The sequence below is a fragment of the Rutilus rutilus genome (assembly GCF_951802725.1).
Source record: "Rutilus rutilus genome assembly, chromosome: 2".
In the NCBI taxonomy this organism is placed as follows: domain Eukaryota; kingdom Metazoa; phylum Chordata; class Actinopteri; order Cypriniformes; family Leuciscidae; genus Rutilus; species Rutilus rutilus.
In genome coordinates this window covers 55473000-55617178 of record NC_140210.1, presented here as the reverse complement: position 1 = coordinate 55617178, position 144179 = coordinate 55473000, and the positions used below count along the sequence as shown (strand labels likewise).

At 39.7% G+C, this 144179-nt stretch overlaps 2 protein-coding genes across 4 annotated transcripts; both read left to right on the top strand.

Annotated features, from left to right (window-relative positions):
* Positions 1–30854: 30854 nt before the first annotated feature.
* Positions 30855–88846, top strand: LOC311279815 (B-cell receptor CD22-like; the record flags this gene model as incomplete). The annotated part of the gene is made up of 15 exons (XM_084391557.1): positions 30855–30922; positions 55851–55916; positions 56059–56181; positions 56650–56778; positions 69133–69477; positions 69578–69826; positions 69914–70168; positions 70272–70529; positions 70643–70897; positions 87007–87261; positions 87365–87622; positions 87736–87990; positions 88094–88348; positions 88462–88730; positions 88820–88846. Exons 1-15 carry the CDS (start codon positions 30859–30861, stop codon positions 88844–88846), a joined length of 3063 nt encoding a protein of 1020 aa, XP_084247683.1. The 5' UTR covers positions 30855–30858.
* Positions 88847–88863: 17 nt separating this feature from the next.
* Positions 88864–130332, top strand: LOC311286312 (hemicentin-1-like). Of its 3 annotated transcripts, XM_084402456.1 has the most exons (20): positions 88864–89074; positions 89178–89435; positions 89549–89803; positions 89907–90161; positions 90275–90529; positions 90633–90887; positions 91001–91255; positions 91359–91607; positions 110278–110309; positions 112579–112650; positions 112853–113042; positions 122741–122860; positions 122986–123170; positions 123280–123441; positions 123517–123723; positions 124685–124917; positions 125001–125067; positions 125150–125241; positions 126189–126339; positions 129360–130332. In XM_084402456.1, the coding sequence occupies exons 1-20, from the start codon at positions 88945–88947 to the stop codon at positions 129498–129500; spliced, it is 3564 nt and encodes a 1187-aa protein (XP_084258582.1). In that variant the 5' UTR covers positions 88864–88944; the 3' UTR covers positions 129501–130332. The 3 variants fall into 3 exon arrangements, with proteins under 3 accessions (XP_084258582.1, XP_084258584.1, XP_084258583.1); XM_084402458.1 differs by lacking the exon at positions 89178–89435; XM_084402457.1 differs by lacking the exon at positions 90633–90887.
* Positions 130333–144179: the final 13847 nt, after the last annotated feature.

Sequence of the window (144179 nt, the reverse complement as noted above, 5' to 3'; positions counted from 1 at the left end):
AAGAAGCAGACACAATCCAAAGAGCTCAAGATGATTTAGAACAACATGGACCAATGGAAGATGCTTGGGCCCAAATCTGTCCAGAAGCAGAACTTGAACGCCTCGAATGTCTGGAGATTAAGAAAGATGAAATAGAAACCGAAGAAGGTGATGATATCATTCCTGATCTATTACCAAATGTGGGTACTTCCAAGATAGAAAACAATCCATCAGTGATGAGAAAGCAAGATGCCATGGATTTACTGCGTTCTTTGAATGAAAAGCAGTCACAAATCTTTTACAAAGTGCGGCAATGGTGTTTAGCAAAAGTGCAAGGTGAAAACCCAGATCCATTTCATGTGTTCATATCTGGTCCAGGAGGTGTTGGAAAGTCAGTACTGATTAAAGCCATCTATTATGAAACCTCTCGCATACTTTCAAAGTTAACAGACAACCCAGATGAGACACATGTGCTATTGAGTGCTCCTACTGGTGTATCTGCCTACCAGATAAATGGGTCTACTGTACATTCAAGTCTATCCATCGGAATAAATGCATCACTGCCATATCAGCCACTTGGAGATGAAAAAATTAATTCCTTGAGAGCCAAACTTGGAAAACTGCAGATATTAATTATTGATGAAATTTCAATGGTTGATCATAAACTTCTAGCATATATTCATGGAAGATTGAGACAGATCAAACAAACAGGTGATTACTCTGCATTCGGAAAAGTCTCTGTCATAGCAGTTGGAGATTTTTATCAGCTGTCTCCTGTCAAAGGAAAACCACTTTACACCGAACCAGTGAACAGTGTGAATCTTTGGGAAACTAACTTCAGTTTTGTTGAACTTACAGAGATTATGCGCCAGAAGGACAAACAGTTTGCAGAATTATTAAATCGTTTAAGGCAACGTAAAAAAGATGAAGTAATGGTTGAAGAAGATATTGCTATGCTTAAAACATGTGAAACAGGTGATGGTGATGAGAGTGCAGATATCCACATTTATGCAACTAATAGTGAGGTTGATGAACATAACCTAAAAATGGTGCACAAAATATGCTCTGACACAGTTACTGTGAATGCCCAAGATTTTGAGAGAAATGCTAAAACTGGCCGAATGGAAAAAAAGGATGGGTTTCATCTCAGAGTTCACAACAGTTCTTTGGAAAAATCCCTTGAATTAGCAATCGATGCCCGAGTAATGCTACTGAAAAATATCAATGTATCAGATGGTCTAGTGAATGGAATTTTTGGGACAATTAAATTATTCTGTTATGAAAATGATGAAATATTTCCATCCAAAATATATATTGAATTTGATGATGAACGAGCTGGTAAAGAAGCTAGAGGTAAAAATCCATGTTTAAAACCTGGACTGGAGAAAACCACACCAATTGAGCCTGAAGAAGAGAAAGTGACAAGCAGTGGTGGTGTTAGAAGACAGTTTCCTTTGAAATTAGCATGGGCTTCCACAGTTCACAAAGTGCAAGGTCTGACAGTGAACAAAGCTGTTGTTTCATTGAAAAAGATATTTGCTCCAGGACAAGCATATGTAGCATTAAGTCGAGTGACCTCTCTTGATGGACTAATAATAGAAGATTTCAAAGAAAAAGCTATTTTTGCAAAAGACAACATTGAGGAAGCTATACAGAGAATGCCTCTGTTCATTGATCCATGTGAAACCATAGAAAATGTAACATTTCAAATGATGCTACACAATGTCCAAGGGCTCATTCCACATATTTTAGATATTCGGAAAGATAATAGATATTGTCAAGCAGATATCATTTGTGTAACAGAGACTTGGCTAAAACCAAACTATTTGGAAAACGATATTAGTCTTTCTGGATACCACTTTCATGACAAACCAAGAAGTGTTGCATATGACACAAGTGAAGATGTTTTTGCTACACTTAAAGAGGAAAATCATGGTGGTGTTGGCATATATCACCGAGAGAATGTAAAAGCTGCTTTACTTGACTTACCATGCATTAACATTGAATGTCTAATGTGCAATGTACAAGAGTTAAACACAACTGTAGCAGTCGTGTACAGACCATCATCATATAACATGCCGTTATTTAGAGAGAACTTGATTACCTTAATTCATCAAATAAACTGCTTATCAGGTGGAAAAATAATTCTAGGAGATTTTAATGAAAACATTTTCAATAAATCAACTATTCATGATGTCATGCAGCATTTTGGCTTCACACAAATTGTTGAAAATGCAACAACTGAAAATGGCTCATTAATTGACCATGTATATATTAAAGATATTGACTTTGATAAAATAAAGATTGACATAATGCCCACGTACTTCAGCTATCATGACTGTGTTGTGTTGAAGTGGCTGTTATAATTAAACGTCCAACCAGAAGGGGGGAGGGGGATACAGAGGTGGATGAATAACACTGGACGGCCTCTGTGGGAATTTATGCTGCCTTCACATGCTATCGGAATTAGAATAAATATTTATTTTTAATTGGAAATTTAACATAATATTTATAAAAAAAATTCAACAACAGAATGTTGATCAATAAGATTTATGCAAGAATAACTATGGATGCTATCAAAATACTATTTTTCTTGACAACAAAACAAATGAACATGTCAAACTCATAATCATGGCATAAGAAGTCAGAAAAAGGACTTTTCCGATAGCTCGTGGAGGCAGCATTAGTCATTGGGGTTGTTAGTGAGTGTTAAGGCCACCTACAAATACATTTCCCAAATTCCTGTTGAATATTAATAATAAACTGTTAATATTTTATTATTTAAATATAAATGTCAATATATATATATATATATATATATATATTTAAATTCAATGGCCTTAACACTCACGCAAACATTTTATTATTTTCTATTTATTCATTCATTCATTCATTCATTCATTCATTCATTTTATTTATTTGATGTATTTTATTGATCAAAATATCTGTGTAATGTCATTTTACAATGAATTTGTATGAAGGCCTGCATTATACAGTTGGCTAATTTATAGTAAAGTAATTCAAAAGGTAGTGTAAAAAAAGTTTATTAGCAGTAAAACAATAAATGGGAAGATATATAAAAAATAAAGGAAAGACAAAGATGGACTTTAAGAAATATTACACCATCTTCGCTGCTTCATTCTCATCATATCACAACACTTCAAGTATTGATAAACAGGTAAGTCTATTTTTATCTTTTAAATTGGTTATAACTTTCATTACTCTGTAATATATGTTTTTAGTATAAGGATATTGTATTAAATAAATGCTTGCTTTAAGCACAATGTTTTATAAGTACATAATTTGTGTAAGTTGTAAAGTGTAAAAAAAAAAAATTCTTAACACATCCTCATTGTCTATAGGTACATCAAAAGTCTTATGCTGCTTTCATGACCAGATCATCTTCATTATTAAGACAATATTCAACCACAGAACCAGCTGAAGATTACATTCTGCAAATCAAGGAAACAGTTTGACTGCAGATAATATCCAGGTCATCACACCACCATCAGCATTGTGGAGTACATCTGTGTGGCTCAGTTCATCATTCAGATCATCACAGTACATCACCATTGTGGAGTGTTGACTCAAGGCAAGTCATGGATTCCTGCTCTCAGTATCGAATACGGACCCTACATCTGTCTTGCTCAGTTCAGCAGTAATTCAGATTCATCACAATACAAGGTACATTTTTCTACTGTTCACTGTTTATTTTTGTGACTTTAAGCTCATTGCAGCTTTAGCTTTCTGTTCTTGTCTCTCAAAAAAGAAAATCAACATAATCTAGTCATTTTACATTGTCATGTATTGAACTTTCTGAAATGCTTATCTCCAGTTTTTGTGTTTAACAGAAGCCAATCTTGTCTGTGATTGAAGGAATTGTAGTGGTGTTTTCCTGCATAGACTGAAGCCCCGACCACACTGTCATCACTGAGGACTGAGCTGAGATTATTGTATTTTGAGACCCACTGAATTATTGTCATGGGACGAAATGGATTATGGCACGTTAAAAGATCTTCAGTTTCCACTGTTTCAGCCAACTTACAAGGTGTCTTCATCTCTGCTGGTTCAGCCCAGTCATTATAAGTTTTTGTTGCCACTGCTTCAATCATCTTCATCACCACTGGTCCTGCCCAGGTCCAACTGTGTTTTGCTACAGCTGGTCACAGCTTTAAATCTCCTTCATCACCATCTGCCTGGATCTACACTGTTCACAACTACATCTATGTCAGTCTGGCTCCTGGTTCCACCCTGCCTCTTACCTCCATCATCTCCTCTAAGTCATCCTTTGACTCCTCTCTCCATCATCTCCACATGTTTCATTTAGCCAGATCCTGGGTATCATTGGTCTTTGTCTGCTCATTGCCAACCTCTGTTGCCTCTGTTGAAAATTTTGCAGCACGAGCATAACATTTTTGGTGGTGTGTGATTTGGGGGTTAAGTCACAATAGTATTCTGTTTACTTTCATTATCATATTCAGTTTCTCTTTCCCTGTCACCACTTCTTCTAATTGTTATTAATGTAGACACACACTACTTAACAACTATACTTTTTTATTGAATGTTATTTTTGCTTTTAAAATTTAGTTTTTCTTCAATGCATTCAAAAGGAATGAATTAAAGAATGAATAGTTTATTTTTTATTGTTGACTTTTTAAATTAATTTTTATATTTTGTAATTTCATATTTAATGTGGACTTCTTTTTTTTACTATGTATTGCCTCTTTAATGTATTATTTAACAACTATACTTTTTTATTGAATGCTATTTTTGCTTTCAACATGTTTTCAATTCATTTAAAAGGGAATGAATGAATGAATGAATGAATGCTCTACTTTTATTGTTGATATTTTTGATTTAATTTTTATATATGAAATTTCACTTATTTCATCAAATTATTCTTATTTAATGTGCAATATAGTTTTGAATATATATTAACACAAATACTTTTCTACTTTCATATGTGCAAACAATTGAAATGAATGAATGAATGAATGAATATTTATTTACAACTATTGGATATTTTTCAAATATTTTCTTACGGTTTGTTTAAAAAAATATTATTTTTATGCTTTTTTCGGTTACAAATTAACTTTTTCTTTATTTTGATATGTAGTATTTTAAAGTTTATTTCTAGATTCTGTCATTTCAAATCTTAATATTTCACAATTATGTATTTTCATTTAATGTGATTATAAAAAAAAGAATACCACAGAAACATTCTTCAATATGCAAATATTTTTAATTGAATAAATTAATTTATTCATTTTCTCTTACTATTTCATATTACTTATTTTCATATGCATTGTTTTAAATAAAACATTGTATTATTCTGTCAATAAAATACAGTTTTGTTTTCTATGACTATATATTATATGTATAAATAAATACATTTAATGGCACATTTTCCATATTAACAAATAAAAATGCTTAAACAAATTTTGTTATAGATATAGATATTTGAAATAAATGGTAGATACAAAAAATGCTTATTACAGATTTTCCGTTTAAAACGCAATTTTCATTTTTTATTGTAATCATATAATTTTATTAAAAAAAATGCCTCAAATTAACAATAAACTGGTAAACCCTGAAAAAATGTGATTTGTAATGTTATTATAATGATTTTATAAAGATTAAATATGATTTCAAATTAAATTAGTTACAATATTAGTGAGCAGAATGTACTAATTAATCCTCTACTGCCATCCAATGGGAATTTCAGAGAATTTGCCATAAAAATTAGGAAAAATTATCATTCTTGAGTTTTTTAACTTTTATAGAGGCACCTATTGCCCAATCTCCATGAAATGTTTCATGCTTGTTTAGAGTCATATATGTCTATTTTACTATTGTAATTAGTGGTCGACCGATATTGTTTTTTTGATGGCTGATGCCGATGCCGATATCATAGAGAGCAGGGTGGCCGATGGCCGATATAAAGCCGATATTTGTATATCTATTTATTTTAATCAATATTTAATAAATTATAAATAAATTAGAAAACAAATCTTTAAAATAAACATGCTTATTGCAACTTATTGAATCTGCAATCCTATTACAGTATTTTTCACAAAGTAATTGTTTAGAAATATATGAATATGTGAATAAAAAGGTGTAAAACACTGTAACAGGGCACTCAGTAATCTGGTAATTTCGTGCTGGTAATTATATTTTTTCAAATAAAGACAAGGTAAGGCTAATACCTAATACATAATAGGTATGTAAATACAGCACACAGTGAAAACGATATGAATATGACACAGTTGGCAACTGGATATATCACAGATATGAATATGACACAGTTGGCAACTGGTTATATATCAGCATGTTTTAAAATGAAGGATTTAAAGTTTTTCGATCACGTCTCCTGTGAAGCTGATCTTCTGTTCGCATTCACTCACTTCGCACGGACCGACCGTCACTTGCAGACAGTAATGCACACTTCACAAGATATCACAGCTGCATTCAATTAAATCTGCAAGGTTTGTGAAATTAAATGTTTATTAGATATTAAGAGACTTGTTTAAATGATGTAGATGCGCATTTGCTGAATGTTGACAGCAAATGAGAAAGTATTTTAGCCTGTTTGTTTGCCTTTTCTGTTACAAATAATATAAAAGCAAACGCTTTACTTTACTTACTTCGCATAAGTTACCATTTACTTTCTTTGTTTACCAGTTCTGTCTAACAAGGTATTAGATATGACTGACAGAGATTGTAAATTAATGAAGGCGGAGAATGTGAGTGAGTGAGCGCTGTTTGATCTGAGGAGCTGCCGTTCTTCTGGCGCTGGTGTTCTCAGCGCCGCCCGTCAAAATAAAAGTCTGGAGCGCCGTCAAAATAAAAGTCCCGCTTCCAACACATCGGCCAATCAGAAAAACTTATCGGCTGATGCCAATATTTCAAAAATGCCAAATATCGGCCGATATATTGGCCTTGGCAATATATTGGTCGACCACTAATTGTAATTCCTAGAGTTTGTCATTTATGCTGCTTGTAATGTACGGCTGACATAAATGTGCATAATAAGGATACGCAAAAACACAGAGAAAATAGAAGCTTAAACAATAATACTAGATACACACAGTTTTGCACATGCGTACACACACAAGATATGTTTTATTGAGATGTTATTGTGAAAATAACTTTTAATGGTCATTAAGCATTTCACATTTTTCTTTGTAATCTAATAATATACAACTATAATAATAAATATATAGCTTTAAGCATTTGTTTGTTAGCCAATGCTGAAAGCTGATAAAAACATGAAAAATGTCTAATACTGCAACTCCCGCTAGTGGACAATAGTGGTATTAGTCTCCATCTTACAGTTGTAGTGAATGAATGGAAATTAGTTTTTTCAATTATATCTCGGGAACAAGAAAGTGAAAAAACCTGAAACTCAGAACTTAGATCCTGAACCCTGCATCGATAGATTTCAATCAAGAGCCCAGAGAGGACCAATAGTATCAATAGTAATACTCTTATAGATGAATTTTGACAAAATGTGGTTGTAAATTGTAAAATAATGATTTTATAAAGTCTTAATATTTATTATATAACAATATTAGGCAGTAGTATGATAAAATGACAACAAGGGGCAGTAAAATACCTCTTATTGGCTTAATTGACATGTTATTCATATAATTGTCACCTTTTTTAACTGTTATAGAGGCAAATTTTGTCCGATCTATCTGAAATGTTTCTTGCTTGTAAAGAGTCATAGGCTATGTCACATGTTCTGACTTGTTTTTAAGAAGATCTGAGCATTCATTGAGGAGATAGGCTTTTGGGACACTCGGTCAAGGCTATATTAAAGTGACACTATTATAGCTATCCAAATGCAGAAGTTCAACTTTTTCTTATAATTATTGATCAGAGACTCCAGAGAATTGTACTGCACTGGTTTTGAACATTATGTTATGAACATTATATGATAAACACCATTTACAGGCAATACAGGCAGTTTATCATAGAAAATATATGGTTTTCAAAGCTTTTTGACAGTTATAGTGCCACCTAAGGTTCGATCTTCATAAAACTTTCCAGGATCGTTTACTACATTATGTCACATATGCCCACCATTTTTTGTGAAGTTCAGAGTTTTTATTTAGGATTTATAGGCTTTTACAGTGCATTTTGCCATACCCATTTTTTAAATGACCCTATTACAGCCATCCAAATGCAAAAATGCAGCTTTTTTTTTTTTGATAATTATTAATCTAGAGAGTCCTGAGAATTGTCCTAGACTGGTCTGGTTCCAATCGAGCAAAAAACCTAGGACTAGTTAGCAAAAGTAGGTTTTTTAACATGTTCACAAATATTTAATGAACGGTTTGATTGACAGCAATGGTTCTTGAGGCAAAGTTATTCAGTATGAGCAGATCTATCAAATGATATGCATATTGTGTGGATATTTGTAACACCACATAATTACAGAGCCATAAAACTCATTAGCACCAACTAGTGGCCGATTTCTTTCAAATTCTTACAGACCTCTAGGGCCATGAGTCAAACATGCCCATCGAGTTTTGTTCCGATCGGCCTCCGTTAACCTTGTCTAATAGGTGCTCAAACTTTATTGGCCGATGGCGGCCATGTTTTTTGAGATACGCCAATGTCCTCATAGACAAACATGGCACCTTGGACCAAGACAATGCATATCAATTTTTCAAGTCAATTGGACTAACAGTCAGGTAGTTATAACCTGTTTTATGTTTTTTTCATGTTATAGCGCCACCTAGTGTTCAATCATCGCGATTTTTTTTAATGTGACCTTAGATTGAACTATTGCACATGTGTACCAAGTTTGGTGAAGATACCTCATTTACTTCTGGAGTTATGGCCATTTTAGTAAAAATAGGCCCCTCCCACAATGTACGTTTTGGCGCCCCTTAGCGTCGTGAATAGAAATTTCAACTTTTTTTCCCATAATTATTGATAATCAGACTCTAGAGAACATTTCTGCGCTGGTTTGGTTCCGATCGGGCTAAAAACCTAGGACTAGTTCACAAAAGTAGGTTCAAAATTTAAAATTGGGGAAAATCTATCATGGCGGAAATGAAATCGGAGATATACGTTTTGTTCGTCATGTCTACGACATACATTCTAGGAGTTATGAGCAGTTTCGCGCTTTTGGTTGCTATAGCGCCACCTATAGGCCATTCAGGGTCATACTTTGATAGGTTCATCCCAAATTGAGGACTACCATTTGGCCAAGTTTCAAGGTTCCAGATCTTACAGTTTGGTCTGCACGATACGTTTTAGGGGAAAATGATAATAACAAGCAGCATTTATCGGGGTTCAAGCAGTTAAGGCCTTTAAGGACTTTAAGCACAAAAGCATCAAAAGTTATAAAGTTTTATTTAGCAAGCATGTAACCACTGACATCATAGATGGAAAAGACCATGTTCTAGCATGATTTACCATGATATACCACATTATAGCATGATTTACCATAGTTTATCATGATTTACCATGGTTTACCATGATTTACCCTGTTGTAGCATAGTTTACCATGAATTTATCTTAGTTTACCTTGATTTACCATGTTCTAGGATGATTTACCATGATATACCATTCTAGCATAATTTACCATAGTTCATCATGATTAACCCTGTTCTAGCATAGTTTACCATGAATTTATCTTAGTTTACCTTGATTTACCATGTTCTAGCATGATTTACCATGATATACCACATTCTTGCATGATTTACCATTGTTTATCATGATTTACCATGGTTTACCATGATTTACCCTGTTCTAGCATAGTTTACCATGAATTTATCTTAGTTTACCTTGATTTACCATGTTCTAGCATGATTTACCATGATATACCACATTCTAGCATGATTTACCATAGTTTATCATGATTTACCATGGTTTACCATGATTTATCCTGTTCTAGCATAGTTTATCATAAATGTATCTTAGTTTACATTGATTTAGCACATTCTAGCATGATTTACCATGATATACCACATTCTAGCATGATTTACCATAGTTTATCATGATTTACCATGATTTACCCTGTTCTAGCAAGATTTACCATAACATACCACGTTCTAGAATGATTTACCAGGATTCTAGCATGATTTACCTTAATACACCACATTCTAGTATTATTTACTATGATTTACCATGTTTTTAGCATGATTTACCATGATTTACCACATTACTAGCAATTATGTAAAGTGTCAGTGCAAATGAAGTGATAAACACTGCAAAAATATGATTGTATTATAATAGTTATTGTTATATAAGTGATTTTTTAGTGTGTGTCCAAGTATGAATGCAAAAGCACATGTGAAAATACTTCATTAATAAGTTGAATGGCCAGCAGAGGGCAGTAGAAGACCACTTATTGGCTCACTTTCACTTAAAACCTCATGATTTTCACCAGTTTTCTTCACTAAAGCAAACCAGTTTTTCCATGTTAACTCAATAATACATGCTTACACACACACACACACACACACACACACACACACACACACACACACACACACACACACACACACACACAGACACACAGACACACACACACACACACACACACACACACACACACAAAGACAAATGTTGTTGTTGTTGTTTTTTCAATGCTATTGGGATATGTCATTATGAAAATATATTTGAATGGTCTATAAACATTTCACAAAGTCTTTGTAAGCTATTAATCAGATGATTCAGAATTTATTCAGAAACCTAAGACTACACACACACATTATGTTGTAGATACAGACGTTTGAAATATATGATGTGATCAAACTGTCTAATACTAATACTTTAACAGATGGATTTTGACTAAATGTAATTGTAAATGTTAAAATAGTGATTTTATAAAGTCTAAATATAAATTATAGAACAATATGACAAAATGACTATTTTAAACAGCAGGGGGCAGTAAAATACCACTTATTGTCTTATTATGCCATTATATTCATATCATTTTCACCTTTTTAACTGTTATAAAGGCACATTTTGTCGGATTTGTCTGAACATTTTTATGCACGTTCAGAGTGATATTTCATGTTCTGACTTGTTTGTAAGAAGGTCTAAGCATTCATTAAATAGATATAGGCTTTCAGGGACACTTGGTAAAGGCCACATTTTGAAGTGAACCTATTATAGCTATCCAAATGAAGTAGTTCAACTTTTTCTGACAATTATTGATCTAGTGAGTCCAGAGAATTGTATTGCACTAATTTTGAACATTATGATATGAAAATTATATGATCAGAGATGGAAAATACCATTTACAGCCAATACAGGCAATGTACCATAGGAAATATATGGTTTTAAAGCCTTTTAACTGTTTTAGCGCCACCTATGGTCCGATCTCCATAAAATTTTGGATGCTTGTTAAAGATGTTATGTCACATATGCTCACCAATTTTTGTGAAGTTCTGAGTTTTCATTTAGGATTTATAGGCTTTTTAGTGTATTTTGCCACGCCCATTTTATAAATGACCCTATTACAGCCATCCAAATGCAAAAGTTCAACTTTTTTTTGATAGTTTTTGATCTAGAGAGTCCAGAGAATTGTCCTAGACTGGTCTGGTTCCGATCGGGCGAAAAACCTAGGACTAGTTCGCAAAAGTAGGTTTTTAACATGTTTGCAAATATTTAATAAACGGTTTGATTGACAGCAATGGTTCTTGAGGCAAAGTTGTTCAGGATGAGGAGATCTATCAAATTATATGCATATTGTGTGGATATTTGTAACACCACGTGATTACAGAGCCGTAAAACTCGTTAGCGCCAACTAGTGGCCGATTTCTTTCAAAATTCTTACAGACCTCTAGGGCCTTGAGTCGAACATGCCCATTGAGTTTCGTTCCGTTCGGCCTCCGTTAACCTTGTCTAATAGGTGCTCAAACTTCATTGGCCAATGGCGGCCATGTTTTTTGAGATACGCCAATGTCCTCATACACATACATGGCACCTTGGACCAAGACACTACATACCAATTTTCAAGTCAATCGGACTAATGGTCAGGTGGTTATAGCCTGTTTTATGTTTTTTTCATGTTATAGCGCCACCATGTGGACAATCGCCGCGGTTTTTTTATTGTGACCTCAGATTGACCTCTTACACATGTGTACCAAGTTTGGTGAAGATACCTCATTTACTTCTGGAGTTATAGCCATTTTAGTAAAATAGGCCCCTCCCCTAACATACGTTTTGGCGCCCCTTAGCGTCCGTTAATCGAAATTTCAACTTTTTTTCGATAGTTTTTGATAGTCAGACTCAAGAGAACATTTCTGCACTGGTTTGGTTCCGATCGGGCGAAAAACCTAGGACTAGTTCGCAAAAGTAGGTTTTTGACAAAATTCAAAATGGCGGAAAATCTATCATGGCGGAAATGAAATCGGAGATATACGTTTTGTTCGTCAGGCGTCCAGCTTTCCAATGATATAAGACACTTGAGTCTATGTCATACGGTCTAGTATTTATGAGCAGTTTTGCGCTTTTGGTTGCTATAGCGCCACCTATGGGCCAATCGGGGTCATACTTTTATAGGTTCTCCCCAAATTGAGGACTACCATTTGGCCAAGTTTCAAGGTTCCAGCTCTTACGGTTTGGTCTGCACGATGCGTTTAAGGGGAAAATAATAATAATAATAATAATAATAATAATTAAAGCTGCAAGCAGCATTTATCGGGGTTCAAGCATTTAAGGCCTTTAAGTACATAAGCATTTAAGACATTAAGATTTATTTAGAAAGCTTTTAACCACTGAAATAATAGATGGAAAAGTCCATTTACAGCCAATACAGGCAAGCTTTTTAACAGTTATAGCGCCACCTATAGTCCGATCTCCATGATATTTTGCATGCTTGTTAATGATGTTGTGGCACATATGCTCACCAATTTTCGTGAAGTTCTGAGTTTTCGTTTAGGATTTATAGGCTTTTGAGTGCATTTTGCCACGCCCATTTTCTTTATGACCCAATATACCCGTGCGAAAAATGCAAAAGTTCAACTTTTTTTTGATAATTATTGATCTAGAGAGTCCATAGAATTGTCCTAGACTCGTTTGGTTCTGATCGGGCGAAAAACCTAGGACTAGTTCGCAAAAGTAGGTTTTTAACATAATTACAAATATTTAATGAACGGTTTAATTGACAGCAATGGTTCTTGAGGCAAAGTTGTTCAACAAGAGGAGATCTATCAAATGGTATGCATTTTGTGACAATAAGTGTAACACCACGTGATTACAGAGCCATAAAACTCGTTAGCGCCAACTAGTGGCCGATTTCTTTTAAAATTCGTACAGACCTCTAGGGCCATGAGTCGAACATGCCCACCGAGTTTCGTTCCGATCGACCTCCGTTAACCTTGTCTAATAGGTGCTCAAACTTCATTGGCCGATGGCGGCCATGTTTTTTGAGATACGCCAATGTCCTCATAGACATACATGACACCTTGGACCAAGACACTGCATACCAATTTTCAAGTCAATCAGACTAACGGTCAGGTGGTTATAGCCTGTTTTATGTTTTTTTCATGTTATAGCGCCACCTAGTGTTCAATCGTCGCGACTTTGTTACCGTGACCCCAAATTGAACTCATACAGGTATGTACCAAGTTTGGTGAAGATATCTAATTTACTTCTCGGGTTATAGCCGTTTTAGTAAAATAGGCTCTTTCCACAAAAATCAATTAGCGCCCCCTAGAAACCATGAATCGAAATTTCAATTTTTTTTCGATAATTATTGGTAACCAGACTCCAGAGAACATTTCTGCACTGGTTTGGTTCCAATCGGACAAAAAACCAGGGACTAGTTCGCAAAAGTAGGTTTTTGACAAAATTCAAAATTGCGGAAAAATTTGCATACCGGAAATGAAATCGGAGATATACATTTTGTTTGCCATGAGGTCTTGATTACATGGATATAAGACACTTGAGTCTACGACATACAGTCTAGGAGTTATGAGCAGTTTCGCGCTTTTGGTCGCTGTAGCGCCACCTATGGGCCGATTTGGCTAAGTCCGTGTATCTGAGTAGCGAGCAATACTACTACCATTTGACCAAGTATCACGTCTCTAGGCCTTACGGTTTTGGCTGCACGATGCGTTTTAGGGAAGAATAATAATAATAAAAATCCTTACAATTACAATAGGGTTTCAGCATTTCATGCTTGAACCCCTAATAATAATAATTAAAGCTGCAAGCAGCATTTATCGGGGTTCAAGCATTTAAGGCCTTTAAGCACATAAGCATTTAAGACATTAAGTTTTATTTGGAAAGCTTTTAACCACTGAAATAATAGATGGAAAAGACCATTTACAGCCAAAACAGGCAATTTACCATAGGAAATATATGGTTTTCAAAGCTTTTTAACAGTTATAGCGCCACCTATCGTCCGATCTTCATGAAATTTTACATGCTTGTTTAGAATGTTATGGCACATATGCTCACCAATTTTCGTGAAGTTCTGAGTTTTCGTTTAGGATTTATAAGCTTTTGAGTGCATTTTGCCACGCCCATTTTCTTTATGACCCAATATACCCATGCGAAAAATGCTAAAGTTCAACTTTTTTTTGATAATTATTTATCTAGAGAGTCCATAGAATTGTCCTAGACTTGTTTGGTTCCGATCGGGCGAAAAACCTAGGACTAGTTCGCAAAAGTAGGTTTTTAACATAATTACGAATATTTAATGAACGGTTTGATTGACAGCAATAGTTCTTGAGGCAAAGTTGTTCGTCATGAGCAGATCTATCAAATGATATGCATTTTGTGACAATAAGTGTAACACCACGTGATTACAGAGCCATTAAACTCGTTAGCGCCAACTAGTGGCCGATTTCTTTCAAAATTCTTACAGACCTCTAGGGGCTTGAGTCGAACATGCCCACTGAGTTTCGTTCTGATTGGCCTCCGTTAACCTTGTCTAATAGGTGCTCAAACTTCATTGGCCGATGGCGGCCATGTTTTTCGAGATACACCAATGTCCTCATAGACATACATGGCACCTTGGACCAAGACACTGCATACCAATTTTCAAGTCAATCGGACAAACGGTCAGGTGGTTATAGCCTGTTTTATGTTTTTTTAATGTTATAGCGCCACCATGTGGCTAATCACCGCGATTTCTTTACTGTGACCTTAGATTGACCTCTTACACATCTGTACCAAGTTTGGTGAAGATAACTCATTTACTTCTGGAGTTATAGCCATTTTAGTAAAACTAGCTCCGCCTCCTTCGAACGTTTTGGCGCCCCTTAGCGACCGTGAATCGAAATTTAAACTTTTTTTTAATAATTATTTATATTCAGAGACCAGAGAACATTTCTGCACTGGTTTGGTTCCGATCGGACAAAAAACCTAGGACTAGTTCGCAAAAGTAGGTTTTGGACAAAATCCAAAATGGCGGAAAATTTGCATACCGGAAAGGAAATCCTTGAGGCCTTTTTTGTTCGGCTTGAGCCAAGGATTCCAATGATATAAGACACTTGAGTCTGTGACAAAGGGTTGGTGAGATTTAAGCAAAAATATGCCATTTTTTTGGTTTTTGCACTGTAGCGCCACCTATTGGCCAATCTGGCTCATATTTTGATAACCTCTCCTCGATTTTTGTACTACCATCCGGCAAAGTTTCAAGTCTCTAGCACTTACGGTTTGGGCTGTACGATGCGTTTTAGGGGAAAATAATAATAATAATTAAAGCTGCAAGCAGCATTTATCGGGGTTCAAGCAGTTAAGGCCTTTAAGGCCTTTAAGCACAAAAGCATCAAAAGTTATTAGTTTTATTAAGCAAGCATGTAACCACTGACATAATAGATGAAAAAGACAATTTACAGCCAATACAGGCAATGTACCATAGGAAATATATGGTTTTAAAGCTTTTTAACAGTTATAGCGACACCTATGGTCCGATCTCCATAAAATTGTTTACTGTGACCTCAAATTGAACCCATACACATGTGTACTGAGTTTGGTGAAGATATCTCATTTACTTCTTGAGTTATAGCCATTTTAGTAAAATAGGCTCCTCCCACAACAATTTACCACATTCTAGTATTATTTACTATGATTCTAGCATGATTTGCCATATTCTAGCAGGATTTACCATGATATACTACATTCTAGTATGATTTACCATACATTCTAGTATGATTTACCATTGTTTACTGTGATTCTAGCATGGTTCACCATAGTTTATCATGATTTATCATAGTTTACCATGATTTACCCTGTTCTAGCAACGTTTACCATGATTTACCATGTTCTAGCATGATGTACCATGATATACCATGTTCTAGAATGATGTACCAGGATTATAGTATGATTTACCTTGATACACCACATTCTAGTATTATTTACTATGATTTACCATGTTTTTAGCGTGATTTACCATGATTTACCACATTGTTAGCAATTATGTGAAGTTAGGTTTCTGAATAAATTCTGAATAATCTGATTAATAGTTTACAAAGACTTTGTGAAGTGTTTATAGACCATTCAAATATATTTTCATAATGACATATCCCAATAGCATTGAAAAAACAACATTTGTGTGTGTGTGTGTGTGTGTGTGTGTGTGTGATCTGTCTGAAAATGTTCATGCATGTTTAGAGTGATATTTCACATGTTCTGACTTGTTTTTAAGAAGGTCTGAGCATCTTAAAAGATATAAGCTTTCGGGGACACTTGGTCAAGGCCACGTATTGAAGTGACCCTATTATAGTCATCCAAATGAAGTAGTTCAACTTTTTCTGATAATTATTGATCTAGAGAGTCCAGAGAATTGTACTGCACTAGTTTTGAACATTATGATATGAAAATTATTTGATCATAGATGAAACAGACCATTTGCAGCCAATACAGGCAATTTACCATAGGAAATATATGGTTTTAAAGCTTTTTAACAATTATAGCGCCAACTATGGTCCGATCTCCATAAAATTTGGCATGCTTGTTAAAGATGTTATGGCACATATTCCCACCAATTTTTGTGAAGTTCTGAGTTTTCATTTATGATTTATAGGCTTTTTAGTGCATTTTGCCACACCCATTTTCTTTATGACCCTATTATAGCCATGCGCAAAATGCAAAAGTTCAACTTTTTTTTGATAATTATTGATCTAGAGAGTCCATAGAATTGTCCTAGACTGGTCTGGTTCCGATCGGGCGAAAAACCTAGGACTAGTTCGCAAAAGTAGGTTTTTAACATATTCGCGAATAATTAATGAACGGTTTGATTGACAGCAATGGTTCTTGAGGCAAAGTTGTTCAGCATGAGCAGATCTATTAAATGATATGCATTTTGTGACAATAAGTGTAACACCACGTGATTACAGAGCCATAAAACTCGTTAGCGCCAACTAGTGGCCGATTTCTTTCAAAATTCTTACAGACCTCTAGGGCCATGAGTCGAACATGCCCACCGAGTTTCGTTCCGATCGGCCTCCGTTAACCTTGTCTAATAGGTGCTCAAACTTCATTGGCCGATGGCGGCCATGTTTTTTGAGATACACCAATGTCCTCATAGACATACATGGGGCCTTGGACCAAGACACTGCATGCCAATTTTCAAGTCAATCGGACTAACGGTCAGGTGGTTATAGCCTGTTTTATGTTTTTTTCATGTTATAGCGCCACCATGTGGCCAATCGCCACGATTTTTTTACTGTGACCTCAGATTGACCTCTTACATATACGTACCAAGTTTGGTGAAGATACCTCATTCATTTCTGGAGTTATAGCTGTTTTAGTACAATAGGCTCCTCCCACAACATACATTTTGGCGCCCCTTAGCGACCGTGAATCGAAATTTCGACTTTTTTTCGATAATTATTGATATTCAGACTCCAGAGAACATTTCTGCACTGGTTTGGTTCCGATCGGACGAAAAACCTAGGACTAGTTCGCAAAAGTAGGTTTATAACAAAATTCAAAATGGCGGAAAAATTTGCATACCGGAAATGAAATCGGAGATATACGTTTTGTTCTTCAAGTGTCCAGCTTTCCAATGATATAAGACACTTGAGTCTACGACATACGGTCTAGGAGTTATGAACAGTTTCGCGCTTTTGGTTGCTATAGCGCCACCTATGGGCCAATCGGGGTCATACTCTCTGAACCTCTCCTCGATTTTTGTACTACCATCTGGCAAAGTTTCAAGGTTCCAGCTCATACGGTTTGGGCTGCACGATGCGTTTTAGCGGAGAAGAAAAATAATAATAATTAAAGCTGCAAGCAGCATTTATCGGGGTTCAAGCAGTTAAGGCCTTTAAGGCCTTTAAGCACAAAAGCATCAAAAGTTATTAGTTTTATTAAGCAAGCATGTAACCACTGACATAATAGATGAAAAAGACAATTTACAGCCAATACAGGCAATGTACCATAGGAAATATATGGTTTTAAAGCTTTTTAACAGTTATAGCGACACCTATGGTCCGATCTCCATAAAATTGTTTACTGTGACCTCAAATTGAACCCATACACATGTGTACTGAGTTTGGTGAAGATATCTCATTTACTTCTTGAGTTATAGCCATTTTAGTAAAATAGGCTCCTCCCACAACAATTTACCACATTCTAGTATTATTTACTATGATTCTAGCATGATTTGCCATATTCTAGCAGGATTTACCATGATATACTACATTCTAGTATGATTTACCATACATTCTAGTATGATTTACCATTGTTTACTGTGATTCTAGCATGGTTCACCATAGTTTATCATGATTTATCATAGTTTACCATGATTTACCCTGTTCTAGCAACGTTTACCATGATTTACCATGTTCTAGCATGATGTACCATGATATACCATGTTCTAGAATGATGTACCAGGATTATAGTATGATTTACCTTGATACACCACATTCTAGTATTATTTACTATGATTTACCATGTTTTTAGCGTGATTTACCATGATTTACCACATTGTTAGCAATTATGTGAAGTTAGGTTTCTGAATAAATTCTGAATAATCTGATTAATAGTTTACAAAGACTTTGTGAAGTGTTTATAGACCATTCAAATATATTTTCATAATGACATATCCCAATAGCATTGAAAAAACAACATTTGTGTGTGTGTGTGTGTGTGTGTGTGTGTGTGATCTGTCTGAAAATGTTCATGCATGTTTAGAGTGATATTTCACATGTTCTGACTTGTTTTTAAGAAGGTCTGAGCATCTTAAAAGATATAAGCTTTCGGGGACACTTGGTCAAGGCCACGTATTGAAGTGACCCTATTATAGTCATCCAAATGAAGTAGTTCAACTTTTTCTGATAATTATTGATCTAGAGAGTCCAGAGAATTGTACTGCACTAGTTTTGAACATTATGATATGAAAATTATTTGATCATAGATGAAACAGACCATTTGCAGCCAATACAGGCAATTTACCATAGGAAATATATGGTTTTAAAGCTTTTTAACAATTATAGCGCCAACTATGGTCCGATCTCCATAAAATTTGGCATGCTTGTTAAAGATGTTATGGCACATATTCCCACCAATTTTTGTGAAGTTCTGAGTTTTCATTTATGATTTATAGGCTTTTTAGTGCATTTTGCCACACCCATTTTCTTTATGACCCTATTATAGCCATGCGCAAAATGCAAAAGTTCAACTTTTTTTTGATAATTATTGATCTAGAGAGTCCATAGAATTGTCCTAGACTGGTCTGGTTCCGATCGGGCGAAAAACCTAGGACTAGTTCGCAAAAGTAGGTTTTTAACATATTCGCGAATAATTAATGAACGGTTTGATTGACAGCAATGGTTCTTGAGGCAAAGTTGTTCAGCATGAGCAGATCTATTAAATGATATGCATTTTGTGACAATAAGTGTAACACCACGTGATTACAGAGCCATAAAACTCGTTAGCGCCAACTAGTGGCCGATTTCTTTCAAAATTCTTACAGACCTCTAGGGCCATGAGTCGAACATGCCCACCGAGTTTCGTTCCGATCGGCCTCCGTTAACCTTGTCTAATAGGTGCTCAAACTTCATTGGCCGATGGCGGCCATGTTTTTTGAGATACACCAATGTCCTCATAGACATACATGGGGCCTTGGACCAAGACACTGCATGCCAATTTTCAAGTCAATCGGACTAACGGTCAGGTGGTTATAGCCTGTTTTATGTTTTTTTCATGTTATAGCGCCACCATGTGGCCAATCGCCACGATTTTTTTACTGTGACCTCAGATTGACCTCTTACATATACGTACCAAGTTTGGTGAAGATACCTCATTCATTTCTGGAGTTATAGCTGTTTTAGTACAATAGGCTCCTCCCACAACATACATTTTGGCGCCCCTTAGCGACCGTGAATCGAAATTTCGACTTTTTTTCGATAATTATTGATATTCAGACTCCAGAGAACATTTCTGCACTGGTTTGGTTCCGATCGGACGAAAAACCTAGGACTAGTTCGCAAAAGTAGGTTTATAACAAAATTCAAAATGGCGGAAAAATTTGCATACCGGAAATGAAATCGGAGATATACGTTTTGTTCTTCAAGTGTCCAGCTTTCCAATGATATAAGACACTTGAGTCTACGACATACGGTCTAGGAGTTATGAACAGTTTCGCGCTTTTGGTTGCTATAGCGCCACCTATGGGCCAATCGGGGTCATACTCTCTGAACCTCTCCTCGATTTTTGTACTACCATCTGGCAAAGTTTCAAGGTTCCAGCTCATACGGTTTGGGCTGCACGATGCGTTTTAGCGGAGAAGAAAAATAATAATAAAAATCAGTACAATTACAATAGGGTTTCAGCACTTCGTGCTTGAACCCCTAAAAATCAGTACAATTACAATAGGGTTTCAGCACTTCGTGCTTGAACCCCTAATTAAAGCTGCAAGCAGCATTTAGCGGGGTTCAAGCAGTTAAGGCCTTTAAGGCATTTAAGCACAAAAGCATCAAAAGTTATTAAGATTTATTTAGCAAGCATGTAACCACTGACATAATAGATGGAAAAGACCATTTACAGCCAATACAGGCAATTTGCCATGGGATATATATGGTTTTAAAGCTTTTTAACAGTTATAGCGCCACCTATGGTCCGATCTCCATAAAATTGTTTACTGTGACCTCAAATTGAACCCATACACGTGTACTGAGTTTGGTGAAGATATCTCATTTACTTCTTGAGTTATAGCCATTTGAGTAAAATAGGCTCCTCCCACAACGATTTGCCACATTCTAGAATTATTTAATATGATTCTAGCATGATTTACTATCATATACCATGTTCCAGAATGATTTATTAGGATTCTAGCATGATTTACCTTGATACACCTCATTTCAGTATTATTTACTATGATTTACAATGTTTCTAGCATGATTAACCACATTACTAGCAATTATGTGAAGTGTCAGTGCAAATGAGGTGATGAACAATGACAAAATATTATTGTGTTATAATAGTTAGTTATATACGTGATTTTTTGTGTGTGTCCAAGTATGAATGCAAAAGCACATGTAAAATATTTCATTATTAAGTAGAATGGCCAGCAGAGGGCACTAGAAGACCACTTATTGGCTCACTTTCACTTTAAACCAGTTTTCTGCACTAAAGCAAACCAGTTTTTCCATGTTAACTCAATGCATGCTTACACACACACACACACACACACACACACACACACACATACACACACAGCATAGTTAACCATGATTTACCATGATATACCACGTTCTAGTATTATTTACCAGGAGATAAACGACAATCTAGTATTATTTACTTTGATTTACCATGTTTCTAGCCTGATTTATCACATTACTAGCAATTATTTGAAGTGTCAGTGCAAATAAAGTGATTAACACTGACAAAATATGATTGTGTTATAATAGTTATTGCTATATAAGTGATTTTTTTAGTGTGTATTCAAGTATGAATGCAAGCACATGTTGAAATATTTCATTAATAAGTAGAATGGCCAGCAGAGGGCAGTAGAAGACCACTTATTGGCTCACTTTCACTTTAAACCAGTTTTCTGCACTAAAGCAAACCAGTTTATCCATGTTAACTCAATGCATGCTTACACACACACACACACACACACACACACACACACACACACACACACACACACACACACACACACACACAGCATAGTTAACCATGATTTACCATGATTTACCACATTACTAGCAATTATTTGAAGTGTCAGTGCAAATAAAGTGATTAACACTGACAAAATATGATTGTGTTATAATAGTTATTGCTATATAAGTGATTTTTAGTGTGTATTCAAGTATAAATGCAAGCACATGTGGAAAAATTTAATTAATAAGTAGAATGGCCAGCAGAGGGCAGTAGAAGACCACTTATTGGCTCACTTTCAATTTAAACCTCATGATTTTGACCAGTTTTCTGCACTAAAGCAAACCAGTGTTTCCATGTTAACTCAATAATGCATACTTGCTACATATGCTACACACAATAATGCTACACACACACACACACACACACACACACACACACACACACACACACACACACACACACACAAATGTTTCAGTGATATTGGTGTCACATTCACCTTCATCACATTCACCTTCTGTCTTCATCACATTCACCATCTGTCGTCATCACCTGCACCTGCTCCTCATCACCCTCCTCATCATCACCTGCTCCTCATCATCATAACCGTCACCTGTTGTCCTTGTCTTGATCTGTGTATTTAAGTTCCCCTCTCATCCATTATCATTGTCGGTTATTGTTTGTGCACTAGCACTCTGTTATGTTTGTTTTCATGTTGGAAAATAAAACCTTTGTTATATTTGTACCACACACACACACACACACACCATCATTTATCATGATTTACCATGGCTGATACCAATACCAATATGAGAAAATGACTATTTTAAACAGCAGGGGGCAGTAAAATACCACTTATTGGCTTAACATGCCATTAATTCATATCATTTTCACCTTTTTAACTGTTATAGAGGCAAATTTTGTCCGATCTGTCTGAAAATTTTCATGCTTGTTCAGGGTGATATTTCACACGTTCTGACTTGTTTTTAAGAAGGTCTGAGCATTGATTAAAATCGATATAGACTTGGTAAAGGCCAGATTTTGAAGTGAACCTATTATAGCTATCCAAATGAAGTAGTTCAACTTTTTCTGACAATTATTGATCTAGTGAGTCCAGAGAATTGTATTGCACTAGTTTTGAACATTATGATATGAAAATTATATGATCAGAGATGGAAAAGACCATTTACAGCCAATACAGGCAGTTTACCATAGGAAATATATGATTTTAAAGCTTTTTAACAGTTATAGTGCCACCTATCGTCCGATCTCCATAGAATTTTTCATGCTTGTTAATGATGTTATGTCACATATGCTGACCAATTTTTGTGAAGTTCTGAGTTTTTATTTAGGATTTATAGGCTTTTTAATGTATTTTGACACGCCCATTTTATAAATGACCCTATTACAGCCATCCAAATGCAAAAGTTCAACTTTTTTTTGATAATTATTGATCTAGAGAGTCCAGAGAATTGTCCTAGACTCGTTTGGTTCCGATCGGGCAAAAAACCAGGGACTAGTTCGCAAAAGTAGGTTTTTAACATATTCGTGAATAATTAATAAACTGTTTGATTGACAGCAATGGTTCTAGAGGCAAAGTTGTTCAGCATAAGCAGATCTATCAAATGATATGCATTTTGTGATGATAAGTGTAACACCACGTGATTACAGAGCCATAAAACTCATTAGCGCCAACTAGTGGCCGATTTCTTTCAAAATTCTTACAGACCTCTAGGGCCATGAGCCGAACATGCCCATTGAGTTTCGTTCCGATCGGCCTCCGTTAACCTTGTCTAATAGGTGCTCAAACTTCATTGGCCGATGGCGGCCATGTTTTTTGAGATACGCCAATGTCCTCATACACATACATGGCACCTTGGACCAAGACACTGCATACCAATTTTCAAGTCAATCGGACTAACGGTCAGGTGGTTATAGCCTGTTTTATGTTTTTTTCATATTATAGCGCCACCATGAGGCCAATCACCGCGATTTTTTTACTGTGACCTCAACTTGAGCTCTTACATATGTGTACCGAGTTTGGTGAAAATATCTCATTTCGTTCACGAGTTATAGCCATTTTCGTATAATTAGCTCCGCCTCCTGCGAACGTTTTGATACCCCTTAGCAACCGTGGATCGAAATTTTACATTTTTTTCGATAATTATTGATCTTCAGACTCCTGTGAATATTTCTGCACTGGTTTGGTTCCGATCGGGCGAAAAACCAGGGACTAGTTCGCAAAAGTAGGTTTTGGACATAATCCAAAATGGCGGGAAAATTTGCATACCGGAAATGAAATCCTTGAGGCCTTTTTTGTTCGGCTTGACCCAAGGATTCCAAAGATATAAGACACTTGAGTCTGTGACAAAGGGTTGATGAGATTTAAGCAAAAATATGCCATTTTTTTGTTTTTTGCACTGTAGCGCCACCTATTGGCCAATCTAGCTCATATTCTCTGAACCTCTCCTCGATTTTTGTACTACCTTCTGGCCAAGTTTCAAGTCTCTAGCACTTACGGTTTAGGCTGCACGATGCGTTTTACGGCAGAATAATAATAATAATAATAAAAATCAGCACAATTACAATAGGGTTTCAGCATTTCATGCTTGAACCCCTAATAATAAAAATCCTTACAATAACAATAGGGTTTCAGCACTTCGTGCTTGAACCCCTAATAAAAATCAGTACAATTACAATAGGGTTTCAGCACTTCGTGCTTGAACCCCTAATAAAAAAATACAATAAAGGTTCAAATGTTGACTTATATGTTACTAGTATGTGATTTTACATAGGCTAGTAAATACTCTAGACTTTATTATGTACATAAATTGACCATGGTGAACATGTTTAGATAGGTTTTCAACCCCGTTTTGTTTTTAGGCAGTTATAACTATCTATATATCTATATCTATCTATCTACTGTATATATACATACAGTATGAGTGTATATATATATATATATATATATATATATATATATATAAAGTTTTAGATATAAAGTAGCCTAGCCTACAGTACAAATGTTACTGCCACTCGTCACAACGGCTGTCACCAGTTGCTAGGCGACAAAACCAGACAGTCCCATTGAATAACTGCTGGGACACAGCTAGCAACAATGTGTTAATGTGACAATACATTTTTTTTTGTTTCATTTTCTAAATGACCAGTGGTGGAATGTAACAACATACATTTTCTCTGGATTAAAGTATCATTTTGAAGTACTTTAGGTTGTTATTCAACTTCACTTCATCTCAGAGGCAAATATTGAACTTTTTATAAAAAACTGACTTTTTACACATGGATCTTAGATTATGATATTAGATATTGTTTAAAAAAACTATGAACAGTATATAATATAAACACTAAAATATGTTCTGGAGGGCTGCTGTCTTTTGAGTATGTGAGTTAATTTCTTTTATTCCTCCTCTTTCTGAGAACATCTCAGTGACTGGCAGCCGTCGCCTGAGTCAGCCCTGCAAACCTGTTGGTGGACAGTGGAAATATGCCCTGATCCCAGATGATGACAGTGGGAATATGCCCTGATCCCAAATGATGACAGTGGAAATATACCCTGATCCCAGATGATGACAGTGGAAATATGCCCTGATCCCAGATGATGACAGTGGGAATATGCCCTGATCCCAGATGATGACAGTGGAAATATGCACTGATCCCAGATGATGACAGTGGAAATATACCCTGATCCCAGATGATGACAGTGGAAATATGCCCTGATCCCAGATGATGACAGTGGAAATATGCCCTGATCTCAGATGATGACAGTGGGAATATGCACTGATCTCAGATGATGACAGTGGGAATATGCCCTGATCTCAGATGATGACAGTGGAAATATGCACTGATCTCAGATGATGACAGTGGGAATATGCACTGATCTCAGATGATGACAGTGGGAATATGCACTGATCTCAGATGATGACTGTATGCACTGATCTCAGATGATGACAGTGGGAATATGCACTGATCCCAGATGATGACAGTGGGAATATGCACTGATCCCAGATGATGACAGTGGGAATATGCACTGAGTTCAGATGATGACAGTGGGAATATGCACTGATCTCAGATGATGACTGTATGCACTGATCTCAGATGATGACAGTGGGAATATGCACTGATCTCAGATGATGACAGTGGGAATATGCACTGATCTCAGATGATGACAGTGGGAATATGCACTGAGTTCAGATAATGACAGTGGGAATATGCACTGATCTCAGATGATGACAGTGGGAATATGCACTGAGTTCAGATAATGACAGTGGGAATATGCCCTGATCCCAGATGATGACAGTGGAAATATGCACTGATCCCAAATGATGACAGTGGAAATATGCACTGATCCCAAATGATGACAGTGGAAATATGCACTGATCCCAGATGATGACAGTGGAAATATACCCTGATCCCAGATGATGACAGTGGAAATATGCCCTGATCCCAGATGATGACAGTGGAAATATGCCCTGATCTCAGATGATGACAGTGGGAATATGCACTGATCTCAGATGATGACAGTGGGAATATGCCCTGATCTCAGATGATGACAGTGGAAATATGCACTGATCTCAGATGATGACAGTGGGAATATGCCCTGATCTCAGATGATGACAGTGGAAATATGCACTGATCTCAGATGATGACAGTGGGAATATGCACTGATCTCAGATGATGACTGTATGCACTGATCTCAGATGATGACAGTAGAAATATGCACTGATCCCAAATGATGACAGTGGAAATATACCCTGATCCCAGATGATGACAGTGGAAATATGCACTGATCCCAAATGATGACAGTGGAAATATACCCTGATCCCAGATGATGACAGTGGAAATATGCCCTGATCCCAGATGATGACAGTGGAAATATGCCCTGATCTCAGATGATGACAGTGGGAATATGCACTGATCTCAGATGATGACAGTGGGAATATGCCCTGATCTCAGATGATGACAGTGGAAATATGCACTGATCTCAGATGATGACAGTGGGAATATGCACTGATCTCAGATGATGACTGTATGCACTGATCTCAGATGATGACAGTAGAAATATGCCCTGATCCCAGATGATGACAGTGGGAATATGCACTGATCTCAGATGATGACAGTGGGAATATGCACTGATCTCAGATGATGACAGTATGCACTGATCTCAGATGATGACAGTGGGAATATGCACTGATCCCAGATGATGACTGTATGCACTGATCTCAGATGATGACAGTAGAAATATGCCCTGATCCCAGATGATGACAGTGGGAATATGCACTGATCTCAGATGATGACTGTATGCACTGATCTCAGATGATGACAGTAGAAATATGCCCTGATCCCAGATGATGACAGTGGAAATATGCACTGATCTCAGATGATGACAGTGGGAATATGCACTGATCTCAGATGATGACAGTATGCACTGATCTCAGATGATGACAGTGGGAATATGCACTGATCCCAGATGATGACAGTGGGAATATGCACTGATCCCAGATGATGACAGTGGGAATATGCACTGAGTTCAGATGATGACAGTGGGAATATGCACTGATCTCAGATGATGACAGTGGGAATATGCACTGATCTCAGATGATGACAGTGGGAATATGCACTGAGTTCAGATAATGACAGTGGGAATATGCACTGATCTCAGATGATGACAGTGGGAATATGCACTGAGTTCAGATAATGACAGTGGGAATATGCCCTGATCCCAGATGATGACAGTGGAAATATGCACTGATCCCAAATGATGACAGTGGAAATATGCACTGATCCCAAATGATGACAGTGGAAATATGCACTGATCCCAAATGATGACAGTGGGAATATGCCCTGATCCCAGATGATGACAGTGGAAATATGCACTGATCTCAGATGATGACAGTGGGAATATGCACTGATCTCAGATGATGACAGTGGGAATATGCACTGATCCCAGATGATGACAGTGGGAATATGCACTGATCTCAGATGATGACAGTGGGAATATGCACTGATCCCAGATGATGACAGTGGGAATATGCACTGATCCCAGATGATGACAGTGGGAATATGCCCTGATCCCAGATGATGACAGTGGGAATATGCACTGATCCCAGATGATGACAGTGGGAATATGCACTGATCCCAGATGATGACAGTGGGAATATGCCCTGATCCCAGATGATGACAGTGGGAATATGCACTGAGTTCAGTCCCTCAAACTGCCACCAGAGGTCTCATCTCCTGCGTCTGACATCAACCTTGATGAGCCTCACCTGTGAATCACTATCATTCATCTTCACAATTATTCATCTTTAACTTACAGAAAAAGATCATCATTTCTCTTTAAGTAGGTTTAGTTCAGTAATGTTGTTCTCTTGTTAAGGGAGGGACTGTGATATTTCCGTCGCTGGTCATTAATAAACAGTGATAACTACACAGAGTCCTTCACTGTACAGCTAAAGTGCTTGTGTTAAAACAGTCAGTCATTTGGTTGCTGTTGATCTGATGAGCTTCAACACGGTAAGACAAACACACTCTTACTTAAATTAAACTGATGATTATTGCTCATATAACATGCTTGTCTTTACATGAGAAATGTTAAGAATAGGGTGATTTACATATACTTGTTTAAGTGATGCAGTGCTCGAAGTGGGGCGGTGCTCACCGGTAAGCAGTACCGGCACTTCTACATTTTACTCTTAAGCGTACCTGCACTTTTTCTTGCGTACCGCTACTTCTCGCATGTAGCCGGTACTCTACCACTGACAGAAAAAGCGTCAGTGTCACGCCCGTTTCACATATACTCCGTTTGCAGTGCGTATGGGGTGCGTATTTTTTCCCCGCACCCATGTTAACAGCTTTCACACTGCATGCGGATGCGGTCCGGCGATCCGTTCCAGGTGCTGTTCGTATTGTTCACAAAAATAAGAATTAGATGAATAGTTGCTGTTTAAACTGTTATGTTTCATCCGTCCCACCCCTGTGTTGCAATCGCGGGACGCTCAGCGTTCGTTTCCGCACCGAGTCTATTTCTGCTGTGCTGCACGCGCTGAATTAAAGTGACAGCACATGGTTGGTGGTCAAAATTAACACAGAATGACATGAAAATATAATAATTTCACCATAAATGCATTTAATTAAATAAAATGTAGTAATCTCACCATAATTGTATTTTTGGACTTGCAGACTTGGAGGAGTTCCGTTTGCACGCATGAATTGTTTAAATATGTTGTTAATAAATAACAAACAATAAATTGTTGTTGTGCCTGCAATATCTCCAAGTTTTGTTTTTCACTGTAGAAATTTCAAATGTCCTGATTTGCTAATGCAAGAGTGCAGGCCAGCTGACAGTCGAGACGAGATAATCTTATAGATGCGCACAATTCACAGCCCGCGAGAAAAAATCTCCAAATGCTCCACGTGAAACTGCGGTCTTCCAACCTTTTACTATCGTGTCAAATGATTTTGATTAATATATGCGCGAGGGAGAGAGAGCAAGACAGCGTTCGACGTGTTGGGGCTCTCTCTCTCTCTCTGCTCGTTATGCGCCCTGTCAGGCGATCAGCACTCATTCTACATCACTCGCCGATCAAATAAGGCTTTGAAATTTGCTTTGGCGTTCAGCAAAAAAAATTCAATGCAGGAAAATTGCTGACAAGGCTCGGGAACATTGGCTGCGCTGTTTTGTACCTTGCTCTAAGTTGACTTTACTAGTTCCAGCTTCACCGTCACCACCTTTTTTAAAATATTTGTTTAGAAAATCTCCCAGGCCTCTATTTTCCTCTTCTCTTCTTCTCTTTTCTGAGCACCGGACATTTTGAGCGTAGGCCTACTGAACTTCAAATCAAATGACATACAATTTTCAGACTGATCTCATGAAATGGCGTATGTAGGCTATGACACGCCAATTCGTATTTCCATTTTTGGCGTGCTATCAACACGCATAATCGCTTTTCAGCGTGTTTATCAACGCCGTTGACTTAACGTTACATTACTCTCTATATAAATATATATGACTTCCCCCTAAACCTACCCGTCACTGGGGTTAATACCATTTATGAGTCTTCCCCTACCATCCTAGTAAAAAAATATCGCTCCCCAGATGTAGATTTACATTTTGCTTCATTTCGCTCGGACATTTAACGGCGTAGACATACACGCGGAATCACTCGGACATTTAACGGCGTAGACATACACGCGGAAGATGACGGCGTGGACATATACGCGGATAGCTCAAAATGCGTATAGATAACACGCCACTTGACTTGAAAGTGGCGTGTATGTTTACGCAAAGTCATGATGTCATGTTGCAATTTTGATCAGTGGCCAAACCATTTTTGTGTTGGGGGTGTGTTTTTTTTTTTTTTACCACAATTTCAAGGACAATTAGGAAGAAAACGAATAAAAAGCTTTTATGTAACTCAAATATTACATATTTTTTCCACAAATAGGACTATTTTAAAATGTTTAAAAAAATTATTCCATAATTTAATGAGGGCCCCCCTCCTTAGGCTACTAGAGAGTACCGGCACCTTTTTCACCCCACTTCAAGCACTGAAGTGATGAATATATTAGTGCAAGTATTCATTACTTCAATGAGCTCATTGTTTCTGCTTGAAATTATTACATTGTTTAAATTAATACATTTTTAACTAACTGTGACTTTGTATATGTACATTTCTGAAATGCATATCTTAGACAGTTTCCTCTGATAACAGATCACTCTAAATTGTAATGTGGACTCGTGTATTTTCTGTAAAGCTGCTGTGAAATGATGTGTATTGTGAAAAGCGCTATACAAATAAATGTGAATTGAATGCTGTATTATAGACATATGTTATGCTGATGTGGGTCAGAATGGCTCCTCCTCTTCCTCTGATCTTCTTTCTGCTCATGATTCACGGTGAGTCTCTCTTACATTCACATTAGAAACACTCTGATGTTTTATTTAAGGCCTCATGAGCGGCTGATCTGCACTTTCTTCTGTCCTGTTCTTACATATTTCTCTCTGAAACAGGAAGATTGTGTTGAACTTGTCAAACGCTCGTCCCTTTTAGAAATGTCCAATACGCTGATTTCACGCAGCCGCCATTTTGAACTTGAAAGTGAGGCTCCGGTTGGAAGAACCCCGGAAGTACAGATAAACAACATACCTTGGACTACCAACCTGAAGCTGCTGCCGCGATTTACACTATTGGAAGATAATATCTAATATAGGATTATATGTATATAGTTCATTCCTGCTTCATTTTTTACTCTCTGAATTATATATAAAAAAATTATTTTATTTATAAATAAATTTCACTGTATATAGTCTAAAGTATGAAAGAAATGTATGTACAGTTTTAGAATTGACACATCATTAAACACAACAATACGCCATCGCATCCACGACTCTCCTATGATTAAAGGCGACACTTCCGGTTTTCTTCCCACCGGAGCCTCGCTTTCGATTTCAAAATAACGGCTGTGTGAAATCAGCGTATAGTCTTTCGCTACTTGCTAGTCAGTGTCACATGGTTTAGGGGGAGGGACTTTCTCAAAGTTCAGAGCTTTTGATTGGACAAAAGTCACTGTAGCAGCAGATCATGAATATGTTTGACTCATGTTCTCGGAAGTGAATGTGTACTTGTTAAATATGTATCATGTCAAAGGAGTTCACTAGCATAAATGAGCTCTGAGCTGATAGATAAGAACTAAAAGCCACAAAACTAATATGTTGATGTCATTGGGTAGCCTATTTAATAAATCAACTTTGATTATTTTCTTCGTCTTATTTTTCATATATTTCATTATTTGAGAGTGCATCATGTTGTTCGTGGTTCTCTCTTCACTCCTCTGTCTCTGTACATTTACTTCTGCTTTTCTGCAACACCGTAATACGTTTATTGTGATTGGCAAAACATATCAGAATTGTATTATTTAAAATAACTGAATTTTAGAAGTTTAGTGACAACATCTTAAAATGTTTACATGGTACAATGACTGGTAGGCTACTGTTTTATTTAATTATTATTATTGCTTGACACAAATTTCATGATTTCAATTCTTTCAATCTCTATCACGAATTCAATTCTTGTGATTTGATTCCGATCTGGATTCTTCTTGATTAATTTGGATGATATTAGGTACAGTAGATACATGTACATTTTTCTCAAGAAAAAACTAATCTCACACATTGCTGTAATCATACAGAGCCCTGTCAGCTATTATTATTAAAGATTAAAAATAACAACTCTAATTAAATATAATGTGTTTTTTATTATAATAACAACATTATAATATTGTAGTGATATAGGTAAAAATGTAATAAATATGTAGGCTAATATAGTGCACATATTTAGCAAATGGTCTCTAAAGCTAATTTTTCTAGCCAACTAACGTGCTATGGTCATTAAATGGCTTTCCTGGAGTAAATGTAATGTTATGCTTCTCCAGCGTTATGTAACGTTATGTGATATTCTTGTTCTCCAGCTGTTTTATTGACTTCTTTCTGCAGCTGAAAAACACTGATTGATCGATTTTATGTATGAGGTGTTGTTGCACACACAGAAGAGGCTGTGTTTTCTGGTGACACATAATTTTTATTTCTGTCAAACGCTGTACAATCTGAAAATTCAACAAAGAGAAAAATAAATAGATATATTATATGATATTATAGGTCTGCACTACATGACGTCACCTAAGTGTGGACTCTGAGGAAGTCCATAAGTCAGGAGTGTGCCATTTGGGACAGGGCCAAAGTAGCTGGCAGTGTGACTACTTCATGTCAAAAAGTGAAACGTCCTGCGGCTCACCACTGCCCCCTAGTGTCACTCGCCAGTACACGCAGGTTTAAGTGATGTTAACATAAACATCTATAGCTACTAAATGGTAACCAACAATACATAATAATAAAACATATGAATAACAATATACGAGTATTTGAATCTATACGACTACTGATCTGCCACTTTATATTTACACGTCACATTTACAAAGCCAAAACGTTATTTATTGTTTTAATTTCTAAATAAAATTGACAGAATCTGAGGGCTGAGAATTTGTTTCATATCAAAAGTAACCAGCTCTGTCTTGTCTGTTGGTGTCAGAGGTGTAAAGTCCAGGTTTAGAAAGTAAAAGTCCTCCTCAGTATTTTGTTCCAATCACCTGGATTTGCTAATTCAGCCAGGAGAACTAATTAGTGAAATCAGCTTCTGAGTTCATGGGTGGAATAAACATATGGCAGGACTTCTACTTTCTGACCCCTGGTCAGTGTCAGTGCGATTTTTCTCTGCGTGAGAAAATGTGTGTGTGGCGTGAGAGTGTATGAAACGTGTCGATTAGAGTCTCAGGCTGAAAGTGTGACAGCCCTGCCCTAGCACTAGATCATGAATATATTTTGCTCTTGTTCTCGGAAGTGAATGTGTCTGTTAAATATTTATTTAGTCATATTCCAGGATTTACAGTTTTTGTGAATTGCAAAAAAAACTCAAAACCCACTTCTCTGAACCAAATTATCAGCCTAAACCAATTTGTCAAATAAATCACTCTTTCTGTAAAACATTAAACAAGTTCAGGTCGTTAAAACACTGTTTGTAAATCTTATGCACTCTTCTTGCAAAACTCAAAACACATTCTCACTCATTAAAACACATTTCTCACTGTGATGCACTTATGTTTCAAAACACTAAACACAGGCAGACTAAAGTTAAACACAAGTACAACACAGTTGTCATCGTTTACACACAATGACTCTAAATTGTTCACATTTATTTCTAATGATCAGAGGAAACCAACTGTACAAATTACATGACAGTTTAAAGTGCCTAAATTGACTCAAAATGTTGCATTGAAGATTAGAGGAGGAAGAGTATGAGTATAAGAGGAGGAAGAGCGTGATTATAAGAGGAGGAAGAGTGTGAGTATAAGAGGAGGAAGAGTATGAGTATAAGAGGAGGAAGAGTATGAGTATAAGAGGAGGAAGAGTGTGGAAGTGGAAGAGTATAAGAGGAGGAAGAGTGTGAGTATAAGAGGAGGAAGAGTATGAGTATAAGAGGAGGAAGAGCATGATTATAAGAGGAAGAAGAGTGTGAGTATAAGAGGAGGAAGAGTATGAGTATAAGAGGAGGAAGAGTATGAGTATAAGAGGAGGAAGAGTGTGTGTATAAGAGGAGGAAGAGTGTGAGTATAAGAGGAGGAAGAGTGTGCGTATAAGAGGAGGAAGAGTATGAGTATAAGAGGAGGAAGAGTATGAGTATAAGAGGAGGAAGAGCATGATTATAAGAGGAAGAAGAGTGTGAGTATAAGAGGAGGAAGAGTATGAGTATAAGAGGAGGAAGAGTATGAGTATAAGAGGAGGAAGAGTGTGTGTATAAGAGGAGGAAGAGTGTGAGTATAAGAGGAGGAAGAGTGTGGATAAGAGGAGGAAAAGTGTGAGTATAAGAGGAGGAAGAGTGTGAGTATAAGAGGATGAAGAGTGTGAGTATAAGAGGATGAAGAGTGTGAGTATAAGAGGAGGAAGAGTGTGAGTATAAGAGGAGGAAGAGTATGAGTATAAGAGGAGGAAGAGTGTGAGTATCAGAGGATGAAGAGTATGAGTATAAGAGGAGGAAGAGTAAGAGTATAAGAGGAGGAAGAGTAAGAGTATAAGAGGAGGAAGAGTGTGAGTATAAGAGGAAGAAGAGTATGAGTATAAGAGGAGGAAGAGCGTGAGTTAGAGGAGGAAGAGTATGAGTATAAGAGGAGGAAGAGTATGAGTATCAGAGGAGGAAGAGTGTGAGTATAAGAGGAAGAAGAGTATGAGTATAAGAGGAGGAAGAGTGTGAGTTAGAGGAAGAAGAGTATGAGTATAAGAGGAGGAAGAGAGTGAGTTAGAGGAGGAAGAGTATGAGTATAAGAGGAGGAAGAGAGTGAGTTAGAGGAGGAAGAGTATGAGTATAAGAGGAGGAAGAGTATGAGTATAAGAGGAGGAAGAGTGCGAGTATAAGAGGAGGAAGAGAGTGAGTTAGAGGAGGAAGAGTATGAGTATAAGAGGAGGAAGAGTATGAGTATAAGAGGAGGAAGAGTATGAGTATGAGTATAAGAGGAGGAAGAGTGCGAGTATAAGATGAGGAAGAGTATGAGTATAAGAGGAGGAAGAGTGTGAGTAAGAGTAGGAAGAGTGTGAGTATAAGAGGAGGAAGAGTATGAGCATAAGAGGAGGAAGAGTATGTGAAAGAGGAGGAAGAGTATGAGTATAAGATGAGGAAGAGTGAGTTAGAGGAGGAAGAGTATGAGTATTAGAGGAGGAAGAGTGTGAGTATAAGAGAAGGAAGAGAGTGAGTTAGAGGAAGAAGAGTATGAGTATAAGAGAAGGAAGAGAGTGAGTTAGAGGAAGAAGAGTCTAGGTCTGCACTACATGACGTCACCTAAGTGTGTACTCTGAGTAAGTCCATAAGTCAGGAGTGTGCCATTTGGGACAGGGCCGAAGTAGCTGGCAGTGTGACTCCTTCATGTCAAAAAGTGAAACGTCCTGCGGCTCACCACTGCCCCCTAGTGTCACTTGCCAGTACACGCAGGTTTAAGTGATGTTAACATAACATCTATAGCCTACTTACTAAATGGTAACCAACAATACATAATAATAAAACATATGAATAACAATATACAAGTATTTGAATCTATACGACTACTGAGGTGCTACAGCAATCTGCCACTTTATATTTACACGTCACATTTACAAAGCCAAAACATTATTTATTGTTTTAATTTCTAAATAAAATTGACAGAATCTGAGGGCTGAGAATTTGTTTCATATCAAAAGTAACCAGCTCTGTCTTGTCTGTTGGTGTCAGAGGTGTAAAGTCCAGGTTCAGAAAGTAAAAGTCCTCCTCAGTATTTTGTTCCAATCACCTGGATTTGCTAATTCAGCCAGGAGAACTAATTAGTGAAATCAGCTTCTGAGTTCATGGGTGGAATAAACATATGGCAGGACTTCTACTTTCTGACCCCTGGTCAGTGTCAGTGCGATTTTTCTCTGCGTGAGAAAATGTGTGTGTGGCGTGAGAGTGTATGAAACGTGTCGATTAGAGTCTCAGGCTGAAAGTGTGACAGCCCTGCCCTAGCACTAGATCATGAATATATTTTGCTCTTGTTCTCGGAAGTGAATGTGTCTGTTAAATATTTATTTAGTCATATTCCAGGATTTACAGTTTTTCTGAATTGCAAAAAAACTCAAAACCCACTTCTCTGAACCAAATTCTCAATAGCCTAAACCAATTTGTCAAATAAATCACTCTTTCTGTAAAACATTAAACAAGTTCAGGTCGTTAAAACACTGTTTGTAAATCTTATGCACTCTTCTTGCAAAACTCAAAACACATTCTCACTCATTAAAACACATTTCTCACTGTGATGCACTTATGTTTCAAAACACTAAACACAGGTAGACTAAAGTTAAACACAAGTACAACACAGTTGTCATCGTTTACACACAATGGCCCTCATTTATCAAAAGTGCGTACACCAAATTTCCAGCGTACACCTGGCGTACACCCAAAACCACGGTGACTTTGAGATTTATCAATATGGACGTTGGCGTACGGCACGCTCAAATCCTACGCCAGCTCAGGAGGTGGTGTACGCACGTTTTGAGTGCGGGAATGCGCAGAAAAACAATTCCTAACACCACAAAACGCACTGACAAACTAAAAGATATGATAGGTTATGACCCACTGTAAAAAAACAACAACATAGGGATGTTAACCGATGACCGTTTGACCGATGGTTGACCGTATGAACCGATTAAAGTTGTCGGTAGTCGGTTAAAAAAAAAATCTCTAAATTAGACAGTGGACTAAACGATAGGCTACAGTTAGCCATCTCATTCCAAGATCTTTTTGTGTGAAGTGAACAAATCCCTCACACTCAATTTTTCATAACTCGCCTGTTTGTAGGCCTACTTAATAAACCAATAAAAACATTTGGTTTTCTGTGTCGGCTGCAAAGATGAAGTCTGACTCGCGATCTTCGCAGTAGTGAACGCGCCGGAGAGAAATACACATTTCATACAGATTAGGCCTACATCATTTTATTTTGTTTTGAATGGTTCTGTTTAAAAGTAGAGATTTCTGTAGATAATAGATATATTTCTATTTTTTTTAGGTGTGTGAGGCGATCAGTCTACCTTATACGTTGAGTTTCGGTTCATGGATGATAGCTTAACGTTATCCAGTTCAGGCGCTGGCGCCTCCGTGATTATCTCTGCTATTTAGGCATTAAATCCAGAAAATTGGATAATGAAACACTGATTAAAATTAAGATACAATTAATACAAAACGAAATTCGCTTTAAAGAAAGGCTTTGTGCTTTCTGTTTGAGGTCTCTGTGAAAGTTTTAAAGCATGCCGCTTTCACAGCGCTCACGTCCGCAATGGATAACTGTCACGTAACAATGCTTTTTCCTCATAAATGCGAACACGAAAAATAAAAGACAAAAGACTTTTTTTAAAAGACAACCATCCACAACTTTATAACACTCCAGGCAAAGTATACCTCTTTTTTTTGTTCAGTAATAAAAAGGCTTTCAATGACAAAAAAATAATAATAATTCAGACTGACAAAATAATAAAAATGACATTCTTCTTCTTTTAAATAATAATAATAATACAAATAATAATAATAACGACATTCTTCTTCTAAATAACAATAAGCGTCATTAATAATAAAAATCATAAATAATAAGAAGAATATTACAAATTGTCATGCAATTATTAATGTGAATGAATGGTACTCCACATCACATCATCATCATTATTGTTCACCCCAATACATGTGACGTGATACGAAATTAAATACTAATTGTTTCAAAACACGTGCTGTAAAATAATGCATTGTGATAGGTCATTTGCTCATCCAACGTCGGAGAAGTTTCTCTTCTTTGCCGTCTTCCGTGTGTCCATGGCGTAAAATGAGGGCGTGGGGGAAGCGGAGACTTGAATATATAAGGGCGTGTTATTCTAATGACGCTCGTTTTCCACCGCGGCATTTATCAAGGGCAGCTATTGCGTACACCTGGATTTCAAAGGTACGCACAGCTTCATAAATCAGGCGATGAGAGGAGTGTAAGCATAATCTTACGCCAATATATACGCCCATTTCTACGCAAGAATGATAAATGAGGGCCAATGACACTAAATTGTTCACACTTATTTCTAATGATCAGAGGAAACCAACTGTACAAATTACAAGACAGTTTAAAGTGCCTAAATTGACTCAAAATGTTGCATTGAAGATTAGAGGAGGAAGAGTATGAGTATAAGAGGAGGAAGAGTATGAGTATAAGAGGAGGAAGAGCGTGATTATAAGAGGAGGAAGAGTGTGAGTATAAGAGGAGGAAGAGTATGAGTATAAGAGGAGGAAGAGCGTGATTATAAGAGGAGGAAGAGTGTGAGTATAAGAGGAGGAAGAGTATGAGTATAAGAGGAGGAAGAGTATGAGTATAAGAGGAGGAAGAGTGTGCGTATAAGAGGAGGAAGAGTATGAGTATAAGAGGAGGAAGAACATGATTATAAGAGGAGGAAGAGTGTGAGTATAAGAGGAGGAAGAGTATGAGTATAAGAGGAGGAAGAGTGTGAGTATAAGAGGAGGAAGAGTATGAGTATAAGAGGAGGAAGAGTGTGGAAGTGGAAGAGTATAAGAGGAGGAAGAGTGTGAGTATAAGATGAGGAAGAGTATGAGTATAAAAGGAGGAAGAGCGTGATTATAAGAGGAGAAAGAGTGTGAGTATAAGAGGAGGAAGAGTATGAGTATAAGAGGAGGAAAAGTGTGTGTATAAGAGGAGGAAGAGTGTGTGTATAAGAGGAGGAAGAGTGTGTGTATAAGAGGAGGAAGATTATGAGTATAAGAGGAGGAAGAACATGATTATAAGAGGAGGAAGAGTGTGAGTATAAGAGAAGGAAGAGTATGAGTATAAGAGGAGGAAGAGTGTGAGTATAAGAGGAGGAAGAGTAAGAGGAGGAAGAGTGTGGAAGTGGAAGAGTATAAGAGGAGGAAGAGTGTGGAAGTGGAAGAGTATAAGAGGAGGAAGAGTATGAGTATAAGAGTAGGAAGAGTATGAGTATAAGAGGAGGAAGAGTATGAGTATAAGAGGATGAAGAGTATGTGAAAGAGGTGATGAACAAGGAAGAGAATGAGTATAAGATGAGGAAGAGTATGAGTATAAGAGGAGGAAAAGAGTGAGTTAGAGGAGGAAGAGTATGAGTATAAGAGGAGGAAGAGTATGAGTATAAGCAGAGGAAGAGTATGTGAAAGAGGTGATGAACGAGGAGGAATAGTATGTGTATAAGAGGAGGAACAGTGTGAGTATAAGAGGAATAGTGTGAGTTAGAGGAGGAAGAGTGTGAGTATAAGATGAGGAAGAGTGTGAGTATGAGATGAGGAAGAGTATGAGTATAAGAGGAGGAAGAGTGTGAGTATAAGAGAAGGAAGGGTGTGAGTTAGAGGAGGAAGAGTGTGAGTATAAGAAGAGGAAGAGTGTGAGTATAAGGGGAGGAAGAGTGTGAGTAAGAGGAGGAAGAGTGTGAGTTAGAGGAGGAAGAGTGTGAGTTAGAGGAGGAAGAGTGTGAGCATAAGAGGAGGAAGAGTGTGAGTTAGAGGAAGAAGAGTATGAGTATAAGAGGAGGAAGAGTGTGAGTTAGAGGAGGAAGAGTATGAGTATAAGAGGAGGAAGAGTGTGAGGATAAGAGGAGGAAGAGTATGAGTATAATAGGAGGAAGAGTATGAGTATAAGAGGAGGAAGAGTATGAGTATAAGAGGAGGAAGAGTGTGAGTTAGAGGAGGAAGAGTGTGTGTGTATAAGAGGAGGAAGAGTATGAGTATAAAAGGAGGAAGAGTGTGAGTATAAGAGGATGAAGAGTGTGAGTATAAGAGGATGAAGAGTGTGAGTATAAGAGGAGGAAGAGTATGAGTATCAGAGGAGGAAGAGTGTGAGTAAAAGAGGAGGAAGAGTATGAGTATCAGAGGAGGAAGAGTAAGAGTATAAGAGGAGGAAGAGTAAGAGTATAAGAGGAGGAAGAGTGTGAGTTAGAGGAGGAAGAGTATGAGTATAAGAGGAGGAAGAGTATGAGTATCAGAGGAGGAAGAGTGTGAGTATAAGAGGAAGAAGAGTATGAGTATAAGAGGAGGAAGAGTGTGAGTTAGAGGAAGAAGAGTATGAGTATAAGAGGAGGAAGAGAGTGAGTTAGAGGAGGAAGAGTATGAGTATAAGAGGAGGAAGAGAGTGAGTTAGAGGAGGAAGAGTATGAGTATAAGAGGAGGAAGAGTATGAGTATAAGAGGAGGAAGAGTGTGAGTAAGAGTAGGAAGAGTGTGAGTATAAGAGGAGGAAGAGTATGAGAATAAGAGGAGGAAGAGTATGTGAAAGAGGTGATGAACGAGGAGGAAGAGTATGAGTATAAGAGGAGGAAGAGTATGAGTATAAGAGGAGGAAGAGTGAGTTAGAGGAGGAAGAGTATGAGTATAAGAGAAGGAAGAGAGTGAGTTAGAGGAAGAAGAGTCTAGGTCTGCACTACATGACGTCACCTAAGTGTGTACTCTGAGTAAGTCCATAAGTCAGGAGTGTGCCATTTGGGACAGGGCCAAAGTAGCTGGCAGTGTGACTACTTCATGTCAAAAAGTGAAACGTCCTGCGGCTCACCACTGCCCCCTAGTGTCACTCGCCAGTACACGCAGGTTTAAGTGATGTTAACATAACATCTATAGCCTACTTACTAAATGGTAACCAACAATACATAATAATAAAACATATGAATAACAATATACGAGTATTTGAATCTATACGACTACTGATCTGCCACTTTATATTTACACGTCACATTTACAAAGCCAAAACGTTATTTATTGTTTTAATTTCTAAATAAAATTGACAGAATCTGAGGGCTGAGAATTTGTTTCATATCAAAAGTAACCAGCTCTGTCTTGTCTGTTGGTGTCAGAGGTGTAAAGTCCAGGTTCAGAAAGTAAAAGTCCTCCTCAGTATTTTGTTCCAATCACCTGGATTTGCTAATTCAGCCAGGAGAACTAATTAGTGAAATCAGCTTCTGAGTTCATGGGTGGAATAAACATATGGCAGGACTTCTACTTTCTGACCCCTGGTCAGTGTCAGTGCGATTTTTCTCTGCGTGAGAAAATGTGTGTGTGGCGTGAGAGTGTATGAAACGTGTCGATTAGAGTCTCAGGCTGAAAGTGTGACAGCCCTGCCCTAGCACTAGATCATGAATATATTTTGCTCTTGTTCTCGGAAGTGAATGTGTCTATGTTAAATATTTATTTAGTCATATTCCAGGATTTACAGTTTTTCTGAATTGCAAAAAAAACTCAAAACCCACTTCTCTGAACCAAATTATCAGCCTAAACCAATTTGTCAAATAAATCACTCTTTCTGTAAAACATTAAACAAGTTCAGGTCGTTAAAACACTGTTTGTAAATCTTATGCACTCTTCTTGCAAAACTCAAAACACATTCTCACTCATTAAAACACATTTCTCACTGTGATGCACTTATGTTTCAAAACACTAAACACAGGCAGACTAAAGTTAAACACAAGTACAACACAGTTGTCATCGTTTACACACAATGACTCTAAATTGTTCACACTTATTTCTAATGATCAGAGGAAACCAACTGTACAAATTACATGACAGTTTAAAGTGCCTAAATTGACTCAAAATGTTGCATTGAAGATTAGAGGAGGAAGAGTATGAGTATAAGAGGAGGAAGAGCATGATTATAAGAGGAAGAAGAGTGTGAGTATAAGAGGAGGAAGAGTATGAGTATAAGAGGAGGAAGAGTATGAGTATAAGAGGAGGAAGAGTGTGTGTATAAGAGGAGGAAGAGTGTGAGTATAAGAGGAGGAAGAGTGTGGATAAGAGGAGGAAAAGTGTGAGTATAAGAGGAGGAAGAGTGTGGATAAGAGGAGGAAGAGTGTGAGTATAAGAGGAGGAAGAGTGTGAGTATAAGAGGATGAAGAGTGCGAGTATAAGAGGATGAAGAGTGTGAGTATAAGAGGAGGAAGAGTGTGAGTATAAGAGGAGGAAGAGTATGAGTATAAGAGGAGGAAGAGTGTGAGTATCAGAGGATGAAGAGTATGAGTATAAGAGGAGGAAGAGTAAGAGTATAAGAGGAGGAAGAGGAAGAGTATAAGAGGAGGAAGAGTGTGAGTATAAGAGGAAGAAGACTATGAGTATAAGAGGAGGAAGAGAGTGAGTTAGAGGAGGAAGAGTATGAGTATAAGAGGAGGAAGAGAGTGAGTTAGAGGAGGAAGAGTATGAGTATAAGAGGAGGAAGAGTATGAGTATCAGAGGAGGAAGAGTGTGAGTATAAGAGGAAGAAGAGTATGAGTATAAGAGGAGGAAGAGTGTGAGTTAGAGGAAGAAGAGTATGAGTATAAGAGGAGGAAGAGAGTGAGTTAGAGGAGGAAGAGTATGAGTATAAGAGGAGGAAGAGAGTGAGTTAGAGGAGGAAGAGTATGAGTATAAGAGGAGGAAGAGTATGAGTATAAGAGGAGGAAGAGTGCGAGTATAAGAGGAGGAAGAGAGTGAGTTAGAGGAGGAAGAGTATGAGTATAAGAGGAGGAAGAGTATGAGTATAAGAGGAGGAAGAGTATGAGTATAAGAGGAGGAAGAGTGTGAGTATAAGAGGAGGAAGAGTATGAGCATAAGAGGAGGAAGAGTATGTGAAAGAGGAGGAAGAGTATGAGTATAAGAGGAGGAAGAGTGAGTTAGAGGAGGAAGAGTATGAGTATAAGAGGAGGAAGAGTGTGAGTATAAGAGAAGGAAGAGAGTGAGTTAGAGGAAGAAGAGTATGAGTATAAGAGAAGGAAGAGAGTGAGTTAGAGGAAGAAGAGTCTAGGTCTGCACTACATGACGTCACCTAAGTGTGTACTCTGAGTAAGTCCATAAGTCAGGAGTGTGCCATTTGGGACAGGGCCGAAGTAGCTGGCAGTGTGACTCCATGTCAAAAAGTGAAACGTCCTGCGGCTCACCACTGCCCCCTAGTGTCACTTGCCAGTACACTCAGGTTTAAGTGATGTTAACATAACATCTATAGCCTACTTACTAAATGGTAACCAACAATACATAATAATAAAACATATGAATAACAATATACGAGTATTTGAATCTATACGACTACTGAGGTGCTACAGCAATCTGCCACTTTATATTTACACGTCACATTTACAAAGCCAAAACATTATTTATTGTTTTAATTTCTAAATAAAATTGACAGAATCTGAGGGCTGAGAATTTGTTTCATATCAAAAGTAACCAGCTCTGTCTTGTCTGTTGGTGTCAGAGGTGTAAAGTCCAGGTTTAGAAAGTAAAAGTCCTCCTCAGTATTTTGTTCCAATCACCTGGATTTGCTAATTCAGCCAGGAGAACTAATTAGTGAAATCAGCTTCTGAGTTCATGGGTGGAATAAACATATGGCAGGACTTCTACTTTCTGACCCCTGGTCAGTGTCAGTGCGATTTTTCTCTGCGTGAGAAAATGTGTGTGTGGCGTGAGAGTGTATGAAACGTGTCGATTAGAGTCTCAGGCTGAAAGTGTGACAGCCCTGCCCTAGCACTAGATCATGAATATATTTTGCTCTTGTTCTCGGAAGTGAATGTGTCTGTTAAATATTTATTTAGTCATATTCCAGGATTTACAGTTTTTCTGAATTGCAAAAAAAACTCAAAACCCACTTCTCTGAACCAAATTCTCAATAGCCTAAACCAATTTGTCAAATAAATCACTCTTTCTGTAAAACATTAAACAAGTTCAGGTCGTTAAAACACTGTTTGTAAATCTTATGCACTCTTCTTGCAAAACTCAAAACACATTCTCACTCATTAAAACACATTTCTCACTGTGATGCACTTATGTTTCAAAACACTAAACACAGGCAGACTAAAGTTAAACACAAGTACAACACAGTTGTCATCGTTTACACACAATGACACTAAATTGTTCACACTTATTTCTAATGATCAGAGGAAACCAACTGTACAAATTACAAGACAGTTTAAAGTGCCTAAATTGACTCAAAATGTTGCATTGAAGATTAGAGGAGGAAGAGTATGAGTATAAGAGGAGGAAGAGCGTGATTATAAGAGGAGGAAGAGTGTGAGTATAAGAGGAGGAAGAGTATGAGTATAAGAGGAGGAAGAGCGTGAGTATAAGAGGAGTAAGAGTATGAGTATAAGAGGAGGAAGAGTATGAGTATAAGAGGAGGAAGAGTGTGCGTATAAGAGGAGGAAGAGTATGAGTATAAGAGGAGGAAGAACATGATTATAAGAGGAGGAAGAGTGTGAGTATAAGAGGAGGAAGAGTATGAGTATAAGAGGAGGAAGAGTGTGAGTATAAGAGGAGGAAGAGTGTGGAAGTGGAAGAGTATAAGAGGAGGAAGAGTGTGAGTATAAGATGAGGAAGAGTATGAGTATAAAAGGAGGAAGAGCGTGATTATAAGAGGAGAAAGAGTGTGAGTATAAGAGGAGGAAGAGTATGAGTATAAGAGGAGGAAAAGTGTGTGTATAAGAGGAGGAAGAGTGTGTGTATAAGAGGAGGAAGAGTGTGTGTATAAGAGGAGGAAGACTATGAGTATAAGAGGAGGAAGAACATGATTATAAGAGGAGGAAGAATGTGAGTATAAGAGAAGGAAGAGTATGAGTATAAGAGGAGGAAGAGTGTGAGTATAAGAGGAGGAAGAGTAAGAGGAGGAAGAGTGTGGAAGTGGAAGAGTATAAGAGGAGGAAGAGTATGAGTATAAGAGTAGGAAGAGTATGAGTATAAGAGGAGGAAGAGTATGAGTATAAGAGGATGAAGAGTATGTGAAAGAGGTGATGAACAAGGAAGAGAATGAGTATAAGATGAGGAAGAGTATGAGTATAAGAGGAGGAAGAGTATGAGTATAAGCAGAGGAAGAGTATGAGTATAAGAGGAGGAAGAGTATGTGAAAGAGGTGATGAACGAGGAGGAATAGTATGTGTATAAGAGGAGGAACAGTGTGAGTATAAGAGGAATAGTGTGAGTTAGAGGAGGAAGAGTGTGAGTATAAGATGAGGAAGAGTGTGAGTATGAGATGAGGAAGAGTATGAGTATAAGAGGAGGAAGAGTGTGAGTATAAGAGAAGGAAGGGTGTGAGTTAGAGGAGGAAGAGTGTGAGTATAAGAAGAGGAAGAGTGTGAGTATAAGGGGAGGAAGAGTGTGAGTAAGAGGAGGAAGAGTGTGAGTTAGAGGAGGAAGAGTGTGAGTTAGAGGAGGAAGAGTGTGAGCATAAGAGGAGGAAGAGTGTGAGTTAGAGGAAGAAGAGTATGAGTATAAGAGGAGGAAGAGTGTGAGTTAGAGGAGGAAGAGTGTGAGTATAAGAGGAGGAAGAGTGTGAGGATAAGAGGAGGAAGAGTATGAGTATAATAGGAGGAAGAGTATGAGTATAAGAGGAGGAAGAGTATGAGTATAAGAGGAGGAAGAGTGTGAGTTAGAGGAGGAAGAGTGTGTGTATAAGAGGAGGAAGAGTATGAGTATAAAAGGAGGAAGAGTGTGAGTATAAGAGGATGAAGAGTGTGAGTATAAGAGGATGAAGAGTGTGAGTATAAGAGGAGGAAGAGTATGAGTATCAGAGGATGAAGAGTGTGAGTATAAGAGGAGGAAGAGTATGAGTATAAGAGGAGGAAGAGTGTGAGTATAAGAGGAGGAAGAGTGTGAGTATAAGAGGAGGAAGAGTATGAGTATAAGAGGAGGAAGAACGTGATTATAAGAGGAGGAAGAGTGTGATTATAAGAGGAGGAAGAGTATGAGTATAAGAGGAGGAAGAGTGTGAGTATAAGAGGAGGAAGAGCGTGATTATAAGAGGAGGAAGAGTGTGAGTATAAGAGTGTGAGTATAAGAGGAGGAAGAGTATGAGTATAAGGGGAGGAAGAGTATGAGTATAAGAGGAGGAAGAGTGTGTGTATAAGAGAAGGAAGTGTGTGTATAAGAGGAGGAAGAGTATGATTATAAGAGGAGGAAGAGTGTGAGTATAAGAGGAGGAAAAGTGAGTATAAGAGGAGGAAGAGTATGAATATAAGAGGAGGAAGAGTTAGTATAAGAGGAGGAAGAGTGTGAGTATAAGAGGAGGAAGAGAATGAGTATAAGAGGAGGAAGAGTATGTGTATAAGAGGAGGAAGAGTATGAGTATAAGAGGAGGAAGAGTATGAGTATAAGAGGAGGAAGAGTATGAGTATAAGAGGAGGAAGAGTGTGAGTATAAGAGGAAGAAGAGTATGAGTATAAGAAGAGGAAGAGTGTGAGTTAGAGGAGGAAGAGTGTGTGTATAAGAGGAGGAAGAGTGTGAGTATAAGAGGAGGAGGAGTGTGAGTATAAGATGAGAAAGAGTATGAGTATAAGAGGAGGAAGAGTGTGAGTATAAGAGGAGGAAGAGTGTGAGTATAAGAAGAGGAAGAGTGTGAGTTAGAGGAGGAAGAGTGTGTGTATAAGAGGAGGAAGAGTGTGAGTATAAGAGGAGGAGGAGTGTGAGTATAAGATGAGGAAGAGTGTGAGTATAAGAGGAAGAAGAGTATGAGTATAAGAAGAGGAAGAGTGTGAGTTAGAGGAGGAAGAGTGTGTGTATAAGAGGAGGAAGAGTGTGAGTATAAGAGGAGGAGGAGTGTGAGTATAAGATGAGGAAGAGTGTGAGTATAAGAGGAGGAAGAGTGTAAGTATAAGAGGAGGAAGAGTACGAGAGTAAGAGGAGGAAGAGTGTGAGTATAAGAGGAGGAATAGTGTGTATAAGAGGAGGAAGAGTGTGTGAAAGAGGTGATGAACGAGGAGGAAGAGTATGAGTATAAGAGGAGGAAGAGTGTGAGTATAAGAGGATGAAGAGTATGAGTATAAGAGGAGGAAGAGAGTGAGTTAGAGGAGGAAGAGTATGAGTATAAGAGGAGGAAGAGTGCGAGTATAAGAGGAGGAAGTGTATGAGTATAAGAGGAGGAAGAGTATGAGTATAAGAGGAGGAAGAGTGTGTGTATAAGAGGAGGAAGAGTATGAGTATAAGAGGAGGAAGAACGTGATTATAAGAGGAGGAAGAGTGTGAGTATAAGAGGAGGAAGAGTATGAGTATAAGAGGAGGAAGAGTGTGAGTATAAGAGGAGGAAGAGCGTGATTATAAGAGGAGGAAGTGTGTGAGTATAAGAGGAGGAAGAGTATGAGTATAAGAGGAGGAAGAGTATGAGTATAAGAGGAGGAAGAGTGTGTGTATAAGAGGAGGAAGAGTGTGAGTATAAGAGGAGGAAGAGCGTGATTATAAGAGGAGGAAGTGTGTGAGTATAAGAGGAGGAAGAGTATGAGTATAAGAGGAGGAAGAGTGTGTATATAAGAGAAGGAAGTGTGTGTATAAGAGGAGGAAGAGTATGATTATAAGAGGAGGAAGAGAGTGAGTATAAGAGGAGGAAAAGTGAGTATAAGAGGAGGAAGAGTATGAATATTAGAGGAGGAAGAGTTAGTATAAGAGGAGGAAGAGTGTGAGTATAAGAGGAGGAAGAGAATGAGTATAAGAGGAGGAAGGAAGAGTATGTGTATAAGAGGAGGAAGAGTATGAGTATAAGAGGAGGAAGAGTATGTGTATAAGAGGAGGAAGAGTAAGAGTATAAGAGGAGGAAGAGTGTGAGTATAAGGGGAGGAAGAGTATGAGTATAAGAGGAGGAAGAGTATGAGTATAAGAGGAGGAAGAGTGTGAGTATAAGAGGAGGAAGAGTATGAGTATAAGAGGAGGAAGAGTGTGGAAGTGGAAGAGTATAAGAGGAGGAAGAGTGTGAGTATAAGAGGAGGAAGAGTATGAGTATAAGAGGAGGAAGAGTGTGAGTTAGAGGAGGAAGTGTATGAGTATAAGAGGAGGAAGAGTATGAGTATAAGAGGAGGAAGAGTGTGTGTATAAGAGGAGGAAGAGTATGAGTATAAGAGGAGGAAGAACGTGATTATAAGAGGAGGAAGAGTGTGAGTATAAGTGGAGGAAGAGTATGAGTATAAGAGGAGGAAGAGTGTGAGTATAAGAGGAGGAAGAGTGTGATTATAAGAGGAGGAAGAGTGTGAGTATAAGAGTGTGAGTATAAGAGGAGGAAGAGTATGAGTATAAGAGGAGGAAGAGTATGAGTATAAGAGGAGGAAGAGTGTGTGTATAAGAGAAGGAAGTGTGTGTATAAGAGGAGGAAGAGTATGATTATAAGAGGAGGAAGAGAGTGAGTATAAGAGGAGGAAAAGTGAGTATAAGAGGAGGAAGAGTATGAATATTAGAGGAGGAAGAGTTAGTATAAGAGGAGGAAGAGTGTGAGTATAAGAGGAGGAAGGAAGAGTATGTGTATAAGAGGAGGAAGAGTATGAGTATAAGAGGAGGAAGAGTATGTGTATAAGAGGAGGAAGAGTAAGAGTATAAGAGGAGGAAGAGTGTGAGTATAAGAGGAGGAAGAGTATGAGTATAAGGGGAGGAAGAGTATGAGTATAAGAGGAGGAAGAGCGTGATTATAAGAGGAGGAAGAGTAAGAGTATAAGAGGAGGAAGAGTGTGAGTATAAGAGGATGAAGAGTATGAGTATAAGAGGAGGAAGAGTATGAGTATAAGAGGAGGAAGAGTGTGAGTATAAGAGGAGGAAGAGTATGAGTATAAGAGGAGGAAGAGTGTGAGTATAAGAGGAGGAAGAGTATGAGTATAAGGGGAGGAAGAGTATGAGTATAAGAGGAGGAAGAGCGTGATTATAAGAGGAGGAAGAGTAAGAGTATAAGAGGAGGAAGAGTGTGAGTATAAGAGGAGGAAGAGTATGAGTATAAGAGGAGGAAGAGTATGAGTATAAGAGGAGGAAGAGTGTGAGTATAAGAGGAGGAAGAGTAAGAGTATAAGAGGAGGAAGAGAATGAGTATAAGAGGAGGAAGGAAGAGTATGTGTATAAGAGGAGGAAGAGTATGAGTATAAGAGGAGGAAGAGTAAGAGTATAAGAGGAGGAAGAGTGTGAGTATAAGAGGAGGAAGAGTATGAGTATAAGGGGAGGAAGAGTATGAGTATAAGAGGAGGAAGAGCGTGATTATAAGAGGAGGAAGAGTAAGAGTATAAGAGGAGGAAGAGTGTGAGTATAAGAGGAGGAAGAGTATGAGTATAAGAGGAGGAAGAGTATGAGTATAAGAGGAGGAAGAGTGTGAGTATAAGAGGAGGAAGAGTATGAGTATAAGAGGAGGAAGAGTGTGGAAGTGGAAGAGTATAAGAGGAGGAAGAGTGTGAGTATAAGAGGAGGAAGAGTATGAGTATAAGAGGAGGAAGAGTATGAGTATAAGAGGAGGAAGAGTGTGAGTATAAGAGGAGGAAGAGTATGAGTATAAGAGGAGGAAGAGTGTGGAAGTGGAAGAGTATAAGAGGAGGAAGAGTGTGAGTATAAGAGGAGGAAAAGTGTGAGTATAAGAGGAGGAAGAGTGTGAGTATAAGATGAGGAAGAGTGAGTTAGAGGAGGAAGAGTGTGAGTATAAGAGGAGGAAGAGCGTGATTATAAGAGGAGGAAGAGTGTGAGTATAAGAGGAGGAAGAGTATGAGTATAAGAGGAGGAAGAGTGTGTGTATAAGAGGAGGAAGAGTATGAGTATAAGAGGATGAAGAACGTGAGTATAAGAGGAGGAAGAGTATGAGTATAAGAGGAGGAAGAGTGTGAGTATAAGAGGAGGAAGAGTGTGAATATAAGAGGAGGAAGAGTGTGAGTATAAGAGTGTGAGTATAAGAGGAGGAAGAGTATGAGTATAAGAGGAGGAAGAGTGTGGAAGTGGAAGAGTATAAGAGGAGGAAGAGTGTGAGTATAAGAGGAGGAAGAGTATGAGTATAAGAGGAGGAAGAGTGTGAGTTAGAGGAGGAAGTGTATGAGTATAAGAGGAGGAAGAGTATGAGTATAAGAGGAGGAAGAGTGTGTGTATAAGAGGAGGAAGAGTATGAGTATAAGAGGAGGAAGAACGTGATTATAAGAGGAGGAAGAGTGTGAGTATAAGAGGAGGAAGAGTATGAGTATAAGAGGAGGAAGAGTGTGAGTATAAGAGGAGGAAGAGCGTGATTATAAGAGGAGGAAGAGTGTGAGTATAAGAGGAGGAAGAGTGTGAGTATAAGAGTGTGAGTATAAGAGGAAGAAGAGTATGAGTATAAGAGGAGGAAGAGTATGAGTATAAGAGGAGGAAGAGTGTGTGTATAAGAGAAGGAAGTGTGTGTATAAGAGGAGGAAGAGTATGATTATAAGAGGAGGAAGAGAGTGAGTATAAGAGGAGGAAAAGTGAGTATAAGAGGAGGAAGAGTATGAATATTAGAGGAGGAAGAGTTAGTATAAGAGGAGGAAGAGTGTGAGTATAAGAGGAGGAAGAGAATGAGTATAAGAGGAGGAAGGAAGAGTATGTGTATAAGAGGAGGAAGAGTATGAGTATAAGAGGAGGAAGAGTATGTGTATAAGAGGAGGAAGAGTAAGAGTATAAGAGGAGGAAGAGTGTGAGTATAAGAGGAGGAAGAGTATGAGTATAAGGGGAGGAAGAGTATGAGTATAAGAGGAGGAAGAGCGTGATTATAAGAGGAGGAAGAGTAAGAGTATAAGAGGAGGAAGAGTGTGAGTATAAGAGGAGGAAGAGTATGAGTATAAGAGGAGGAAGAAGAGTGTGAGTATAAGAGGAGGAAGAGTATGAGTATAAGAGGAGGAAGAGTATGAGTATAAGAGGAGGAAGAGTGTGAGTATAAGAGGAGGAAGAGTATGAGTATAAGAGGAGGAAGAGTGTGGAAGTGGAAGAGTATAAGAGGAGGAAGAGTGTGAGTATAAGAGGAGGAAAAGTGTGAGTATAAGAGGAGGAAGAGTATGAGTATAAGAGGAGGAAGAGTGTGAGTTAGAGGAGGAAGAGTGTGAGTATAAGAGGAGGAAAAGAGTGAGTTAGAGGAGGAAGAGTATGAGTATAAGAGGAGGAAGAGTATGAGTTTAAGAGGAGGAAGAGTATGAGTATAAGAGGATGAAGAGTATGTGAAAGAGGTGATGAACAAGGAAGAGAATGAGTATAAGAGGAGGAAGAGTGTGAGTATAAGATGAGGAAGAGTGAGTTAGAGGAGGAAGAGTGTGAGTATAAGAGGAGGAAGAGCGTGATTATAAGAGGAGGAAGAGTGTGAGTATAAGAGGAGGAAGAGTATGAGTATAAGAGGAGGAAGAGTGTGTGTATAAGAGGAGGAAGAGTATGAGTATAAGAGGATGAAGAACGTGAGTATAAGAGGAGGAAGAGTATGAGTATAAGAGGAGGAAGAGTGTGAGTATAAGAGGAGGAAGAGTGTGAATATAAGAGGAGGAAGAGTGTGAGTATAAGAGTGTGAGTATAAGAGGAGGAAGAGTATGAGTATAAGAGGAGGAAGAGTATGAGTATAAGAGGAGGAAGAGTGTGTGTATAAGAGAAGGAAGTGTGTGTATAAGAGGAGGAAGAGTATGATTATAAGAGGAGGAAGAGTGTGAGTATAAGAGGAGGAAAAGTGAGTATAAGAGGAGGAAGAGTATGAATATAAGAGGAGGAAGAGTTAGTATAAGAGGAGGAAGAGTGTGAGTATAAGAGGAGGAAGAGAATGAGTATAAGAGGAGGAAGGAAGAGTATGTGTATAAGAGGAGGAAGAGTATGAGTATAAGAGGAGGAAGAGTATGTGTATAAGAGGAGGAAGAGTATGAGTATAAGAGGAGGAAGAGTGTGAGTATAAGAGGAGGAAGAGTGTGAGTATAAGAGGAGGAAGAGTGTGAGTATAAGAGGAAGAAGAGTATGAGTATAAGAAGAGGAAGAGTGTGAGTTAGAGGAGGAAGAGTGTGTGTATAAGAGGAGGAAGAGTGTGAGTATAAGAGGAGGAGGAGTGTGAGTATAAGATGAGGAAGAGTGTGAGTATAAGAAGAGGAAGAGGAAGAGTACGAGTGTAAGAGGAGGAAGAGTGTGAGTATAAGATGAGGAAGAGTGTGAGTATCAGAGGAGCAAGAGTATGAGTATAAGAGGAGGAAGAGTATGAGTATAAGAAGAGGAAGAGGAAGAGTACGAGTGTAAGAGGAGGAAGAGTGTGAGTATAAGAGGAGGAAGAGTGTGTATAAGAGGAGGAAGAGTATGAGTATAAGAAGAGGAAGAGGAAGAGTACGAGTGTAAGAGGAGGAAGAGTATGAGTATAAGAGGAGGAAGATTGTGAGTTAGAGGAGGAAGAGTGTGAGTATAAGAGGAGGAAGAGTGTGAGTATAAGAGGATGAAGAGTATGAGTATAAGAGGAGGAAGAGAGTGAGTTAGAGGAGGAAGAGTATGAGTATAAGAGGAGGAAGAGTATGAGTATAAGAGGAGGAAGAGTGCGAGTATAAGATGAGGAAGAGTATGAGTATAAGAGTAGGAAGAGTGTGAGTATAAGAGGAGGAAGAGTATGAGCATAAGAGGAGGAAGAGTATGTGAAAGAGGTGATGAACGAGGAGGAAGAGTATGAGTATAAGAGGAGGAAGAGTATGAGTATAAGAGAAGGAAGAGAGTGAGTTAGAGGAAGAAGAGTATGAGTATAAGAGAAGGAAGAGTGTGAGTTAGAGGAGGAAGAGTGTGTGTATAAGAGGAGGAAGAGTGTGAGTATAAGAGGAGGAGGAGTGTGAGTATAAGATGAGGAAGAGTGTGAGTATAAGAAGAGGAAGAGGAAGAGTACGAGTGTAAGAGGAGGAAGAGTGTGAGTATAAGATGAGGAAGAGTGTGAGTATCAGAGGAGCAAGAGTATGAGTATAAGAGGAGGAAGAGTATGAGTATAAGAAGAGGAAGAGGAAGAGTACGAGTGTAAGAGGAGGAAGAGTGTGAGTATAAGAGGAGGAAGAGTGTGTATAAGAGGAGGAAGAGTATGAGTATAAGAAGAGGAAGAGGAAGAGTACGAGTGTAAGAGGAGGAAGAGTATGAGTATAAGAGGAGGAAGATTGTGAGTTAGAGGAGGAAGAGTGTGAGTATAAGAGGAGGAAGAGTGTGAGTATAAGAGGATGAAGAGTATGAGTATAAGAGGAGGAAGAGAGTGAGTTAGAGGAGGAAGAGTATGAGTATAAGAGGAGGAAGAGTATGAGTATAAGAGGAGGAAGAGTGCGAGTATAAGATGAGGAAGAGTATGAGTATAAGAGTAGGAAGAGTGTGAGTATAAGAGGAGGAAGAGTATGAGCATAAGAGGAGGAAGAGTATGTGAAAGAGGTGATGAACGAGGAGGAAGAGTATGAGTATAAGAGGAGGAAGAGTATGAGTATAAGAGAAGGAAGAGAGTGAGTTAGAGGAAGAAGAGTATGAGTATAAGAGAAGGAAGAGAGTGAGTTAGAGGAAGAAGAGTCTAGGTCTGCACTACATGACGTCACCTAAGTGTGGACTCTGAATCATCTTAGTGATGAGCACCTGCTGTTAACAAGCAGAATCACTGAAGGAAAGAGAAACACAAGAACTACAACTGACTTCCAGCCACTGCAAAATCAACTGGAGATAAAAGAAGACATTAAATATCTCAAGATCTCAGCAGAGGAGGATTAAACAACTCCACGAACAGCATTACAAGCTTCACTTATTATTAACCAGTTTGACTTTATTACTGCCATTCGTCTACAGAAGTTCTTATTAGAATTAACAAAGGTTTAGAAGTTGATTATTTGAGTTTCATTTCACCATGATGGAGATCAGCGTTTGCTTTAGTTGAGCTCTTGGCCCTTGACTTTTGCACTTAAGATTTTCTTTGGCTGCTATAATTGAGTGTTTATAAAACATATTTGTTATGGCACAAAAGGCAAGGAAAAGTCTGATCGGGTGTTGATGGTGAAGGACTGATGATGACAATCATCATTTAGTGACTTGATTCACTGATTTCATTCAGAGTCTGATCTCTGATTAAAAGGGTAACATATTAGTTTCACTCAAAACTGTTATTCTACAGTATAAGAGCTAGCCATGTTGTGACTATCAAATAATATGAAGGATTTTGAGTTGTGCACAAAAAGTTTCACAGAAAAGGTATTGCATTACTAAGACTCACACAGACATCAAGAATCAGCATATGAATCTCAGCAATGGTGACCATTAAAAAATTATTCATTCTGCAATGCATGCTGGGTACTAGCATAATACAAAACTTATCCATGGCTCCCAGCATGCATTGCGGCATAAATCATTTTTTAATGGTCACCATTGTTGAGATTCATATGCTGATTCTTGATTACTGTGTAAGTCAGCATGATACCATAGAGGTTTTTAAAATCTGATTGTCACAACAATGGGCCTTACAGCAGAATCAGTTCTATTATAATGAATAATACAAGTAATACATCACCTGTCTAATCAGAGATTAGGCTCTGGAAAAGATCAGAGAATCAAGTCACTAAATGATGATTTGTATCATCTTAACACAACCACATGCTCATATTTTCTTTAGGTGTATGTGCCATAACTAATATGTTTTATAAACACTCAGTTACAGCAGCCAGAGGAAAAACTGGTGTTATAAAGTCAAGGGTCAAGAGCCCAACTAAAGCAAACACTGATCACTATCATGGTGTCTTTAAATGAAACTCAATAAATCATTATCATCTAACCCTCTGTTCATTCTCAATAACAACTTCTGTAGACGCATGACAAAAGTCAAACTGTTTAGCAATAAGTGAAGCTGGTAATGCTGTTTGTGTAGTGGTTTAATCCTCCTCTGCTGAGATCTTTAGAGATTTAAACGTCTTTTATCTTGAGTTGATTTCATCTAAGGCTGTGGTTGGAAGTCAGTTGTAGTTCTTGTGTTTCTCTTTCCTTCATTGATTCTGCTCGTTAACAGCAGGTGTTAATCACTAATGCTCAATAATCACTTAATTAATCACTTAATTTCTTGACTGCAATGTATATCTACTTTTAGTAAACTCAACTGAAATAATTGCAGAGTACTCATAACTATTGTTTTTATAAACTTAATTGAATTAAGGCAATCGGTTTCCTCAAATGTAATAAGTTAGCTTAACTTATTGAATTTGACTTTGTGTGTGACATTGTGAGCTAACAGTAACTGCAAGTGCTCTGAGTTCATTTAAAGTTTGTCATGTCACTGTTTTTACTCAATAAAGTGAAGTTTCAGCTATATAAAGTATTCAAATGCAGTGTAAAGTTTAATTGTGTATTAAGAAATATTATTGTTTTAGTGAACTCGATTAAAATAAGTTCAGAGTACTCATAACTATTGTTTTTATAAACTTAATTGAATTGAGGCAATCGGTGTCCTCAAATGAAATGAGTTACCTTAACTTGTTGGGTTTTACAGTGTACTACTCGACTAGGAAAAAAACTTTTAGTCGGAAGCAGCCCTTATTCCACATATTTTCGAACAGGACATCTGGGTTGAGCAAGCCACCCTGCGGAATGAACGAGCGGAGTGGAATATTCAGAAATGCGCTCTCCACTCAGGAGCTCTGATCGGAACAAACCCGAACCTCACTGTCTGCTGAACTTGCGCAGAAAAATCAAAATATAACCAGCTTTTTAAAATGGTTTTTAAAACTAAACACTATTTTAGCACAACTTATGAGCTTATTGGCGATTTTTTTTTTTTATATATATATAATTATTGACAAAATTAGAATATAGTAAAAGTTTTTTTTTTTTTTTTTGGGGTGGGCCTGTTGAAAAGTGGGGCCGTGCCTGAGCTACAGGACATCGTCTTTCAAAACATAACCTGCTCGAAAGAGAGAGAAAAAAATGAATGCGTCGTTGTACCCAGCACTTCTGAAAATACACTTCCGAATGCGTCTCGGTCCCCAGCACATTTCAAACCAAACTGACGCCCATGATTATATGAGTTATAAATGCTGCATTTTCTTTCTCTTCCCAGGTCTCCTTCTGCCATCATGTAGTGGATGTGCCTTTGGATATACATTTTTTAAAAAAAAATGTGTTGGTAAGTGACTTGTGATTTAATTGAATTAAAGTGCAAAAGTATGATTGTAATGACGTTTTTATGTCTGTCAGTACAATTTGTGTATAATTGTTGTGATCTAGTCTTCTAACTTTGTAATATCATGTTTCCTTCTCTTTTGCAGATGTGGATGAGTGTGCGACGAGTGTGTGTGGCGATAACTCCAATTGTGTAAATACAGATGGAAGTTACCTATGCACCTGTAATAACGGGTTCGGAAGGACCACCATATCAGGACCGTGTTATGGTATGAGAGAGGATTGAGGAGTCCATCTTATTTACATGTCTACAGTTACAATTATTCATTTAGCACTTTAATCCAAAATGACTTAGAAAACATCGTAAAAAGCAGCTTATCATAAGAGACACAATATTTTCAGTTCATCATGCTGACTTAATGTATAAGCTTCAACTTTATATAAAATTATATAAAATCTCGTTATATCTAAGTTTCGTTACTGAATGAATTTGCGTTTTGAACGAAATTCAATGACTCACTCATTGAGAAATTGATTGTGTCTTGACATTTTGCTGGCATTTTCATGACCCTAAATGAGTAAAAGTCACACATTTTCAAGAAAAGCATCATAGGTTAACTAGTGTTTCCGAAAAAAATAAAATAATCAACACATCTTCCCATAACCTAGACTATTTTAAAATAACTCGAACAGCACGGAAAATGTTCTCTCACTCATCTTTTCTCTCTCTCTCACAGACATCGATGAGTGTAAAGATCCAGATGTTTGCGGCACAAATGCAGTGTGCAAAAATCACCCAGGCGGCTACACCTGCGAATGTGACCCGGGTTACAGTAACTACGGCAACAACCAGTCAAAATGCATCGGTGAGTGTTATAGCAGCAGGGCAAACTATTATTTGCTTATTTTTAGATGCACCAATGCAGTCTTTAGGTTGTTCTTATAGACATTGGTGATTGTTAGCTATTGACTTATTTTGATGTTGTTGTGGATCAACTGTGATCAGTTTAAAAAGTATACTAAAATTATAATTAGTCTTTCCCTCCTGTCTGATATAGACGAGTGTGTTGAAAACAAATTCCTCTGCTCAGGTCACATGGAGTGTGTGAATTCAATTGGCTCTTACTAGGGATGCACGATTTATCGGCCATCATATCGGTATCGGCCGATATATGTTCATTTTTTATGTTATCGTTATGGCCCCGATTAGAAAACTGAGCCAGTATATTAAAGCCGATAAATAATGGATTATTTCCTTCAGCTGAGACACTTAGGATGCGCACTGTTTACTATGATGGTTTTGAACTGCTTGAAATTTGATTTGAATCACATCAATAAAGGAAAAGTCTGTCAAATCGGCAACATAAAATTATAATGAGAATATTTTAATTGTGAGTTTGGGACATGGCTTTTAATTAGGGCTGAATGATTAATCGCACTTTCCATGTATTCGCACTTAAATCGAGATGGCTTATCGCAATTTTAAAATCACAAAGGCTGTGATTATTTTTTTTATGTGCAGTTTGTCATTGATGTACGGCTCAGTAAACGCTGCTCCATCTGAAAGCACTGTGAGTTTGAGTCTCTTATAGCGTGCATTTGAAAAACAACACGCGTCAAACATCTTTCCAAACATGAGAAGCATTTATGAACCTCGTCCAACAACAGACAACATTTAATAACATGCATTTACTCCAAACTCACTTCATAACGACAGCTGAGCTCATCGGTCAGGGTATATTCTGGCAAACCGTTTGCCAATCACGTCTAGCAATCGGCAAAAGCAAACTGTGGTACACGCCATTTACCAACAAGCGATGGTTAATTCGCAAAGCACAATGTTATTTTCTGTTTTCCCAGCACGATACCATAGAACAGCATAAAGTAAGAGGTTTGAGAAGTAAGAGGTTAAAATTAATACCAGTTAAAAAATTTCAAAGTTAAAGTTCACGCAAACAGGTATTAATAGACAAGGTTTAGTCAAATATTGATTGTTTATAGCTGAATTACCCAGCCAGCACAGCCATGTGGGGCCCAAATGGGTTTGACCTGGGCTATCTAACTGGGACCCAGCCAGTTTTGTCCTCGGTTTCCATGTAGGCCCCACATGGGTTTGCCCAGATGAAATGAACACTGCTTAGTGTGCACACTACAGGCTGTTTAATGTAACACTGAATCAGTGTTGGAGGTAATGAGATAATTAAGTGATTGAATAATGACTGTGTATTATTGATGAACACCTGCTGTTAACAAGCAGAATCACTGAAGGAAAGAGAAACACAAGAACTACTTCCAGCCACAACCTTGGATGAAATCAACTGAAGATAAAATACATCACATCTCTCAAGATCTCATTAAACAACTCCACAAACAGCATTACCAGCTTCACTTATTACTAACCAGACTGACTTTATTTATGTCAGACATCTACAGAAAATAATTAAGAAGAGGTTTAGATGTTGATTACTTATTTGAAAGTAATAGTTTGATTTGATGTTACCACTGTGGCGATCAGTGTGTGCTTTAGTCAGGCTCTTGACTTTTTAACATTAGTTTTTCTCAGGCAGCTGTGTCTGTTTGTTATGGCGAGAACAGCAAGAGAAAATATAATCAGATGCTGTAAGCTGATTGATGATAAGAATATAATCATCATATATTGGCTTAACTCACTGATATTATGTGTGAGGATTATACGGGTAGTATGTTATTCATTTTGTTTATTATTGTGATTCTACAGCAAAAAAATAATAGAATTTAATCAGAAAATCAAATGATTTTTAAAACCCCATTTACACATGTTGGACTACTGAAAGTTCTACTTGCACACAGACATCAAGAATCAGCATATGAATCTCAACAATGGTGACATGCTTCATGGTGCAATGCATTCTGGGAGCCATGGATAAGTTTCGTATGATGCACTCAGAATGCATTGCACCATGAAGCATGAAGCATGTCACCATTGTTGAGATTCATATGCTGATTCTTGATGTCTGTGTGCAAGTAGAACTTTCAGTAGTCCAACATGTGTAAATGGGGTTTTAAAAATCATTTGATGTTCTGATTAAATTCTATTATTTTTTTGCTGTAGAATCACAACAATAAATAAAATGAATAACATACTACCCGTATAATCCTCACACATAATCAATGAGCTAAGCCACTATATGATGATTATACTCTTATCATCAATCAGCTTACAGCATCTGATTATATTTTCTCTTGCTGTTCTCACCATAACAAACAGACACAGCTGCCTGAGAAAAACTAATGTTAAAAAGTCAAGAGCCTGACTAAAGCACACACTGATCGCCACAATGGTAACATCAAATCAAACTATTACTTTCAAATAAGTAATCAACATCTAAACCTCTTCTTAATTATTTTCTGTAGATGTCTGACATAAATAAAGTCAGTCTGGTTAGTAATAAGTGAAGCTGGTAATGCTGTTTGTGGAGTTGTTTAATCAAATATTGAGAGATGTAATGTATTTTATCTTCAGTTGATTTCATCCAAGGTTGTGGCTGGAAGTAGTTCTTGTGTTTCTCTTTCCTTCAGTGATTCTGCTTGTTAACAGCAGGTGTTCATCCATAATGCACAATCATTATTCAATCACTTAATTATCTCATTACCTCCAACACTGATTCAGTGTTACATTAAACAGCCTGTAGTGTGCACACTAAGCAGTGTTCATTTCATCTGGGCAAACCCATGTGGGGCCTACATGGAAACCGAGGACAAAACTGGCTGGGTCCCAGTTAGATAGCCCAGGTCAAACCCATTTGGGCCCCACATGGCTGTGCTGGCTGGGTAGTAGAACGCAATTATATTTGGAACATAGAATATGGCCTATAATCCAATAAAGAATCCAACGATATAAGATATTGGCACGAGCAACCCCATTCTTATGTAATATCTTAATAAAATATTGAATTTAATATCTTTAAGTTCACACCTCCATTTTGTAATATAATTGTAAAGTCCGTTAACACAGATTTTAGCCTAATCGTGGTTCTCAAACTGGTGGCCATGCTGTAAGGCTTCCAGATGGTACAGGGTAGCCTAAGCCACACTTAAGACGTTTTATGAACTATAGAATTTTTCAGAAATTCAGTGTAGCCAATCATCAGAGAAATAAGACTTCCAATCAACATAATTTATTAAATCATTGCATAACGCCTTCTATTGTAGGCTATTATTTCATATGGTTTTTAAGTTTTAAATGGTTTTGTGTCATTCATTTTCTGTGGAAAAAAATCATCTAAAGCTTGATCGTTTAATACTGAGGCTATACATTAGATGCGCGGATCATATTAAACGTCACCCGAATCGGCTGCTTCTAATTAATAATGCACCGCCACCCACCCGCAGCATAATTTTCTCTGATTTATAGATATCCGCACCCGATCGCCACATTACAATTATTCTAAGGCCGGTTTCACAGCCCGCACCGCACACACTAGCCTAATCGCAAGTTCTTTATTACTTTATTTTACATACATTTATAAGCAAAACTTTTTGACTGTCAACATAGTTTTAATAACTGTGATTTGTTTAATCCACATGTGTTCGTGCTTTTCTGGTCCAGCCTACTGAAAGTTATCAGACATAAAGTTATAACAAAAATCACATATTTTTTATAACGTTTTTGTCTTTTCCTCACTCAGAGTTGCTTTCAGATCCGTAGAAGACTCTTACGTATAAGTTTTAAGATAAATTAAGAGCTTTCTGAGAGTATTCTTAGAAGCTTTGAGAATACGAAAAAAATTGCAGCAGCTTATAGGCTACACATAGAGTGCCGAAGTTATGACGTCACTTTGTAGGCCAACCCAGAAGTTAGCAGCGCATGGGTTCCCTCGATCGAAAAGCTATGCATTTTCCCCATAGACTTTTGGAAAATCGCAAAAAATAAGATCTGTGTTCAACAAAGAGTTGTGACCCTTACACGTTTTGTCTATCAAGATAATCTTTACAAGTTAATCCAAAATTTATACATTTTGAAGCCTAAATAAAGCCGTCAGATATAAAATGCTAACGGTAGGCTATAAACGGACTACAGCACACCATGGTCGCGGATCAACGTCATCATCAAGCTTGCACAAGCTTCAGCTTTAGCTAATGCTGTTTACAAATACAATCATATTATTATAAGTGGGTAAAAGCCAAGTTCACAAATTTCTATAATTATATCCAAACAAGTTACAATAAAAGTCAATAAACCAGGTATTATTTTGAATATTTTAATTAAACACATTTCTCGACGTAACGTTAGCCTTTAATAAAACTGCAGCGGATCTAATCTATTAAACAGTGGCAAAGTAAACAAGCTTTTAGATATTTTAAGAGAAAGACAAAAGGTATTTTAGCTGTTGATTTGGTTATGAAAAACATTTATTCTTGCTAGCCTTTATAACTCCATCTGACCGTCAAAGTAACATTAGCGTGTTAAGCAATATGCACCATTAAAGTTTCGTCGTGGCCACATTAAGGCAGTAACATTAAATACGGTGTTCACATGGAAATCATCGTTGTGTGAGCTTACCTTACGGCACGAACCCGGTCTCTGCTGCTGGCTGGGTAACATCGGACGGAAAACGGTAAAACGAGCATCTTTCATTTCAACAAAACACCATTGTCAAACTACAGTCTCTCCACAGAAATAAAGAACTGGTAATCGGTTACCTTAATATCACATAATTCTGTGTACAACAATATTTGGAAAAACTACAATTTGAAAAGAATAAATATATAACGTTATGTATATTAACTGAAAGGTAAATTTCTAAGAACGTGAGGCTGAAACGAACTTTATTATGAACAATGCACAGGACAATATGTACAGAGAACACTACAAATACTGTGCAACCTGCACAACAAAAAATGACATGTACAGACCAGTGGATAATAACATAAGAATTAATATGGGGGAAATTAAAAATTACACAGTTCCTTCAGGAAATGAAATGTTCTTGTAGCCTTCATATTTTTGAAACGTGGGCTAGTGAGAGATTTCCTGTTTGTCATGATGACGTTTAAAGTCCCCGCCAAAGGATGTAGTCCCTTTTAGCAACTTGTTAGCAACCACCGTTTTTAAGACACAATAAAGTAAAAAAAAAATCACAAGCAGGTGATAACTGGTGTGTTTTATGTCATAGATGAAAACGTGAAAATATTTAGAGGCTTTGTAAACCACAGACCTTATTTCAGACGATTTAGCAAAAACCCATTCAAAAAACCCATAGACTTTAGGGCGAGGGAACCGGAAGTGCTCACTTCCGCGTTTTAGCCTACAAAGTGACGTCATAACTTCAGCACTCTATTGCATATGGTGTATCGTATATCATTCCTGGTGCAGAATGTCTGCTCGTTACATTAGTAACCTTTTATATTGTCCATGTAAAATGACATAAAATAATTTTTTAACGTTCTTTAAATCGGATAAATAAGCGAATATACACTTTCAAACATATGCCAACGTAAATTTTCCCAGAGATTATTGCCAGAGATGACACAGTTGTAAAGCTTCATAAGGTAAGTTATCAGAAGAGCTTAGCAATAAATAAATTAAATGGTAATGGTTCATGTATTTAGGAATATTCTGCTCTTCTGTTGGAAATAAGTGTTGCTGTAATCATTCAGGTGTTCTGGAATGTTTGGTTTTACGGTAAAAGTGGAACGTATTTTTTATTTAATTTTTTTATTGCAGTGACATTCAACAAATGATAACAAAAGACAGTTTAAAGCATTGCAATGTACAGAGGAAAAGCACAACGAAATGAACGAGTTGAAGTTTGCTGTGCTTTATATAGGCTAGGCCTGCCTACACGAAATGAATGCCAGCAATCATTCAGTCAGTGACGAATTAATAAAAACATTATGAGTTTAACAAAATGATACACAATTGTAGTTTAAGTATAATATCGCTGAAACTATATTTACCTTTTTTGAAATAATCCATTAAACCTGCTGAGAAAGGAGGAGCGTGAATTAGAATAAGCAGTTCCACGCACATGCCCGGGAAACAACTCACTTTTGCCCCACATTCCACGGTGCACTTGGTGCAAAAGGGAGAGCGCGCGAAACTTGTCACTTGAAAGCAATTCAGATTTAAGTGTATCCATAATACTACAGATTTCACTGTCACAGGCGTTCAGTAGTTTTGCACCAAAAATACCTCCATACAGGCCTTTCAACATCAGAATAATAAATTTCTGTATCACGAGAATCCCTGCGTTTTCTTTGAGGCATAGCCGTACCCAGTGGTTAAATTGGGCCGGGGCTCTCCGGGGCTCAGCCCCGGCACATAAGCCTGCTCGTTTGCAGGCAGTTGCCTACTGGAAATTATGTCACATAAAATTTGATGAAAGTGACGCTTTTGAAAACATATTTCTGATTATAAATGAACGATTTTGAAATGGCATGTCTATTTTGTCTCGGCGGAGCTGAGATGAGAACAATCGGGACACGGCCGCACTCTTGTTCAGCTGCTTATAATCTCGTTGTCAGTCGACCATGATCGCGCACCGCTCGCGCATGCCATGCGCATCTACAGATAAACTACTACTCAGAACTCCGACATGGATAAATGTACGCAGCAATAATGAATGTTCCTGGGAGATCCGTGGTTGCGCGGGATGTGGAAGCGCGCAAAAGTTCCAGAACCTTCTACTGTCTTAAAAAAAAAAAAAAAAAAAAAAAAAAAAAAACCCGAGCTGCTGACCGCCGCTGCAACAACAGATCAGTTTTGTCAAGTTCAGCACAACGTTGGTTGTACAAAAAGTGCCCTGGCCTTGAATGACAAGGTAAGGAAAAATGTTTGGCACATTGTGGGTCACTATCATAACAAGGTAATACAGTGTGTAATCAAGCGTTTTATATTTAATATGAGGGAAATAGGCTACACATGCCGTGGACGTGACACAAAAAATCTTTAACTTTTAGGTGGCAAAATATGTTTTTGTAATTCTGTGAATTACACTGCAAACCAAAGTAATACTACCCACCGGATGAAGAAGGGTTGGCTCTCCACAGAACATAACATATTCATTTTATTTTATTTTTCATGTTCGCATTTATGAGGAAAAAACATTGTTACGGACGGGACCGCTCTGAAAGCGCCACTAAAAGACTGTTTAAAACTTTCACTGAGACCTCAAACAGAAAGCACAAAGCCTTTCTTTAAAATGAATTTCGTTTTGTATTAATTGTATCTTAATTTTAATCAATGTTTCATCAAACAATTGCCTGTAATAAACAAGAAGTAAAAATAGTATATAGACAATAGATAATCACGACACGGACGCGCCGGCGAGTGAACTGGACTCTCGTCTCATAAATGAACCGAAACTCAGCGTATAAGGGAGCTATACTTGCCTGACAGACCTGATAAATATATCTATAGAAAGCTTGGAAGGTCTTCTTTTAAACAGAACAATGCAAAACGAAAGAAAACAGACCGCTGCTTGAGTAGCCTAATCCGTATGAAATGTGCATTTCTCTCTGGCGAGTTCACTACTGCGAAGATTGCGAGGATAGCATCGTCAACTTCATCTATGCAGGGCACTGACACAGAAAACTCTTGTTTATTAATAAACAATTAAAATGTCTCCTTGCTATAATTTACATATTAATCATTACTTTTACCGGTTCTTTGTGACAGCTTTTAGGTGCTTTATTGGCAGCGCCGCCCTCACGTTACATGAACGCGTCACCACCGCATCAGCACCGAAAACAGGACATTTTTTTCAATCCCTGTTTTGGCAGGGGAAAAACTGATCAGAAAATGTAACGAAACGTTGTAGAAATGTAGTGGAGTAGAAAGTATAATAATTGCTGCAAAATGTAACTAAGTAAAAGTCAAAAGTATGCACTATTCTACTTAAGTAAAGTAGGCCTACAGAAACTTAGTATTTGTACTTCGTTACTTCCACCACTGCTGATTAACAGTAATGTAAATGCTAAAAATGTCCTAATACCTGTTGATACTACAACAATGCAAATATGCTCTTAACCTTGCAGTTTTTCACATATCATTTAAGACTCAATTTCTCCATTTCTTTGCACAAAACTCTCCAGAAAATGCCATTTAATAGTTTATTTTTTTTTTTTAATTCCCGGGGGGGCATACCCCCGGACCCCCCCAGGGAGAGCCCCCCCACATAATAAATCCCAATTTAACCCCTGGCCGTACCATCATACATAACTCTCGTTTTACCATAGTATATTTCTATACTGGAATCTGTGGTTGGTTTATATGTTACTTCCATCCCTGGCTCAAAAAGAACTTTAATTTTGTCTCCTTTCATTCTATTGTCATCAATTCGGCCTATAATGGCCCTTACGTCTGCTGCTGAAGTGCAGATGAATTCCTGTCCATTATTTATTTCATAATCTCCTGTATACCATGCCTCATCCTTTTCTTTAGCTGCTTTCTGCTTTTGAAAATTATCACGTTTTGTTATAGTGATTCGGTATAAGGAGTCCTGTTGAGGAGCTGGGCATACATTTAAATCTGGTGGTATTTGAGCCATTTGAGTCATTTTGTCCACTTTATTGGAAATGCAGACTAGGAAACTATAGAGCGTCCTCTATTTATTTTTGCGAAGTATTATGGGTCATTAAAGTGATTGATTTTTATTTTTATTTTTTGTTCCGGGTTTTACCATTTTAAGACCGACGAGCCCCCATGTAAAAGTTTATTTACGATTAATACCGTTCCAAATTATTTTACATCCTAACCAGGACATATAAATAATCCCGCGGTAACTAAAGAGCCTATCCTTTAGTCGTACTCTTAAGAGTTAGGTGATTAGTCTCTACAAATTCGTATTTTATTATAAAGATAATAAGAATTATAAATATAATACATTTCCCCTTCGTAGTATAAATCTACCTTTTTAGGTACTCTTCAACCGTGTTCGCTATACAACAATAACCCTGTTGTAAGCTGCCTCTTTGGCTAGGCTATCAATCAATCAAAGTTCACACTGATTATTTTTATATCAGAAATTATGCTCACCCTCTCGTAGTTTTCCCCCCGGTTGGAATCGTCCTTATCCAGGAAAGAAAAGGTGAAGCGTACTCAAAAAATTCCAAGTTCCAGTCAGATGATTTAGAATAAATGTTTAACAATATTTATTAAAAAGAATCAAAATGAAAGATATACTTGTTACAGAATATAATAGAGTACTTAAACTAACAGAGTAATATTAGCTAGGCTTAAAGCTTCTTGCATCCGGAAACTGCTGGCGTTCCGGATTGGAGATTGCAAGGAAGAGCAAAGTAAATTCTGTCCAGGTCTCTTCTTTTATAGTCCAGATCCGAATATATTCGTCATATTTACTGTATCACATGTACAACTGCTGACCCCAGCAAATGTCTAACACTCTATTACGATACCCGCATGACTGTCCAGTCAGCGGCATGCCCCCGAAGATACAATAGCTCCCCTGTATGTGTGGACAAAGACCCTTGCCACTGCTCTCTCATGTGACTTGAGAGTAGCAGCAATGGACAGAAAACTCTTTATACAAAACAATATTTTTAGACAGTCATATGCTTTAGTAAACCAGAAAGCGCATCTGCAGCATTATTAGTTACAGGCTTCTTATTGTGACCCTTCCTTCGTTGACGTCAAGTTTGAGGTGTGGGTGAAGGGAATGAAATGCCACTTTCAGATGGAGTTTCGTGACTCCTCAACACACTGTCTATATATACATGTACATATATGACATTAGGCTTAGTTCATGTTTTTACTCCAAACTCATTTCATAACATACATTTTAATCTGGCACCACCAGTTTTTATCTTACCTTAAAAATCGTCTCATCTTCAAATCACGTTCTTCTAATTCTTCTGAGGTAAGTCCAAGGTAAACAGCACAGCACAGCACAAACTGTCTTCCAAACTCGATGAAAAGCAGAGGAGTAAGTTACCGAAGTCTCTGATTCTTTGTTTTGAGGTGATGAGGGCGTTTACAGGTCTGCGTTTCTCCGCATGGATCATTTGCATGTCAATCGCTTGTGCGCGCGTGGGTGTGTTCAAATTAAATTTAATGAGGACGCGTTTGAGAAACTGTACATGCCGCTGCTTTCGTATGGATTACTTAAAAATAGAATATTTGTTTTTTATATAATTTACATACTTTAAAAATAGAGATTCTAAGCGTTGTATAGACATGCGTTTCAAGTCTGTGTGACAAACATTCGCTGAGTTACAGGTCATTTTCTGTCGCGTTTCAGAATGAGTTTCACATTGAGACTGACGGCAGAACGTGCATCATGTTTATTTTCTTTGTTTTACGAAAAACACAACATTTTGTTTTTATTATGAGTGTACACAAATAAAATACATTTAACAGTTTTGAATGATGTACAACACAAGTATGTAAAATCTAAATCAACAGAGTATTTTGCACTGATATGAAAAAAAAAAGAGCAGATCACGCTGGCGTGATTTCCGACCTCAGGGGGTTAAACTTGTCACCTGTTTTCTGGGTAACATTAAGAATATCTCTATAGATTGTTGCAACACCACCGCCACGACCAATCAGACGGGGCTCATGCTTATAACAGTATCCTGATGGTGTAGACTCATTTAGACCGAAATAATCATTTGGTTTAAGCCAGGTTTCAGTAAGGCAAAGTACATCGAAGCTATTATCTCTGACTATTTCATTTACAATAACTGCCTTAGGTGTGAGTGATCTAATGTTTTGAAGACCTAGCTTTAGAAATAGTTTTTGTTCACTAATAGCGAGATTTTCTGTTTCAATAACAATTAGATTTTTCCTAGGTCCTGCTTTAGATTTATTATTTGATCTCACTAAACGAGGAATAGACACAGTTTCTATGCAATGTTCTACACTAGTATTTATATCAATTAAGTTGGTGCAGCAGAGACTGTAATTTGGACTTTTGGTTACTAGTCAAACGGTATTTAACGACTTGGAGATGTTATCAGACAGAAGATCTGCTCCGATTCTACTTGGGTGTAAGCCATCAGCGCGGAAGAGCCTAGGACGCTCCCAAAACAGATTCCAATTATTTACAAAGAGCAGTTTCTGCTCATTACACCATGACATTAACCATTCATTTAGCGTGAATAATCTACTGAACTTTTCATGCCCTAGTCGGTACGTGGGAAGCGGTTCAGACACTATGATCGTTGTTTCAGGCGAAAACAGAGGAGGAGGAAGAGTGTGAGTATAAGAGGTGGAAGAGTGTGAGTATAAGAGGAGGAAGAGTGTGAGTATAAGAGGAGGAAGAGTATGAGTATAAGAGGAGGAAGAGTGTGAATATAAGAGGAGGAAGAGTGAGTATAAGAGGAGGAAGAGTATGAGTATAAGAGGAGGAAGAGTATGAGTATAAGAGGAGGAAGAGTGTGAGTTAGAGGAGGAAGAGTGTGAGTATAAGAGGAGGAAGAGTGTGAGTATAAGAGGAGGAAGAGTATGAGTATAAGAGGAGGAAGAGTGTGAGTATAAGAGGAGGAAGAGTGTGAGTATAAGAGGAGGAAGAGTGTGTGAAAGAGGTGATGAACGAGGAGGAAGAGGAAGAGGAAGGTGTGGAGAATGTGGTCAAGGCTGGATCTGCTTCAGGGTTTTCCTCTTCTCCTGCAGAGATGATATTCTCCGGCCGGACCGACATGAAGACGTGAAGCTGAAGCAGAATAAATCTCTCTCACTGACCTTGATTCTGCAGTTGCTCAACTCTTCTGACTGTACTTTACAGTAACATGCTTTTCATTTACAGTTTTTTACTGTAACCTTTTGGGCTTCTGCAGTTGGTCACTGTATTTCACAGTATGCAAATGCTGAATATACAGACATTCGACACTATACAATATTCAGTACAATACTATACAGTACTTGCAGTGCATACAGTATTTATTCACTCACCACTGTCAGGTGTCAGTACTACTTTATTACATAATTGCAAAATTTGTTTACTTTGTTACAATAAATAATTAAATATTTCTCCTGTAACTGCATGCTTTGGATTCTGTGTTCTCCATTTTTCATGTAGTGTCTAACGAATGATCTGTAGTGTTCTCTCTTCACTCCTCTGTCTTAAAGTAATTCACACTGAGATTATTTATTTACATTTATCTTATTTCCTGTAATGAGTCGCTGTTTTCAAATAGTAATAAAGAATTGTCATGTTTTCATGGCCCAATATAACAGATAAAACAACATTTACAGTTTGATGAATTCTGTGTTTCAGGGGTTTCTAGTGATGATTGGAGTGTGAGTTACAGTCCTTCACACATCTGTGCACTAAATGACTCAACAGTGATAATGAGATGCTCTTATACATACCCTACTGGATATCAGATCAAGAAAGTGTTCTGGACAAAAGGCCCATTGCAAGAGGGTGTAGAGCCTCCAGATCTGTCTGAGGACCCTGAATACAGTCAGAGGCTTCAGTATCTGGGAGATAAACAGCAGAACTGCACCGTCAGACTGAGTCATGTGACACTGAAGGATTCACACATGTACTATTTCAGAATCATCACTGATAAAGATATGAAATGGATTGGTAAACCAGGAGTGACTCTTACTGTCACAGGTGAGTTTGATGAGGTTTATCTCTTCTTCTGTGCATTATGTTGAATAATAATCAGTGTATGACAGCAGCACTAGATATAATGTGTGTGTGTTGTGTTCAGATCTTCAGGTGGAGTCTCCTGAGAGAGTGACAGAGGGAGATTCAGTCAATCTGACGTGTAAAAGCAGCTGCGCTCTGACTGACAGAGCAACATTCATCTGGTACAGAAACTCACAGCCATTAACTGAGAGAAGAGACAGAAACAATGAACTCCTGCTGCAGTCAGTCAGAAGAGAGGATTCAGGCAGATATAGCTGTGCTGTAGACGGACACACTCACATCTCTCCTGCTGTTCAGCTCAATGTCATGTGTGAGTGCAGATTATTTTAGTATTTTTAATAACCAGAGATTGTGTTTGAATTAGATGATTTAGGGTTTTAATTTTTGTACTTTTTAGTCCCTCCCAGGAGCGTCTCAGCATCCATCAGTCCATCTGGTGTAATAGTGGAGGGAGATTCAGTGACTCTGAACTGCATCAGTGACTCAAACCCTCCTGCAGAAATCAGCTGGATTAAAGGAGGAACGATTGTAGGATCTGGACGAATCTTCAGCATCTCAAAGATCAGCTCTGATGACAGTGGAGAATACAAGTGCAAGTCCATCAATGAACATGGAGAGAAATACTCTAATGCCGTGATGTTAAATGTCATGTGTGAGTTAATGATGGTTCAGTGTCTGTGACATTAAATCCTCTAAACATCTGTAATTTCAAGTTTAATATGATTGTTAATGATATCAATGTTTCTCTGTTTTAGATCCTCCCAGGAGCGTCTCAGTGTTGATGAGTGGATCTGGTGTAATAGTGGAGGGAGATTCAGTGACTCTGAACTGCATCAGTGACTCAAACCCCCCTGCTCTGAACTTCAGCTGGATTAAAGGAGGAACGATTGTAGGATCTGGAAGAATCTACAACATCTCAATGATCAGCTCTGATGACAGTGGAGAATACAAGTGCAAGTCCATCAATGAACATGGAGAGAAATACTCTGATACTGTGACTTTAAATGTCATGTGTGAGTTTATTATAAAACATTAGATGTTAATTCTCTGTTTTGATTAATTTGGTTCATATTAGTCATTTTAAAAATGTGTCAGAGGTCTTAAATAATTTGGTGATTGTTATTAGACCATCCCAGGAGCGTCTCGGTGTTCATCAGTCCATCTGGTGTAATAGTGGAGGGAGATTCAGTGACTCTGAACTGCAGCAGTGACTCAAACCCTCCTGCAGAAATCATCTGGATTAAAGGAGGAACGATTGTAGGATCTGGACGAATCTTCAGCATCTCAAAGATCAGCTCTGATGACAGTGGAGAATACAAGTGCAAGTCCATCAATGAACATGGAGAGAAATACTCTAATGCCGTGATGTTAAATGTCATGTGTGAGTTAATGATGGTTCAGTGTCTGTGACATTAAATCCTCTAAACATCTGTAATTTCAAGTTTAATATGATTGTTAATGATATCAATGTTTCTCTGTTTTAGATCCTCCCAGGAACGTCTCAGTGTTGATGAGTGGATCTGGTGTAATAGTGGAGGGAGATTCAGTGACTCTGAACTGCATCAGTGACTCAAACCCTCCTGCTCTGAACTTCAGCTGGATTAAAGGAGGAACGATTGTAGGATCTGGAAGAATCTACAACATCTCAATGATCAGCTCTGATGACAGTGGAGAATACAAGTGCAAGTCCATCAATGAACATGGAGAGAAATACTCTGATACTGTGACTTTAAATGTCATGTGTGAGTTTATTATAAAACATTAGATGTTAATTCTCTGTTTTGATTAATTTGGTTCATATTAGTCATTTTAAAAATGTGTCAGAGGTCTTAAATAATTTGGTGATTGTTATTAGACCATCCCAGGAGCGTCTCGGTGTTCATCAGTCCATCTGGTGTAATAGTGGAGGGAGATTCAGTGACTCTGAACTGCATCAGTGACTCAAACCCTCCTGCAGAAATCATCTGGATTAAAGGAGGAACGATTGTAGGATCTGGACGAATCTTCAGCATCTCAAAGATCAGCTCTGATGACAGTGGAGAATACAAGTGCAAGTCCATCAATGAACATGGAGAGAAATACTCTGATGCTGTGACTTTAAATGTCATGTGTGAGTTAATGATGGTTCAGTGTCTGTGACATTAAATCCTCTAAACATCTGTAATTTCAAGTTTAATATGATTGTTAATGATATCAATGTTTCTCTGTTTTAGATCCTCCCAGGAACGTCTCAGTGTTGATGAGTGGATCTGGTGTAATAGTGGAGGGAGATTCAGTGACTCTGAACTGCAGCAGTGACTCAAACCCTCCTGCTCTGAACTTCAGCTGGATTAAGGAGAATGAAACCTCAGCTGTTGGATCTGGACAGAGTTTCAGTGCACTACAGAGTGGACGCTTCTTCTGTCAGGCTCACAATCAACATGGATCTCAGAGATCAGACGCTGTAACTGTCACTGTTAAAGGTAGAGCGGCTCATATACTTACATTACTCTTTCTAAAGTAAAAGAAAATACTTTTCACACATTACAAAGAATACGTTTCTGAATTTATCATTTATACAAATGTTTTAACCACTATTTTTAAGACTGCCCCTCCCCGACACCTGTGGGACACTTGCCATTATACATTTACACTGTTAACCCTTGCTGTAAAAAAAGGCCAAATTCTGACAATATCATACCATTTTCCTAGCCTGGGTGCCAGCCCGAACCCCGCCCACAATATTTTTTGGTCGGGAAGTTCGGTCTGGACTCGCTCCGTTGAGGAGCTATTATGCCCGAACAAAAATTGTTCGGACCAATCAAATTGTCAGGGCGGGCTTTATACGATGATGGACAGATGAGCAATGCAACGTAATCGTCCACGTCACCAAAGAGCGCTTGATTTGAATTAGTTTACAACAAAGACGACTGCTGCTGGAGAATTGAGATTTCACGAGTTCACATTTACAAATAAGTCAGATAGAATAAATGCGTTTATAAGATTTCACACAAATAAGTCGATAGAATAAATGCGTATATGACGTGCTGTCCGAGGAGAGGGCTGTGGGCTCGGTAGCCATACTCCCCCGTATTCCTGGTTGTGAGAGAACAAGACAAGCGTGAGGATTCGGGGTGGTGGAGGGATGCTGAAAAACTGTCAAGGAGTGTTAGGTAAGTTTACAGAGTGAATATGCTTCCTCATGCTGATAGATAGGGTAACGTTAGACATGGTATTGTTTGATGACAAGTTTATATTGGATTGATTATTTGTACGTGCTCCTCCCGAACTTTGTTTATGAAACATCATGTGTAGATTCCGCCATCGCGTCTGTTCATTTTAAACATCTTAAACATATCGACAGCGCATTCATTTTAAAAGAGGAACAGAGAGCCGCGACATTTTGTTGGTTGAAAATATGAATGAAGAACATGCGTCATTTACTCCGTTGCTCTGATTGGTTGTAGGTCTATCCAATTGAGTGCAGAGTTTTTTTTTTTCCTGGTTTGGTTGAGACACGCCCCATAATCAAATCTCTATGGAAAAGTATCAGACTCACATTCTGACTAGAATTGAGTATGACGACGTCAGGCTACCATTTTCCATTAAAACAGTAATATACCGTAGAAAACAAAAATAGATTACAGGAATATACTGTAAATTAAAAGCGCTCAAAGTCGACACTCAGAGGCTGTTTTCACAATCACACCCTATACCCTCATTCACTATTCCCTACATTAGTTCACTAATATAGTCCCCTTGATTGAGTGAATGAAAAGAAGTGAGTGAATTGAGACACTGATGAACACCTGATAAGCAGAATCACTGAAGGACAGAGAAACAAGAACAGAAAAAAAGAGAAACACAAAAACTACAACTGACTTCCAGCCACACTGAGTGTGAAACCAGTTTACGATTATTTCTTTCATACATGTACAAAAGTTCTTGTTGAGAATTAACAGAGATTTAGTTAATAATAAAGTTTGTTGTCACCATGATGGAGATCAGTATTTGCTTTAGTTGGTCTCTTGTACCTTGACTTCTTACCATTCATCTCTCTTTGACTGCTTTAACAGTGAGTTTATAAAACACATTTGTTATGGCAAGAAAAAGTCAAGAGGAACTTGATCAGATGTTTTGTAGATTTTGTGATGATATCACAATCATCCTGGACCTGTCTGATTCTCTGATCTTTCCTGTGTATATTATTTGAATTAATGGGTATTATTATTTTGCATATATCCATGAATCTACAACATGAAATCAATATTTCTGTTACCAGGTTTACTGAAGAATATTGTAATCATGGAGTGCATTAAAACATTTTTAACTCCTGCTTGACTCCTGCTTGAAGTGCAGATGAATTCCTGTCCATTATTTATTTCATAATCTCCTATGTACCATGCCTCATCCTTTTCTTTAGCTGCTTTCTGCTTTTGAAAATTATCACGTTTTGTTATAGTGATTCGGTATACGGAGTCCTGTTGAGGAGCTGGGCATACATTTAAATCTGGTGGTATTTGAGCCATTTGAGTCATTTTGTTCACTTTATTGGAAATGCAGACTAGGAAACTTTTATCCTCTATTACGGGATTTTTATTTTATTTTTTACAGGTACTCTTTGGTTCTGCCGCGCAGTTTCATTTCTCTTTTAATAGAGCGTCCTCTATTTATTTTTGCGAAGTATTATGGGTCATTAAAGTAATTGATTTTATTTTTATTTTTTGTTCTGGGTTTTACAATTTTAAGACCGACGAGCCCCCATGTAAAAGTTTACTTACGATTAATACCGTTCCAAATTATTTTACATCCTAACCAGGACATATAAATAATCCCGCGGTAACTAAAGAGCCTATCCTTTAGTCGTACTCTTAAGAGTTAGGTGATTAGTCTCTACAAATTCGTATTTTATTATAAAGATAATAAGAATTATAAATATAATAAATTTCCCCTTCGTAGTATAAATCTACCTTTTTAGGTACTCTTCAACCGTGTTCGCTATACAACAATAACCCTGTTGTAAGCTGCCTCTTTGGCTAGGCTATCAATCAATCAAAGTTCACACTGATTATTTTTATATCAGAAATTATGCTCACCCTGTCGTAGTTTTCCCCCCGGTTGGAATCGTCCTGATCCAGGAAAGAAAAGGTGAAGCGTACTCAAAAAATTCCAAATTCCAGTCAGATGATTTAGAATAAATGTTTAACAATATTTATTAAAAAGAATCAAAATGAAAGATATACTTGTTACAGAATATAATAGAGTACACTGTTAGACCTTACCGGGTTTTTTTACAGTAAAATACTGGCAACACTGTTGCCAGTAAAATACTGTTAATTGTACAGTTCTTTACTGTAATCTAGTTTGTTTCTGTAAAAATGCACTAAATTCTAATTCAAGTTAACTAATTACACTTGCAGAAACCGACTGCCTTAAATTGACCAACTGTCATTTAAATGTATTAACTAAAATGTATAATGCATTAATAATGTGAGCAAAGTATTACTGTGAACTTCTTTAATTTGAGACAACTAAAAAACTATTGAACATAAAGAGATTTCCACTGGACTAGCAACTACACAGTCACCGCCTGTTAAATAAAGCAACATGCAGCAAATCATCAATGTTTGTAGATCTTCTCCTGGACTGAAGCACAGGCTCTACTCTTCAGCACAATGGTGACCCAAAAAATTAATTTTCAACCTGTTTTATAACTTACAGTTTATTACTGTTAAAATACATTTTGTGGGTGTGACTTTTTATCTTTCACTGTTAACCCTTTCAACTCCACAGGAAATCCACACTACAAAGAGTACAAGTAACATTGAGACAGTGCTGCAGTGAGATAATTAAGGGAATATGTAAGTGATTAACAAGCAGAATCACTGAAGAAAAGAGAAACACAAGAACAGAAAATAGAGAAACACAATAACTACGACTGACTTCCAGACATTACACATTATTACACTTATTATTAACCAGTTTGACTTTATTTCTGTCATACAGAAGTTGTTATTGCAAATGTTTGTTTGAAGTTACCATTATAGAGATCAGTGCTTGCTTTAGTTGGGATGCTGATGCTAAAACATTAGTTTTTCCGTTGCTGCTTGAGCTGTGTTTTTGCAAGTCACACTTGTGTGCACACAGTTTATGAATGATTGCGGTTGTAATGCTTATGATGACAAAATCATCATATTTCCTGTTCATTCATTTAGGAATTAATTCTTATTCATTCAGAGTTTTATCCTCGATCAAAAGTGTTACATTAGCACCACTGTGAAACTACAGCAATAAATTACAATCATTTTTTTTAACACATCATGCTTAAACCAAAAAAAAAAAAAAAACAGAGCTACACTGTCTTTTAGAAACACAAAGATATCACAATTTAGCACATTAATCTCAACAATGGTGGCAATATTTCTTTTTTTTATTATTCATGCAGCAGTGCATGCTGGGAGTTTTATATTATCCTGGAACCCAGCATGCATTGCGACATGAAACTTTTCACCATTGTTGAGATTCATGTGCTAATTGTTGATATTTGTGTGTGTCTGAGTCAAGCAGGAGTAAAATAAAATTGAATGCACTATATGATTATGATATTTTTCAGATAACCTGATTACAGAAATATTGATTTAATTTTGTAGATACACAGATTTATGCTAAATATGACATACCCATAATTTCAATGAATATATACAGTAAAAATCTGAAAATCAGACATGTCCAAGATGATTGTGACATCATCACAAAAGAATAAAAACACCTGAACATCTTTCTCTTGACTCTTTCGTGCCATAACAAATGTGTTTTATAAACTCACTGTTACAGCAGTCAGAGAGAGATGAATGGTAAGAAGTCCAGGGACAAGAGACCAACTAAAGCAAATACTGATCTTCATCATGGTGACAACAAATTTTATTATCAACTATATCTCTTTTAATTCTCAACAAGAACTTTTGTACATGTATGAAAGAAATAACCGTAAACTGGTTTGTAAACTGGTTTCACACTCAGTGTTGCTGGAAGTCAGTTGTAGTTTTTGTGTTTCTCTTTTTTCTGTTCTTGTTTCTCTGTCCTTCAGTGATTCTGATTATCAGGTGTTCATCAGTTTCTCAATTCACTCACTTCTTTTCATTCACTCTGTCAAGGGGACTATATTAGTGAACTAATGTAGGGAATAGTGAATGAGGGTATAGGGTGTGATTGGGAAAACAGCCTCTGAGTGTTGATTTTGAGCACTGTTCATTTACAGTATATTCCTGTAGGCTAGTTTTGTTATCTACGGTATATTACTGTTTTAATGGAATATGGTATTATATTGTCAGAATTTGGCCTTTTTTTTACAGCAAGGGCTAACAGTGTACTTAAACTAACAGAGTAATATTAGCTAGGCTTAAAGCTCCTTGCATCCGGAAACTGCTGGCGTTCCGGATTGGAGATTGCAAGGAAGAGCAAAGTAAATTCTGTCCAGGTCTCTTCTTTTATAGTCCAGATCCGAATATATTCGTCGTATTTACTGTATCACATGTACAACTGCTGACCCCAGCAAATGTCTAACACTCTATTACGATACCCGCATGACTGTCCAGTCAGCGGCATGCCCCCGAAGATACAATAGCTCCCCTGTATGTGTGGACAAAGACCCTTGTCACTGCTCTCTCATGTGACTTGAGAGTAGCAGCAATGGACAGAAAACTCTTTATACAAAACAATATTTTTAGACAGTCATATGCTTTAGTAAACCAGAAAGCGCATCTGCAGCATTATTAGTTACAGGCTTTTTATTGTGACCCTTCCTTCGTTGACGTCAAGTTTGAGGTGTGGGTGAAGGGAATGAAATGCCACTTTCAGATGGAGTTTCGTGACTCCTCAACACACTGTCTATATATACATGTACATATATGACATTAGGCTTAGTTCATGTTTTTACTCCAAACTCATTTCATAACATACATTTTAATCTGGCACCACCCGTCTCATCTTCAAATCACGTTCTTCTAATTCTTCTGAGGTAAGTCCAAGGTAAACGTACTCGGTTACTAACGTAACCTCGGTTCTCTCTAGAAGAGGGAACGAGTACTGCGTAAGATATCTTACGCTAGGGGAAAATCCTTTTTCCGCGAGATATTGAAGCCAAAAATTATCCTTAATTTTGTAATAATGCAAAACGCGTTGCGGCAGCATGCAGACATAGGCGAGACAGCTCGCGCGCCTATTGGCTGCTCTGCGGCAACTGCAGCAGCCTATCGAGCGAGGCCTGGCGTGACGCCAGACCCAATCAGGGCACTTCGCGCCCGCTGCGTCACGTCCCGCCGAAACGGGCGTGGTCTAGGCCTATAAATACCGCTCGCAGGCAGCTATTATCTGGTTTTTCATCATCGAAGCAACCAGAGCGTGTGCATGCACGGCAAGATACGCAGTACTCGTTCCCTCTTCTAGAGAGAACCGAGGTTACGTTAGTAACCGAGTACGTTCTCTTACGAGAGGTCTCTCGTACTGCGTAAGATATCTTACGCTAGGGGACCCAATGCAAAACGCCGTGCATGCTGAGATCTGACACCAAAGACCCAAGGGCGAAAGCCCGGGGTACATATAGTGCACAATCACTCAGGGAACTCACAGGGAGTCCAGGAAGAGGGAGGGGCGAAGCCGCACTCTTCCACATATGGTAGCGTCGCTGAGACGCGAATTTCATCATACAGACAGGGCGGGGTACGGCCTGAACTGATGGGGGAATGTGGGTCTTACACAGTTTGCCCAGGCACATCTCGTGCTGCTACTTTTTTTACTGTCGAACATTGAGCTGTGCTCAGTAGACGCAGCATTCTGAGCTGATCGCATCAGGTCAGACAATACTGGTAAACTTAGACCGACAGCAGCCTGGCCTGCAGGGCGGGAACCTCTAGGCTATAAAACCTTATAAATGTAGACGGGGAGGCCCAGCCTGCCGCCATACAAATATCTTGCAAGGCAATCCCACTTGACCAGACCCACGAAGAGGCCATGCCTCTCGTGGAGTGCGCTCTGACACCCAAAGGGCACTGCATGCCCTTGGAGGCGTATGCCAGCGCTATAGCATCAACTATCCATCTGGATAGGCTCTGTTTCGACGCGGCTAGTCCCTTAGAACGTCCGCTAAACGAAACAAAGAGCTGTTCCGTCTGTCTGAAACCAGACGAGCGAGACACATAAGCTCGTAATGCCCTGACTGGGCAGAGGAGGCTCGCGTCTCTTTCCTCATCAGGGACCGGTAGGGCTGACAGGGAGATAACCTGCGCCCTAAATGGTGTGTTGAGGGATTTCGGAACATAACCATGCTTAGGTTTGAGTACAACTTTTGAGTCATTAGGCCCAAACTCCATGCACGCCGCGCTCACAGAGAGCGCGTGCAGATCCCCTATGCGCTTCACCGAAGCGAGAGCCAGCAAAAACACCGTCTTGAAAGACAGGTGTTTCAAATCGATTGACTGTAAAGGCTCAAATGGCGCACCTTTCATGGCTTCCAGAACCGTAGAAAGGTCCCATACGGGGACTGAGGGAGGTCTGGGAGGATTCAGTCTCTTAGCCCCTCTAAGGAAGCGGATGACTAAATCGTTCCTTCCTATTGACTGACCAAGCGTTGTTTCTGAGAACGCTGCTATAGCCGCCACATAAACTTTGAGCGTGGAGGGGGCTCTGCCCCCATCCAACAGCTCTTGTAGGAAGGAAAGCACCTCCGCCACACCACAGTCTGTGGGTGACACACCACGGGCTGTGCACCAGCCCGAAAACACTGACCATTTCGAGGAATAGAGTCGTCTCGTAGACGGAGCTCTAGCCTGCGTGATCGTGTTTAATACTCCTTCAGGGAGTCCAACATGTACCCGTTGATGGCCCAGACATGAAGGGACCACAGTTCCGGGTGAGGATGCCAGATCGAACCGTGGGCCTGTGAGAGGAGGTCTCTCCTCACTGGTACTGGCCACGGGGCAGTACTTGCTAACTGCATCACGACTGGGAACCAAGGTTGGTTTTTCCAGAACGGTGCCACCAGCAGTACTGAGCATCCTTCTTCCCTGATCCGTTCTATCACCTGAGGCAGGAGAGAGACGGGGGGAAAAGCATAGAGCGGGCGGCGGGGCCACACATGGGCCAGCGCGCTCCTGCTCTTTGAGAAAAATTCCTGACAGTGAGCGTTTTCTTGAGACGCAAACAGGTCTACTTCCGCTCTGCCGAATTTCTTCCACAGCAGTTGGACTGTCTGTGGGTGTAGAGACCACTCGCCTGCCGGAACATTGTTCCTGGACAGTCTGTCCGGTCCTATATTCAGGAGCCCTGGCACGTGCGCTGCTCTGAGCGAGCGCAGGTTGCACTGAGCCCATACCAGGAGGCGTTCTGCCAGCCTGTACAGGTTCTTGGACCTGAGGCCGCCCTGGCGATTTATGTAGGACACCACAGACATGTTGTCCGAACGGACCAAGACGTGGCGTCCCTTTATCTGGGGACAAAAACGCGTCAGCGCGTTGTCTACTGCCAGCATTTCGAGGCAGTTTATGTGCAGGAGCTTCTCCCGTTCCGACCACTGGCCGAAGAACGGTCTGCCCTCGAGCAGCGCTCCCCATCCCGAGGTGGACGCGTCCGTGGACACCACTTTCACCCTCGAGGAAGTCCCCAGGCTTACACCTAATTGGTACCAGTCGTTCGCTCTCCAAGGTTTCAGAGCTGTGACGCACTTCTGATTGACCCTGAGGCGAAGCGAACTGGATGCCCACGCTCTGCGTGGGACTCGCGCTTTCAGCCAAAACTGCAGCGGGCGCATGCGGAGCAGGCCCAGCTGGAGCACTGACGATGCTGAGGCCATGAGACCTAGCATCTTCTGAAATTTCTTGAGCGGGACAGACGCGCCGCAGCGAAACGTGGTGATAGTCGCGCTATCATGGACAGCGAGTCCAATTCTGTGCCCAGGAAAGATATCTTCTGACTGGGTAACAGAGAGCTCTTCGCCCAATTGACACTGAGACCCAAATCCTCGAGGTGATCGAGTAAAATGGTCGTGTGTTCTATGAGCACTGCGCGAGATTGCGCTAGAATCAGCCAATCGTCCAAATAGTTCAGCACTCGTATGCCTCTCATTCTGAGGGGTGCGAGCGCCGCGTCCATGCACTTCGTAAATGTACGGGGTGCCAGGGACAAACCGAATGGCAGGACTGTGTACTGATATGCCTGGCCCTCGAAGGCGAATCTCAAATATCGCCTGTGACGTGACGCTATCTGTATTTGAAAATACGCGTCTTTCAGATCTATTGACACAAACCAATCTCCTTGGCGAATCTGCACAAGGATTTGTCTGGTCGTGAGCATCCTGAACTGTCGCTTCACAAGCACTTTGTTCAGTTGCCTTAGATCTAGTATGGGTCTGAGACCCCCGTCTTTTTTCGGTACCAGGAAGTATCTGCTGTATAGCCCTCCTTCGCTCTGAACTTGAGAGAGAGGCTCTATGGCCCCTTTGCTCAATAGTTTCGTCACTTCGGCTCGAAGTAAATGTGCTACTTCTGTTTTTACCGTGGTCTCGACGCGCGCCACATAGCGGCGAGGGCGTCGGCGAAACTGCAGCGAATAGCCTCTTTTTATAATGTTCAGCACCCACTTCGAAACCCCGGGCAGCTTTGCCCATGCGTCTGCATGGATAGCTAGGGGTTGAATACGAAGCGCGCTCCGCTCGCTCAGCGATGGAGAGGCTTCGGCGTGCTGCAACACAAGCATCGCGCTCGTGACATTTGAGGCATGGGGCGCGCTGATAACAGCGGGCAGATTGCCCGCGCTCGACTCCTCTGCGGTGGTCAGCCGCGAGGGGGGGTGCTGGGCGGTTCCCGTGGGAACTGTCATGTCTATGTGTGGATGTGGGCGCGGGACAGCGGGCACATTTATCACACCGAAAACATCGTTCGCTTGCGTGAAGCGAGTGCACGTTGGTTTCGTTTTTACAGAAACCGTGAGACATGCACAACGCGGTGTTAGTGGGCACTGGGTAGTGGGCACATTCACCATGTTTGAAGCGCAACCGATCTGAGTCGGTTTTATGAGCGCGAGCCCTGTGTGACAGGCTGTGCTTGTGTGTAGGGATGGGCACTGGGCAGTGGGCATTCTTACTACACATGAAACACCATCGGCCGTGGCCGGGACACCAGAAAATACACTCTTTTGGGGATTTATCTGGGTAGCCGTGAAAACGGCATTTGTGTGCAGGCAAGCGGGTGACAGAACCGACTTGTTGGCTGCAGAAAACACTGGAACAGTCACATTTGCTGGAACTGGACGAGCGAATAGCTTTGGTGTGAGTCTGGCCGCAGCGGGACTTAAACACCGTCGTTTTCCTAGCTGTGCTAGGACGACTTCGGGGCCTCGGGCTTCACCGTAATCCTAGGTCGCGGGCCACGTACAGCGGGGCGGCGACCGGATGAACGGGAGCGCGGTCTCGCGCTTCGGGCCTGGCGGCGCTGTGAAGTGGAGGCAGTGGACGGTGGCTGTGGCTGTGAGCTCTGAGCAGACGGTTTCGCACGGCCTGCTGCAGAGCTGGAGCGCTTCGGGAGGAAGTGCTTCATAGCCTGTGACGCTTTCTGTACCTCTGCGAATCTCTCCGCGAAATCCTTGACGGAGGATCCAAAGAGGCCTGTGGCGGAAAGCGGGGCGTCGAGGAACGCGGTGCGCTCAGACTCGGCCATTTCCGAGAGCGTCAGCCAAAGATGTCTCTCAGTCACGGTGAGAGAGGCCATATTCCGTCCAATGGCTTGCGCTGCAGACTTAGTAGCACGGAGAGCGAGGTCCGTGGCACTCCTTAAGTCCGGCACGCAGATCGCGTCAGGCCCTTCCTCATCCAGCTTACGGAGGAGATCGGCCTGGAAGATCTGAAGCGTTGCCATGGTGTGCAGCGCTGATGCAGCTTGCCCGGCGGCGGAGAAAGCGCGGCGGAGCAGGCTTGACGTCGTGCGGCAAGCTTTAGAGGGTAGGGCCGACTTAGCACGCCGTCCAGCAGAGGGCGGGCATAAGTGGGCCGCTATCGCCTCTTCGACCGGCGGCAGCGAAATGTATCCTTTGTTCTTGGCATCGTCAACAGCGGAGAATGCCAAAGAAACAGCAGGACGCACTCTAGCCGAATGGGGGGCGTTCCAGGACTTGGCGACTTCTTCGTGTAACTCAGGAAGAAAAGGCGCCGGTCTGGACGCAGGCGAAGCGCGCTCCCCAGGCAGGAAAAATCCATCCAGCCGGTTGTGAGCGGGCTGTTCAGGCGAAGACCACTCGAGGCCGAGGCTCGCCGCGGCCTGTGCGAGTACTCGCATGAGCTCCGTCTCGATGGACGCTCTCTTGCCTGAAGACATGCGGGCAGGGGGCGCGGGGTCCTCAGAGCCCGCCCAATCCTCACTGCCTGACGCCAGGATAGAGCAGGAATCATCCTCTCCCAGCAGGGCTTCCTCATCCACGATGTCAACGGAAGCGGCGGCAGACGGCGGCCGCTGTCCGTCAGGAAGCGAGGCTGACGAAGCCGGGGAAGCAAGCGGGCGAACCGGCGAGCTTTGGCGGCTGAGGGAGGGTTCCGGGGCCCGCTGGGCACGGCGCTTTTTATGGCGCGACGCCGCGGCGGGCGGGGGAGCAGTCTCGGTGAAGAAGGCTAGGCGAGTCCTCAGAGTCGCCATTGCCATCAGCTCGCAGTGAGGGCAGCCGCCGTCAGCGAGCGCGAGAACTGCATGTTCCTCACCCAGGCAGGAAACGCAAATCACGTGGCGGTCCCCGTCGCTGAGTGTGGCTCTGCACGAGCCGCAGGAAGGCATCTTTAAAAAGACGCTAGCTCTTTTAGAATGTGTGTCGCGGCGGCGACACACACACACAAAAGTACAGTGTAATAAAGGGAAGGATATAAGCGCCGGAAAGCGCAGCAGGAAGGCAGGAAGGCGGCGCGGCCAGCGACTTCAGTGACTCGTCCCGCTGAAGGTGCTCTCTCTCAGACGGCGCGGCTTCTTCTCCGGCTCCAGCGATGCGTGTGCTTCGCTTGAAGGATGAAAAATCAGATAATAGCTGCCTGCGAGTGGTATTTATAGGCCTAGACCACGCCCGTTTCGGCGGGACGTGACGCAGCGGGCGCGAAGTGCCCTGATTGGGTCTGGCGTCATGCCAGGCCTCGCTCGATAGGCTGCTGCAGTTGCCGCAGAGCAGCCAATAGGCGCGCGAGCTGTCTCGCCTATGTCTGCATGCTGCCGCAACGCGTTTTGCATTATTACAAAATTAAGGATAATTTTTGGCTTCAATATCTCGCGGAAAAAGGATTTTCCCCTAGCGTAAGATATCTTACGCAGTACGAGAGACCTCTCGTAAGAGAACAGCACAGCACAGCACAAACTGTCTTCCAAACTCGATGAAAAGCAGAGGAGTAAGTTACCGAAGTCTCTGATTCTTTGTTTTGAGGTGATGAGGGCGTTTACAGGTCTGCGTTTCTCCGCATGGATCATTTGCATGTCAACCGCTTGTGCGCGCGTGGGTGTGTTCAAATAAAATTTAATGAGGACGCGTTTGAGAAACTGTACATGCCGCTGCTTTCGTATGGATTACTTAAAAATAGAATATTTGTTTTTTATATAATTTACATACTTTAAAAATAGAGATTCTAAGCGTTGTATAGACATGCGTTTCAAGTCTGTGTGACAAACATTCGCTGAGTTACAGGTCATTTTCTGTCGCGTTTCAGAATGAGTTTCACATTGAGACTGACGGCAGAACGTGCATCATGTTTATTTTCTTTGTTTTACGAAAAACACAACATTTTGTTTTTATTATGAGTGTACACAAATAAAAGACATTTAACAGTTTTGAATGATGTACAACACAAGTATGTAAAATCAAAATCAACAGAGTATTTTGCACTGATATGAAAAAAAAAAGAGCAGATCACGCAGGCGTGATTTCCGACCTCAGGGGGTTAAACTTGTCACCTGTTTTGTTGCAACACCACCGCCACGACCAATCAGACGGGGCTCATGCTTATAACAGTATCCTGATGGTGTAGACTCATTTAGACCGAAATAATCATTTGGTTTAAGCCAGGTTTCAGTAAGGCAAAGTACATCGAAGCTATTATCTGTGACTATTTAATTTACAATAACTGCCTTAGGTGTGAGTGATCTAATGTTTTGAAGACCTAGCTTAAGAAATTGTTTTTGTTCACTAATAGCGAGATTTTCTGTTTCAAAAACAATTAGATTTTTCCTAGGTCCTGCTTTAGATTTATTATTTGATCTCACTAAACGAGGAATAGACACAGTTTCTATGCAATGTTCTACACTAGTATTTATATCAATTAAGTTGGTGCAGCAGAGACTGTAATTTGGACTTTTGGTTACTAGTCAAACGGTATTTAACGACTTGGAGATGTTATCAGACAGAAGATCTGCTCCGATTCTACTTGGGTATAAGCCATCAGCGCGGAAGAGCCTAGGACGCTCCCAAAACAGATTCCAATTATTTACAAAGAGCAGTTTCTGCTCATTACACCATGACATTAACCATTCATTTAGCGTGAATAATCTACTGAACTTTTCATGCCCTAGTCGGTACGTGGGAAGCGGTCCAGACACTATGATCGTTGTTTCAGGCGAAAACAGAGGAGGAGGAAGAGTGTGAGTATAAGAGGAGGAAGAGTGTGAGTATAAGAGGAGGAAGAGGAGTGTGAGTATAAGAGGAGGAAGAGTATGAGTATAAGAGGAGGAAGAGTGTGAGTATAAGAGGAGGAAAGTCCAAAAGTCCAAATGAGTGTGACCAAAATAACCAAAAGTCCAAATGAGTGTGAGTATAAGAGGAGGAAGAGTATGAGTATAAGAGGAGGAAGAGTGTGAATATAAGAGGAGGAAGAGTGTGAGTATAAGAGGAGGAAGAGTATGCGTATAAGAGGAGGAAGAGTATGAGTATAAGAGGAGGAAGAGTATGAGTATAAGAAGAGGAAGAGTGTGAGTTAGAGGAGGAAGAGTGTGAGTATAAGAGGAGGAAGAGTGTGTGAAAGAGGTGATGAACGAGGAGGAAGAGGAAGAGGAAGGTGTGGAGAATGTGGTCAAGGCTGGATCTGCTTCAGGGTTTTCCTCTTCTCCTGCAGAGATGATATTCTCCGGCCGGACCGACATGAAGACGTGAAGCTGAAGCAGAATAAATCTCTCTCACTGACCTTGATTCTGCAGTTGCTCAACTCTTCTGACTGTACTTTACAGTAACATGCTTTTCATTTACAGTGTTTTACTGTAACCTTTTGGGCTTCTGCAGTTGGTCACTGTATTTCACAGTATGCAAATGCTGAATATACAGACATTCGACACTATACAATATTCAGTACAATACTATACAGTACTTGCAGTGCATACAGTATTTATTCACTCACCACTGTCAGGTGTCAGTACTACTTTATTACATAATTGCAAAATTTGTTTACTTTGTTACAATAAATAATTAAATATTTCTCCTGTAACTGCATGCTTTGGATTCTGTGTACTCCATTTTTTTTTTATGTAGTGTCTAACGAATGATCTGTAGTGTTCTCTCTTCACTCCTCTGTCTTAAAGTAATTCACACTGAGATTATTTATTTACATTTATCTTATATTTCCTGTAATGAGTCGCTGTTTTCAAATAGTAATAAAGAATTGTCATGTTTTCATGGCCCAATATAACAGATAAAACTACATTTACAGTTTGATGAATTCTGTGTTTCAGGGGTTTCTAGTGCTGATTGGGGTGTGAGTTACAGTCCTTCACACATCTGTGCACTAAAGGACTCAACAGTGATAATGAGATGCACTTATAAATACCCTACTGGATATAAGATCAAGAAAGTGTTCTGGACAAAAGGCCCATTGCAAGAGGGTGTAGAGCCTCCAGATCTGTCTGAGGACCCTGAATACAGTCAGAGGCTTCAGTATCTGGGAGATAAACAGCAGAACTGCACCGTCAGACTGAGTCATGTGACACTGAAGGATTCACACATGTACTATTTCAGAATCATCACTGATAAAGATATGAAATGGATTGGTAAACCAGGAGTGACTCTTACTGTCACAGGTGAGTTTGATGAGGTTTATCTCTTCTTCTGTGCATTATGTTGAATAATAATCAGTGTATGACAGCAGCACTAGATATAATGTGTGTGTGTTGTGTTCAGATCTTCAGGTGGAGTCTCCTGAGAGAGTGACAGAGGGAGATTCAGTCAATCTGACGTGTAAAAGCAGCTGCGCTCTGACTGACAGAGCAACATTCATCTGGTACAGAAACTCACAGCCATTAACTGAGAGAAGAGACAGAAACAATGAACTCCTGCTGCAGTCAGTCAGAAGAGAGGATTCAGGCAGATATAGCTGTGCTGTAGACGGACACACTCACATCTCTCCTGCTGTTCAGCTCAATGTCATGTGTGAGTGCAGATTATTTTAGTATTTTTAATAACCAGAGATTGTGTTTGAATTAGATGATTTAGGGTTTTAATTTTTGTACTTTTTAGTCCCTCCCAGGAGCGTCTCAGCATCCATCAGTCCATCTGGTGTAATAGTGGAGGGAGATTCAGTGACTCTGAACTGCATCAGTGACTCAAACCCTCCTGCAGAAATCAGCTGGATTAAACGAGGAACGATTGTAGGATCTGGAAGAATCTACAACATCTCAAAGATCAGCTCTGATGACAGTGGAGAATACAAGTGCAAGTCCATCAATGAACATGGAGAGAAATACTCTGATGCTGTGACTTTAAATGTCATGTGTGAGTTACTGATGGTTCAGTGTCTGTGACATTAAATCCTCTAAACATCTGTAATTTCAAGTTTAATATGATTGTTAATGATATCAATGTTTCTCTGTTTTAGATCCTCCCAGGAGCGTCTCAGTGTTGATGAGTGGATCTGGTGTAATAGTGGAGGGAGATTCAGTGACTCTGAACTGCATCAGTGACTCAAACCCTCCTGCTCTGAACTTCAGCTGGTTTAAAGGAGGAATGATTGTAGGATCTGGAAGAATCTTCAGCATCTCAAAGATCAGCTCTGATGACAGTGGAGAATACAAGTGCAAGTCCATCAATGAACATGGAGAGAAATACTCTGATGCTGTGACTTTAAATGTCATGTGTGAGTTTATTATAAAACATTAGATGTTAATTCTCTGTTTGGATTAATTTGGTTCATATTAGTCATTTTAAAAATGTGTCAGAGGTCTTAAATAATTTGGTGATTGTTATTAGACCCTCCCAGGAGCGTCTCAGTGTCCATCAGTCCATCTGGTGTAATAGTGGAGGGAGATTCAGTGACTCTGAACTGCATCAGTGACTCAAACCCTCCTGCAGAAATCAGCTGGATTAAAGGAGGAACGATTGTAGGATCTGGACGAATCTTCAGCATCTCAAAGATCAGCTCTGATGACAGTGGAGAATACAAGTGCAAGTCCATCAATGAACATGGAGAGAAATACTCTAATGCCGTGATGTTAAATGTCATGTGTGAGTTACTGATGGTTCAGTGTCTGTGACATTAAATCCTCTAAACATCTGTAATTTCAAGTTTAATATGATTGTTAATGATATCAATGTTTCTCTGTTTTAGATCCTCCCAGGAGCGTCTCAGTGTTGATGAGTGGATCTGGTGTAATAGTGGAGGGAGATTCAGTGACTCTGAACTGCAGCAGTGACTCAAACCCTCCTGCAGAAATCAGCTGGTTTAAAGGAGGAACGATTGTAGGATCTGGAAGAATCTACAGCATCTCAAAGATCAGCTCTGATGACAGTGGAGAATACAAGTGCAAGTCCATCAATGAACATGGAGAGAAATACTCTGATACTGTGACTTTAAATGTCATATGTGAGTTTATTATAAAACATTAGATGTTAATTCTCTGTTTGGATTAATTTGGCTCATATTAGTCATTTTAAAAATGTGTCAGAGGTCTTAAATAATTTGGTGATTGTTATTAGACCCTCCCAGGAGCGTCTCAGTGTTCATCAGTCCATCTGGTGTAATAGTGGAGGGAGATTCAGTGACTCTGAACTGCAGCAGTGACTCAAACCCTCCTGCAGAAATCAGCTGGTTTAAAGGAGGAACGATTGTAGGATCTGGAAGAATCTACAACATCTCAAAGATCAGCTCTGATGACAGTGGAGAATACAAGTGCAAGTCCATCAATGAACATGGAGAGAAATACTCTGATGCTGTGACTTTAAATGTCATGTGTGAGTTACTGACGGTTCAGTGTCTGTGACATTAAATCCTCTAAACATCTGTAATTTCAAGTTTAATATGATTGTTAATGATATCAATGTTTCTCTGTTTTAGATCCTCCCAGGAGAGTCTCAGTGTTGATGAGTGGATCTGGTGTAATAGTGGAGGGAGATTCAGTGACTCTGAACTGCATCAGTGACTCAAACCCTCCTGCAGAAATCAGCTGGTTTAAAGGAGGAATGATTGTAGGATCTGGAAGAATCTTCAGCATCTCAAAGATCAGCTCTGATGACAGTGGAGAATACAAGTGCAAGTCCATCAATGAACATGGAGAGAAATACTCTGATGCTGTGACTTTAAATGTCATGTGTGAGTTACTGATGGTTCAGTGTCTGTGACATTAAATCCTCTAAACATCTGTAATTTCAAGTTTAATATGATTGTTAATGATATCAATGTTTCTCTGTTTTAGATCCTCCCAGAAGCGTCTCAGTGTTCATCAGTCCATCTGGTGTAATAGTGGAGGGAGATTCAGTGACTCTGAACTGCATCAGTGACTCAAACCCTCCTGCTCTGAACTTCAGCTGGTTTAAAGGAGGAACGATTGTAGGATCTGGAAGAATCTTCAGCATCTCAAAGATCAGCTCTGATGACAGTGGAGATTACAAGTGCAAGTCCATCAATGAACATGGAGAGAAATACTCTGATACTGTGACTTTAAATGTCATGTGTGAGTTTATTATAAAACATAAGATGCTAATTCTCTGTTTGGATTCATTTGGTTCATATTAGTCATTTTAAAAATGTGTCAGAGGTCTTAAATAATTTGGTGATTGTTATTAGACCCTCCCAGGAGCGTCTCAGTGTTCATCAGTCCATCTGGTGTAATAGTGGAGGGAGATTCAGTGACTCTGAACTGCATCAGTGACTCAAACCCTCCTGCAGAAATCAGCTGGATTAAAGGAGGAACGATTGTAGGATCTGGAAGAATCTACAACATCTCAAAGATCAGCTCTGATGACAGTGGAGAATACAAGTGCAAGTCCATCAATAAACATGGAGAGAAATACTCTAATGCCGTGATGTTAAATGTCATGTGTGAGTTAATGATGGTCCAGTGTCTGTGACATTAAATCCTCTAAACATCTGTAATTTCAAGTTTAATATGATTGTTAATGATATCAATGTTTCTCTGTTTTAGATCCTCCCAGGAGCGTCTCAGTGTTGATGAGTGGATCTGGTGTAATAGAGGAGGGAGATTCAGTGACTCTGAACTGCATCAGTGACTCAAACCCTCCTGCAGAAATCAGCTGGTTTAAAGGAGGAACGATTGTAGGATCTGGAAGAATCTACAACATCTCAAAGATCAGCTCTGATGACAGTGGAGATTACAAGTGCAAGTCCATCAATGAACATGGAGAGAAATACTCTGATACTGTGACTTTAAATGTCATGTGTGAGTTTATTATAAAACATAAGATGCTAATTCTCTGTTTGGATTCATTTGGTTCATATTAGTCATTTTAAAAATGTGTCAGAGGTCTTAAATAATTTGGTGATTGTTATTAGACCCTCCCAGGAGCGTCTCAGTGTTCATCAGTCCATCTGGTGCAATAGTGGAGGGAGATTCAGTGACTCTGAACTGCATCAGTGACTCAAACCCTCCTGCAGAAATCAGCTGGTTTAAAGGAGGAACGATTGTAGGATCTGGAAGAATCTACAGCATCTCAAAGATCAGCTCTGATGACAGTGGAGAATACAAGTGCAAGTCCATCAATGAACATGGAGAGAAATACTCTAATGCCGTGATGTTAAATGTCATGTGTGAGTTACTGATGGTTCAGTGTCTGTGACATTAAATCCTCTAAACATCTGTAATTTCAAGTTTAATATGATTGTTAATGATATCAATGTTTCTCTGTTTTAGATCCTCCCAGGAGCGTCTCAGTGTTGATGAGTGGATCTGGTGTAATAGTGGAGGGAGATTCAGTGACTCTGAACTGCAGCAGTGACTCAAACCCTCCTGCAGAATTCAGCTGGATTAAAGGAGGAACGTTTGTAGGATCTGGAATAATCTTCAGCATCTCAAAGATCAGCTCTGTTGACAGTGGAGAATACAAGTGCAAGTCCATCAATGAACATGGAGAGAAATACTCTGATACTGTGACTTTAAATGCCATGTGTGAGTTTATTATAAAACATAAAATGCTAATTCTCTGGTTGGATTAATTTGGTTCATATTAGTCATTTTAAAAATGTGTCAGAGGTCTCAAATAATTTGGTGATTGTTATTAGACCCTCCCAGGAGCGTCTCAGTGTTCATCAGTCCATCTGGTGTAATAGTGGAGGGAGATTCAGTGACTCTGAACTGCATCAGTGACTCAAACCCTCCTGCAGAAATCAGCTGGTTTAAAGGAGGAACGATTGTAGGATCTGGAAGAATCTTCAGCATCTCAAAGATCAGCTCTGATGACAGTGGAGAATACAAGTGCAAGTCCATCAATGAACATGGAGAGAAATACTCTAATGCCGTGATGTTAAATGTCATGTGTGAGTTACTGATGGTTCAGTGTCTGTGACATTAAATCCTCTAAACATCTGTAATTTCAAGTTTAATATGATTGTTAATGATATCAATGTTTCTCTGTTTTAGATCCTCCCAGGAGCGTCTCAGTGTTGATGAGTGGATCTGGTGTAATAGTGGAGGGAGATTCAGTGACTCTGAACTGCATCAGTGACTCAAACCCTCCTGCTCTGAACTTCAGCTGGTTTAAGGAGAATGAAACCTCAGCTGTTGGATCTGGACAGAGTTTCAGTGCACTACAGAGTGGACGCTTCTACTGTCAGGCTCACAATCAACATGGATCTCAGAGATCAGACGCTGTAACTGTCACTGTTAAAGGTAGAGCGGCTCATATACTTACATTACTCTTTCTAAAGTAAAAGAAAATACTTTTCACACATTACAAAGAATACGTTTCTGAATTTATGATTTATACAAATGTTTTAACCACTATTTTTAAGACTGCCCCTCCCCGACACCTGTGGGACACTTGCCATTATACATTTACACTGTTAACCCTTGCTGTAAAAAAAGGCCAAATTCTGACAATATCATACCATTTTCCATTAAAACAGTAATATACCGTAGAAAACAAAAATAGATTACAGGAATATACTGTAAATTAAAAGTGCTAAAAGTCGACACTCAGAGGTTGTTTTCACAATCACACCCTATACCCTCATTCACTATTCCCTACATTAGTTCACTAATATAGTCCCCTTGATTGAGTGAATGAAAAGAAGTGAGTGAATTGAGACACTGATGAACACCTGATAAGCAGAATCACTGAAGGACAGAGAAACAAGAACAGAAAAAAAGAGAAACACAAAAACTATAACTGACTTCCAGCCACAGAGTGTGAAACTAGTTTACGATGATTTCTTTCATACATGTACAAAAGTTCTTGTTGAGAATTAACAGAGATTTAGTTAATAATAAAGTTTGTTGTCACCATGATGGAGATCAGTATTTGCTTTAGTTGGTCTCTTGTACCTTGACTTCTTACCATTCATCTCTCTTTGACTGCTTTAACAATGAGTTTATAAAACACATTTGTTATGGCAAGAAAAAGTCAAGAGGAACTTGAGCAGATGTTTTGGGGATTTTGTGATGATATCACAATCATCCTGGACCTGTCTGATTCTCTGATCTTTCCTGTGTATGTTGAATTAATGGGTATTATTATTTTGCATATATCCGTGAATCTACAACATGAAATCAATATTTCTGTTACCAGGTTTACTGAAGAATATTGTAATCATGGAGTGCATTAAAACATTTTTAACTCCTGCTTGACTCAGACACACACAGACATCAACAATCAGCACATGAATCTCAACATTGGTGACAATCAAAAGTTTAAAGGTATAGTGGAGGATCTTTCCGAATTTTAGATAAGACCCGCCCTCTCCACTTTTTGAAAAGTTTGATTGATTCACCAGAATGATTGACAATTAGGAGGACCAATAGAATAGGTGATCCACCCGGAAGTAAAAAATCCTCCGCTATACCTTTAATGTTGCAATGCATGCTGGGTTCCAGGATAATATAAAACTCACAGCATGCACTGCTGCATGAATTAAATATATATATATATATATATATATATATATATATATATATATATATATATATATATATATATTGCCACCATTGTTGAGATGCATGTGCTAAACTGGGATATCTCTGTGTTTCTGAAAGAAAGTGTAGTTCTGTTTCTTTTGTATATGCATGATGTGTAAAAAAAAATGAGTCATTGTAATTTATTGCTGTGGTTTCACATTGGTGCTAATGTAACACTTTTGATTTAGAATTAAACTCTGAACGAGTGAGAATAAATTCCTTAGTGAATGAACAGGCAATATGATGATTTTATCATCATAATCATTACAATCGCAATCATTCACTAACTCTGTGTGTGCACAAGTGTGATTTGCACAAAAACACAACTCAAGCAGCAAAAGATACACTAATGTTCTAGCATCAGCATCCCAACTAAAGCAAGCACTGTTCTCTATAATGGTAACTTCAAACCAAACATTTTCAATTAAACATCTCAATAACAACTTCTGTAGATGTATGACAGCAATAAAGTCATACTGGTTAATAATAAGTGTAATAATGTGTAATGGCTGGAAGTCAGTTGTAGGTCTTGTGTTTCTCTATTTTCTGTTTGTGTGTTCCTCTTTCCTTCAGTGATTCTGCTTGTTAACAGCAGGTGTTCATCACTAATGCTCAACAATCACTTACATATTCTCTTAATTATCTCACTGCAACACTGTCTCAATGTTACTTTTTACTCTTTGTAGTGTGGATTTTCCTGTGGGGTTGAAAGGGTTAACAGTGTAAGATAAAAAGACACACCCACAAAATGTAGGTTAACTGTAATAAACTGTAAGTTATAAAACAGCTTTATACTGGCAACACTGTTGCCAGTAGTTTACTGTAAAATCTTGTTTTTTGGGTCACCATTGTGCAGAAGAGTAGAGCCTGTGCTTCAGTCCAGGAGAAGATTTACAAACATTGATGATATGCTGCATGTTGCTTTATTTAACAGGCGGTGACTGTGTAGTTGCTGGTCCAGTGGAAATCTTTTTATGTTCAATAGTTTTTTAGTAATTTCAAATGATAGAAGTTCACAGTATTACTTTGCTCACGTTATTACAGTTTTTCTCGATTGTTTACACACATTTTCTGAAAGCATGCCTCATATTCCCAGAACTCTACACATAAATCCAAAAAACACACACACAATGGGCAAAACCCCTCAATTCTCCTGCAAAATGAAACTTTACATTCAAAACAATGTTATTTCTTCTCAAAATGGTATTTTGTTTTCAAATGACACACACAAACCATCATATGAATAGACATTTATAAGAACCAGTTGAACACTGATATGCTCAATGGAAAACACTTCTTCTCCATTCATCATAATGATTTAGGCCTTTTTTTGTTCAGTGTTGCACTTACTACAGACAGTACATACATAAGTGTGTTGTAAAATATTTGAGAATATTGTTTTTATACTCAGAACACACAAATACACGGAAACAAATATATTTTATTTTTCCCACAAAAACATTGTACACAGTGTACATCCCAACCAACACAAAGTTGTACATACAGTGGTCTACATACAAAACAACAGAAGAATTGACTGTATACAGTTACAGTAAAAAAAAAAAAAAAAATCCAGTGTTGGCATCCATTGCTCCATTGAAGAGCTCACCTGTGGCCCTTTTATGCTAAAGCTCTGATTGCTAATTGTAAAACTGTGTGACGGGTGTTTGCCCATGTGATGAGTCAGTGTGCATATTTGAATGGCAGTGTGTTCCTTGTGAAAACAAGAGATTTTCTGCATGAAAATTGTGCCAAAAGCAGAGAATTGTGTGTAGTGTTTTGAAAAAGGTGTGTTTTAGAAGTGCAATTTGAGTGTAAAGCAGGAATTGTGCTTGTAGTTTAGCAGAATTGGTTCAGGGGGTTGGTGAATGAGTTACATGTTGTGGTCATTGTGTCTCAAGTACCAGTATTTGTGTGTAAACAATCGAGAAAAACTGTAATGCATTATCAATTTTAGTTAATACATTTAAATGACAGTTGGTCAATTTAAGGCAGTCGGTTTCTGCAAGTGTAATTAGTTCATTTGAATTAGAATTTAGTGCATTTTTACAGAAACAAACTAGACTACAGTAAAGAACTGTACAATTAACAGTATTTTACTGGCAACAGTGTTGCCAGTATTTTACTGTAAAAAAACCCGGTAAGGTCTAACAGTGTGGTCACCAGAGGAGTCTGGATGTTATAGTGGAAAAGTTCAAGAAGTCCTCGCTGCAGCCTGTAGCACGATGACGTAGTTGGATGATCCAATACGTACTGAATGGGGAGGTTCGGATCATTTTGCCAGAGGTGGGAGTAAGTCTCTAAATGCAAGTCTCAAGTCAAGTCCAAGTCTTAACATTGCAAGTCAAAGTCAAGCCAAGTCATTCTGTTGTAAGGGTCAAGTCAAATCAAGTCAAGTCATACTCTTTGTCAAGTCAAGTCAAGTCGCAACTTAGTCATCAAGTCATACCAAGTCACACACAGGCTTGTTTTACACATTTTTTAACTCTGGGACTTTTATTTCTTATTTCTTATTTCATGGTGACTTTAAAATACAATTGTTGATTTCATTAAAACGGATATTAAATTAAGTCAATCTGGTTAGTAATAGGTGAAGCTGGTAAAGCTGTTTGAGTTGTTTAATAGACCTTTCTCACAATAACCGGAAATACGTAATCGTTGTGGAAGCGGAGTTCCTGTCAAGCGTCAACACACCAGAAAAGCATAAACGCAGGCAAGTTTAAAATGGATCAAAGAGTCTACACAACTTCATTAACGGATTTGCCAAATATTACATTTGCTGATGTGACGACTCGTAGAGGAAAACTCCATCACCAAAAAGAAAAAACGAAATAAAGGGTAAAACAATTTCCACACGGAATTTGTCCATAAATATCAAGGTAAGTAGAGAGCGAGGCTAACTGTTACTTTACTGTTAATTAAAATGACACATCATTAGCGTGTCAATAGCTCTTGCTAGTTGCTTGTGCCATTTGTTTATGTTGCTTTGACTGCGGAGGAAGTAGATTACCACGACGATTGCGTATTTCCGGTCACAAATACGAAAGTTGTGAGAAAGGTCTATCCTCCTCTGCTGAGATCTTCACAGATTTAATGTCTTCTTTTCTCTTCAGTTGATTTCAACTAAGACTGTGGCTGAAGTCAGTTGTAGTTCTTGTGTTTCTCTGTTCTTCAGTGATTCTGCTTGTTAACAGCAGGTGTTCATAATTAATGCTCAATCATCAGTTAATTATCTCATTAACTTCAACACTGCTTTAACTCTGTAGTGTGCACACATATGAACACTGAGAAGTGTTAATTTAACATGGCCGTTTTTCTGTGTACTATTACATAAATCTTACCCTTTTCATTTACATATGACTGACATTTATGAATCACATTCAGTTTATTAATACAATTACATAAATCTTATCTGTTTCATTTATATTTGACTTAAAAATATGAATTACATTCAGATTATTAATTGGTTTATGTTAAAACTATGTAATCCAAATGGATGGAAATTCTATATGCAATTTAAATACATAAATCGTACTCGGTTACTAACGTAACCTCGGTTCTCTCTAGAGAGAGGAACGAGTACTGCGTAGAATACGCTAGGGGAAAATCCTTTTCCACGAGAATACTGAAGCCAAAAAATTATCCTTTAATTTTGTATTAATGTAAAACGCGTTGCGGCAGCATACAGACATAGGCGAGGCAGCTCGCGCGCCTATTGGCTGGTCTGCTGGCAACTGCTTAAGCCTATCGAGCGAGACCTAGAGTGACGTCAGACCCAATGAGGGCGCTTCGCGCCCTCTGCGTCACGTCCCGCCGAGACGGGCGTGGCTTAGGTCTATAAATACCGCTCGCAGGCATTATTTCTCTGGTTTTTCATAGTCGAAGCAACCAGAGCGCGTGCAGGCACGGCAGGATACGCAGTACTCGTTCCTCTCTCTAGAGAGAACCGAGGTTACGTTAGTAACCGAGTACGTTCTCTTACGAGAGATACTCTCGTACTGCGTAGAATACGCTAGGGGAACCTACTGTAAAACGCTGTGCGTGCTGGGATCTGATACCATAGACTCAAGGGCGACAGCCCGGAGTTCATACAGTACATAATCACCCAGGGGACTCACAGGGAATCCTGGAAGAGAGGGGGTTAGCCACTATCTTCCTTATAGCAGCATAGAGCAAGGATTGCAATACTCAATAGCTGCATAACTGACAGCGCCAGTTATGAGATTTTGGCCATACTAGACCGACAGTAGTCTGGCCTGTAGTGCGGGAACCTCTAGGTTGTAAAACCTTATAAATGTAGACGGAGAGGCCCAGCCTGCCGCCATACAAATCTCTTGCAAGGCAATCCCACTTGACCATGCCCACGATGAAGCCATGCTTCTCGTGGAGTGCGCTTTGACACCCAGCGGGCACTGCATGCCCTTGGTTGTGTAAGCTAGCGCTATTGCGTCCACTACCCATCTGGATAGGGTCTGTTTCGAAGCGGCTAGTCCCTTAGAACGCCCACTGAACGAAACAAAGAGCTGCTCCGTCTGTCTGAAAACAGACGAGCGAGACACAGAAGCTCTTAACGCCCTGACTGGGCAAAGGGAGCTTTCGTCCATATTTCCTTCAGTGACCGGCAGGGCAGACAGGGAAATGACCTGTGCTCTGAACGGTGTATTGAGGGATTTAGGAACATAATCGTGCTTAGGTTTGAGTATAACTCTAGAGTCATTCGGCCCAAATTCCATGCACGTTGCGCTTACTGAGAGCGCGTGTAAGTCCCCTATGCGCTTCACTGAAGCGAGAGCCAGAAGAAACGCCGTCTTGAAAGACAGGTCTTTAAGATCAATCTTCTGCAAGGGCTCAAATGGATGACCTTTCATGGCTTCCAGTACCGTAGAAAGGTCCCATATAGGGACTGTGGGACGTCTGGGAGGATTCAGTCTCTTAGCTCCTCGAAGGAAGCGAATGACTAAATCGTTCCTTCCAATAGACTGGCCGAGCGTGGTCGAAGAGAACACTGCTATGGCCGCTACATAGACTTTGAGCGTGGAAGGGGACCTGCCCTTATCCAACAGCTCCTGTAGGAAGGAGAGAACCTCCGTCACACCGCAATGCAGGGGTGACACACCACGAGCTGTGCACCAGCTAGAGAACACTGACCATTTTGAGGCATAGAGACGTCGCGTAGACGGAGCTCTGGCCTGTGTGATAGTGTTTAACACTCCCTGTGGGAGGTCAGCGGGTACCCGTTGATGGCCCACACATGGAGGGACCACAGCTCTGGGTGAGGATGCCAAATCGAGCCGTTGGCTTGAGAGAGGAGATCCCTCCTCAGAGGCACTGGCCACGGGGCGGTGCTCGCTAACTGCATCACAATTGGGAACCAAGGTTGGCTCATCCAAAGTGGGGCTACAAGCAGCACTGAGCATCCTTCTTCCCTGACCCGTCCATCGAGCAGCGCTCCCCATCCCGAGGTGGATGCGTCCGTGGACACCACCATCACTCTCGAGGAAGTCCCCAGGCTTACACCTGATTGGTACCAGTCTTTTGCCTCCCAAGGTTTCAAAGTTGCAATGCATGCTTGATTGACCTTGACGCGAAGCCGACCGGAGGCCCACGCTGTGCGTGGTACTCTCTTTCTGAGCCAGAACTGCAGTGGGCGCATGCGCAGAAGGCCCAACTGGAGAACTGAAGATGCTGAGGCCATCAGACCGAGCATCCTTTGAAAGGCTTTGAGAGGGACTATCGCGCCGCAGCGGAACGAGCCGGCTGCGCGCCGAATGCCCAGTGTGCGCTGAGATGACAGGCGTGCTGTCATTAGCAGCGAGTTCAGCTCCATTCCCAGAAAAGATATAATCTGTCTGGGGAAAAGCGAGCTCTTTTCCCAGTTCACTGCGAGACCGAGATTCTCGAGGTGATCGAGTAAAATCGTCCTGTGCTCTACGAGCTCTGAGTGAGATTGGGCTAGAATCAGCCAGTCGTCCAGATAGTTCAGCACTCGTATGCCCCGTAATCTGAGGGGTGCGAGCGCTGCGTCCATGCACTTCGTAAATGTACGGGGTGCCAGGGACAAGCCGAAAGGCAGGACTGTGTACTGATATGCCTGGCCCTCGAAGGCGAATCTCAAAAATCGCCTGTGACGTGACGCTATCTGTATTTGAAAATACGCGTCCTTTAGATCTATTGACACAAACCAGTCCCCCTGGCGGACATGTGCGAGGATTTTTCTGGTTGTGAGCATCCTGAACTGGCGCTTCATAAGCGCTCTGTTCAGCTGCCGCAGATCTAGTATGGGTCTGAGACCCCCGTCTTTTTTGGGCACCAGGAAGTATCTGCTGTAAAGCCCCCCTTCGCTTTGAGCTTGAGATAGGGGTTCTATAGCCCCTTTGCTCAACAGTTTCAAAATCTCGGCTCGAAGTAGATGAGCTACTTTCGATTCTACCGTGGTCTCGACGCGCGCCATGAAGCGGCGAGGGCGTCGGCGAAACTGCAGCGAATAGCCTTCTTTTATGATGTTCAGCACCCATCTCGAAACCCCGGGAAGCTTTTCCCACGCAGGTGCGCGAGTAGCTAGGGGCTGGATGCGAAGCACGCTCTGATCGGCTCGCGATACAGCGGCTTTTGTGTGCTGTGACATAAGCGTCGCGCAGGGGGCGCGCTGATAACAGCGGGCAGAATGCCTGCGCTCGACTCCTCCGCAGTGTTTAGCTGAGAGGAGGAGGGCTGGGCTAGTTTCATGTCTGTGTGTGGGCGTGGGCGCAGAGCAGCGGGCACATACACCACCTTTACAGCATTGCTCGCGTGAGCAGAGCATATGCATACTGGTCCTGTGTTTACAGGGACCGTGAGACATGTGGGAAGTAGCGTTTGTGGGCACTGGGTAGTGGGCACTTTTGCTACATTTGAAGCGCAATCGATCTGAGTCGATTTTATGTGCGCGGGCCCTGTGTGAAGGGCTGTGCTTGTGTGTAGGAATGGGCACTGAGTAGTGGGCATTTTTTCTACACATGAAACACCGTCGGCCGTGGCCGGGACACCAGAAAATACACTCTTTAACCCTCTGGGGTCTGAGGTGTTTTTGGGGTCCTTGAGATGTTCTGACATGCCCTGACATTTGTGCTTTTTTCAGTTGCTTATAAACATAGTAATGGCAAAAAAAAATTACACACTATTTAGCACAAACAGGGCTACCATAATATGTGAGCAACAAGAATGTACATGTCTGCATTTTTGAGAGAATAATGTTTATGCGTGGTTATTGAAAAAACTAAAAACTAAAGTTTCTGAAATAAGACCACAAAACACACACTAAATATGTGCCAATAAGACTTTTGTCTAATGGATGTCATCGCCTAGTGTTTTTTCTTCAAAATTATGTGAAAATCACCCTGCCTAATCATTCACATAACACAATACATTGATTTGAATTTTGCAAAGCACTTTCTGTTTGGAAAGGCCATATGCGGAGTGGGCGTCACAGATCATGCATATGTAGTGGTTCACACCTCAGGAGACAATGGGGCCCGCATACTTAATTAGCCATTCATTCAGGTGAGTCACTGAGCCACAAGAATGCAAGAGCAACAGTTGGAAGCATCTCAATTCTTTTTTATTTTTCCACATATTGTGCTTGCAATTTGGCCTATAATATCCAAGGAAAACATGTAATTGTGCCGTTAATTCTCATACTGTATTTTCAGTTTTGGAATATTTATCCTCTCCCCAAATTTGTCACTAATAAAACACAATAAAAATTATTTAAAGAAAAGGCTTATATTTACCTTTTAATAGTTTGTTTACATCTACCTTGTAAATATTTAAATAAACAACAATTCAAGTGTAATCTTTCTTTGTACAAACTAAAGTATACATTTTATCATACATATTTCAAAGTTAAGGATTTGATTGATTATTTGATTATTTTTGACAAAAAAATTGGCAAATAAAAGCTTATTTGAGGTGGCAGATATTTTACAGTAAAAATGTATAATCTATCCAAAACTAATCAACGAAATGTTGTCTTTCATATGTCTGTAACATAGGTCTTTCATTTTTATTATAAGGAATATAAATGCTAATTTGCAGTTTAATACGTTGCTTATACAAATATATATATGTGCATACACACACACACATATACATGTGTATATATTTATACACAAAAATAAATTTTATTTATATTTTTTATATACATTTTTTTTTCCACAAATTGTGCTTGTAAATTGTATAATATCCAAGGTAAACATGTCTAGTAATTGTGCAGTAAATTCTCATACTGTATTTTCAGTTTTGGAATATTTATCCTCTCCCCAAATTTGTTACTAATAAAACACAATAAAAATTATTTAAAGAAAAAAAAATTATATTTACCTTTTAATAGTTTGTTTACATCTACCTTTTGAGGGACATTTTCCCTTATTATTATTATTCCTCACAGCGCTGCGAGACGGTGTAAACAAGTAATGATCTGAATAAACTTGTGTTTTCTTGAGCTGATATGGGGCTCGAGAAAACACAGCCCCTCACAGGTTTGCGCCGTGGATTCCCGCGAGTCAGACGCGGATACTGTGTTTGTTTTAGGCTCGCGCAGTCTTCACTCGGACGCGCGCTTCAATCCGTTGTGGAGACTCTCTTTTCGTTCCAGTGAAATTACAAAACAAAATACACACACACACATGTCTCTGCCTGATATACAACCACTGATAAACATAATCTGATTTGACAAAAAAAAAAAAACTATGAGTGCAGATTCGAACTCAGAACCTCTGACACGCTAGGCAAATGTTCTACCACTAGACCACTTGAGTTCACGTATTTACTCACGTGAAAATAATATTAAAATTAAGATACAATTAAAACAAAACGAAATTCGTTTTAAAGAATGGATTTGTGCTTTCTGTTTTGAAGTCTCTGTGAAAGTTTGAAAGTCTTTTAGTGCTGCTTCAGAGCGCTCGCGTCCATAATGGAGAACTGTCACGTAATATTGTTTTTTCCTCATAAATGCGAACATGTGTCAACTAATGCAAGTAAATTTAAAAAGACTTACCCGAAATATTATCCACGGCTGGATCAAGTCGCTCAACGTTCGTCGCTCAAAATACAAACGTTCGTCGTCAGAGTCCTGCTCTTCTTCTGAGCAAAATTTGAACTCGTGTCATCTTCCAACAGCGCAGGAAAGTGAATAAATGAAACTTGCTGGTTTTAAGGCATTTCAGGGGGCGTTTACCTTATTTTGCATAGATCACCTCAGCTCATTATCTTATGAATAGCGCGCTCTGCGAGTGGGTGTGAACTCATTACCGATAATTAGGTGAGACGGGAGAAACTGTACTTCTCTTTAGTTTCTTACAGATTACATTGCAGGAGAATATTTGTTTTGAATGTGAATTGTTTTATTTAAAAGTAGAAATTTAAAGCTTTCTTTAGACGCATGTTTCATGGTTGTGTGATAAGTATTAGCTGAGTTTCAGTTCATTTTCCAGACTTGTTTCAAAAAGATTTTTGCGGAGACAGAGTGAGCTGAAAGCGCACCCTGTTTATTTTATTTATTTAAAAATAAAAACAAGGTTTTGATGTTAATGTGAGTGTACACAAAAAAAGAAGACCCTCTATAGTTTATAATCATGTATTTATTTTATTAATATGACCGTAAATGACGGACTTTTTTAAGTTTATGTTGCTTCTATGTGAAAAAAATCCAGCAAAACGCGGGGGCGCGTTTGCCGACCTCAGAGGGTTAAGGGATTTATCTGGGTAGCCGTAAAAACGGCTTTTGTGTGCAGGCAAGCGGGTAATGGAACCGGCTTGTTGGCTGCTAAATACGCTGGACCAGTCACATTTCCTGGAACTGGACGAGCGGCAAGCTTTGGTGGAAGTCCGGCCGCAGCGGGACTTGGACACCGTCGCTTTCCTAGGCGTGCTAGGACGATTTCGGGGCCTCTGGCTTCAACGCAATCTTCTGCCGCGGGCCACGCGGGGCGGGGCGGCGGCCGGATGAGCGAGAGCGCGGTCTCGAGCTCTGGGTTTGGCGGCGTTGAGAAGAGGAGGCGGCGGGCGGAGGCTTAGGCTGTGAGCTCTGAGCAGACGGTTTCGCACGGCCTGCTGCAGAACCGGAGCGCTTCGGGAGGAAGTGCTTCATGGCCTGGGTCGCTTTCTGCACCTCAGCGAACCTATCGGCGAAATCTTTGACCGAGGTTCCGAAGAGGCCGGCAGGGGAAAGCGGCGCGTCGAGGAACGCGGTGCGTTCTGACTCAGTCATGTCAGAGAGCGTAAGCCACAGATGTCTCTCAGACACGGTGAGCGAGGCCATCCTCCGTCCAATGGCCTGTGCTGCTGACTTGGTGGCGCGAAGAGCGAAGTCTGTAGCGCTCCTCAAGTCCGGCACGCAGATTGCGTCAGGTCCTCTCTCGTCCAGCTGGCGGAGGAGATCGGCCTGGTATATCTGGAGCGTGGCCATAGTGTGCAACGCTGACGCGGCGGAGCAGGGCTGACGCCGTGCGGCAGGCTTTTGAGGGCAGCGCCATCTTAGCACGCCGTCCAGCAGAGGGCGGGCATAAGTGCGCTGCAATAGCCTCTTCGACCGGCGGTAGGGAGTGGTAGCCTCTGTTCTTTGCGTCGTCGACAGTGGAGAACGCCAAAGAGACAGAGGATCGTGTCCTGGCCGAAAAAGGGGAGCCCCAAGACTTAGCGACTTCTTCATGAAGCTCAGGAAGAAAGGGCGCTGGCTTGGATGCAGGTGAAACGCGCTCCCCAGGCAGGAAGTAGCCGTCCAGCCGGTTGTGAGCAGGCTGCTCAGGCGTAATCCACTCGAGGCAGAGGCTCGCCGTGGCCTGAGTGAGCACGCGCATGAGCTCCGCCTCAATGCTCGCTCTCTTTCCCGTAGAAGCACGGGCAGGGGGGGCGGGATCCTCAGAGCTCGCCCAATCCTCACTGCCTGATGCTATGAGAGAGCAGGAATCCCCCTCTCGTAGCAGCGCGTCGATCTCATCAGCGTCATCGACAGAAGCGGCGGCAGACCGCGGCCGCTGTCCGTCCGGAAGTGAAGCTGATGAAACTGGAGAAGCAGGCGGGCGCACCGGCGAGCTTTGACGGCTGAGAGAGGGCTCCGGGATTCGCTGAGCGCGTCGCTTTTTACGGCGCGGCACAACAGCAGGTGTGGGCGCAGTCTCGTTGAACAGTGCCAAGCGAGTCCTCAGAGTCGCTAATGGCAACAGCTCGCAGTGATGGCAGCCGCCATCAGCGAGCGCGAGAGCTGCATGTTATTGACCCAGGCAGGAAGCGCAGATGACATGGCGGTCCCCGTCGCTGAGTGTGGCTTTGCACGAGCCACAAGCAGGCATCTTGAAAAAGACGCAGCTCTTTTAGATAGTGTGAGTCGCGCCGGCGAACACACACACACAGTGCAATAAAGGATATGGGCGCTGGATAGCGCAGCAGGAAGGCGATGAAGGCGGCGCGGCCAGCAGCTTCGTCGACTCGTCCCGCTGAGGTGCTTCTTCAACAGCGCGGCTTCTTCTCGGATCCAGCGATGTGAGTTGCTTCGCTGAAGGATGAAAAATCAGAGAAATAATGCCTGCGAGCGGTATTTATAGACCTAAGCCACGCCCGTCTTGGCGGGACGTGACGCAGAGGGCGCGAAGCGCCCTCATTGGGTCTGACGTCACTCTAGGTCTCGCTCGATAGGCTTAAGCAGTTGCCAGCAGACCAGCCAATAGGCGCGCGAGCTGCCTCGCCTATGTCTGTATGCTGCCGCAACGCGTTTTACATTAATACAAAATTAAAGGATAATTTTTTGGCTTCAGTATTCTCGTGGAAAAGGATTTTCCCCTAGCGTATTCTACGCAGTACGAGAGTATCTCTCGTAAGAGAACTTATGTTTAGACTTTTTTTTTTTTTTTTTTTGAGTGTGTTCACGTTGGCCTAATTGGATTAAATTGACATTTTTAATGTTTTTGTTTCGTTTACACTTTCATAGGGGACATCACAGCAAAATAACTATGTAGGACTAGCACAAGATGGGAAAAGTTTTATTAATTCTTGTTTACTTGTGGTCATTTAATTTATTTTTATTTTAGAGCATTTAATGTGCTTCTTAACAATATTTTATTTATTACACACAAGTTATTATTATTATTATTATTTTTTTTAACCCATCAGCCCTCTGTGTCTAAATAAGAAATAAAAGTCCCAGAGTTAAAAAATGTGTAAAACGAGCCTGTGTGTGACGGTATGACTTGATGACTAAGTTGCGACTTGACTTGACTTGACAAAGAGTATGACTTGACTTGACTTGACTTGACTTGACAAAGAGTATGACTTGACTTGACTTGACTTGACTTGACAAAGAGTATGACTTGACTTGATTTGACTTGACCCTTACAACAGAATGACTTGGCTTGACTTTGACTTGCAATGTTAAGACTTGGACTTGACTTGAGACTTGCATTTAGAGACTTACTCCCACCTCTGCATTTTGCTGACTCTCTTGTTCGATCTCGTTCATCAAAATGAATGAATCTTTTTTCGAGTCATTTCGTTCATTTAAGACAAGGGGCTTTAAATAATACTTTTAACTGGCAAATTCCCCGAACACATCCACCTACGCAATCTTGATCATATTCTGAATTAAGAAATCATTATAATGCAGTCAAAAATAATTTACAGGGAACATAAATAATTACTAAGAGTCTTTTGTTCATTTGTCACGTTCATGAACATAATTCGCATGCGCTGGTCTTAAGTAAGATGATGTTCTAACCTGTGTAGTAGTAGCCTACTGATAAATAGTAATACGTAATTATTGATGAATAAGTAATTATTTACATAAATGTGATGCTTTCCTAGTTTCTCTCTACATACATGCAATATAGTTAATTTTACATCATTTTAAATTACATGATTTTAAACCTAAATGTGATGGATTTAATGCGTGTATACAGAACATTTTAAAATAAAGCCATTTTTATTTTATTCAGGTCATATTTGCTGTTGAGTGAAAGCAAAAATGAGTCAAGTAATTGTCTCTGTAATTTTAATCATAGAGGTAGGCCTACAATAGACTACAATACGGTCTGTAAACAACTTAAAATACCAGTAGGCTACACATTCGCAAACATAATAACAGCATCAAGAAACTAAATCTTGTCAGAAAAAAAAGTGCTTAATGATATTTTGCCAAGTAAGCGTTCCTTCTTTAATGGCTATACTATTTTTTTCCATAGTGCTCTGTACATAAGGTTCCTTAAAGCAGCACTCAGTAGCTTCGGGATTTATTCGCTGTATTCTCGCTTTTTGCTCGCAGGTTTCTCTCTAGAGCTCCCCCCACAGCTTCGGAATAGATATTTGACAACACTGTTGTAAAAACTCTTTGGTGATTCTCAGACACCAGAGGCTAGTAGATCAACGACATCAAAGCAGATGGGACATTCTTTAAAACGTCTTCTTCCTTCGGGTTCGGACAGCGTGAGGGAGCGCAATAATGACAGTATTTGAGCAGATTTCTTTTGGCCGTAAAGCAATTGTTTACATCGCGAGACCTGATATCACGCGATACTTCCTGCCGCGGCGGCCGGCGGCCCGCCGTCTCAAAGTTGCAAGTGCGAATTTTCCGCTCACGGGCACCAGGGGGGTGCGAAACGACCACCATTCAACCCGAAATAAGTAATATAACCATTCCAATGACTCCGAAGCTGTTCAGTTAAGGTAAAAAAGTTACTTAGATCACCTATAAAATACGAAATCATCCCATTCTAGTCAGTCAATAATGGACGGGATTTGTCCCGTATTTTTCATTAGGCCCACACATAGTTGAATAAAAACATAAGGATTTTACAGTATGGATAATACTAATAGCAAATATAAAAAAATCTATTTCACAATAGTAGAGAAGCATGAAACTTCTTGCATGATTGCATTTTAGCGTCTTTGTTTCTATAGCGACGGAGTTTTATGTACAGTAGCCTACATCATGCCATGATGTACATAAAAAAAAAAAACCTGAATTTAAGTTTAATATACAAACTGATCACAGCAGTCAGATCACGCAGTTGTCACTCAAGTGATCATTTATATTTAACTTAAATTCAGGTTTTTATTTTATTTTTTATTTTTACAGACCAAAACGCACCACTGCGCATGCGCGTCCAGTACGTATTGGATCATCCAACTACGTCATCGAGCTACAGGCTGCAGCGAGGGGTGTCTCGAAAAGTTTGGTACTGCGCTAAAAAAACTTGATGGAAATATTTTTGAGACGTCAACCTAAAATTTGTCACAGAACTTGTTCAGATATTTAGCTTTGATTTTCTTGAAGTTTTAGAGTTTAACATGTTTTGTAAAATATATATTTTATATAAAATTTAAAAATATATATTTTACATTTTTATAAACTTCTATGACGGTTTTGTAAACTTTAATTTTACAAGGTTTTTAAAGGCACCTATTATGCAAAATTCACTTTTACATAGTGTTTGAACATAAATGTGTCGGCAGTGTGTGTACACAACCACCCTATAATAATAAACATCCACTCACTCCTCTTTTTGAATCCCCATAAATCATAAGCAGTGTCTCAGAACAAGCGGTATGCTTTCTCATGCACCCCTGCAAAACTGTGGAGCCAGTAGTGTTGCACTGCACACTCAGACCCCACTCCGGGACGGGTCCCTGTCCTCCACCTCGCTGCCCCTCCACAGGTACGTCTGTGGTCCCATTGGTCCTGCTGGTTCGGTCGCTGGGAGCCTGGTTAGAGCCGTCACATTCCTTCATTATCAAAACACTGATGGATCACATGCTGTAGAATCATAAGGCTACTTCAATCATTAATGTAAAATGAATGACCCATATAATCAAAGATAAGACTCAATGAGAGCTCAGTGAATCAGACTACTACATTATGATTATGTCATCATCATCACATCACCTGATTCATTTTCTCTCTGATTTTCTTGCCATAACCAAAGTTACAGCAGCCAGAGAAAAACTAATGTTAGAAAGTCAAGGGTCAAGAGCCCAACTAAAGAAACACTGATCATGGTGATGATTTTAAAACTCTTTTTAATAAATCAATTGTTAATTCTCAATAAGATCTTCTGTAGACGTCTGACAGAAATAAAGTCAGTCTGGTTAGTAATAAGTGAAGCTGGTAATGCTGTTTGTGGAGTTGTTTAATCCTCCTCTGCTGAGATCTTCACAGATTTAATGTCTTCTTTTCTCTTCAGTTGATTTCATCTGAGGCTGTGTCTGAAGTCAGTTGTAGTTCTTGTGTTTCTGCTCGTCTCTTTTTTCTGTTCTTGTTGTTTCTCTAAATTTACATTCCCAGAATTCCCTGCGTGACACTTCACATTTGATGCTATTTCATTTAAATAAGTTTCTTCTTAGTTTTTTGTATCAGTCATGTACATTTGGGGTTTATGTTACATCATATATTGTTTAATGAATGTTTATGGCATTATTTGGGTCATGTGTGTGTCACCATGATGGTGTTTTGTGTTTGTGTGTATGACACTGTGCACCTTCTTTACATTAACATGTTTCTCGATTCTTGGAAAACCAATGGTGGTGAACTTTGAATCATCATGTGCTTTTCCTTTTTATCTCCTGTATTATTATTGGGGTTATCAGTATATTACCAAAGTATAAAGCAGATTTTAATACTTAAGCGAATTTGAATGATTACGTTTATTGGTTAAAGGTAATATAAAATGTGTAGTCCCTTTAAACACAGAGATGTGTTAAGAAACGATACAGGTTGTGTGTTAAATTTGACACAACATGTGTTGTCCCTGAGCACACACACTACATGTGTTAAAACTGACACAACATGTGTTGTCCCTGAGCACATTCACTACATGTGTTAAAACTGACACAACATGTGTTGTCCCTGAGCACACACACTACATGTGTTAAATTTGACACAACATGTGTTGTCCCTGAGCACACACACTACATGTGTTAAAACTGACACAACATGTGTTGTCCCTGAGCACACTCACTACATGTGTTAAAGGAGTCATAACCTGGTATTACATTGGATACCTACTGCTGTATTATAGTCTTTCAGGCCCTTCTAAAAAAGAAAAGTGGAAAAAAAATAAACACAGACCTACTTTTACCCTTATTTCTGAAGGCATTATTGTCTCGCGAGATCAATGCGATGTTTTGGCTGTCGTGGACGCTCTATATGGCTCTGCACGCCAGTTGAAAGGGTTGTTGGGACAGCGTCATTAAAAATGAATTTCATCCACTGGTCCCTGATAGTTTCGTCCGATTTGGGAGATAAAACACATTTACATGTTTTTTATGGCAATCAACCACAGAGCAAGTCCGGTGTGCATTCGGTTTCTCCATCTTTCTCGACTGAACTGAATATGAGGGGGAGAGGGGAAGGCTTCCTGCTGCGGTGTCCATATATGGTATATCCTACTACCTCATGACGTCAAGAGGGAGCTGAAATCAAAATCTTGTATTTGAGTGCGCGTGCACGCGCGCTGGTTTATTTACCCTGAGGTAAACAAACGCTTCACTTTTAAATATCGGCTTCCCGGCCAGTGTATAATCGTTAGTCAATCATAACATACATTGATTCTCGTGGAAAAGTGAAAATTGCAGGTTATGACTCCTTTAAAACTGACACAACATGTGTTGTCCCTGAGCACACACACTACGTGTTAAAACTGACTCAACATGTGTTGTCCCTGAGCACACTCACTACATGTGTTGAAACTGACTCAACATGTGTTGTCCCTGAGCACACACACTACATGTGTTGAAACTGACTCAACATGTGTTGTCCCTGAGCACATTCACTACATGTGTTAAAACTGACTCAACATGTGTCATTTTTAACACATCTCTTTTTAGAGTGCAGTGTTTCGTACACAATTCTGCAGCTTTGAAAATAATTATGAGTCAATCATTCAATTAAAAATTTATAAATACAGCTAGTTGCTTTGTTACTGAATGTAAGAATGACTCAATGACTCGCTCATTGAGAAGACAGTGACCTTTTAGTGTGACTAGACTTAGTTTTAGTGTAATATATTTTAAAGTATCACTTAATTTTTCCCTCATTGCATATTGCTCTATTGAACATTTTTCATTGAAAATATTTTTTATTTCATAAAGTTATGCATAAAGGTAAAAAAAAGCACTGGAAAATAAATTTAGGGGGCAAATATTGTCCCTTAATGGAAAGGGTATAACTGAAGTCTGGAAGAGAGGGGGAACGCAGAAGGAGGTACACCACTCTAAAAAGCTGGAACCACTGCTCTCACCATTAGTCCACAACTGCTGAAATATTGCTGAATCTTGCTGAAATTGCTGCTTAATAAAATAGTAATTTTTCAAAGTTTTGCAGATTATTATATTACTGTCTTCATTCTGATTTCTGTCATTGCAGGTATAAATATAACACTGCTGGAAGGATGCAATGTAAGTTGAGTTTCTGAAATCGAAGTTGTAGAGACTCACAGCTCCTATCAATAATAGTCCAAACTGAAGCAGTGCAATAACATGTGCATTTTAGATATGTGTGTAATCTGAAATATGAATGTGCTTTTCTAATAATTGCTGATGGCTTATGGGGGCATTCAGTCCATATAAACTGTGAATACTGCATACAAAAGCCAATTGAAAGAATGAGTTTGTGGACTCGCTAATTAATTAATACTAGAAATTACTACAAATTCCCCTGTTATTTGAGGAGTAACATAAAGCTTACATAATAAAATGTTGGAAATACGTAACTGTCCGTCATTCATTTATTTGCCAAACCAGGGTTTTGGGTAAGCGGGTCCACAATAGCTTTGAAGCCTATACTCTCTGTCATCATCATTGTTCTGAATTCTCATTGTTTGCTGGCAATATGGGGGATTTAATGCGCAGAGAAAGCTGTCCACGAAGCTGTCCATTTCAACCATACATTCTCATTACTTCTTTTAGAAACTTAAACTTTTATTCCAGTACTTCTGTTAGTTTGGATCAGGGCCGGCCCGAGGCATAAGCGAACTAAGTGGCTGCTTGGGGCCCCCTGGCCACCCCCTGCACTGAAAAAAATGACACTTTGGATTAACTTAAAAAAAATTATGTAATTTGTACAGCAATTTTTTTTTTGATTTTCTCAATTTGTATTTATTTATTTATTTATTTATAACCAACACCATCAGATCACTTTTTTTTTCTTTGTTCATCTGTCAGTTATAACTCAGATACAACAGCCAAACAAAATCTAAAGTAAACATATAAGGGTCAAGAGCCCAACTAAAGCAAACACTGATCACCATAATGGTAACCTAAAATTTGTGATTTTCTCCTTCAGTGATTCTGCTTGTTAACATCAGGTGTCTTCAATAATAGTCAATCATCACTCAATTAATCATTTAATTATCTCATTAACTTTAACACTCTTGAGTAAAAAAATAATTTTGGTTTGACATTAAATAAAAAATAATGGTTTAACTAAATCATAAATACAATTTGAGAAAATCTAAAAAAAATTAGCTGTAACAAATTACATCAATTTTTTTTTAAGTTAAACCAAAGTATAATTTTTTTCAGTGATAGAGGGCGTAACACTTACTTTGAGGCAAAGTGAAAAAAGAAGGTATAAACTGAAAATCACAATTTTCCATTGGACCAATGTAAATATATATTTTGAATGAATTGCACTGATGTTACATTTTTTCAGTGTTTTTTTTTTTTTTTTTTTTTACATATTAATTAACTTGAAAAAAGTGACATGAATAAATGAATGAATGAATAATTCAAGACAAGTAAAATTCTGATTTCATGATCAATATACCTGCTGCTGTGTCTGCCAGTGTTTGAGTCATGCGCATAACCTCGCGTGCAGACAATTCGTGCACAAAGTCACGATAATGTTAAGCCATGATACAAAAATTTGATTTGATCAATGATTGATGATTGACATTTAAATCAATGATTTATCCTTTAAATTTAATGATATTCAGAACAGAACAAAAATAAAAAAACAACTATAAACAAGCCAAAACTAAATAATTTAAAGCGAAAGTGAAAGTAAGCGATTCGCAATGTATTTGGATGGTAAACTATTCTTTATTATAGGCTTCTTTGTACTTCACTCACGTTCCAATATCGACAGAAAAAATCATCCTCTTCACACGCAAAAAATGATTGGAAACATCACAGTGGAGCGGTGCTTACTGTGAATGGTATGAATTGTACTACTGACTATTTAAACAGAGCAGTGTAAGTTTTATGTGTTAGGTTGACTATTTTATTATTATATATTTATTACGGCTATAATGAACAGGCTGTGATGTCAAGATTGCAATGCTGGAATATGTTTACAGTTTGAAGTTTCAAAGAGTTAGTAAAAGAGTAAAGAAAAAGTTAAAACTTTTCTAACTACGCGTGGTGGGAGGGGGCCCCAAAATCAAATTCTGTTTAGGGCCCCCAAAAGGCTCGGGCCGGCACTGGTTTGGATACAAACACTGTCCACTGTAGCGAGCAAAATACTGAAAAGCACCTTTAGAAAAGTATTTTCATTTCCACCAGTAGGTGGCGACAAATGTTTAAAAAAATATATGTCATTGAATCATTTGTTAACGAAATTTGTTAAAAAACACTGTCTGTGTCTCATTTCAGAGGCACTCAGCATACCCGGTTAGAGTCATCACTCACACATCCTCAAATTCTGTCTTCTCAATTTTGATTTCAGAGTCAGACTGAAAAGCTTCAAAATCTTCTAGAGCAGATCGAGAACATTACAGATCAAGAGCTTTCTTTGACTGTAAGTCTTCAAGAGAATTTATATATATATATATATATATACATATATATATATATATATATATATATATATATATATATAAATATATAAATAATCAAATCAAATGTAATTGTCAGTTACATGATTGACATCGCAGGTCTGATTAATTGGCTTTCTTAATATTTACATTTACAGTATTTTTTTTTTCTGATCAATAAATTAGAATGTGACCGATGTTTTGAATATGGTCCTCAACACTTCAGGAGAGATTTCAGAGTCTTCATCACCAGTCAGACCAGCTGAACTAGCCTCCAACGGAAACCATGTGTTAAAAACCAACGAGAAACTCATCTCTACATTGGTGAAGCCGACAGACACACATGAAAGAGTCAGTTTTACTCTTGCTGCTGTTGGTGAGTGGATAATCTGTTATTATTGATGATGAAACTGAGCTTATATATGATATAGTTTATATAGAAAACACCCGCTTCAGCCACAGTCTTAGGGTCTTTTTACACAACACCGTTTTCAACTAAAAACGTAAAACTTTTTAAGTTTTGGCCGTTCGTTTCCACAACAACAAAGAGTCAGTTTGGGTGCCTGAAAATGCAAAGTTTTGAAAACTCAAAGGAAACACTTCTGAGTTTTAAGCGTATCGTTGTCTTGTAAACGTAGGGGAGACCGGGGACAGTTGCAACACTTTTTGCATTTCTCTCAGTTACTCAGAGACTATTGGGACTAGATCAAGCAAATTTGTATATATTAAACTCTATGCCATTTAAAGATGATTATATATGACATATCGTTCACATTATTTATTTGAATGGAAGAAGCCAGATGTTGCAAATGACCCCAACCCAGGGGACAGTTGCAACATAACCATGAGACGGTTGCAACATGTTAAAATTACCTTAAATTTCACTAATTAACTTTAGCTTTTTGTCTCAATCCCAGTCAACACTTTGATCTCACAGTGATGTCACCATGTGGTCACACCGTCAGCAATCTGAGTTCACAGTGATCTAAAAGTGTAACCTCACAGCGCTCTCACTGTGTGCTCAAACTGTGACCACAATACCCACATAGCAACATTGTGTCGGCCCAGATCCGGCCCACATCTGGCACACGTGGAAAGATGATCTGGCCCACATGCAGCGTGGAATTACGGCACTTGGGTGGGCCACTCCTGTTTGCCAAATCTGGGCCACAAGCAGGCCATAGCAATGCCACATGTCAGCCAAGAGCAAAGAAATAAACCAGAACTGGACCTTATCTGAGCCACAAAACCTGTGTATATTAACCCATTTAATCCCAAATTTTTCTCAGACACAAAAATATCCAAATCATGTGTCATTAGTATCCCTTTGAAACTTTTTAAAATTTTCATGGAAAAGTATGTGAAAAAGTGTGTTTTATGATCGGTCACAATTGTGACCGGTGGGATACTGTGTTGTATCAACCATTGGACAGACTGAATATAGGTCTATTTGACCTGTGCGTGTGTTTGTGTGTGTGTGTGTGTGTGTGTGTGTGTGTGTGTGTGTGTGTGTGTGTGTGTGTGTGTGTGTGTGTGTGTTTTTGTGTGTGTTTTTGTGTGTGTGAGTGTGTGTGTGCGTGTGCATAAGAGTGTATAAAATCCTTATAAAATCCTTGAGGCCACGAGATACTATCTTGAGGCAACGAGAAACTATCTTGAGGCCACGGGATAGTGTCTGGAGGCCACGGGATAGTGTCTGGAGGCCACGGGATAGTGTCTGGAGGCCTCGGGATAGTGTCTGGAGGCCACGGGATATTGTCTGCAGGCCACGGGATAGTGTCTGGAGGCCACGGTATAGTGTCTGGAGGCCACGGGATAGTGTCTGGAGGCCTCGGGATAGTGTCTGGAGGCCACGGGATAGTGTCTCGAGGCCACGGGATAGTGTCTGGAGGCCTCGGGATAGTGTCTGGAAGCCACGGTATAGTGTCTGGAGCCCACGGGATAGTGTCTGGAGGCCTCGGGATAGTGTCTGGAGGCCTCGGGATAGTGTCTGGAGGCCACGGGATAGTGTCTCGAGGCCACGGGATAGTGTCTGGAGGCCACGGGATAGTGTCTCGAGGCCACGGGATAGTGTCTGGAGGCCACGGGATAGTGTATCGAGGCCACGGGATAGTGTCTGGAGGCCTCGGGATAGTGTCTGGAGGCCACGGGATAGTGTCTGGAGGCCACGGGATAGTGTCTGGAGGCCACGGGATAGTGTATCGAGGCCACGGGATAGTGTCTGGAGGCCACGGGATAGTGTCTGGAGGCCACGGGATAGTGTATCGAGGCCACGGGATAGTGTCTGGAGGCCTCGGGATAGTGTCTGGAGGCCACGGGATAGTGTCTGGAGGCCACGGGATAGTGTCTGGAGGCCACGGGATAGTGTCTCGAGGCCACGGGATAGTGTCTGGAGGCCTCGGGATAGTGTCTCGAGGCCACGGGATAGTGTCTCGAGGCCACGGGATAGTGTCTCGAGGCCACGGGATAGTGTCTGGAGGCCACGGGATAGTGTCTGGAGGCCACGGGATAGTGTATCGAGGCCACGAGATAGTATCTTGAGGCCACGGAATAGTGTCTGGAGGCCACGGGATGGTATCCTGAGGTCACGAGATGGTATCTCGAGGCCACGGGATACTATCTGGAGGCCACGGGATAGTATCTGGAGGCCACGGGATAGTGTCTGGAGGCCACGGGATAGTGTCTGGAGGCCTCGGGATAGTGTCTGGAAGCCACGGGATAGTGTCTGGAGGCCACGGGATAGTGTCTGGAGGCCACGGGATAGTGTCTGCAGGCCACGGGATAGTGTCTGGAGGCCACGGGATAGTGTCTGGAGGCCACGGGATAGTGTCTGGAGGCCACGGGATAGGTCTGGAGGCCTCGGGATAGTGTCTCGAGGCCACGGGATAGTGTCTCGAGGCCACGGGATAGTGTCTCGAGGCCACGGGATAGTGTCTCGAGGCCACGGGATAGCGGGATAGTGTCTCGAGGTCACGGGATAGTGTCTGTGTGTAAAATTAGGTAGAAAGTTAGGTAGCAGCAGAAAGTAAGGTAGAACAGTTAGCCTATGTGTATTAGCATGTAGATACAATGGGTTATCCCACCGGTCACTATTGTTGCCGTTGACATGTTTGTGAGTTCTATGACCACATTAAATAAAGTTGAGTAATTGCAAATGCATATATCAATACTAGACACCTTAAACATGATGTGTACCAAAAATCTATGTCCTATCTTTATGTTAACATACTTTAATAACCTTTTCTTTGGGAGCTTTCTTGCTGCCATCCTCTTCTCTTGGCGCAAACAGGAAGTAAACAGCTCTGGTCATGTGACAATTTACAGTAAACATGCGACACTGCACATATTTCATTGAGACCCTTTATTATTTCAATATCTGCTGGAAATGCATTGATAGATCATTCAGTAACATTTTTATAGCCTTAGAAATGAAACATTTTTTTACGGTCACTATTGTGACCGGTGGGATTAAATGGGTTAAATATGAAGTCATCTCAGCCTGTTAACAAAAAGAATCACTGAAATAAAGAAGAGAACAGAAAAAAGAGACGAGCAGAAACACAAGAACTACAGCTGACTTCAGACACAGCCTTAGATGAAATCAACTGAAGAGAAAAGAAGACATTAAATCTGTGAAGATCTCAGCAGAGGAGGATTAAACAACTCCACAAACAGCATTACCAGCTTCACTTATTACTAACCAGACTGACTTTATTTCTGTCAGACGTCTACAGAAGTTTTTATTGAGAATTAACAGAGGTTTAACTCTAATGTGTTCTCTTACGAGAGGTTCTCTCGTATTGCGTAAGCTAGCTTACGCTGCGGGAAAGTCTCCTTTCTCGAGATACTGAAGCCAAAAATTATCCTTAATTTTTTAAATCTTGTCAACGCAGTGCGGCAGCCTGCAGACCTAGGGCAGGCGAATCACGTGCCCATTGGCTGCTCTGCGGCAACTGCAGCAGCCTATGGCTGAGCCTTGCGCGTGACGTCACGTCCAATGAGCGCGCTTGGCGCGCTTAATGCGTCACAGCCCGTCATTAGGGGTGTGGCTTAGCGTATATAAGCAAGGAACAGAGGCTGCTTCGCTGATTTCTGTCTCTTCAGCGAAGCTCTTCGCATCGCTGATCTCTGAGGAAGCCGCCGTCGAATCAAGCGACCAGCAAGCCGAGGATTTCAGCCTGAGGACGCCGGCCGCTCGCAGCCTTCAGCCTTCCCTGCCTGCTACGCTATCCGGCACATATATCCTTTTCTTGCTCTGTGTTGTGTGTTTTGTGTGTCCGCCGCGACACACTTGCATCTAAAAGAGCGCGAGGCGTTGTTGCAAATGCCTCGCTCATCCTGTGGCTCGTGCAGAGCCGCGCTCAGCGACGGAGACCGCCACGTGGTGTGCGCTCTCTGCCTGGGCTTCGACCACGCAGCCCGTGCTCTCTCCGAGGGCGGCTGAGAACAGTGTGAGGAGTTACCGATGTCGACCCTACGGGCTCGACTCGCTAAATTTGAAGAACCTCCACCTTCTCCGGCCACTTCTTCCGGGCCACGTAAAAAGAAACGTCGCTCTCAAAGGCCGCCGGAACTGGACGCTACAGCTGAAGGCTCGCCGGAACCTCTCCCGCGAGCCTCGCTCTCTCCTTCCCCCCCACCCTTCACCGACGCGCAGCGGCCGGCCTCTGCCCGCACTGCCGTCGTTCTGGGGGATGATGCAGATGATGTCGCTGACAGCTGCTCTCTGCTCGCGTCTGACAGCGAGGAGTGGTCGGGCTCTCACCGCTCCGCCCCCTCGACTTTGGAGTCTACCAGAACCCGCGCTAGTGTCGACGCGGAGCTTCTCCGCCTCCTCACTCAAGCGGTCGAGAGAATGGGACTGGATTGGTCCCCACCCAAGGAGCCGGAGCCCAATCGCCTTGACGGATGCTTTCTACCTAGCCGCCGTCTAGAGCTCGCTCTCGCCCCGTCAGTCAATTTCCTTTCTCGGAATAGAACTGGACTCAGTGGCGATGACAGCCAGATTGTCGGAGCAGCGCGCGCGCCGCATCCAGCGCCTCGCTGCATCCTTCAAAGAAGGCAATCGGGTTCCCCTGAAAGCATTTCAGCGCGTCCTGGGGCATATGGCCTCAGCTGCAGCAGTGCTTCAGCTGGGTTTACTGCGCATGCGCCCGCTTCAACGCTGGCTGAGAGCGCACGTATCCCATCGAGCCTGGGCGACCGGCGGCTCGCTAATCAGAGTGACTCAGGTCTGTGTTTCAGCCCTGCAGCCCTGGCTAGCAGCCGAATGGTATCACACTGGAGTGACTATGGGAGTGATTTCACACCGGAAAGTTGTCTCAACAGACGCGTCCAACCTAGGTTGGGGAGCGCTCTTCGAAGGCAGACCGGTCTATGGCCGCTGGTCAGACCAGGAGAATCTCCTACACATAAACTGTCTAGAGATGCTCGCGGTCGAGAAAGCGCTCATGCACTTCCTCCCATTCCTCCATGGTCACCATGTTCTAGTCCGCACGGACAACACATCAGTAGTGGCCTATGTGAACCGCCAGGGCGGTGTCAGATCAAAGAAGCTCTGCGCCCTGACGGAACGCCTCCTCGTATGGGCTCAGCACTCTCTGCGCTCTCTGAGAACAGCGCATGTGCCTGGCCATCTGAACGAGGGTCCCGACAGACTGTCCAGGGACAACGTTCCCCCTGGGGAGTGGTCTCTACACCCCCAAACAGTCCAGTCGCTGTGGCACCGCTTTGGCAGAGCGAAAGTCGACCTCTTTGCGTCAAAAGACAACGCACACTGCCCAGTATTCTTTTCAAAGAGCGAGGACGCGCTGGCCCAGACATGGCCCAGCGGCCCGCTATATGCGTTTCCACCGGTCTCTCTGCTGCCTCAGGTCATCGAGAGAGTCAGGAAAGCGCGCCACACAGTGCTCCTCATAGCCCCGTTCTGGGAGAACCAAGCTTGGTTCCCGGAACTCATACAATTGGCAGACTCAGCCCCTTGGCCGATTCCGGTGCGGAGAGACCTTCTCTCTCAAGCCCGCGGCTCGATTTGGCATCCCCACCCAGAGCACTGGTCTCTGCATGCGTGGAGCCTCAACAATTACATGCTGATCTACCAGAAGGGGTGATGAACACGATCATACAATCTAGAGCCCCCTCCACGAGGCGGCTCTACACGTCTAAATGGTCGGTGTTTAACAAATGGTGCACTACCAGAGGGCTCAATCCACAGACATGTGGGGTCTCGCAAGTATTGTGCTTCCTTCAAGAGCTACTGGACGCGGGCAGGTCCCCCTCCACGCTCAAAGTCTATGTCGCGGCCATTTCAGCGCTCTCTGTCTCAGAGCCGGGCCGCGCATTAGGAAGGAACGAGTTTGTCATCCGCTTCCTTAGAGGAGCGAGGAGGATGAACCCCCCGCGACCCCCTTCGGTTCCTATGTGGGATCTTTCACTGGTCTTAGACGCACTGAAAGCACATCCCTTTGAACCCTTAGAAACTGTGGATATGAAACACCTCACGCTCAAAACCGTTTTTCTGATAGCACTGTCTTCAGTAAAACGTGTGGGAGACCTTCACGCGTTATCCACTAACGCTGCGTGCCTCGAGTTCGGACCCAATGACTCTAAAGTTATTCTCAGACCGAGGCATGGGTATGTCCCCAAAATTTTGGGCACTCCCTTCAGAGCGCAGGTCATTTCTCTTTCAGCCCTGCCGAATGCTGGCTGCGAGGCAGATAGTAATCTCCTCTGCCCAGTTAGGGCGCTGAGAAGCTATATTTCACGCTCCACTGCCTTCAGGCGTTCAGAGCAGCTCTTTGTTTCGTTTGGTGGGCGCACCAAGGGTCTCGCCGCCTCGAAACACACCCTATCCAGATGGATAGTTGACGCTATCGCAGCTGCTTACGCATCTAAAAACCTGCAGTGCCCTTTGGGCATTCGGGCGCACTCCACCAGAGGCATGGCCTCATCGTGGGCGTGGTCCAGTGGGATTCCTATTCATGACAGACATTTGTGGTCCTCCCCTTCCACATTTGTTAGGTTTTACAACCTGGAAGTTCCCGCTTTGCAGGCCAAAGTGTTATCAGTCTAAGTCTCGCGTAGCCAGCCCACTGTCTGTGCGAGGGCTATGTTGCTGATTTAGCTCTACTGGTTGAGCTGCACTATGTGGAAGTATCAGTTGGACCGGCTGTGCCGCTCCCTGTCCCATATTATGTGCTTGTGTACTGTGGTATCTCGGCCGCCCAGCTCCGCTTCGCGTTCCCTGGGCTCCCCATGGGATTCATTCAGGATGCTGGGCGCGCGCACGGCGTTGACAAGGGTGTTCCCGCAGCGTAAGCTAGCTTACGCAATACGAGAGAACCTCTCGTAAGAGAACGTACTCGGTTACTAACGTAACCTCTGTTCTCTCTAGAGAGGGAATGAGTATTGCGTAACCCGCCGTGCTCTCGCCACAAGCTCATTTCGCTTCATGCGACAGAAACCAGCGAAGCAGCCTCTGTTCCTTGCTTATATACGCTAAGCCACACCCCTAATGACGGGCTGTGACGCATTAAGCGCGCCAAGCGCGCTCATTGGACATGACGTCACGCGCAAGGCTCAGCCATAGGCTGCTGCAGTTGCCGCAGAGCAGCCAATGGGCACGCGATTCGCCTGCCCTAGGTCTGCAGGCTGCCGCACTGCGTTGACAAGATTTAAAAAATTAAGGATAATTTTTGGCTTCAGTATCTCGAGAAAGGAGACTTTCCCGCAGCGTAAGCTAGCTTACGCAATACTCGTTCCCTCTCTAGAGAGAACAGAGGTTACGTTAGTAACCGAGTACGTTTCATTTGAAGTCACCATAACAGTGAATAGTGTTTCCATTAGTTGGGCTCTTAACTCGTATTATATATTTTATCTTTTTTGGCCGCTGTGACAGTGTGTTTGTCAAACACATTTGCAGCAGCAAAGAAAGCTAAAGTGAAACGAGATCAGGTGATGATGGTTACCTGTTGATGGTTTTATAATCATCATGAAGTAACCTGTTTCACTGAGGTAATTTGAATCTAACAACTGTGTTGTCCCATTAATATATTCTCATCACAAACCCTGTGTTACTGCAGCGTGAGGTCCAGCAATATTATAACAATCAATTAGAAGATTTTAACAAACATGAGCACAAAAATTTACTGTTCGATAACAAACACAGACATCAATAATCAACGAATGAATCTCAACAATGGTGACAATCTAAAGTACCTTGCTGCAATTCATGCTGGATACCATCATTGTACAAAACTCCCAGCATGCATTGCAACATGAATAAATTATGCAGCTGAATTGTCCTATTATTTTAATTCTAAATATGTGCTTTTATTTTTTTGCTGTTGTTTTTTTTGTGACATTTAGTAGCTTTTCAGTGATGTTATGAATTAATCTGTTTATCTAAATATATATATATATATATATATATATATATAGTCACCCTTGTTGAGATTCATGTGCTGATTTTTTATATCTCTGTGTGTCATGGTGGATTCATTTTTCATGTTTGTTAAAATCTTCTAACTGATTGTTATAATATTGTTGGACCTCACGCTGCAGTAACACAGGGTTTGTGATGAGAATATATTATTGGTACAACACAGTTGTTAGATTCAAATTACCTCAGTGAAGCAGTCGATTTCATGATGATTATAAAACCATCAACAGGTAACCATCATCACCTGATCTCGTTTCACTTTAGCTTTCTTTGCTGCTGCAAATGTGTTTGACAAACACACTGTCACAGCTGCCAAAAAAGATAAAAGATATAATAAGAGTTAAGAGCCCAACTAATGGAAACACTAATCACTGTTGTGGTGACTTCAAATGAAACACATTAGAGTTAAACATCTGTTAATTCTCAATAAAAACTTTTGTAGATGTCTGACAGAAATAAAGTCAGTCTGGTTAGTAATAAGTGAAGCTGGTAATGCTGTTTGTGGAGTTGTTTAATGAAGTTGGAGCCTGACATCAAATGTTTAGACGTCAACCTAATTTTCATTTTCAACTAAAATGTTCAAATCCAATAACATTTATAGCTGGGGTGACCTCATATTGTGGCCATAAAATGAGCACACAGCGAGTGCGCTGTGAGGTTACACTTTTAGCTCACTGTGAACTCACATTGTGGTCATATGGAGAGATCACTGTGAGATCAACGTGTTGACTGGGATGAGCATATAGAATTCTGAAAATATTAACTGTTTTAGGCCTATAGTATTATTTATTTCTATAATAATATTTGTGTAACCTATTATTTATTTATTTATTTAGTGATATTTATCAAATAACAGTTACTGAGTTTTGTTTGTTTATGTGTAGAACATAGGCCTACATATATTCAGTGTGCAGGTGTTACAGATGCTATTCAATCTCTCCATATTTCAGTGCCAGACAGGAAGAATTGAACAATTTGCAATGCAACAAACTTTTATTAAACATGCAATTTATAACTTGTTGCAACTGTCCCCAAACCTATCAGCCATGACAGACATCATACGCCTGCTAGACACACTGACTTTGACACATGCTAACCGTGTCACTTAGAAGTCAACTAAACAATAATTCAAACTAAGTAAGTTGAAATGTTACTTTCATACCTCCAAAACTAGTTTTATTCAATAAATTCAGCAGCAGATGTTGAATATGTCTACTGTCTTCTTGGTGGGGGAAGGGTCTAACTGTGCATGTGCAGTATGAGTGACATCACTCTAGCTTGTTTCTGATTGGATTAAAATTACATGTTGCAACCATCCCCTGTTGCAACACTCCCCGGTCTCCCCTACCCTAAGATAAATCAACTAAAGATAAAAGAAGACATTACATCTCTCCAGATCTCAGCAGAAGAGGATTAAACAACTCCACAAACAACATTACCAGCTTGACTTAATTTAACTCTGGGGATTTTGCTGTGTACAAAGTTAACTGATTAGTTCAAACTAGTGATTAAATTAAATAGTTATTTTATTTTAGTCTTTTTATTGTTTTGTTTTTTGCACATTTGTGCAGATTGAATCAACTTAAAAAAAAAAAAAAAAAAAAAAAAACATAACTGCTTATTTTCTAAATCAGAGGTTGAAATCTTCATGGTTGGACCCAGTGTCACCTTAGATAAAATCCCCCGACTTGACACAACAAATTGTTCTGTGGACATCGATCTCATTGGGATCGCCAAGAACAACAATGAAACAAGTATGTGAGATGTGTTTTAATACAACATTTTAAATAAAACATTTTTAGAAGATATATCACTAAACCACATTTAACTAAAGGTTTTAATGTGTTGAATACAAGTTTCTTCTGTTTCTGTCACACAGGATCAACTGCTGCTGTGGCTTTCATGAGTTATAACACAATGGAGAATCTACTGAAGCCAGACTTCTTCAACAAATCAACTGACACGATTAAAACCATGATGTCCACTGTGATCTCAGTTACTCTTCTCAAAACCACCAACACTAAACTCACCAAACCAGTCAACTTTACCTTCAAACACATCAGCGTGAGAAACTGAAATGTGTTTTTGTCCAACCTGAGAACTGATGAACATCTGAAAACATCTAATATTCAGTGTTATACTATTTTCTGCATGTTGTTTCTTCTTTTTGCAGGAGTTTGAGCCTGGCAGTTCTCTGTCCTGTGTGTACTGGAACATCAGCGAGTGGATTGTAGATGGTTGTTCTGTTTTAAAGACCAACAGAAGCTACACTGTGTGTTCCTGTGTTCATCTGTCCACATTCGCTGTCATCATGCAAACCAACCGCCCATCAGAGGTACGAGAACATTTATAGTGAGCATTGAAGAACAGCACAGATTTGGCACTCATGTACTCTGACATGTTTCCTCAGAGCGACTCAAAGCTGGACGTGTTGAATTTGGTGTGTGTGATCGTGGGGCTGGTGTTCTTCAGTTTGGCCCTGTTGACCTTTGCCCTTTGTCAGTGGAGTCCTGGAGTGAATAATGTGGCTCGCATCAACCTCTGCGTGAGTCTTCTGTTGGCTCACCTTCTGTTCCTGCTCACACAACAGTTCCTGCGCCTCATACGCCGTCATCAGGTGAGAATGATGAAGGAGCCCTACAGCTCAGCTCAATTTGAATTGCATATAAAATTTCCATGCATTTGGATTACATAGTTTTAACATAAACCAATCAATAATCTGAATGTGATTCATATTTTTAAGTCATATATAAATGAAACAGATAAGATTTATGTAATTGTATTAATAAACTGAATGTGATTTATATTTGTCAGTCATACGTAAATGAAACGGGTAAGATTTATGTAATAGTACACAGAAAAACGCCCATGTTAAATTAACACTGCTCAGTGTTCATATGTGTGCACACTACAGCATTAAAGCAGTCTGGTTAGTAATAAGTGAAGCTGGTAATGCTGTTTGTGGAGTTGTTTAATCCTCCTCTGCTGAGATCTTCACAGATTGAATGTCTTCCTTTATCTTCAGTTGATTTCATCTAAGGCTGTGTCTGAAGTCAGTTGTAGTTCTTGTGTTTCTCTTTCCTTCAGTGATTCTGCTTGTTAACAGCAGGTGTTCATAATTAATGCTCAATCATCAGTTAATTATCTCATTAACTTCAACACTGCTTTAACTCTGTAGTGTGCACACATATGAACACTGAGCAGTGTTAATTTAACATGGGCGTTTTTCTGTGTACTATTACATAAATCTTACCCGTTTCATTTACGTATGACTGACAAATATAAATCACATTCAGTTTATTAATACAATTACATAAATCTTATCTATTTCATTTATATATGACTTAAAAATATGAATCACATTCAGATTATTGATTGGTTTATGTTAAAACTATGTAATCCAAATGCATGGAAATTTTATATGCAATTCAAATACATAAATCTTATGTTTAGACACAATTTATTTTTTGAGTGCATACATGCCTCATACGCCCTCATCAGGTGAGAATGATGAAGGAGCCCTACAGCTCAGCACAGTCTCACTGAGAATCATCATAACCATCTCTCATGATCTCCAGGTGTTGTGTGCCGTGATATCAGGTGTGCTGCACTTCCTCTTTCTCTCCGGCTTTGTGTGGATGTTCATTGAAGCTGTGCTGCTCTTCATCTGTGTGAAGAACCTATCACAGATCAGCTCCAAAAGGAGGGGGGTGCTTAGGAGTGGATTCCTGTGTGTGATTGGATATATGGTTGCTCTGGTTGTGGTGGCTGTGTCTGCTGGGGTGAATCCTAAAGGCTACGGAAGTGAACAGTGAGTTTAGTTTGAGAGACTCAGAGATCAACACCTTCATCCTTCATGTTTGTTCATTTAATTATTTTACTTCTTCTAAACAGGTGCTGGATTAAAATGGATACAGGCTTTAACTGGAGTTTTCAGGGACCTGTTTGCGTCATACTAGCAGTAAGCACATTTCTCATCATGACTTTGTGTTAAAAGGAAAAGTGATTAAAGATTAATTACTGTTGTTTCTCTTACTGTGCAGTTAAACATGATTCTCTTCATCTACATCATCATCAGTCTGACCTCCACCTTGAAAAATCTGAACGCTGAAGTTTCACATATGAAACAAACCAAGTAAAAAACAATATGATTTGAACACTCCATGAAATGTGTATATATATTGTTATGTGCTGCATATTTCTAGACACCTTTAACCTTATTTTGATTATTCTCAGGTTAGGGAAAGTCAAATGTGTCCTAAATCATAAGCATCTGAATTTTCATACTCCATAGGTCAGAAGACTTCTTCGTGGTCTGTTCAGCTCACCTTTTTAGAAATCAAAGACTTTTGGCAGGCGAGAGCAGCAAAAGAGTTTCTTAGTTTCAATTAAATATAGTTTTATTATCTTAATTAGTTTACATATAAAGTACTAATATTAAAAAACAAGACAAAACAACATCAAGAGTAAATCGTTTACAAGCGTTGTAACACCGGAGAGGCCATTAAGAATCAGCGTCTGCCTTCATCTTGTCCTTTCAGCCTTTTATAGATCATCTGATTTCTTGAGGTCGAAATCTTTGGAAATCCCCTCATAAATGATCAGTCTCTTACAGACAATTTATCCAATCCTAAGTCTTGAGGTGTCATGAGTTCTGGGAATTCATTCCTTTATAAGTCTCCTTTCGCCTCTTTGTCTTCCTTCTTCAGACTTTTCTTCTTTGTTGCATTCTGCGCTTCGTCCGCAACACATCCGACGCTAATGCTTGCATTTATCTTCTTTCTTTAGCAAAGCTCTTTCTAATACATGTTTTGTTCCTCTCTATGCTTTTTAATTAATGCTTAAAACATTAAGTGTGGTATGTTTTTCTTTATAAACCACTTTCTTAAAAACATTTTTTACAATAACAACTGCAGAGTTTTTCTTCATAAACCTCTTTCTTAATAAACAAGTTTCAAGTGTGGTTGATTGATATACAGAAGTGTTCTACAGACAAAAGTCATACTTATAACAGAACAATTGCAGATTTTCCACAACAATATAATCAATAAATATATATTAACTCTCCATCTTTCTCTGCAGGAATATGACATTTAAAACACTGGCTCAGTTTGTGATTCTTGGTTGCTCCTGGATTCTGGGTTTCTGGAAGGAGCTGGAGATCCCCTTCCTGATCTTGAACTCCCAGCAGGGAACCTTCATCTTCCTTGTCTATTGTGTCTTCAATAATCAGGTCAGACATCAGTACAGACAGTCTACCAGAAAATCATCTCTCACCTACTTTATATTAACCCTCTGGGGACCAAGGTGTTTTTGGAGCCCTTGAGATGTTCTGACATGCCTTGAAATTTGTGCTTTTTTCAGTTATTTATAAACATGTTAATGGCAAAGGTGTAAAATCACTCTATATAGCACAAACAGGGCTACCAAAATATGCGGGCAACGTGTATGTAGATGTTTGTATTTTTAAGAGAATAATGTTTATGCGTGGTTATTGGAAAAAATAAAAATGAAAGTGGCTGAATTAAGACCACAAAACACATATTAAATATGTGTCCACAAGACTTTTGTCTAATTGATGTTGTACCTTTGAGTACTGGCTTCAAAATTATGTGAAAATAGTCTTGCTTTATCGTTCACAAAAAAAAATACATTGATTTAAATGGTGTAAAACAGGTTTTGCTTGGAAAGCCAATATGCGAGGGGGGCGTGAAGGAGTAGTTTACACCTGGGTTGTCCCACCCACTCTGCATAATGACTCTGCATAATTAGCCATTCATTCAGGTGTGACACTGACTGAGCCACAATGCAAGGACAATATATTTAGAAGAATACTTATATTGACCATTTAAGATTTCGCTTACATCTATCTTGTAAATATGTTTAGCTATTTTATAAAAAATGTTACAATTACAACAATAATTACAATTTCAACAATATTTCAAGTGTACAAAAACTTTCTTTGTAAAAAAAAAAAAAGAAAGAAAAAAAAGATTATAGGCCTACATATGTATGCATTAGTTTGAATAGCCAACATTGGAACATCTAACATCTTAGTCTATGACTTTATTTTTGACAAAAATAGTGTGACTAACGCCTGACTAACGTTGTTTTATTGAAATATCAGGGCATATAAATGTTAATTTACGTTGCTTATACAAATACATTTTATTTCAACATATTCCAGTCGATTTTTACTCATCTCAGTAGGCTATGGCAAAGCAGTTTATTCTTTCACACACAGACACGCGATTCATATTTAGGCTAAACACTCTTTACAAATATGTACCCTTCATTCATCTCACAGAAACGCGAGTCATATTATAGAAATGCGTTTCATCTTTTTGCGGTTTATAGGCCTACACTAACGTTATTCCATAACGTTATTCCACACTTGAGAAAAGAAAACAGCCTACCTCACTCCTCAGCGCGATCTGCTGCTCATATCAGGAGACATTTCTCCTCATCAGCACTGTGGAAACTTTTCTCCATAAAGGCTAATGTCTCACTCGCGACGCGCTGTGTTTACAGCTGATGTGGGCGTTTCACAGATCTGAAATGGTTCTCAGAATTTGCATTTGAATAGCGCGCGCTCTCCGGGGAGTGGTCAAATTACTGTGAATCATCTCGTAATGAGGTCAACTGGAGTCGCTCTCTTTGTATACAGATTACAGAAACTAAGAATATTTGTTTTTTATATGACTTCATTTTAAAGCTGCGATCTCAAGCTTTATGCCCGTGGGTCTGTTTGCCTGTTTGACTGAATTTTCGCGGAGTTATAGATCATTTTCGAACGCGTTTCAAACGGGAGTTTACTGACAGAGAGAAGGCAGAAATCGCATCATCTTAATTTTTCTTTATTTGTCAAAAAGCAAAACACTTTATTTTTATTGAGAGTATACAGAAAAAAAAATAGAAACTGAACAGGATCGATTGATGTATTACACGAAAATGAAAGATCAAAATTAACAGAGCATTTAGTGTTTATTTTCATTGCTAAAAAAAAAAAACGAGCAAAACGCGTGGGCGCGTTTTTGGTCCCCAGAGGGTTAAAGGGTTAGTTCCCAAAAATGAAAACTTAGCCCATGATTTACTCACCCTCAAGTCATCCTAGGTGTATATGACATTCTTCTTTCAGACGAATACAATCCGAGATTTATTTAAAAATGTCCTGGCTCTTCCAAGCTTTATTCAATTCAATTCAATTCAAATTTATTTGTATAGCGCTTTTCACAATACATATTGTTTCAAAGCAGCTTTACAGAAAGTGCATTTCAGAAATGTACATAGAGAAATACAGTTAGTTAATCATGTATTGATTTAGGGCATAAACATATCACCAGCGTCGAGTCGTCTCTTCACGGGCGTCGAGTCGTCTCTTCACGGGCGTCGAGTCGTCTCTCCACGGGCGTCGAGTCGTCTCTGCACGGGCGTCGAGTCGTCTCTGCACGGGCGTCGAGTCGTCTCTTCACGGGCGTCGAGTCGTCTCTCCACGGGCGTCGAGTCGTCTCTGCACGGGCGTCGAGTCGTCTCTGCACGGGTGTTGGGGCATCTGTAGTTTCCATGAGAGCCTAGTGAGAGAGACTAGTGTCCCGAGATAACAGAAAAGCATATGGGAAATAATTAGCGTAGCTGCTGTTCGTAATATTAATGCATTCAATCTGATTCAACTGTAGTATAAAAGGTAAGTATTATGTGAATGCTTGGCTAAAGAGATGCGTCTTTAGTCTAGTTTTAAACTGGGACAGTGAGTCTGATCCTCGAACAATGGCAGTTCACTGCCTTTATAATGGCAGAGAAAGGCCGTTTCAGTGAAAGAGTGACCCTTGACCTGACGCACAACGTAATGATGAACACAGAGATAGAGCAAAACAAAACACCAGTCACAAATTAGTTTAAAAATATTTTTTTTTGAGAGAAAATGTGAGAGGAGCTTGAGTTTGTTGCCCAGCCCTGTTTGTTTGAACCGCGAGAGGCGTCAAAGCTTACGCCACTCCTACATCTACGTCATACATGCATCACTGGTTACTCTTTTGGTGCAAGTCGACTTGCGTACGGCCGTCTGCCAGAAGCTAGTTGTTTTAGTCGACATATTTTTCTCACACCTATTTTAGCTTCAGGTTCTAAAGGGTTAAGTTAATTTTCATTTCTCATCTTCTAAAATTAAATTCTTGAAAAATAACCTGGACATGTTCTGTGTTTTTGTTTTTTTAACCAGAGTTTAAAACTAGTTATCTTCTCATTCTTGTCCAGGTCAGGCAGCAGTACAGGAAGTTCTTCAGATGTCCATCAAGAAACACTGATGACACAAGCATCCATATTCAGCAAAGGAAGGGCCATTCTTATGAAAGTGGTTCTGTCATGACCGACTCAGTTACAAATGTCACTAGTTAACATGCTATATATTTACAGCGGTCAATACACTTATGTGAATCTATACATTTCTTTAAGTGCAACATTTCTTTGGTAGAGGAACTACCATGATTTTTAGAGGCTTGTATACTGGGTTACACTTTTAATACGCTAAAAAAATAATAAGATAAAGCAATTGTTTTTCAGTTTAAAGTGTTTTATTAAAGCAGTGTGATATCTGTAACATTTCAAATCTTATTTTCTATTAAACAATCTATTCAAAACTCAAAACATATTCATAACTCATTATCTCACAATCCAAAAAGATCCCACAGAAGTAATTTGTGAAAAAACAAATTTAGTTTCACAATTAAAAACAATAACATAAATTGCCAAAAGTTCCATATGATTTTGCATAAGAAATGAACCACAATATCAGTCATTTTAATCATTTATTTGAAATAAATCTAGTATTTGTTACAAATTTGTCCTATATCTGACTTTGAGCTTTTGAGTTTCTCACCATATAACTTCTCCATCAAGTGTTGTTTCCCATACTTAGAAGAGAGAGGATCCAAGCATCACTTTGAGCCACCACTATATTGGAAATGACTTTTAGTGGCATCAGCAGAACCGTATTAGACCGTATTAGCAGAAAAAGTACACACTACTTTCACAGAAAGACTTCCCTGAGGTGTCCAAAGGATCAGGCTGCTGATAAGAAACTATATTATTGTAGTCCCGCAACATCACAACATGCTCTACTGTCCATCTTTGAAATAAGTAAACTTAGATGTGTTAGATGTGTGTAGTTGACAACAAAACGCTGGCCAAGAGTTCGCAGCTGGAGACTTTCTGCTGGACTTGACCCAAAGGAAACTAAAATGGGGGAAAACTAAAATGTACATGACAAACACATAAACTAGTCTAGTCCAGCAATGTTTTTGGTTCAGATAGTCTCTCATTGGCAGTACATTACAGAATAACAGTTCGACAATTTCAGCAGCCCCTCATATTCATCCTTTAAATACTATGAAACCAAAAATTCCCAATGGCAATGTCTCCAGCATTGCAGTATACACGGCTCAAGAAGCCGGACAAACATTTACGATAGTGTCCTTGGCACTCTGGCTTAATCTTTCGGGAAACTTGACCTCATACTCGACAATCAAGTCCCCACGACAATCTGGGGATTTCGGAAGAGGAAGACCCTCCCCGGTGACACATGTTCAGAGGTTAACATATGAACTAGAGAAAAAGGGTACATTTAATTAGTATCAATGTGGATTTAGAGGTAAAAGATCAACTATGGATGCATTAATCAAGGTTAGTAATGAAGTAGAGTGTGTATTTAGATATAGAAAAAGCGTATGACACGGTATGGAGATAATTTAATTTAATTAATTTAATTAAAGCATCAAGGATAGGAATAGATGGAAATATGTAGAATTGGTTATCTCAATTTTTGTTTGAAAGAACCTTTGTAGTTCAAGTGGGAATGTGTCAGTCATTAATTTATAAGGCAGAAAATGGTATTCCTCAAGGGAGTGTTATAAGTCCAATTCTTTTTAATATTATGATTAATGATATGTAGGATTTGGTGTGGGATGTGCATTATATGATGTTTTATTAACAAGTTTCGGGAGGAGCAGGTTCAGATAATTAACACAAGTGGAGAGCACTCAGCAATCAGTGGTAAGAGGTGTATATATACTCAGCAGTCTCACCTCATTCCATTGACAGTTTTTGCAGCATCCCTCCACCACCCCTTCTCCACGCTTCTAGTCCTAAACACTTACATACGGGGGGAGTACTCTGGGTTCGGGCCGAACTCCGAGCTCGGAGCCCTCTGTAAGTGTGAACTCGTGAAATGCTGATGACGGGGCTATTTGGAAGAGAGGGCGAAATACAAAGCAAGTGATTTCAGGTATGCTGGAGTATAGAATGGAGTTTTAAAATGTCAACTAGTAAATCAAGTTATATGGTATTCAGTAGGAAAAAGTAAGATTTTAAGGATATTGAATTATTATTATATGGAAAACCTTTTGAACAACTTACATTTTTTAAATATTTAGGAATGTGGTTAGATGGGAGATATACCTGGAAAAAAGATATTGAGGAAATAGATAAAAAAATGCAGGAGGGTCTTAAATGTGATGAGGGCAATAGCTGGGAAAGAATGGGGAGCAGAAAGAGACTCAATGATAACAATTTATCAAGCCTTGATAAGATCGACAGTTGATTATGGATGTATGATTTATGGGTCAGCTTCAGAATAATTGTTAAAAAAGCTAGATAGAATTCAATATAGAGCTCTTAGAATATGCTTAGGAGCAGTTAAAACAACAATGCATTATTAGTAGAAGCGAATGAAATGCCATTGAAATTACGGAGAGTTAAATTGTCTTTGGTATTTTGGACATCTTTAAAGAGTTACACTGGATAAAGTATAGCTAAAGATGTTTTAAATAATTGTTGGGAATACTTAAGTAACGAGAGAGGATATGGATGGAAGATAAATCAGTTAGCAGAGAAATATCAGATTGCTAATATGGAATGTAGTGTGTCACCTGGATGGGGAGAGGTTCCGAAATGGATTATTTCTGAGGTTAAAATTGATTTAGGAATATTAGATAAGAAATGGGAATGGGAGGAAATGGGTATGATTAGGTACCAAGTTAATAAATTAGGGCTGTCAAAAGATTAATCGCGATTAATTGCATCCAAAATAAAAGTTTGTGTTTACATAATATATGTGTGTGTACTGTGTATAATTATTTTGTACATATAAATACACACACATGCTTGTATATATTTAAGAAATATTTGCATACATATCGTCGCTGCCCGATGAAACTCACGTATGTCCAAAAACGGTTACTTTTCAGGAAGTGAAAAAAACACCGTAATTTCAAAAGCAGTTGAACGTAGCATTGTCATACTTGGTACGGCATCTTTAAATGTAACCATATTCTTGCCAGTGTAATGATATAATCCACATTTGACCAAAATCGAGTTTAAATGGACATACGTGCATATTTTACAGTAACGGTGGTCGATACACGTTCTTCCGATCATTAATTAGAATGGCCAAGTCGCGTTTCATATTGACAGATGAATAGGCTACGCTCAGTTTATTAAATAGCCTATGTCTCAGTTTGTTAAATGTCTCTTGCAAACTATGAAGGGACAATGAATCAATACACTCATTGCTGACCCCAGGGCCGGTGCGTCCATATAGGCGAACTAGGCAATTGCCTAGAGCGGCACTTTTGTAAGGGCAGCAAAATGTGTGCCAACCGGGAATGAACAATTCACAAAATAGGCTAGGCTATATGATCATATAATCATACATAATCAGAGAGCCTTTTTCTTTTCGTTTTGAATTATTTCGTTTAAAGACTTTTCAAGCTTTGTGTATTTGATGTCTTTCTCATGTCTGTGTGAGGCATACACTGAGTTTCGTTAAGTTAGGATGAGATGCGCTCCAGTTAACGTGCAATGCAAGTGACCGCGCGGGCGCCTCCATGATTATATTGTCTGCTATATATTAGCTTCTTATTTATTAAATCCACTCCAGGCAATTGGTTGATGAAAAATTTATTAAAATTAAGATACAATTTATACAAAACGAAATTCACTTTAAAGAAAGGTTTTCTTCAAAACAAAACTTAATGAAGTGGTCAAAATCATGTCTGACCCGTCTCAAATTGTGCATCCTATTACTGTTCACTTTTCATACTTTCAACAGTATAGTAGACCTACAGACTCGATTTGAAGCCTTTCAACTTGTGTGTGCAAAATGCAGAATTAAATGAATGTGCAGCAATTTGTACAAATAAAGTTCACGGATAATTGTGCGTGCATTTATTAATCATTATGATACTAAAATCATAACAAAGTAGGCTATGCTATGTACAAAAAAATACAGCCATTTCAGTTTTTTTCTTTTAAACAAAAAAACAAGCTGCACCCTTTTTTTTTACATTTCATCTTTCATTCCGAAATAGAATAATGAATGAACGAAAAAGTACACGGACCCAACATGTAGGCTATTAGCCTTTTTACCCGTTATCAATCTAAATTAAGTTTTTAATTTAACTTAATTTCGTTTTTCTTTATTTAAATTTCGGGTTTTTCTTTATTTCATTTTCGTTTTTTCTTTATTTAAATGTCATTTTTCTTTATTTAAATTTCGTTTTTTCTTTATTTAAATTTCATTTTTTCTTTTTTTAAAATTCGTTATTCTTTATATAAATCTACCCTTTACTGTGTCAGTAATTTATTAGTCAGAAAAATATTAGACTACCTTAAAAGGTGGTGTGGCGCAGTGGATAAGACACATGCCTTTGGTGTGAGAGACCCGGGTTCGAATCCACTGTGAGACACCAATGTGTTCCTGAGCAAGACACTTAACCCCTAGTTGCTCCAGAGGCGTGCGACCTCTGACATATATAGCAATTGTAAGTCGCTTTGGATAAAAGCGTCAGCTAAATGAATAAATGTAAATGTAAAAGTATTGCTTAAGTTAACAGACCCGTGCGTGAACATCTCCACAATAAACAGTGATAATTACTTTGTCTAGAGACCATTTACCAGTAAATAACAGTTGTGAATATATTGCAAATATATAATAAACTTGGACAGTTGTCAAAAACAAATGTTTGCTGATACTTTACCTCACAGAGTTATTCGGCTATCCAATGCTGAGCTTACAGAGACGCTTAGATCGGCGAGATGCCTCCACAGGGCCGGAGATACGCGGCGTGATTGACAGCTTTGACAGCAAATGGATATACGTGAAAATCAGATGACATGATTTCACAACTTTTCATTGGTCATTTAGACGTGAAGCATACTGTATACGGAAATGAACCTGGACATTCTATCCGTCGAAAAATCTCAAAATCGGCAAAATGGACATACGCGGTTTTCATCGGACAGCGACGATATACTGTATATATTTATATATAATTTATATTATATATAAATATAATTTTTTTTCATCGCTTTATAATTGGAGTTCATGAGACTGGTTTATGTGAGAATTGTGGGGAGAAAGAAACAGTAGAACATGTGATATACGATTGAAAAAGGTATGGCGAGGAAAGGAATGAGTTGATATATTTAAACGAAAGAGGGAAGGTTAATAATGATTAGGCATATTTGTTAGGTTATGATTTTAATAGAATTTATTCTAGATTTCATAGGCAGGTGTTGTGCCGAATTTCGACCCCCTGCCGAATTATTACCCCCCTCGTTGAAGTCAGTACCTGATTGCCTAATCCTAACCCCACCCCAATCCTAACCCCTCCCCCACAACTAATCCTAAACCTACCAATACTAGGGGGGTAATAATTCGTCAGGGGTCGAAATTCGGCACGACACCGGTCTGGAGGAGCTGAACACGCAGCGCCATATCGGATATGGGAGATGGAATGAGATGGAGCATCAAATAATTATATATAAGGATTGATATGTGACGTGAGGAACAGGCAAGTGAGAATGAAAAAAAGAAGAAAAAAAAAGGAAAAACTGCATAACAGCAAAGGTAGGTGGCGGTATGCACTGAGAATGCAATGCGCCAAAAAACGAAAGAAGAAGAAGAAGCAGCAGGCGAGAGGAGATCAAGCGCGAGAGCGTGGGGAATGATCATGTGCGCGCGAGACTCGAGAGAGCTTGCCATAAGCCGTTTCTCTTGGTAGTTCGGACTGACAAGTTTGACTCAGGAGAACGAACTCCCGAGGACGGGAGGACACAAGTCCGATAATTCTGAAATGGAACAGCGGCGTACTTGATAGTGTCACTCAGCTCGCTCTACTCCGGTTATCTCTGTATAGGCTACAAATAAAACGAAATATGTTATAAACCACCACTTTGCCTCAAAAAATCTTTAACATAATGGCCACACAAATGTGGTTCAGGCAACGCAATTGATTATCTTCACTGCATATTTACAACAACACGAAATATAAAGCACAACCCTGACTCTTTTTGTTTTCATTTAAAAAAAATTATGAATAAAAAACATTATAATATTGATCATTAAAACGAACATTTAGCAAAAAGAGACAGGGTGGTGTCATGTATGTAGAGTTCAGGAAATTCACTTTATAATATAAAATATAATATTTAAGCTAAAACTATCATGTCAACTTTCACAGCTAAACGTCTGACTGACGTTACTATTACTAATTATATAATGACCAAATACAACCAGAAACAAATGTTCAGTCATGCTTGTGAAAGGTAATTCCCCGAGACCTGTTTTCAATTGTGCAGCGATTTGTATGGCCTCAAGCAGCACACGAAGCAGCCATTTTTCTCAATTCCCATGATGAGAGGTATGGGAAAGTTGCCCTCAGCAATACGGCGGCGCCGTTGACGTACGATCCAGTGGCCAATAGAGTGTCTATGTATTTATCATGTCTATTGGTGCGTTCAAGTCCTCCAGGAAAGTTCGTACATACGAGGTGGTAAGTCGTGTTTACGGCGGCAGGTGTGTTCAAGTTGGAGTAAGATGGCGGAGTACTTTCTCTTAAATAATTACACAAAAACACAGTAAGGTTCTTAAATTCTTGTTCTAGAAATGTTACATGGTGCATTGTTATATTATAATGCCATCATATCCTGTGCAGGCAATTAGCTAACTGCGCTGTAAATAGAAAAGCCTGACAATATCACTGCTAAATACCTTTAAGTATTGTGGTATTCTGTTTCTCAGTGACACGCACCCAACTCGTAAAGATCGGGGTTTAGAGAAAATCCCAAGCTTCCCACTGGTATTTACGACATGGCAGAGAGGACCCTTCAGGCGGCCATGGCGGAGAGGACCCTTCGGGTGGCCATGGCGGAGACGTATGGCCCCCCCAAAAAAAATTCTTGGGGAGAATGACGGTGTCAAGACAAGCCTCTGGGACAGGCTCTGGAACAGGGTCTGGGACAGGAACTGGGACCGGGACAGGCTCAGTCTCTGGCTGGGCAGACGGGACGTGATGAGCAGGCTCGGCAGGGCTGACGTGATGCGCTGGTTCTGGGCAGGACGGGACCAGCGGTGAGGGCTCTGTACTGGACGGGACCAGCGGTGAGGGCTCTGTACTGGACGGGACCAGCGGTGAGGGCTCTGTGCTGGACGGGACCAGCGGAGAAGACTCTGTGCTGGACGGGACCAGAGGTGAGGGCTCTGTGCTGGACGGGACAGGACCAGCGATGAAGAGGGCTCTGAGCTGGAAAGGGCCAGCGATGAAGAGGGCGTTGAGCTGGGCAGAACCAGCGGCGAAGAGGGCTTTGAGCTCAGCGGGATAAAAGAAAACAATAGTTCTGCGGGCATGACGCTGTCAGTCTCTAGCTCGGCGGGCATGACGCTTACTGTCACAGGCGCGGCAGGCATGACGCTCACAGTCTCAAGGGCGGCGGGCATGAAGCATACTGCCTTGGGCTCGGCAGATCTGGCGTGAAGTGCAGGCTCGGCTGGACTGGACTGGAGTGAAGTGCAGGCTCGGCTGGACGAAACTCAGGACCGGGAGTGAACACCGGGGCGGCGATGTGACGATGAAGCTTTCTAGACACCTGGAGATTGCCTCTCTCCAGTCCAGACCGGAGAGATCTGGAAGCTCCCTCGGATCGACCACCTCGGCCCCAATCCGGTAACACGCCTTGATCGTCTCATTTTTAAAGAGCTGGTGACAGCGAGAAGACAAAACCTCCTGGTGCTATCCAGGGCCAAAGCCGCGATCTGTCCAGCAAGCTCCCAACTCATCTTTTGGCCGGTTATTCTGTCACGTCACAGGTAGATGAAGAAGGAGGCAAAACACGGAGATACAAATAATAACAAAGGTTTAATTCTCACATTAGATTCTAAACAGGCGAATACACGAAACAGAGTGCTGGTGTACAAACACCCAGACACAAACAATAACCGGCAGTGAAACAGAGAAACAGAGGGAACTAAATACACAGAGATAATGACATAACAGATGCAAGAGATGATGATGGAACACAGGTGATGGTGATGATCATGACGATGTGCAGGTGAAGGTGATGATAACAGAGGATTCTGGGTAGTGTAGTGCAGACAGGACGAAGACAGACGGTGAATGTGACAAGCAGCTCCTGACAGGAAGCACCAGTCATGTGACTGAAGAAGATTCAGAATACTGGTGTGGAGTTCAGTCTGATCAAGGACACAAGATCTTCATCACATGAGTCCTGATCAATGTTACAGGTACAGATGATTTTCTCAGTGAAATTAATCATAATGCAATTAAGAAATAATTCATTTCATAATACTACAGTGGTTGGCATTGCAGCATTACACTCAAAAAAAAATTTGTGTCTAAACATAAGATTTATGTATTTGAATTGCATATAAAATTTCCATGCATTTGGATTACATAGTTTTAACATAAACCAATCAATACTCTGAAAGTGATTCATATTTTTAAGTCATACATAAATGAAACAGATAAGATTTATGTAATTGTATTAATAAACTGAATGTGATTTATATTTGTCAGTCATACGTAAATGAAACAGGTACGATTTATGTAATAGTACACAGAAAAACGCCCATGTTAAATTAACACTGCTCAGTGTTCATATGTGTGCACACTACAGAGTTAAAGCGGTGTTGAAGTTAATGAGATAATTAAGTGATGATTGAGCATTAATTATGAACACCTGCTGTTAACAAGCAGAATCACTGAAGGAAAGAGAAACACAAGAACTACAACTGACTTCAGCCACAGCCTCAGATGAAATCAACTGAAGATAAAGGAAGACATTAAATCTGTGAAGATCTCAGCAGAGGAGGATTAAACAACTCCACAAACAGCATTACCAGCTTCACTTATTACTAACCAGACTGACTTTATTTCATTTCTGTTTGAATGAAATCAATAGTTGTATTTCAAAGTCACCATGATGGTGGTTAGCATTTGCTTTAGTTGTGCTCTTGACCCTTGACTCTTTAATGTAAAATTTTCTCTGGCTGCTATAATTATGTGTTTATAAAACACATTTGTTGCAGTGAAAAAGCCAAGAGAAAATGAGATCAGGTGATGTTGGCTGCTTGTTAACATCAGGTGTTTTCAATAATGCTCAATCATCACTCAAACAATCACTTAATTATCTCATTAACTTTAACACTCTTGAGTCTGGAGCCAAATAAACTCACAGGAGAGTTCATTTAACACTGGAGTGTTTGCTGTGTGAGTTCATGGGTGGAATAAATATATGGCAGGACTTTTACTTTCTGACCCCTGGACTCTCCACCTCTGTACTGTGCTGAGGAAACACACTAACGGCACGTGTCCGTGTACCACGGCGCAGTGGAAAAAATGTTAAGGTAGCAAAAAATATATATATTAGAGATTATAATTCACTAAGAATCATATTTTTAGTGGACATAATTTCATAAATACACTATAAATTCATAAATGCATTTTTCTCATTAGGATCATATCATTAAAAGGTGATTTTATCATCATAATATTTTGATCAGGGAGACAACACATTTACACATTTATCCAAAGCGACTTACATTAAATTTCAAGGTAAACATTTATATTATCAACTCTTGCTTTCACTGGAAATCGAACCCATGACCTTGGCATTGCAAGCGCCAACGCTCTACTGTTTGAGCTACAGGAAAACTTGTTGATGCAACAGCAACAGTTTCTGACAATCCAGCAGGATGAGTCTGAGCCTGTGGATCCTCTGAAACAATGATCATTATAATGACCCCCTAAAACCATCCCTTCAGGCTTCAGCCCTGACTTTTGGAACATGGGAAAAACAAAACTTTAAACGTTAAAGCACTTTTTATTTTATCATTTTGTACTGTACAAGTGAGACATTGGCAAAAGTACATACGGTAATTCAGTGTGCCTAGGCATTTACTATAACCTTGTAAATATCGTTCACTGGAATGAATGATTGGACGTTTATATTTTTGGACTGTGAGTGGAATATGCAGACGGTCCCTTTAGCAGCCTAGGCGAATATCCCACATAGCAACATTGTTTCATCCCAGATCCGGCCCACATCTGGCACATGTGGAAAGATGATCCGGCCCACATGCAGCATGGAAGTTAATATATGCGATACAGCGAATATCATAAGCAAACCTAAAACTAGCATTACTGAGCTTCCGGAGCGGTTGCTTTCCACTACAAATGCAAATGCCTTCTCTGTTAGTTAGACAGTCGAAAGATAAGAAACTCAAAACCAAATAGCAGCTCACTTTGACTAGATGGTTACATGAAGAATGAGTTCTGAACTTACCACAAAATATGCAGCCGTTTACATAAAATGGTGTGTAAAACAAAATCCCAGTGTTAACAGATTCAATGCTTCCGAATGGCGTAGTAGTTTCTCTCTTTTTACTTTCGTTTTTAACTCCAACCACATGTGAAAATCGCGCTCCCTCTAGTGGCGCAGAGCATCATAAAATTTTCAGGTAATTATCAGAGCAGTTGTGCTTTAACCCACATAGCAACATTATGACGTCCCAGATCCGGCCCACATCTGGCACACGTGGAAAGATGATCTGGCCAACATGCAGCGTGGAATGACGGCCCTTTGGTGGCTCACTCCTGTTTGCCAGATCTGGGCCACAAGCAGGCCATAGCAATGCCACATGTCAGCCAAGAGTAAAGAAATAGAATTAACAGGGGTTTAACTCATTTGAAGTCACCATAACAGTGATTAGTGTTTCCATTAGTTGGCCTCTTAACTCTTATTATATATTTTGTCTTTTTTTGGCCGCTGTGACAGTGTGTTTGTTAAATAGATTTGCAGCAGCAAAGAAAGCTAAAGTGAAATGAGATCAGGTGATGATGGTTACCTGTTGATGGCTTTATAATCATCATGAAATAGACTGATTCACTGAGATTTCCTCAATCTAACAATTGTGTTGTTCCATTAATATATTCATATCTCAAACCCTGTGTTACTGCAGCATGAGATCCAGCAATATTATAACAATCATTTAGACAATTTTAACAAACATGAGCATGAAAAGTCAATCTATGGCTGAAGTCACTTGTAGTTCTTGTGTTTCTGCTCATCTCTTTTTTCTGTTCTCTTTTTTTCTTCAGTGATTCTGCTTGTTAACAGGCTTATTAAGGCTGAGATGACTCCATATTTAATATACACAGATTTTGTGACTCAGTTCTGGTTTATTTCTTTGCTCTTGGCTGACATGTGGCATTGCTATGGCCTGCTTGTGGCCCACATCTGGCAAACAGATGTGGCCCAGATCTGGGACGTCAAAATGTTGCTATGTGGGAAGCTGCTTTAGGTGACTGAACAACACACACACATACGCACGCACACGCACACGCACACCAGAGGTGGAGAGTCCAGGGGTCAGAATGTAAAAGTCCTGCCATATATTTATTCCACCCATGAACTCACACAGCAAACACTCCAGTGTTAAATGAACTCTCCTGTGAGTTTATTTGGCTCCAGACTCAAGAGTGTTAACCCTCTGGGGACCAAGCTGTTTTTGGGGCCCTTGAGATGTTCTGACATGCTCTGACATTTGTGCTTTTTTCAGTTATTTATAAACATGTTAATGGCAAAGGTGTAAATTCACTCTATATAGCACAAACATGCCTACCATAATATGCGAGCAACATGTATGTAGATGTTTGTATTTTTAAGAGAATAATGTTTATGCGTGGTTATTTAAAAAAATAAAAATGAAAGTTGCTGAAATAAGACCACAAAACTCATACAAAATATGTGCCCACAAGACTTTTGACTAATGGATGTTTTCTCTTCGAGTTCTAGCTTCAAAATTATGTGAAAATAGTCTTGCTTTATCGTTCACAAAAAAAAAATACATTGATTTAAATGGTGTAAAACAGGTTTTGCTTGGAAAGCCAATATGCGAGGGGGAGGAGTAGTTTACACCTTAGTCCCACCCACTCTGCATAATGACTCTGCATAATTAGCCATTCATTCAGGTGTGACACTGACTGAGCCACAATGCAAGGACAAAATATATATTTTGAAGAAGACTTATATTGACCATTTAAGATTTTGCTTACATCTATCTTGTAAATATGTTTTGCTATTTTATTAAAAAGGTTACAATTACAACAATAATTACAATTTCAGCAATATTTCTGCAAAAAAGTACTCGTTCTTTGTAAAAAAAAAAAAGATTATAGGCCTACATTTTATCATATGTATTCATTAGTTTGAATATAGCCAACATTGGAACATCTTAGTCTATGACTTTATTTTTGACAAAATAGTATTTTATATATATGAGCAGAAAAGCTTATTTGATGTGACAGTATATTCTACAGTAAAAACTGTACCCAAATCTAGTCAACAAAATGCTGTCTTTCATACTTCGCCTGACTGTAACGTTGTTTTTATGAAATATTAGGGCATATAAATGTTAATTTGCAGTTTAATACGTTGCTTATACAAATACATTTTATTTCAACATATTTCAGTAAATTTTTACTCATCTCAGTAGGCTATAGCAAAGCAGTTTATTCTTTCACACACAGACGCACGATTCATATTTAGGCTAAACAGTCTTTACAAATATGTACCCTTCATTCATCTCACAGAAACGCGATTCATATTTAGGCTAAACAGTCTTTACAAATATGTACCCTTCATTCATCTCACAGAAACGCGATTCATATTATAGAAACGCGATTCATCTTTTTGTTTACATAAGCCTACAACGTTATTCCATAACGTTATTCCACATTAACACTTGAGAAAGGATAACTTAGCCTACCTCACTCCTCAGCGGGATCTGCTCCTCATATTGCTCCTCATATCAGCACGGAAAATTTTCTCCATAAGGTAGGCTATATTATGCCTCTTTGTTTACAGCTGATGTGGGGGCGTTTCACAGACTGAAATGGTTCTCAGAATTTGCGTTTGAATAGCACGCGCTCTCCGGGGCGTGGTCAAATTACTTTTGAATGGCTCGTAATGAGCTCGACTGGAGTCGCTCTCTTTTTATACAGATTACAGAAGCTGATAATATTTGTTTTTTATATAAATTACTTCATTTAAAAGCTGCGATCTCAAGCTTTATGCCCGTGGGTCTGTTTGCCTGTTTGACTGAATTTTCGCTGAGTTATAGATCATTTTCGAACGCGTTTCAAATGGGAGTTTACTGACAGAGAGAAGGCAGAAATAGCATCATGTTAGTTTTTCTTTATTTGTCAAAAAGCAAAACACTTTATTTTTATTGTGAGTATACAGAAAAAAAATAGAAACTGAACAGGATCGATTGATGTATTACACGAAAATGAAAGATCAAAATTAACAGAGCATTTTGTGTTTATTTTTCATTGCTAAAAAAAAAAACGAGCAAAACGCACGGGCGCGTTTTTGGTCCCCAGAGGGTTAAAGATAATGAGATAATTAAGTAATTGTTGGAGTGATGATTGAGCATTATTGAAGACACCTGATGTTAACAAGCAGAATTACTGAAGGAGAAAATCTCTTTTTTAAGTTGCCATTATGGTGATCAGTGTTTGCTTTAGTTGGGCTCTTGACCCTTAAACTAATAACTTTAGATTTTGTTTGGTTGTTGTATCTGGGTTATAACTCTCAGATGAACAAAGAGAAACGTTGATCAGGTGGTGTTGGTTATGTTTTGACATAATCATAATTTGACCTGAATCACAAAACTCATTTAGAGAGTTAAGTTTACCTTGTTGATTACAGCTGCCTGTGATTCTAATATTAAGCCATGTTAATCATTTTCAATGTAATCAGAAAGATTTCTTGAAAGTTGTTCTGATCAAAGGACTTTGAAAAATTATATTATTTGGACACACTGACACCAAGAATCAGCCTGTGATTCTCAACAATGGTGACAATAATAAAGCATGTTGCAGTGCATTCTGGGTGCCACCAATCAAAACTCATCCATGGCTCCCATCATGCATTGCAGTATGAATAAATTATGATCTGAATTGTCTTGTTTTCCTAATTGAATATTCTTTTTGTCACCATTGTTGAGATTCATACACTGAATCTTGATGTCTGTGTGTGCCTTAAAGAAAGATTTTCTTTTTCTTTATCAGAACAACTTTTAAGAAATAATTTGAATTATATTGAAAAATCTGGAACTTAATCTGTAGAATTACTGTGATGTTGTAATGACCAATATACATTTAAGTCAGAGATTAGGCTCTAATTGAGTTCAGTGATTCAGAACAAATTATGATTATGTTCAAATATACCCAGCACCACCTGATCAACTTTTCTTTTTGTTCATCTGGCTGTAATAACTCAGATCAACAGCCAAACAAAATCTAAAGATATTCATTTGAAGGTCAACTGCCCAACTAAATCGAACACTAATCTCCATAACGGTGTCTAAAATTGTGATTTTCTCCTTCAGTGATTCTGCTTGTTAACATCAGGTGTCTTCAATAATGCTCAATCATCACTCAAACAATCACTTAATTAGCTCATTAACTTTAACACTCTTGAGTCTGGAGCCAAATAAACTCCCAGGAGAGTTCATTTAACACTGGAGTGTTTGCTGTGTGAGTTCATGGGTGGAATAAACATATGGCAGGACTTTTACTTTCTGACCCCTGGAATCTCCACCTCTGACGCACACACACGCACACACACACTAAATGAAAATTAAACAACACAAGAACTAGACATTAGGGGAAATATGTGATTTAATAAGTTGAATAATAGCTGCTTTGCTGATGA

Coding starts and splice junctions, on each gene's coding strand:
- LOC311286312 (XM_084402456.1), top strand. CDS start 88,945: ATGATTGTAGGATCTGGAAGAATCTTCAGCATCTCAAAGATCAGCTCT. Junction 89,436..89,548: donor TGTGACTTTAAATGTCATGT/GTGAGTTTATTA, acceptor GATTGTTATTAG/ACCCTCCCAGGAGCGTCTCA. Junction 126,340..129,359: donor ATTGTGTCTTCAATAATCAG/GTCAGACATCAG, acceptor ATTCTTGTCCAG/GTCAGGCAGCAGTACAGGAA.